Below are 126,354 nucleotides of genomic sequence, written 5' to 3' on the forward strand. Positions count from 1 at the left end.
AAATTTTAAAAGTTTTATTTATTTATTTTTAGAGAGGGGAAGGGCAGGAGAAAGAGAGGAAGGGAAATATCCATGTGTGGTTGCCTCTCGTGGACCCCCAACCAGAGGGACCTGGCCTGCAACCCGGGCACGTGCCCTGGCTGGGAATCAAACCAGTGACCCTTTGCTTCACGGGCTGGCACTCAATCCACTGAACCACACCAGGTAAGGCCAAATTTAGGATTTTTAAGGTTCCTATTGGGAACACAGGGCTCTGGGGCACCCCAAATGGCAAATGCAATAGTATGAAAGAGGAGGCTGGAGTGGGGAAGACATCCCATCAGGCTGTCCCCACCTCTGGATGGCCCCTATCCATGGCCACTGTGATTGTCAGTATACATGAAAGTGATTGGATAGGAGCAAGGGGATGCTGTAATAACATACATAATACATCTTTGGGTCACTGCACAGGAAGAACCAAACCCACCTACACCTGAACAATTTACTATTGATGCTGACATGAATTTACTATTGCAGGAAACTCTCTCCCAGGATGGGACAAGTTGTAACCAACATTTGATTTTTGCAGAAATTTTAAGAAGAAACCATTTAAAGGAACTTTTCAACTTTTCAATAGATCACATCTTTACTCTCTAAGACTTTTTAAAACTATCACCTCACCCTGCCCAGTAATCCTCAACTATCGTTCATGCTTCCTGCCCAGTTCTAAACATATCCCATCACTGGAGGAGCCACTGTAAAACAGACCCAACACTTCATAAATTTCGCAGCTTCATCCCCCCATTTTACATGCTGTTATGGTTCTTCAGAGTCCTGCTCTTCCTTAGTGCAATGGGAACAAACTCAGCTTTGCATTATCACAAAGCTGTTCCCGTATTTTCAGGGGGCCAGTCTTTAATCATTGAGGCCCATTGAAATCCATGTGAGACCTCCTCACCTCTGTGGTGCTAGACCCCTGACTCAGAAACAGTTTGCCCCTCTGATAGGTCTTTCAGACCACACTAGTGAGGGAGCCTGCTGCTTTAGGCCCAAGGTCCAATTTCTTTTCTTAATTGTTCTTTTTATTGATTTCCCCAAACATTGAGTCTATTTTGTCTCCTAGCAACGAGAAACACCTCTTAGGAATCCTTTGATTATCTGGCCATACTTGAAGGTCTCTTCTCCTCAGTGGACATCTGCCTTATTGTTAACAAGGCTATTGCTTGTCAGTGTCCCACCTGGTCACGTGTCCTGGTGCATTTAGAAGAGGAGACTTTACAGTGAAAGGGACAGGTGGGTGCCCGTAAGTCCATCCCTAAGCTGTCCTAGGGACAAAGTTTGTTCCAGGCCACTCTCAACACGTTATGAGAACTTCCCTCAGACTTGTTTTGTCTGTGAGTCTGATTCAGCAGCGATCTCTCGACACCCTCCATCTGCTTGGAACTGCAAATTCATCAGAACACGGTTGGATAAGGCCTACCTGTGAGGGTGGAGGGCCACAAGTCACAAGAGCCGAAAGTAACTCTCAACCCACCATTCCCAGACTCAGTATAAACCTCGGTCCATGACTTTCTGGGGCCCATCTTCTGCTTCTCACATGTATTTATGCTGTGGCCCAAATTTGTGCATTTATCTTTCTCAACAGCATCACCTCACCAAGGATAATTTAGAATTACAGTGGCCACTACAAGGAGTTTTTGATAAAAGAAAGTTATTCACTTGAGAAGCAACTAGAACAAAAAGAACAATTCCTAACATCCAATGATCTTTATTTTTTTATTAGGTGAGAAAGCATCCAAAAGAAATTGGATTTCAAAATTACTTCCGTAACAGATTCCTCGGCCAAAGCCGAGGAAAAAACAAAAAAGCAAATGTGAACGACTTGAAACTATCAGTCTTGTACATCCCGTTAAATCACAACGCAAACCTACTGTCCTCTTCCCCATCCTGTTACAGGGGAGATCTGGCCAGATCACTGGGCAGAGGGGAGAGAACCCCGAAATGAATCAAGAAGTACTAGAGGCTGCAGGACTGAAATCACAGCTGGCACGTGATCGATTTCCACACCCCCGGGTAAGGGTAAAGAAACTAGAGCAGCTTGTGATACAGCAGGAGGACGCTTGCACAGAGTATGCGTGGGCTGGAATGGTCCCAACACAGGTGTGCGGTAGAGATTAACATGGTAACAAAAGGAGGGGCAGAGACACTGCACCAGCTGATGATCATGATGGACGCTAGCCTGGAGCGGCGAGGCTGGGAATTTAGATGCTTCCGCAGTGCATGGGATTAGGGACCCGGACTTTCAAATGGAAGGCACCTGGAGACCTGCCCTTCTGCTTCCCCTGGCTTACCCAGTTGGGTCCCGAGCATTCCCAGGCCAGTGGGCCCGGGAGGCTGGCAGCGTCCTGGGTGACTGGCACCGTGCTGCATGATCCAGCTCCCCCAGGCACGTGGACACACTGGCCGGAGGGACAGGGGCAGGTGCTAGGTCAGTAGGCAGCCCGGGGAAGAAAGGTGAGTGTGCAGCAAATAGTCCGCCAGCACGCCCAGTCTCCAAAAGACGCCTCGAGCCAGACTATGACTGGGAGCCAGCTCAAATGCCTGGATGATTATGATGCAGCCACCTGCATTTCCCAAGGGACAGTATTTTTAAATGGGAGAAGGAACTCAGGGCCCAGCCTAGGACTGATTTGGCATGGCAAAGGGTGGCAGGGTTGTTTTTCTTTGGGGGTTTTCAAGGGAACGGGCTCTAAGGCAGAAACCTGCCACTCTGTTAAAATTATGTAGCTTTTGAATAAATGACTCCTTTCCTTTTTCACCAAACCTCTGCCTCAGAGGCTTGCCTATTGGCCGGTGGACAATAGAACCCCAAGTGCTTTTTGGTAACAATCCTATGCTGCCTAATCTCCTGCTGCTCCATCTCTCCCTTTGACCTACTCTCCTCCCCTGGCCAGCCAGATACACCAAATGTCACTTACCTTTTTAAGGTAAACCCCCTTCTACTCAGAGAAAACCTCTTGTGGTAATTTTTAAGTTCTGATTTCATTCTTAGCTGAAAGTCATTATCAAAGACTCTCTTCAAGGCCTAGAAAAGACAGAGAACACCACAGAGGAATTTAGGATAATTTGAGGGACATATAGAGCATCCAGATATATACCAAATTAGTCCATATGTTTAGGGACATCAGATGCAAAAAGATCAGTGAAAAAGTCAGAATTGGAAAACCTCCACTGATGACTTAAAAACCTCGAAGTGCCCTGGAGGCTGAAGAGGCTTAGAAAAGCTGCAGGTGTCCGTCACTCTTTGAGAGCTATCCTTTCTCTTTCCTGTGAAGATAGATTGGGGTCTGATTCAGCTGTCTGAACCAACAAAGGAGAAATCTGGTGGAGACTTCAGGAAGAGGTTGTTTAACCCCTACGGGCAACATTCAGGAATAAATCCTGAAGCAGACTTTGGCTCTCCCTCTTATTTTTTTGTGAATGGCCTTATACCCAAAATAGGGAATATATTATGCAAGCAAAATCAGAATGAGAAAGAGTGCTATGGTCAGATCTCTGAAACCTTGAAACAGCTCTATATTGAAAGAGCTCTAGAACTAAGAGAAAGAAAGAAAGAGAGAAAGAAAGAAAGAAAATTATCAATGAAGGTGTTCAATTTCCATTCTACTCTGAAACCTGCAAGAAAACATTTCTCTAAAAATTAAAGGACAACTTTACAAATTTTTATTGATATAGGACAATAATACTAATAATCTTCAGCTCAAGCACTATTTATTATACAGCCTGTTCCTTGGAGTCAACAAACTACTCTGGTGATGTCCATGCATCTGTCTAATAGTCCTCACCACACCTTCTTCCAGCACCTCCACCCCTGGTCTTAACTGTCAGCCTTGAATCTTTAACCCAAGAAAGTTTTCTCTGTTGTGACACTACACTCATTAACTTAATAGCAAGGGATTTACTGTGTGAATGCTCTCCTGATGGCCTCTTCCTTCCAGTCCCAGAAGACCTTCCTATTCCTAATGAGGTCTGGGCTAATCTGGTTATTGATTTACCGGTACTTTTGTGTGCGGTTCAAGCACAGATTGAAGCTCTTTGTGGGCAAACAATTCTACTGATATTCTATAGACTAAACCATCAATGCTGGTCTGGGGAAGAGGACTGGGAAGAAGAAGACACAACCCACAATCCAGGACTGGGGTCTTGTATCTGAGGGAAAAGAGCCAAGAAGGCACATCCCACAGTACCAAGGAGCAGCCCGTCAAAAGTTTTCATCGTAATACTTGGCAGGGCTTCTCCTGCCAAGGCGTGTTCCACCCCACCACAACCCACAAATATTGGAGCCCTGGGAAAAACAAGCAGCTGTTCCCCTCCAGTGAATCCCCCAGAACCCTGCAACCTGGGGGCAGGGCTGGCAAAGGAGTGGAGAAAAGGGGGAGGAGGGGAGGCTAGGCAATCTTTTTCCAAAAAGATTGCCTCCTCTTTATCAGCTCTGCTTTTCTTTGCCTGCCCTGGGGCTGGCTGTGGGGAATGCCAGACCAGGAGTAAATCGTTGGGCGCTCTCAGGCCACTGGCATCCTAAGGACATGCACAAATCACTCTCCTAGCAAAATGGGGTTCTGGTAACCAACCAAAAGCCAGCCAGAGGAGTTGACCAGAGTAGGCAAGGAGGAATGTATTGGGTAAGTTCTAACTGCCAGAGCTGTCCTAATTTTCCTTCACCTGTCTCCTGGCTTTGGGGAGCTCAGAACAGACCCCAGGTGCTCAGAGCAGCCTCCAAGGTGAGGAAATCTTGCCTGCCAATCAAGGAGTGAAGCTGCATTTGCAACCTGGAGAGGAGGGTATCCCGGGGGTAATTGGGGGCGGGGAAAACGGTGTAGGGCAGGAAGACTGCCTTCAGTAAATAACTTCGTGTGGCTGCAAAGGGCCCAGCGGGAGGAAGCACTAGGAGCCTGGTCTCGGCTGGACAAAAAGCATTCCCAGGGTTACATTTGTTTAGAAGCGCCAGTCAGTCCCCTAACATTGAGAGGTCAAGCTCACTCCCAAGGTCACGTGACCGGCAGTGGTAAAGACCCTCGTGGAGATGTCTGAGGAGCCTAACTGAGAAGTTTGCCCTGACTCCCCTGTTTTTTGGAGTCTTTACTTAAACACAGGGTTTTGTTTGTTTGCTTGCCTGTTTTTTGTTTTGGTTTTGCTGTGATTTCTTGCGTGAAGACCTCAATTTCCACACGGAACTGTAAACCAGGTCACTGCGGAGGCGGGGCCACCATAACCTGGACCAGGGAAAGGGTGTTCGTGTGCCCCCTGCCTTCAGGCCACCAAATAATCCTTAAACTTCTTAGTACCCCACAGCGCCGGACTAAGTAAACCCTCCAAAAGCTCAGTAGAGCATTGATCTCAGTCTTCAGACACCAGAATTAAGAAATAAATACCAAGTTGGATTAACAACTTAAAATTTTTAAGAAATCCAGGGAAAATGGATTCTGCAGAGGACAGGCCAGTTAGTATAGGAGAGTCAAGTTGGAAAGAGGAACAGTGCTGTTTAAAAAAATAAAGTTAAGAAAAAATCTGTCTCAGCGGAGGCGCCCAGAGTTGAAGGACCTGAAACCGGGCAGTTTTTTCTCGCTCACGCCGGGGGGTGGCACGCAAGGCCAGCACGTTCTCAGCAGGGAGTCGGCCAGGCCACGGACGGCGGCAGAGGGTTCCCCGGAAGTCTGGTTCTCGGAGTTGGGGACTCCGGACCGGCGGGCCTCTCCCAGGATTTGTGACGTGCCGAGGGCAGCAGTGGTGACGGGGTCACCAAACAAAGCCGGGACCTTGGGGCGGAGGCCTCCCAGGCTAAGAGCCCCAATGGGATGGGAAAGGGGCGGGGAGCAAGGCACCCCCGGGTGCCTGGGCTCCCGGCGGCATTAAAGTGAACGCCGAGTCCGCTGCTTGTGCGGCGAGGGGCTGGCGCCGGGACGGGCGCGAGCGCTCATCCCGTGCCTGGCTGCTGTGGCCACGGTGGCCGCCAGCGCGCCCAGCTCGCCGGGGCCGCGCCACGCCCCCGCAGGGGTGGAGCAGAGGCCAGGGGCGGGTCCGCAGCTGGCGGCGCCCTGGCTCGGGGCGGGGGCTGTGGCAGCTGCTGCAGCAGCGGCGGCGGCATCAGCGTCAGGAGCTGTTGCAGCAGAGGCGGAGGCTGCTCTTGAACGCGTCCCGGCAGAGCAGCCGGAGCCCCAGCCAGGAGGCGCAGGGCGGTGCACTAAGTGCTGCTGCTGCCCGCCCGCGACTGCCTGGGGTCCCGCCACCACTAGGGCCCTTGCTGCGGTCTGCTCCCCCATCGACCCCGCCCGCGTGTGCGCCCCAGCCGGGACGCCGCCCCCGGCCGGGTCTCCCCTTCTTGGCCGCACCTCCCATGACAGCACCCGCGCGAAGATGGCTGCGAAGGGCACGCACAGCTCCCACCTGAAGATAGAGAATGAGCTGGAGCGCTGCCGCGCCGAGGGCCACTGGGACCGCATGCCGGAGCTGGTCCGGCAGATGCAGGCTATGGTCGTGCCCAGTGGAGGAAGCCACCGGCGAGCCATTCCGGGCAGCTCGTTCACCTCTCTGGACGCTGGTGAGTGAAGGAAGGGGCTGGTTCACCAGCTGGAGCGCGCGAAAAAGCGCCGCCTCCTCCAGGAAGCGCGCCGCGACTGCCCCCCAACCCGCGACGGCCGTCTTCGGTATTACTCGTAGTGTTGGTCTGAGGAGTGCCAAGTCAGTTAGAAAGGCTCTTATGGCCCAGGAGAAAAATCATGCAGGTTGGGTGTTTGGGGGGAGAGAGAGAAAAACGTCTTCTACTCTGTGCCATTTAGGATCTTGTGGGCAACTCCGTCTACTTTGAAATAGTAGTATCCGCGTGTGCCAGATTAGGGCTTGAGCTGGAATCTTGCACTGCCCCTCCACTACCCGCAATCCCCGCCCAGGTCTTTAAATTCCATCAGGTGAAGGCTGTGTGTCTGTCCTTGCCTTACCTCTTCTTCCCCCAAGTCGACAGCGGAGCTCTGTCCACAACAGACCTAGTTGGAATGGTTGATAAGCACCAGGGTGGGGTGGTGAAGAGTGAAAGAGGACTGGTAGGCCTCAGTTTCCTCATTTGTGGCCAAACTGGGGACGCTTCTAGATAGCCCCGGGCTTAAGCAGTAGGGTTGGTTTGACTAGGCTAGGCTCACTCTGCACTGAAGTGGGAAAGCACCCAGATGCAGCAGTGGGGAAAGCCCTGCCCAGGTCTCCAACCTCAAATCCTGTCCCTGGTGCCTTCAGCTCCACCTGGAGAGCCCTCCCTGAGCCCTAGCTTTGAGCACTTCAGAGCCCTGTGGAAGCAGGTAAATAAACAGAGTTTTGAAGGCTGCCTGTGGAANACTGGTAGGCCTCAGTTTCCTCATTTGTGGCCAAACTGGGGACGCTTCTAGATAGCCCGGGGCTTAAGCAGTAGGGTTGGTTTGACTAGGCTGGGCTCACTCTGCACTGAAGTGGGAAAGCACCCAGATGCGGCAGTGGGGAAAGCCCTGCCCAGGTCTCCAACCTCAAATCCTGTCCCTGGTGCCTTCAGCTCCACCTGGAGAGCCCTCCCTGAGCCCTAGCTTTGAGCACTTCAGAGCCCTGTGGAAGCAGGTAAATAAACAGAGTTTTGAAGGCTGCCTGTGGAAGGCTCCGTGGGGGAGAAGGAATGAAAATAATGGGAATAGTAATAGCCAACACTTACCTAGTACTCACTGTGTGCCAGGCACTGTCCTAAGCATTTTGATCACTTCATAATTCCTCCCAACAACCCCGTGAAGCAGGTACTCTTGTTCGTCCCACTTACCGATAAGGGCACTGAGGCACAGAGAAGTTAAGTGACTTGATCATCCACCTGATAAGTGGTAGAATCAGTATTTGAACCCAGGCTTCTCAGTACATCTTTTTAACCACTTGCACTCCTACCTCAAAGGTGTGTAGTGCACAGTTCCAGCTTGAAGAGTTGCCAAGGTGGATGGGGAGGCAGGGAGGTGATCAGAGGGCAATTGGGTGTTAGATGTGGAGCTCAGAGGAAGGGGAGAAGGTTTCAGGAAGTAGCAGAATGTGTGCTGACCTCTGACTGGTGATGGGAAGAGCAGAGTGTGTCCGCCCAATGAGGAGGAAGGGTAGAAGGACACTGAGGGGGCCTAGGTGGCAGAGATGCACAGTCGGGTTGAACCTTTGAGGTAGGTCTAAGCATGACAGTGAGGAACAGTAGCCAGAGCTGGTACATATATGGGAGAAGCTGGTGAGCACCCATTTTCAGGGAAGAAGAGATAAATTGCAAGTTCCCTTCTCTCCTCCACATGGGGTGATGTGCTGGGGTGAGTCTGGTAAGGGTGGAAATGGAAAGTGACCCACGCAGAGGGCACTGGAGCCTGGGACAGGTGTGGGGGTGTGAATGAGGTCGGCACTATGGAGAAACACACTGGGGCTAAGACAGGAACCGGGACTCCTCGAGTCTGTGCAGTATTTCCCGAGTTCTTCTTTAGAGGCTCAAGGGACGCTGACTAGTTAATTCATTGGTACCCCAGGAAGAAAGGGTTTAGAGAGCCACTAGTTAAGAAATTGGGCCTCATGGATTAAATATCATTAACAGACTTTTTTGAACTATAGGACTTCTCAGAGCCTTTAATAAGCTCACCTGCCTGTGATATGCAAGCCAAGGGAAGAGTATAAATACCAAATTTCCCAAACTTACTGAATTCTATGAAGCATTGTTGGGCAAAAATGCTATGGCCTCATTTCTAAATGGTATGGTATAAAGTGCTTTCTCTCTGTATTTTTAAATTTTTGTAAACAAGCCTGTGAGAAGGGCAGAAATTATTGTCCCCATTTAAACACAGGGACACCAAGACTCAGAAAAAGTCACATGTGTGTATGTGTCAGAGCCTCTACCCAAGCCCGAGTCCCTGCTACCAAGTCTACCAGTGACAGAGTAGAGTGCACGGAGCCTGGCTTGGCTTCTCTGTGGCGACTCACCGGCACAGGGGAGACTGAAGGATGGTGAGGTAGTCTCTTCTGTCAGCTTTTTGGTTTGGTTCTGTGAGTGACTTTCCACCCCCATTAAACCCAAATACACTGTCCCAAAATGCACACATGCACATGAGCAAGGAAAACAAGTGACTCCCAAAGCCCGCACGTGGAGCATTTTGGTTCTCTCTCCATGGGGCTCTTTTTGTGTGTGTGTTAGAAAGAGGAAGGGAGGAAAGGAGAGAGAGAGAGAGAGGGAAACATCGATTTGTTGTTTCACTTATTTATGCAATCACTGGTTGATGCTTGTATGTGTCCTGACCCGGGATCGAACCCACAACCTTGACCTGTCAGGATGACTCTCTAATCAGCTGAACTATCCAGCCAGGGCTCTCCACAGAGTTCTTAATCACTGTAGGGATTGAGAGCCTATTTTCTGGGATGGGGAGGGGTGTTTGTGTTGATGCCCCTGCAACCCAGGAAGGAGATGCTTACAGTCCCACACCCGGCCTTTTAGACCCCTACAGTCAGTGACTGGAAGCTTCAATAGTTATATAATTTGGGAAAGGGGAGGAGGGTATGGGGGGGTCCAAACCCCAGTTGAACCGCATTTTACAGGCAGAGGCCCTGCTGTATCTGTGGGGTTTCCTTCCAAAACCCAAAATCCCAGAACGTGGATTTCACTGTAGGGAGTAGGACGGGGTGCCTCTTTCTGGTCTGCTGAGAGTGGAGGACCAGGAGGCGCTCCCTCAGACCGGGCCCCCACCCGCCTTTCCTGTCTGGGGAGACTGCGCCCTGCCACCTACCCAGGGGGAAGGTAGTGCTGCTTTTTGTACATGTACTTTCAAACTCACATCCGGTTTAGAGTTGGTCAGGATGGAGCAGAGTACGGCTGTTTGTGGTGAGGTTTGTTCGTGTAAAAAGAAAGAGCCCACCCAAGTGGTTAAACAGAAAGAAAAGAAAACTTGATTATGAAAAATTTCCCAAACGTCCAAAAGGTAGAAGTAGAGACAATGAGTCCCTCGTGCCCACCCATCAGCAGCGTCCCTGTTCATGAATTCAAGAAGGATCTGTTTGAGCTATTTCTACCCTCATTTCTCCCTTGCGCTGCAACATTGCGATATGTATTATACTTGCTAAGTAAGAACTGTTGGAAAGTGTCACTGCCGTACCATTATTGCAGCTGGCCTCTCCGATCTAATGCCTGCGTTTCACAGCTCGTCTGTTAGAATCAGGATCCAAGTAAGGCCACACATTGCATTTGGTTAGTAAGTTGGGTCTCTCTTTTTTCCCAACATTTTATTATGAAAATTTCAAGCACATAGCAAAGTTGAAAGAGTGTTGCAGCTCACCTCCTTGATTCTGATGTTCTTTTACTGGACTCGCCATATCTCACCTGCCTCTCTCTCTGTCCGTCTTGAAGTCTTTCCCAATCTGTATTCGCCACCCTCCAACCTTTGTTTTTTATTTTTTAATTTTTTTTAAAGATTTTATTTATTTATGTATCTTTAGAGGGGAAGGAGAAAGGGAGAGAAACATCAGTGTATGGTTGCCTTTTGTGCGTCCCCTGCTGGGAGTTGGCCTGCAGGGAACCAGCCTGCAACCCAGGTATGTGCCCTGACTGGGAATCGAACTGCGATCCTCTGGTTCGCAGGCCTGTGCTCAATCCACTGAGCCACACCAGCAAGGGCTTCTTTGTTTTTTAACTGAATAATTTTTTTTGAACTGGAAATTGTTCTGAGTGTTTCTTCAGGTGAGTTAGAGGGGATGTTTGAGGCAGGTGGCCTCTCACTAGTTTCGGCCTCTTCCTCGTCCATCGATGGTAGGAAAGCCCCAGCGCTCTGCAGTCCTGCAAGGTGAGCAGCTGGGGAGACCGCTGTGACCCCATGTGACCTAGTGAGGAAGGGCCTGGTCTGAACTCCAGGCTTGCTGGCTGGACCCAGGTTTCTAAGCAGACAATTCGCAGACTGTGGAGAGGGGAACACCTTTCTGCAAATGGGGGTGCGGGGAGAAGGCAGGCGTCCTTGAAGTGGCTCTCTCTGACCTGGCACTCTGAGAGAAGCCTGGACAGGGTCAGGAGCAGAGAGGAAGCCAGCTGACAGAGGCCTGTCAAAAACAAGATGGGTGGGCAGACTAGGTGGCCACTAAGGGGTGGCCTCATTCAGGTCTCTGTCAAGGGCAGGGGGCTGGGCTGGGCTCCCAGAGTCTGTGTCACTCGGTCAGGAAGGCCTTCCTCATGCCCTCGGTGGGGGCGGGGAGAAAAGAACCTGGAATAGTTTAGGTAGGGGATACAATTTGGACAACATGATGATAAAAAGCAATTTGTTTACCTTTAAAGAAGGACAGGAAAGCCGCTGTCCACCTGCCTTCCTATTTAACAACTAAAAAATCTAGAACTTCATTCCAAAATATCCTTCAGTCCCATAGATTGGCCAGTTGAGAATAGTGGGATGGAAAGAATGGGGGGAAGGAGGAGAAAGAATGGCGCAGGGAGAAGAGTTGAGCAAGGAAGGAAAGAAAGCAAATCCCCAGCGCTTGCTGAGTGCCTGCTCACCCTAACAGAGAGATCGAGTGGGGGCTGAAGAGGAGGGGGAAAAGCTCTGGAGAAGGACCGGAAGTGTTTACAATGTAGTCGGAAGCTTCTAGGTATAAAACAGTGAGAGCAACTCTCATTCCTGTCCTTGGAGTTACTGTTCGCTTTTAAGCCCCTGTTTATAGCTCTTACACTGTTCTTCGTTTGTAAAGTACCAGAGACTCTGCTCTGCGGGGCATGAGAGGAGACGGACTCTTTGGTTGTGTCATATTACTGTTATGGGCTGTGGCCCATCACATATCTCCATTACCATCTCTAAAATGGGAATAATACCTACCTTTGTGCTGATTTAATGATACTGTGTGGTAAAGTACCTGGAACTCAGTGGGCCCTCAACAAACCTTAGTCCCCCCTTCTCTTTTTCCTCCCCTTTCGCATTAAAAGGCCCTCTCGAGGTTTGGAGCAGCGCTTCTCAACTGGTCTGTGGAGGATCCGTTGTATGTTTTTACATTCCCAGTCTGATGTGCTCCAGTACTTTCGTGAGACACACAAACTTCTATCTACCCTTCCAGGTTTTTACTATTCAAGTCAACAGATTTAAAATCATTCTGCCATGTTATTATCAACCTTTGTCAATGTGTACTCTAAATTTCTGCACTTCCCTTTCTGCACCTGGGTCACAGACCCTCACAGACCGACCTGTTCCAGGCCACTGACCACACTTTGAGCAGCAGGTGTTCAGAGGACACGCCCATCACTTTGAGGAGTGGCACTGCCCTGGGGAGTATTTCCAGATTGAGGGTTACCTGGGAGGAAGCTGGCTTTTCTAGGCTGGAAAGGAATGGAGCCAATGAGCCATGGGGAGCTCTGGGCGGGGCAGTTGGCTGGAGGAGGCAGAGCCAGGAGGCAGGAAGGCTCTGCTGCTGTGAACTGGGTGGGGAGCTGGCTGTTCCTAGCACTGGTGCACTTGAAGGAGGAGGGCGGGGACCAGCTGCAGAGCCCCGGAAGGGGCGGTGCCCTTTGAGGAGCAGGTTCCTAACCTCACCCCTGGTTTTGATAGAAGCAAAACAGGTGAGGAAGAGCAGTCTGCCCAGAGGCCCACCTCTCAGGACTGCTGCTCAGACACCTGCTGCTCAGACCCCAGCTTCTAGTTGAGATGAGTGCCTTTCATTCCGGGGTTGATTTCAACTTTTATCTGTGAATAGGTGACATGTCCACAGGGGTCAACCTTCCAAAGGTACCCACTGAGAGTGCAAAGTCCTCCCCTGTTTTCACCCCCTTTCCCAGTAAACCAGCGAGATTCTCAGATATTTGTGTCTTTTTCATGTACAGAGTCTGGCAGAAGTAACACCACTGAGTGTGGTTGGGAGGGTACGTGAATGTCTCACACGAGATGGACAGCAATTTGAATGTTTCATCTAAAATGTCATATGGTGGGCTTGAGTGTGATAGTGTTATGTTACAGAATCACATGCTCATGATTTTGTAATAAAATATTTTTATATGATAAGAAAGGGCTGTTATTTGTGGGACCCTGTATTTTTATGGATGCCTAAATACCAGTGGCCCATTATGTCCACCGTGTGGACTCCGCTTTCTTATCAATTTGTTTAGGAGTTTATGCCATAATAGCACATACTGAGCTTCCTCATCCCTTTTTATGGCAGCGTGGTGTCCCGTTTTATGGGTGCACGATGCTTTGTTGGATCAGCTTCCTGTTGATGGACATACAAGTCGTCTCTAATTTTCGGCTATTACAAATAATGCTGCAGGAGTGACCTTATATGTAGGTGGCTTTGCACATCTGCAAGGACCCACATAGGAGCAGAATTGCTGGGTCAATGGGAATGCACAAAAATGATCTCCACATGTGTTGCTAAGTTACCAGCTTCTCCCCTACCAGCAATGGATGATCATTTGAACCCGGTACTTGCCTGGCTATGTCCTCCAAATGTTAGTTTTAGAAATCGTGAGGTGGGTAGAGGAAAGGATTGGCTAAAAGTCTTTGGTGTGCTCAGAGGGACTGTCTTCTGGGATCTGGGCTTTGAGATTCCATGCTCTCGGCACAGAATCTCCCCTGCAGATGGAGAGTCTTCTTCAGAGACATGCAATCTGGGACCAGTGGCTTTGAGTTGTGAGCAAACTGCAGTGGTCCTGAAAGTGAGGAGTCAGTGGCATCCCCAGGCAGGTCTGAGGATGCTTTCCTGACAGCAGAAAGAGCAGTCTGAAGAGATGGGACCAAGCACACACTCCAGGAGACATTTTGGATTCCCACGTGACTACCTGAGCCTCCTGGCTTCTTCCTGCTGTAATAGAGAGGCTCCTGTTCACTTGGCAGCTGTTTACTGGGCTCCTATAGTGGTGGGCCTGGGCCTTGCCCTGGTTGAAGGAGGAAGGTCAGTGACCCAGTCACATTCGCCACAGCCACTGAGGCCATCATGAAAGCACACTTGACCTTTGGCCCTACACACTGAACACCTGAATCCCATCTCCAGCCAAGTCGCTTTGGCTGTGGGTACCAGGAATACGATGGTCACAAGATTGGAGTTTTCAGTGTGGTAGGGGAGGCAGCAAATTAAACCAAGCAGTATAAATTCACCTGCTAAGTGGTGAGGGCTGCAGATAAGCTGACATAAAGGGGAGAACTCCAGAGAGTGTCAGTACTAAAGCTCTTCAAGGAATTGCGTTGGTGCACAAGTAAATCCGCTTCCTACCTTCACTCTGCACTTCGTTGCTAGGTTCCCCACTGGTCACGTTAAATAAAATACCTCCAGAGTGGAGAAAACCCAATCAATATGATTACATGGAAATTGGGAGCATATGCAAACTCATTATTAAACTGCTTCACATTTTCTTCTTCTTTGGCCATTTGGAGAAATGCCTTCTTGGTTTAAGAACTTGTTACCCACAATGGGGCATGAGTGCGACTTTGTCCCTCATTTTAAATTCTGGAATTCTGGGAATTTGTCCCAAGTCCTAGGAACTCTGTCTTCCCAACCATGAAACTGCAAAAGACAAAAGGGTGGTTTGTGCTGGTGCAATGGTAGAATGCCTGTGTTTGTTTTTTCCTCAAGGCAATTTAAGTTTATGGAACTAGTGTCTTTATTGATTTTCTCAAACGTGGGCCATTTATGTGCTGGGGGGAGCAGTAGTTGGGTCGGTACAGGGACAGGTACCAGTCTCCACATTTGCCAAGTTCAGGGGACCACTGTCCCATTTTTCAGATGACTTTGGAAAGCTGCTCCTGGCAGAGGCCCTCCTGGAGCAGTATTTGAAGGAGAATAATGCCAAGATAAAGGACTCCATCCCTTTGCTGGAAAAGAATGAGCCGAAGATGAATGAAGCCAGAAACTACCTGAGTGGCATCCTCAACCACGGGAAGCTGTCGGTGAGTTGTCAGCCCCTCCAGGCCTGTGGTCCCCTTTCTTCTCCTGCCTGCTGTCTGCTGTCAGTCTCCCTGGGTCATTCGGTCACCCGAACAGCAAGTGTTTCTCAGGGTTGGCCTTGTGCTATTCAGGACAGTGGCCACTAGCCACATGTGCACTTGAAATCTGGCTACTCCACAATGAGATGTGCTGTGAGTATAAAACATACACTGGGTTTTGAAGACTTTAGTGCAAAACAAAGAATATAAAAGATCATTAATTCTTTACGTTGGTTACATGTTCAGATGATACTATTTTGGATAAATTGGGTTAAAGTGTTATTAAAAACTAATTTACCTCTTTTTTACCTTTTTAATGTGACTAGAACATTTTCTAAGACAATTTAGATCACACATGTGGCTTAAGTTATATTTCCATTAGACAGCACTTGTTTGACCTGGTGTGTGCCTGGTCCTGTGTGCTCCTTGGGGGTCTCGGGAAGGAAACCTTAGTGAGCCTAAGGTCTAGTTGGAAACAGGCAAACATACAGAGCTGGCCAGTGACAGAAGAGCTTAGTAACGGGCAAGCCAGTTAAGTCCGAGTGCATTTATTGAGCACCCATTGTATGCCAGGAACTGAGGGGAGGCATAGAGGGAAGTATAGTCACGGCTTTCTCTAGACCTTTACTACTCAAAGCACGGTCCACCCATTTGCAGATTGGACATGATCTGGAAGCTGCTTAGGAACGCAAAATCTGGATTAGAATCTGCATTTAACAAACTCTATTGCACATTAAACTTTGAGACAAACAGATTACAGTGTATGCTGAGCTATAGTAGAGGTATTGCTATGTCATTAGAGACCCAAAGAAGATGTGATTTTTCAAGAGATGTTCTAAAGCCATATATTTATTGACCTAAGCATTTGATTGCAGCCAGCTTTGTGAAAGGCATTGTGTTATGTACTTCAAGGGCCATAAAGATGAGTACAGATGGACACTGTCCTCTGGGAGGTTGCAGGTCTCCTGGAAGATAATTCCTATCAGCAGGTTGTCCGGTGTGGCCTGTGACATGTGACATATGCCACAGGCATGGTGTACATGCACAGGCGAGTCCAAGGGGAACACTCCTTAGGGTGAGGCAGGCATCACCTTGGGGATGATAGTACTATCATTGGACCCTTGGGGGAGAGTTGGAACTTGAAGGACGAGGGCGACAGACACACAGAGGTAGGACAGGGCATTCCAAGCTCAGGAAGCTGTGTGTAATCTAAGGGTTCCTCTTATAAGAATTTCACTAAAATATGTCAGCAAGAGTGAAGGGGGTTGGTGGGTAACCAGGTAGTGGAAGTACACTGGGGCTGGAGAACAGGCACTGGGACACCCCACGGAGAAGCATCTGGCTTTTTCTGTAAGCCGTGCAGGGGGGTGGACTGGAAGTTTGAGGTTCCTGCTGTTAGACTCCTCGACAGGGATTATTGTAGCTCTGGGAGACTTTGTATCCAATTAAAACAGCCGCTTGACCCTGAGCATGTCCCTTGACCTTGTGGACCCTCCAGCTCCCCATCTGTCAATCAAAGGGGTTGGACTTGATCTGTGTGTCCCAAGGTTTTCCTACTAAGACCACTTTTATTTTTTTTCTTTCCAGTAGACTCCATGAAGTATTTTAAAATTGTTTTGAAAAATTAAGACGACTCTGGCTTATTGTAAAAAGTTCACTACACAAACAAGTAGTTCAAATAATAAATCAAAGTCCTTGTATGCCAGCCTGGCTCCTACACTCATCCCCACCCCCAGTGTGGAGTTCTGGTCCCCACCCGGTGTGTGACCCACACTCCTTTGTTTTTTAACAAACACACATACACACATATAAAACTTTCTCTTCTTATTAGAGTCACAGGGTACATATTTGGCAGGCTGTGCTTTTGCACGAGAACTTTCACCTGGAGCTTTCTTCATGCCAACACCTCGTTCTTTGTATTGGCCAAACAGTATACACATGTATTGTTGTGAAAATTGTTTTGTCCGTCACATCACATTTATTAAATGCAAATTTGACCATGCTTTATTCATCAAAGACATACCTAGGCACCGATAACATTGAGAAAGTCCCTGTTTTCTAGGCCAAAGCCAAAAGGCTTAATGCTGAACAGGCAAAATAAAATATTAAAAGTAGTGTATGGGATTCTCCATCTTACCCCAAATGCCAGGGTGTAGCTGGGGGAGGGGATGACCTTTCCTGGCAGCAGATGAAGCCCCAGGTGGAGTCCCATATTTCCTGGGTGTCTGATGGGACAAGGAGAACGGAGAAGTCAGTCCCAAGGTACCTCCTCAGGGTAGCCTGCTCTCCGCAACCTCTAAGATCCTGCCCAGCTCAGTTCTGTGGACTTCAGTGATAACGAACCACTTGTCATAACTTGTCATCCACCCAGCCCAGGCATCGCGCCATCTCCTGGTTGCCTCGTAGTCGTCCTCTCAGTGGTACTTCCTCGTATCCCCATTTTCTAGGGGAAGAGACTGAGACCCAGGACAGGCTGGTCACTTAGCCAAGGTCCGGAGTCACAGGTCCAGGACCTGAGCACAGGCCTGTTTGTCTGCACACCCCGAGTTCTCGTGCTCTTGGCTACTTTTCGGGGCTGTGTCCCTAAGTCCTGCAGTGGAGATAAAACAGTGACAGGGAGACTCGGATTAATATAGCGATGATGGTGGCACTCCTGCCCTTACCAGTCCCAGTCTGCCTCTGTGAAGTATTTCCTCATCTGTTTTCCCCTACCCTGGGGATTCACATGTGGTCGTTCTTCCCTTTTTATTGACAGAGATGCTGAGGCACGGAGGCTGGGTGACACACTCACTCCCCAGCAGAGGGACTGTTCTCCAGACTGAGCGACTTCCTGCATGGCATCTTTGTCCTGGGCCAGGGCTCTGGGGTTCCCTGACCACTGCTGGATTGACAGGCCAAGAACATTTCAAATTCAAGTGCACGGGTCCCACAGCGTGTAGCCATCTTTCAGTGCTGCCAAATACGGGCATTAAAAAAATAACAGCCACACCGTACCATTTTCTATCACCTTCACTCCCTAAAAGTTAAGAATATATCTTAACACCAAAAAAAACCCCAAGACAAATGTGCTTTCAGAATTGATGGCAGCTTTTTGAATGGTACAGATTCGGCTTTATGGAACATTCCCCACATGGTCCTTAATTTTCCAAGCGAGGTAGAAGCTCTGTTGTGAACTGTCATTGGTCTACCAGGAACCACAGAGCTCCACCCTGGCATCACCTTGCACCTCAAAACTTGTTGCTCTGAGCTCAGCTGCCCTTTTCCCTGTTTATAGTAGAACTGGATGATAATAATAATAATTACTCATGCCCTGTATTTATCATGCTTCTTTCTAAAGAAAAGTTCAAAGCTCTTTTCTGGACTTTGTCCTATTCACGCTCTTGGCATTGCTGCCATGGGAGGTGAGGGGTAGGTGATCGGGTGTCACCCTCACAGTGGGAAGACAAGGCCAGGCGGGGAGGAAATGTGCCTGTGGCTTGAGACCAAGTGGAGAGAATCGCAGAGGTGTTGCCTGTCTTGGAGGGATCGTGGGCGGCGTGCCCCTGGGGGTGTGTAACCTGTGGCCCTGGCCCAGGGAGTGGGTGGCTTACTGGTGTGACTAGCAAATGCCCTTGAAAAATTTAGCCTTTGAGAGTTAATCAGTAGTCGGAAGGTCAGGCTTGTGGGGGCCAAATGGGTCTATTTGGTAGAGGCATTATAGGAATTTAGCAGAGAGGAGTCCCCTGGTAGTCAGGGAGACTTCCAGGAGGAGGTGGGCCTGAGCAAAGTCCCAAAGGATGGAAGAGAATCTGTATAGCTTGAGGAGACTGTTCCAGATAGGCGGCCTGTGTGAGCAAAGGCAAAGGTAGAATGTGTATTCACAAAAGCCAAAAAGACCAGTGAGGAAGGAGAATTTGGCTGGGCCACACTCCATTTCTCTTAGTTGGCTTCTGAGAGGGCAAGGATAATGAATGGGGAGTGTGGAGGCTTCCCCTGGGGTCTGTCGTCAGAGTCTGATCTCCCCAACACGGAGTTAGGGGAAGCACCTTCCCATGTGACAGAGGCCGGCCTGGGCACCAGCAAGACACCTCCAGGGAGCTTTGTGGACAGCATCGATGCTGTGTGGTGGGGATGGTGCCCAGAACCAGGCCGAAGGGGAGGTGGGCCTGCGGAGCACAGAAGTGAAGACGGCAGGCTAGAGCAAGTAGCCTCAAAAGGTAGGCAGTCTTGTCCAAGGCCATGTAGCTCTGGGGCAGGGCCAACCAGACTTCCTCGGGGCCTGAGCGTCCTGGTGTGGGGTAAAGATCTGGGCATGAGCAACACCTGGAAAAGTAGGGCAAAGAGAACGGGTTTGAATTTAGGCTCTTGATTGGGCACTTTTTTACCTGCTTCTGATAAAATGGGACTATGGCCCAGCAGGCCTTTCCTCTCTTCCTCTCTCCTGGCCCATACTGCTCATGTGGCAGTTCTCCCCGCAAAGGTCCTGCTTTTGTGGGGGGGCTTCAGCTTGAGGCCTGTCACCTGCATGGGCTCTTTCCAAGGTTTTTCACCCATTGTGTATGTGTATGTGTGTGTATACCCAAATGATATTAGGCCAAGTTTTGTGGGACCTGATATCATTTGGGGGGTGTACACACACACACACACACACACACACACACACATATATGAATGAACAAGTGCCTGAACTCCTGAGTGCCAGCCTTGGGCTGAAGCTGCTGGGGGCTGCAGGAGAGAGAAGACAGGGCCCAGTCTGCAAGCTGCCTGCAGCGTAGTTGGGTGCATAAGACACACATACGAAAGGGCTGGGGACTCATGAGAATTTCAGTAAGTAGGCCACAGACTGCAGGTGTGGAGAGAAGGGAGCCCTCAGCATGTACTTGAGGGCTGGGGAAGGCATTCTGGAGGAGGGTCTTAGGCGAATTGTCATGGCGCTGTGAGAGGGTGTTTGTACTACCTCGTGGGGGTGGCAGCAGGGACTTTGGGCAGGAGCCTGCTGATGTGGCCCTTGTCCTTTCAGCCACGGTATATGTGTGAGGCCATGCTGATCCTGGGCAAGCTGCATTATGTGGAGGGCTCCTACCGAGAGGCCATCAGCATGTACGCGCGGGCTGGGATCGATGACCTGTCTGTGGACACCAAGCCTCTGTATCAGATGCGGCTGCTGGCAGAGGCCTTTGTCATCAAAGGTAGGTGTGGGTGCCAGCTGGGGCTACCCACCCCCATGCCCAGCACGTTACACCCAGGCCCCCCTGTGCTGGGAGCAGGCGGCAGCTATAGGGCAGCAGCAGATGCTGGGTTGAGGGTGAGGGTGAGCTGTGCCGATGTCCAAGATACATCACCCCTGGTGTGCCCAGGCACTGACCAGCCAGGCGAACACCAGTAGTGACCAGGTATCCCGGCTGCCGACCGGCACCGGGCTGGGTGCCAGAGGACTCAGGTTCTCACTCTGGCTCTGTCAACAGCTAGCTGCCCACTGTGTGCCTTTGGGTGAATTACCTCTTCATCTTTTGTAGCCGCAGCTGATGTATTTGGAGGACAGGACCGTGATACCTGCCCTCACCGGGTTACCATGACCAAGAGGAATCAGTTGTGTAACCAGGTTGAGAAAGGCTCAAACAATGTGCCATCCCCTTGTCAGGCTGGTGATGGTGCCTGATGGTATAGAGCCGTCCGTCGCTTCTCAGGCTTGTCAGGCACCCACTGTGAGTGGCCCAGAGAGGTGGTACCAGGATCCAGTGATGGGCAGGACAGAACCAGTTCCCAGGGCGACTGGTGCTAGGGTGGAGACCCTGGCATGCAGGGTCAGCGATGTAGGGATTTCTGGGTACAGGAGGCTGCGGTGTCCTGACCGGGGTAATGGTGCCGCTGAGCTGGCCCCTGAAGGTGTTTCACGCTAGTAAAAGCCCTGCTCCCACTTCGTGCTTCGGGCTCCTCCTCCCTGGATTCAGATCCCTGGGACCACAGAGCCTGAGGCGTGGCCCCTGATGGCAATGAGTTTCCGCGAGCCCTTCTGCCCAGGAATCGTGAATGTTTGATCAGCTCCCTATTTCAGCACAAACCAACCCCCAGAGAAAAATCTAGACGTGCGTGTAGACCTGTGGGGATTTGGTGCCTGGCATTGGCAGAGTATCTGTCACCCTCTTTCTATCACAGATGGGGATGGTCTCCCCGTCTCATATGTTGGGAAACTGAGGCTCAGAAAGGATGCATACCTTGTTCAGAGTTACCGAAAGATGTACGATGGAACCAGGACAGGAGCCTCCACTCTGTGATGTTGGCTTTGGAATATGAGTCCCCCAAGCCCATTCCTCTGTCTCCCTTGGACCCCCGTGCAGGGCACAGCCTCCTTGTCCCTGTTTGTCCACTGCTGGGGCCCTGGATCCCTTTCCCCAGTGAGAGACTGCCCTCCCCATCCCAGGAAATCTGCTGAGCATGTCACCTGGACAGACCCAGCACCAGCCTGCGGAGGGGCAGGTGCCCGTCTGGGGCGGTCCAGTCTGCGGGCTCTTCTCCCTTTGCTTTCTCGTCCTCTCCTCTGGGCTCCTGGCACAGGCCAGTCTGGGGGGTGGTCTTCATTTGGTGTTTGGGTCTTTCAGGTCTCTTGGAAACCACTTCTGCCTCAGACTTCCTGAACCTAACACCTCTCCTTGGGGGTCCTTTCCAGCACTTCTTTTCCCGTAGAACTGGCTCGGTACCTACCGCTCCCTGTCTCCTGCTCTCTACTCTTTCCAGCACTCCTCCAGCTTCTTGGTGGTCAGAGGTGCTGCAGGGGAGGTAAGGAGCCCGGCGTGGGCTGCTCGGTCTTGCACTGTGCCAGGTCTCCGCCCCTCACTGACCGCGTGTGACCTCCCACTTGCCTGCTTCCTCTCTGCCTGTCCTCCCTGTCCTGTTGCAGTGACTGTGCCCTGCTGCTTGGCATGCTGAGGTTCACCTGACCATGCATGTGCTTGAGGCCATGCATGAGGCCTCCAGATATGCATGATGTTGATTTTCCTAGGTTTGGGGGGACCCAGTGGGTCTCCCCATGCAGAGACTAGGGGACGGGGATGGCTGATCATTGGTCCTGACTCCATTTATGAGCAGGGGAGTTGTATAAGTCAGTTTTATTACCCTCAGTTCTGGAGGCTGGTAAGTTCAAGATCAAGATACCAGTAGGGTCGGTGTATGTGAGGGCTGTCTCCTTCCTCGGGTTGCAGATGGCTGCCTTCTCACTGCGTCCTCACATGGCCTTGCCTCCATGTGTGGGCATGGGGAGATCCTTCTCTCTCTTCCTCTTCTTATAAAGCTGCTAACCCCATCACGAGGCCCGTCCTTGGTGACCTCATCTAACCCTAATCATCTCCCAGAGGCACCATCTCCAAATACCAGTTCACTGGGGGTTAGGGCTATAATATGTGAATTGGGGCATGTGTGGGGGCCATAAACATTCAGTGCTGGGAAAGGATAGTGGCCAGAGGAAGCCACACAGTTCACATAGTGATAACACTTCAGCCCTCTCTCCGTGCAGGTGTGCCCTCATTACATCCACACGGAACCCCCTGAGTGGGTGTTCTCTTCGTTCCTACATCACTGTCGAGGAGCTATGGTCAAAGAGGTGGAGGGACTCATGTGGATTTCACAAGAGGTGGCAGGACCAGGACTTGTACCCAGGCAGCCAGAGCTCCCAAACAGCTGTGGTCAGAATTCTAGACTGAGAGGAATCACAGAAATGATCTAGGCCAGTGCCTCGCATTGTAGATGAGGAAATCGAGGCTGACGAAAGTGAGGCGACTTACCCAGGACGTCAGGTAGCTGGTGTTTGCACTGGAATGCTCCACCCCAGGCAGCTTCTGCGTTGCAGGCTCTGTCAGGCCCCAGGTGGCCTCCGCCGGAGCCTGCCTCGCCCGCTCCCAAGCACTCCGCCTGGCCAGGTCCTTACACCACAGCTTATTCGCCACTCTGCATGGGATTCTGCTCTGTGGCTCCGTGTGGCTCCACGCAGTGCGGCAAAGAGCTTGGGCGTGTGACCTGGGGGCGCTGAGCAGGCCAGGCCTGGGGACACCGCGTGAGTGTCTCTGTTGTGGATCTCCTGTTCTCACTGAGGGGTAGGGGACAGGCTCTGGGGTTCCTCCCCCTCACCCCCTCCCCCTCCGAAACATAAAAACTCACTGAACTCACCTGCTTTCCACCTTTAATGCAGAGGACTTGGCAGGGTGGCCGTCTGAGGCCTGGCTTGAGGACTTAGCCTTCTTCTGATGTGGGAGGGGCGGGGTGGGAGGGCATGGATTGGCCCAGAAGGTGCCTTCTGACTCTCCGGGAGGGTGTTAGACGCCGACATGGGGACAGAGAGAAGGAGGCAGTGGTAGCAGCCTCGAGTTTGTCTTGCCTGAAATGCAGAGCCAGTACGTGCATGTTTGTGTACACTGGATGGGGGGGGTGCCTGACCGCCCTCCTGTCCGGGGAAGAACCTTACTGTCCATGTCATACTTGTTCAGAAACAATGTCAAAACCACAGAGTTTCCACTAAGATAGAAGGGCGAAACGGTTGCATGGGAAGACCTATTATTCCCTGTTTGAGCGATTTGTGCCCAGCCCCCAGCACTCCCTGTCCCTGGCATTTTAGTCACACCTGTGCTCAGACCAACCTGGTCCCGCCAGGAGTAGAGAACTGGATTTTCGGGCCTCCGGGTGGCACCCGGGAGGTGGGCGGGGCCCTGTCAGAGCCTCTGGCTTTGGAGGAAGAACCTTTTTGGAGGCCCTGCTTCGGCCACGTTCACTTGTCTGCCACTCGGTAATGGGCCTGTCCTGTGGCCAGCTGCTCCCAAGTCACCTGTCTGCCCTGGGCAGAGCCAAGGGCCCTCTCTGTGCCTGTCAGCGTCCCCCGTTCAGTCCTTCATTCCCCAAGTGTCCTTTTCCCAAGCCCCTCTGGTGAACCTGACTCCAGTGGTGGGCCCAGAAATGGGCTGTGGACCCTTCCTTCTGGAACCTGAGGGCCTGATGGGGGAGGGGACAGCACGATGGCATGTGCACCCCCCGGGAGTTTGATGGAAATGCAGGCTCTCAGGCCCCTCCCCAGACATATTGAATCAAAACCTGCATATCACCTGCATTTCCCCGTGATGTGAATGCACTTTCCAGTTTGAGAAACCCTACCCTGGAACTGTTATTTAATAAATATTTGTTGACTGGTGGATTCACCTCCAGCTCATCTCTGTAAGATGGGAGGTAGTTGTTACGCCTGCTCTATGGATGAAGAGACCGAGGCATGTCCGGTTGCGCTGCCTGTGTGTAGCAGAGCCTGGATTGGTGGCCAGGTCATTGTCTCCCCAGCTTGTGTTCTGCCTGTGACAGAGGAGCCCACCAGAGGGTGATGAGGAGCAGTTATAGGTGCCTCTGAGATGGGTTTGTGCAGACAAGGAAGATGCAGAAGGTGCAGAAATGCAGAGAAGGAGAGGTCCCGGCGATTACTGCAGAGCCTGGGGGCTGGCCAGGCGGACAGTACGTTTGGGCACCATCATTCTGTCCCTGAGGGTCACTGAGAGGGGGCCCTCACTGGACCTTGTGGAAGAAGGGGACTCGAGCCTCTCCCTGCCTCCTCCAGCCCCCGCTCTCCCGTGGGTCTGCTTAGTGCAGAAGCAGCCCACGCCTCTGGTGTCAGAGGGCAAATTGTCTAGAAAATTTGCTTTTATATGTCAGCATCAGTCACCTTGGTTCAGAATGGGGAGCCTGCCCCCTCCTACCCTACTCCCCTGGCCCTGCAGTAGCCCCACTGTGACTTCTGCCAGCCCTCTGCCCCTGGACCAAGCATGTCAGCTTAGCAGGGGAAGGCCCTGGGGAAGGAATGCTCCTCACCTGGTCCAGGTGCAGAAGACAGATGGGGCAGCCCACCACCATTTTGGTTTGTTCCTGGGGAACACTTCCATTTACGTCATATTAAAAGAACTACCCAGCCCTGACTGGTGTGGCTCAGTGGGTTGGGCATCGTCCCACAAACCAAAAGAAAGGTCTCTGGTTCAATTCTCGGTCAGGGCACATGCCTGGGTTGCAGGCCAGGTCCCTGGTTCGGGGAGTATGTGAGGCAACCAACTGATGTTTCTCTCGTTCATTGAAGTTTCTCTCCCTCCCTTTCTCCCTCCCTTCCCCTCTCTCTAAAAGTAAATAAATAAAATCTTTTTTAAAAAACCAATCCAGGATAATCGGGTTTCGAGGCTCTTCTCAGAAGGCCTAAGCGCTGTCCACGCTCATGAAGCCCGCAGCAGAACCTGCGTGTGTGACTTTGTGTGCTGGTGGCTGTCCGCCCTGCCTCGCCACTGAACTTGGAGCCCCATGAGGACGGAGGTCGTTTCTTCAGCACCCCCGGTTTCCTCTCCCTCCTTGCCCTCCTGAAGCCCCATGCTCCAGCCCAGTGAGGTCTGCTGCTGGTGTACAGCATGGTCCACAAAGTTCTGCTCCTTCATCTGCTTCGCGCCACTGTCCTTGCACCCAGAAAGCTCCGACAGTCCTTCAGATGCAGCTCAGGTCCCCCTGCCTTCCCTTGGTGGTTCAGCTCACAGCGTTCTCTCCCCGATCCAGTCTCATTGGACCTTGGCCGGGGTGTCTCCCCAGTCACAGGCCAGTCAGCGTGCTCCTCCTGCCAGGGGCCTGGCCTTTTATGGTTGAGCCCCTTGAGGTCCCCAGCCCAGCTTCCAGAGGAGAAAGTAAAATTTGCCAGGGAAGTAAAATTCAGCAAGAATCTACCAGAGACACCGAGATGAACAGTTCAGGTCGCTTCCTAGGAGGGAGGCGGGCCAGTGAGCAAAGCCTGCAGCTGGTGTGGAGTGGCTCTGGGACAGCAGCTGCTCGGTGGGAGGGGCTGAGCACAGAGGCAGAGCTGATGAGTCATGAGCTCCCTGGTGCCGCCCTTTCCTGTGCAGGCCCTGCACCCGTAGGCCACGGTGCCAGTGCAGTGGGCACGCGAACGCCCCACAGGTTACCGGTCTGTAGCTCGTTCCCATGGCCTGCTAGGGCAGAACAGGGGGCCTGCTGCCTGGCTGTGGTGCCCTGCCTTGTGGCCGCCCCCAGTTCTGCGCTGTGGGGAGCTCTGCCTTGCCACCCGTGAGGGGCATCTGTGAAGTCCCCTCTGGGGTTGCAGTGCCTCGGCAGCCCATTTCTGAATGGGCCTGTCACACCTGGGCATGGCCTTGTTGGGTTGAGCAACCCAAGGCCTTCGCCAGGTCTGGGGTCTGTCTGCCTCTGCAGCTCCAGAGAGCTCCCCAGTGATAAGCCTTCGGGCATTTTGGCTGATCTGGGTCATCTCCATGAGGAGAATCTAGAGCCAAAGACTGTGTTGACCTAGGGTTCTGGGATCTAGATCCAGGCCTAGAAGTTTCTTTCTCTCAGCACCAGAACCTAGGCTCCTCTGAGCGGCCCCAGTCTTCAGTGTGATGGGTAATCCATGGGCTAGGCTGGAAAGCGCAGGCCCCTGGCCCCTTGGGTTGTGCAGCAGCCTGTGAGAACCACAGTGGGGGGCCTTGTGAAGTCTGGGGGCAGGGGTAGGGGGCGGTGTTGGGCCTTCCCCAGGCCCAACTCAAAACACTGCAGTGAAATGCTAAGGTGTGGCGGTGCTGTGAAAAGTCAAAATGTAAAAACCACGAGGCAGCTGTGAGACTGTAATCTGGAAGTTCTCCTCTCCTCGCCCCTCGAGATTTTTTTTCTGTTTTTCAGTTCTCTTTCAGTTAGTGCAACCCCGGCTATTCTGCTCTCACCTGGGATTTTGTGGCTAATAAAAGTTTTAAAAATAAAAGAAAACACCAGGCCTCCCCTAGGACAGATATGGTGACAGATTTGGTTCTGGTTTTTATTTTTAGTCTTGGTATGGCAGGAATTAGCTGTNCAGGGGTAGGGGGTGGTGTTGGGCCTTCCCCAGGCCCCAGCCCTGGCTCTGATAGGGTCTGGTCTTCCTGCCTCCCCTGGCACCGCCTTCCACAGGAGCAGAGAGTGTCCAGCCCTGATTCTGACTTACCCCTCAGCCACGCCGAATTCTTGTCCACAGGGAGAAAGGGACCCTTAGCAAAGCTGCATCATTCAGAGGGGCTGCCAGGAGTGAAGCTTGCCCACTTTTGTGGGCCCCACAAAAATATCCAACATAGGCCAATACCCTGAAATGTTTCACCAGGTGCCCTAAAGCTCCAGCTTCTGTGGCCCACGGTCTCACCTAAGACAAAATGCATTTTAACTGGTGCTGCTGCATTGTATCTGGAATTCCAGTTTCGTATCTGGGAAATGGCAAAGTCCTTACTCCCAAACTTCACCTCCACTCAGCCAGTCCTGTACTCCAGAAACTGTCCCCTCTGACATTATGTTGCTGGGGTCAGTTTCCGTATCACCAGACTTACGGTCGTAATGACAAAAATGCAACTCCAACTATCTGGAAAAGCAGCAACCTAAAGGGGGAGAGACTAGAAATTGACAGGCTCCTGTAACTATTGAGTTGTTGGTGTAGGTGGCATCAGGCATAGCTGGATCCAGAGGCTGTGTATTGAGGGCTTTCTCTGCAGCTCCAGGTTTACATGGTCCTGTAGCACAGCACTCAGCCTGGGACGGCTGCCTCAGGGCTCGGTCCCCTTGACCTGGCTTGGTCTCCTGCCCAACCTGGAATGAGTTACAGTGGCTGGCAGCTAGACTGCTAGGTTGGTGCCGAGGTGGGCTTTCCTCCCCTGAATCTCATGCACGGTGGTTGAGGGATGGCTCCTCATAGGAAAATCTGCTGCTACCAGAGTAGGGGAAAGGTTCAGGGAGCAGAACCTTGGGGCTGAGGCAGAACTGGCTCACCTCAGGTTACACCAGTGGTAACCAGGTCAGGATCTGAACTTGGCTCTCTCTGACTCTGGCTTTGGGCTCATCCAAGGAGCAGTGGTTTGATCAGAACCCTGAGTTCCAGAGAGGGAAGTGAGTGAGACACAGCGAGCGTGGACCCTTCCTAGGTGGGCTGGGAGGTGAGCCTGATCTTAAGGAGGGATCACCTGCAGATGAGTGTGAGGGGTGCCTTCCGGTAGAGTCCAAAGGAAGTGGAGGTGACTTGTTTAAAGGTGGGGTGTAATTACACCTCCTTGTGACTAAGAGGGGACACATGTAGGAGTGAGTGGAACGTAAGGGGCACAGAAACCCAGCGGTACTACTCAGGGTGCCCCTTACTGCCGGTGTTCTAGAACTTTGGCCCCAGCTACCCCACCATGACTGGTGTGGCCCAGCCTGTGGCCTACAGTAGGGCCCCCCTGTTGGTCAACACTGTGTCTGGGTCTGTCTGGGACAGAGGGGTCTGGGCTCTAGACCCCAGGATGAGGCCTTTGTGGATATAGAGTGACTCACTGTCCTCTTTCCCGTTGGTCTAAGTTCTAAGGGGTATGCCCAGCTTTGTTGGAAACGCAGATGCTTCAGGGCCTGCACTTTTGACGTCAAAAGCCTTTTCCAGTTCATCCCCCAAAAGCCCCAGTACCACTGTCTACCTCTCGCAGGCTTATTCCATGGCAAAGGCTTCCTTCTCTCCTCAAGCCTTCTGGGTCACTCCCATTTCTGGCACTAATTTGATGTGGCAGTGATGTGGAGAATGACCCCCTCACCTCCTGCCATGTCTCCAGTGTGAGTCCTCAAGCCTAATTTGGGGCTCGCTGTGACCCCACAAATGAGCTGTGAGCCCCTTGAAAACCAGTTGTGCCCCATGTTTCAGCCTAGCTACCCCTTTTCCTCTTGCGCACAACCCAACACCAGGGAGGCCGCCGTCCGAGCTCTGCTTGCCCGCTGGCTGCCCTGTCAGCCATCAGCCTGGCTATGCAGAAAATCAGCTCCATCCACTCAAAACACTGCAGTGAAATGCTAAGGTGTGGTGGTGCTGTGAAAAGTCAAAATGTAAAAACCACGAGGCAGCTGTGAGAACTGTAATCTGGAAGTTCTCCTCTCCTCGCCCCTCGAGATTTTTTTTCTGTTTTTCAGTTCTCTTTCAGTTAGTGCAACCCCGGCTATTCTGCTCTCACCTGGGATTTTGTGGCTAATAAAAGTTTTAAAAATAAAAGAAAACACCAGGCCTCCCCTAGGACAGATATGGTGACAGATTTGGTTCTGGTTTTTATTTTTAGTCTTGGTATGGCAGGAATTAGCTGTTTATTTCAGTTTCCTTCTCAAAGGGGCGGGGCCTGTTTGCCTTGTGGGGAGGAGGGTCAGCACTTGTGGTTCCGCAGCCCTGGCCCCAGACTGTGGTCCGTGAAGTGGGAGCCTGGCTCCTGGCTGGAGAGGCATGAGCAGGGGCTGCTGGGGCATCTTGGAAGGAGGTGGGTATGTTCATTGTGTCCACACCAAGCCTTAATTGCATGCCTTCCCGGGCTGCCGGATACAACACAGGGCAAGGTGGTGAACAGAATCGCAGGAGGGGGCACCATGGGTCTGCAGGAGAGGAGGTTGAGGAGGCCTCCCCACATCTCTTGCTGGCAGCCTTTCCCCCACTGTGGGAGGCCACCCAGAGAGTAGTCGGCGGGTGTGAGGGGTGTGGAGCGGGCTTTGAGGGGTACATTTGAGAAACCGGCTTCGACACTAGAGTAGACAGCTGTAACTAACTCAACCATCAGTGGGAAAGGTGAGCCACCGTGGGCTGGCCAGCAGCTTGAGATTGGGAACCCCTGAAGGACCTGAGTGTGAGGAAAGACAGCTGGAGTCTGGGCCAAGAGGACAGACAGACCTGAAGCTGGAAGACCCGGATCTAGCCTGGACTCTGCCACTTTTCACAGTGGCATTGGAAAGAATCTCTTCTGCCCGAATTAGATTTTTCATGTGTCGTTCTAGGGAAGGGCCCAACCCCTACCTAAGAGGTCATTGTGAGCCTCACCTCAACATGTTTTCTAAAAGCATATGTTCTGCACTTTGTAAAATCGCCTGATTTAATTTCCGCTTCACCCTACGAGGTAGCCATTGCTAGTAGGTAATCCCATCTTGTGGGGGGGGGAACTTCCATCTCTGCAAACATTCTGACGTAGGCGTCCTTCCAGTTACATTATTTCTATAGGTGTGTGTGTGTGTATAACAAAAATGAGTCCATACAATTATATTTTTGAAAGTTAGTATTTTTATGAGCCAGTTTCCAGGACTCCTCTGCATCACTCCACAGCAAGCGTTTCGCTGTAAGATCTGTTGTAAGTGAGCAAACTTGTTCTCTGTGAGAGGCCCTGCAGGCTAAATCTCATTTTTTTGCCGTTATAAACAGCGCTGCAGTGGGTATCCTTGAACCTAACTTTTTGCATATGAGGGGTGACCCCCAAAACTGGAACTTATTTATTAAAAATGGTGTGTTCTCACATGAGTAAACTTCAGGCACCTTCGAAGCACTCTCCACTTGATGCAACACACCTAGTGCACCTATCAAGGTGGTTTTTCCACGGCTCACAACAGGTTTTGAACTCATCGGTTTTGATGCCTTTTAGTGCCTCTGCCATTTTTTGTTTCACCTCTTCGACATTGGCAAAATGTTTCCCTTTGAGGACTTTTTTCATCAGGGGAAGCAAAAAAAAGTCACTTGGGGCACGATTGGGTGAATAGGGAGGATGGGACAGGGAGTGATGCCGTTTTGGGTCAAAAACTGTTTGAACACTCAGTGCAGAGTAGGCAGGTGCGCTTGTAAATCACCCATCATGAAATGGGCAAATGTGTTGAAAAGTCTCCAAAAAAAATTTCACTTAAGCCGAACGCAGTCTCTCACAACAATGCCAGTTGATACACAGATATAAATGGGTTCCTAGAACACTCACCTAGCACTACAAGGGGCCCGCCCTGCAGAAGATAACTTTGTGTTTTTTGCCCCCCCCCACCCTTGTACATCATTAATTTAAGATAAATCCCAAGAAGTAGAGTTACTGCATCAAAGTGTGTGCAGTTTTTGGAGACTTTGAGAGAAGTCAGTTTGCCTACTTTAAACAAATATTTTCCATTGGTAAAATTTACAGAACATAAAATTTATCATCTTAACCACTTAAAAAGTGTTTTATTGTGGTTAAATACACATAACATAAAACTTACCATATTAACCATTTTTAAGTGTGCAGTTCAGTTGTGTTAAGTACATTTACATTGTGCAGCCAATCTCCAGAACCCTTCAGCTTGCAAAAGTAAAACCCCATACCCTTTAAATAACCCCCTATTTCCCCCACCAAGCACCTGGCAACCACCATCCTACCTTCTGTTATGAGTTTGACTACTAGATACCTCATGGGAAGTGGAATCTCAGAGTATTTGTCTTTTTGTGATTGCTTATTTCACTTAGCATAGTGTACTTAGGTTTATCCATGTTGTCATGCGAGGCAGGACTTGCTTCTTTTTTAAGACTGAATAATATTCCACTGTATGCCGAGACCGCATTTTGTCCATCCAGCCATCTACCGGTGGACACTTGGGATGCTTCTGACTTTTGGCTGTTATGAATAAGGCTGCTGTAAACACGGGTGTGCAAATATCTCTTCTAGACCTCCTTTCAATTCTTTTGGGTATATACCCAGAAGTGGAGTTGCTGGGTCACACATAATTCTATTTTTAATTTTTTGAGGAACTGCCAGGCTGTTTTCCATAGCAGCTGAGCCATTTTACATTCCCACAGTTGCCAACTTTTGCATGTGATTTATGACAGTTCTTCCCTACCTGGCCTTGAGGCTTCCTGCAGGGGAAGGAGGAAGGGGCTGAAGCAGTGACTTGCTTCTCTTCCTCTCCCCACCCTACCCCAACCTGGGATTCCCAGCTCTGGGCTTAGCCCCCTGTGGGTGCCCTGTGCTCTTGGATCAGCTCGGAAGGCCAGAGGGAGGCGGTCCACCCGTATGGAAAGTTCCACTGCAGAGGAAGCACTGTGTTCTCCACCTCTGCATCCAGGGATCCCAGGGTGGGGCTTCTTGGAAGGGCAGCTGTCTGGGATGTGATGAGTCATCCCAGAAGGAGGAGGCTGGCACCAGGCTGAGTGCTGAGCCCCGGACTGTGCCAGGTTCAGCTTGCCTCCAAACCAAGAGTTTGGAGTTAATGAAAAAGCGAGTGCTTCTCTTGAAAGGGGCCCTCCCTTGGCTTATAGAGCTGGGTAGTTTCACACAAAGGCGCCTCTCCCAGTGGGGATTGGAAGGCAGTGCCTGGCTTCCTGCCCGATCCACAAGGCTGGGTGACGACCACTGGGACCCTCAGAGGGCCTGGCTCAGGAGCAGTCTGTCTCCATCTGGATCCAGGGCTGTAGTCTGGCCACTTGGGCAGGAACACTCTCAGGGGCAGAGGGTGAAGGGGAACCCAAGGGTTGGAGTCCCCAGCCCATTTCCGATCAGATGTTCGTGGACAGGAAAAGGGACCTTCATATAAATCAAAGAGTGAATGGAAGGTGAAGACACACCCTTTTTTTAGAGGGGCACTGGGTGATTGGACTGTGACCCTGACCAGGAAAAGCCATTGCCAGCTCCAGGAAGTATTTGATCTTACGTGTGTTGGAAACTGAGTTACAGAAGACCGCTCAGGGACCCTTTGGTTCTCCAGAATCGAAACCGCTTCCTTCTAAAAAGGCATTATGTCCACTCACTTCATGGGACTTGTCATACCGTAAGATGCACAGGCCTTAGGTGTGTAATTTGATGAGTGGGGCAAGTGTAGAAACCCCTGCAACCTGCACCCCAGTAAAGACCGAGGCTGCTGCCCTCGCCCAGGAAGTGCCCTCAGCTGGTCCTCTTCCCAGCCCTGCCTCAGGCAGTGATGGGTCAGTTTCTATTAATTTAGATTAATTTTGCCCTTTTTGAATATCATCTGAGATATTACAGCATGTCCTTTTTCATATCTGACTTCTGCACAATGTAATCCCTGAGATTCATTTACCTTATGTGTATATCAGGAGTTTGTCCTTTTATTTCTGAGTGGTATTCCATTGTATACACATGCAGTTTGTGAATTCTGCAAGGACTGTTTTTTAAGTGCAGAGGGAGAAGGAAACCCAGCAGGCTCGACACGCAGCAGGAGTGTGTGTGTGCATTCGCTGTGCGCCCCTCCACGCACTCGGGGCCGGGCCCTCCTCACCAGTGCGGAGATCAGCCAGAAGTGGACAGAGAGGATGGTGACAAAGTAGGACAGAGGCCATGCAGCTAAAACACGCTGCTGTTTCAAGGTTGGGAGGCTTAAGAAGGTTTTGGAGAGGAGGTGGTTTGTTTTGCTGAGAGCTTTCAAGGAGGATGGGGTTCAGGATCCCCAAAGACGCAAGGCAGAGAGGCCTCTGCTGGGAGCAGAGGGAGCAGGTGAAGCACAGGAGGCCCCACAGACAGACGCCACTAAATTCCCTGCTTTGCAGCAGCCACTTGACTAGAGGCTTGGGATCAGCAGCCTGAACCTGCTGGGCAGCTGGCATCGTCCTTCCCAGTTCCGGGCCCAGAGGAGGGGGACGGGGTAGCCGTGTGGAAATAGATCCCTGCTGTCTTCCAGTGTTGGCGGTGTCCTGCCCTCTGCAGTTGGTCTCCCAGGCCAGGCCCCTGAACAGTGTGTGTGACTATCCCATCTTCCTATAGGGTGAACAGGCCGCATGACAGGGGCCAGCGGCTGGGCCGGCCCCGGCAGTGAGCAGCGGGGCCTCCTTTGCCTGCCTTCTCTCTGCGTCTCCTCCAACACTCCCTCTGTTGTTCCTCCTCCCCCTTCAGTCCTCTCCAGCGAGGAGCTGAATTCGTTGTGAGTCATTTGGCAGGAAGCACACTGACACCCAGTGACACAGGTAACAGTCTTTGTGTCGAACCAGGGCCTTCGCGTTCTGCACCTGCCTCCACCCAGGCCAAGGCACCCTGACCTTCGGACCTGTTCACACCCCAGCCTGGCAGAGGGCAAGGTCACTGACTCTGTGTGAGTTGGGGTGTAGCCAAGAAAACAATAATAATCCCTCACCTGGTATTGGCAGAGCACTTTGTATCGTCAGACGTGATCGGGCTTGCTGTTTCTTCCGCCAGCCGGTGCTTGCTGAGCGCCTACTGTGCGCCAGCTTGTGGAAAGGTGAATGCAATAAGGTCAATGGCTTTAGGGAGTCTACAGTCTGGCTGGGCAAACGTGTGAACAGATATGTCTAAGAAATGGTGGGGTAGGTGAATGTAAAGCAGAGACCGAGGCCCAAGAAGGGAGGGTTGGTTATACTAGGGTTATGTTGGGAGGGGCTCCATAGAGGCCACTCTGGGGCAGAAGGGGAGAGGTAATTCGGGGCGGCTCGGCAGGGAGAGGGTGCGTTCTAGGTACCAGGAGCAATTAGAGCAGGGTCCGCAGTTGGGCTCGGGAGTTTGGGTGTGGATGTGGCAGTTAGGGGGTACTAGACAGTTCAAGCTTCAGTAACAAAAGACCACAGACTGGGCGGCTTATATGCAACAGACATTGATTTCTCAGTTCTGGAGGCTGGAAGTCCAAGATCAAGGCACTAGCATGGTCAGGTTCTGGGGAGAGCTGTCTTCCACACTGTAGGCTGCCACCTTCTTGAGGTCTCATGTGGTGCAAGGAGGGAGCAAGGAGCTATCTGGGGCCTGTTTAGAGGGACACTAGTCCCATTAGTGAGGGGTCCACCCTGAGGACCTGCTGTAATCACCTCCCAAAGGCCCCACCTCCTAATACCGCCACATTGGGTATTAGGTTTTCAACAAGTGAATTTGGGGTGGGGGGAGATACAGAACTCAATCTACAGCATGTGTTGAGAGACAAGGCTGAAGGGGTGATGGGGATGGATCTTGGAGGGCCTGGTTGGGAGCGTTAGCAGTTCAAACCTTACCCTGAAGTGGTAGAGACTCCTGGAGGGTCGTAAGTGGTGGGACTTGGTGGCCTCGCCCTGGGAGCCCTGTGCAGGGCGGATTAGAGTGAGGCTGGAGGCACAGAGGCCAGTTAGGAGGCTGGTGTGCTCATCCTCTGAAGAGACAAAGTCTGAAATAAGGAGTACGAGGAGGGAGGGAGCGGAGGCTGAAATGTTAAGGGCCTGATTATCAGTTGTATGCTGGGTCGTAGGGCAGGAGGGAGTTGAGGATTCTGTTCTTACAGTCTCTTCGGTCAGTTCATCTTGAGCACCCAGTACATGTCAAGTACTGTTGGGGGCACAGAGGTGAGAGTGTCCTGGATTCTGCCCGCTGGGCACCCACAGTCCTGGAGGGCACCCCCGCCTCCGTCGGGTCTATGGGTCTATGTGAGTTGCACACAACAGAAACTCAATTTGAAATGACTTTGACCCAAAAATATAGGTGGGGGGAGGGTTTATTGTCACTGTGCTGGAAAGTTTCAGGGGCTAGAACTTCAGGCAAGGCGTTCAAATAGCATCTTTAATTCCCTGGTTTCTCTTTAGATAGTATAAATCTTTCGCCTTTTTCAAACAGCATCTTTAAGAATCTGCCCTTTTCCATTATATCAGTCCCTCATCTTTACTCTGTGCAGACTTCTCTGCTTTTTTTTATGACTAGCGTTATTCATTCTTTCCTGTTTTAAAAACACTCACACAAATACAGTTGTTTTCTTTTACAGCCTTCACTTCCAGTAAGTATAACAATGCTTCCCCTTCTTGCCTTCCTACAGTTTTTTTGTTTTGAGTTGTTTTTCGTTTCGTTTTTATTTTTGCTTTAGAGCTCTGCTTTTGTTTTAATTTCAAAAAGATATTTAATTGTGGTGAAGAACATGTAACATAACATGCACCATCTTCACCACTGTCGGGCGTGTGGTTCAGGTGTGTTGACTGCACTCAATGTTGCGGAGCTGCATTTGAAGACAGGCTCCCCCCCTGGCATTTCCAGGCTGGCTTCTCACCAGCTCACCACACCAGCTCACCAGCTCACCAAGCCCAGTGGAAAGAGGGAAATCTCCGGGATTGGCTCGCGCTTTGCTCAGACCAGGCCGTGTGCTCCTCCTCAGCCCCTGACTGTGGCCCAATGTCGGCTCATGTGCTCCTCTGGAGGTGGAGCAGGATCATCGCCCTTGAACCACACAGGCTGAGACTGCACAGGGGTGCTCAGAGGGAAAGGGAGGTGCTGCTGCTGAAAGAATGGGAAGTGGATGCCGGGGAGGCACAAACAGCAGATGTCCATCCACTCTAGGCAGCTAAGGCCTGAGCGCAGATCACTTAGGTGAGGTAGCAGTTGGTTCCATGGGAGAGGTGTATGTAAAAAGCTCTGTAACTCGAGCATCTGCTGTGTGCCAGGGATTATGGAAGTCCACAATGGACCACATTTTGTCCACATGGAGCTGTGAGCTACTGGTGGAGAGGAGAGCTGGGCATAAATAACGCCTTACAGTGCAGACCTGGTGAGGGCCTGGAGGGTGGGTGAGTTCTTCTAGCAACTGGAAGGAGAGCTCGGAATGGTTCCTGGAGAGGTCGGTCTGGCTGCATAGGCAATAGTTGGGCCTGGGGGTGTCACGGTGTGGCTTCCCATGTGGGGTATGGGTGCCTGCCATCTGCCTGCTGCTTGATTCCAGCTGCTGCTAATACCACCAGCGCTTAGCCTCCGCATTCCCCTCTGCAGACCTCTGCCTCCTGCTGACTGCTCCGGAGTGTAGGCCTCCTCTGTCGAGCCTGCCCTGGGCCTGTGGGAAGGGCCTGGAGGCAGGGGGGCCTGAGCAGGGCAGGTCTGAGGGGCTCTCCTCCTCCTGCAGGCCTCTCCCTGGAACGCCTACCCAACTCTATCGCTTCCCGCAACCGCCTGACTGAGAGGGAGGAGGAAGTGATCACCTGCTTCGAGAGGGCCTCCTGGATCGCTCAGGTGTTCCTGCAGGATCTGGAGAAGGTGAGCTAGGAATCAACAGCACCGTGTTCGTAGCTGCCCTCTACTGAGAACCTATACCCAAGGCCCCCACTAAGCCCATAGGTCAGCCTTGTGCAAATAAGAAAAAGGCACCTGTACCCTTCCAAAGGAACGCTGCCTCACCTATTGGAAAACTCATAACGGACCAATTCTGTTAGAATAACGCTCTTCTGCCAGGATATAGTTTTAATAAATAAATCAGTCCACATCATCTTAGCGGTTTGCACCCTCCTTGGTGAGCTCAGCTTGTACGACCAAATGTGACAGCCCCGTTTGTCGCTTGGTTACTCCTCACATCTCTGAAGGGGCTCTTCTATTCATCCCTGGTGAGGTTTGGAGAGGTCAGACCATTTGCTCACCACGCTCCCCTTGGAACGGTACAGTCAGGCAAGCCTGCAGATACTTTCTTGTTCTGGGGTACCCTGGAAGCTCCCTGGTGGCTCCCCTGGGGGAAGTGAGGTCTGGGGCTCATTCTCCAAGCCTTTCAGAGGCTGGCAGGGAGCCTGGGAGTTCTCAGGCCCCCTCATTTCCCAGATCCCCCTGGGGGGGGGCAGCCATATGAACTGTGTGGGATGGCAGTGCACTGTGTTAGCAGCGCAGTGTGGGGTTCTCCCCGTTCCCCTCTTCTGCGGGGCTCTTGGTTCACAGGGGGCAGAACAATCAGGCGTGTACAACAAGGATACTGCTAACAGTCACTGAGCCCCTGTTTTTTTGTCAGGCATTGTCCGAGTACTTTCGAATCCTTCTCTAACCCAACCCCGACATCAAGGCTAGAATACGGAATAGGTACTGTACTCCTACCCAAACTGAGAAAACTCAGTTTGGTGAGGAATTAAATCATTTCTCAGAGTTCAGACAGTTAATACGTGGCCTCAGCAGGATTTGAACCCTGGGAATGTGGCTCTGGTCCCTTGTGAGGGAGAATTTGGGGGTGGTGCTCAGGCATTCTCTTTAGCAGATGTTCATCGCCATTGGTGCACAGGCGTGATGGCAGAGTGGGTGAGGATTGGTGACCTACAGGAGGAGGTGATTATGAGCTGAGCACCTTAGAGCCCAGGAGATATTTGAGCCTCACTCACTTACTTTGGCAAATGTCAAAATGTCAACCCATCGCCTGTTTTTGTGACAGGGCTTTCTGGAGGAGTCTTCCACAGGCCAGGCCAGTTCCCCTAGAGCAGGGTTTCTCAGCCTTAGTACTCCTGACATTTGGGGCCTGATAATTCTTGGTTATTGGGGCTGCATTTCATAAAATGTTCAGCAGTATTCCTGGCCTGTACCCACTGGATGCCAGCTGCCATTTTTGTTGGTGACAAGCGAAAATGTCTTCAGATACTACCCCGTGTCCTTAGAGGGCAAAATTGTCCCCCTACTGAGAATCACTGCCCTTGGGTCCCTGCCCTTGATGGGACTTCAGGAGGAAAGGAGCAGAGATGGACGGGCTCAGCAGACAGGAGTTCTGGCAGAGGTCCACGTGCAGAGCTGGCAGGGTCAAGTTGACCTCTGCTGAAGTGTCACGTGGATCACTGCAGCCTGCAATGGTTTAGGTGCCCTTCACATTTGAACTGCATGGGTTTGGAGGAGACTTTCCTGAAAAAGATCAAGGTCTCCCATACAGCCAAAAGCCTAGGCTTTGGACTTTTAAAAGGAGGTTATGGGGACAAGCTATAATGGTGCCCAGGCCTGGAGTCAATGCCCATGGCAGTGGGCAGACCAGTGGCCCTGATGGCAGGTTATCTTGGGTTGAGGGAGAGCAAGCCAGAGAACCCTGTGTGTTCTCAGAAGTGGTGTGTGTTCCTCCTAAGGCCCAGCCCCATCCTCTGAGGAACTGAGAACATCTCTTAAATCTGCCTTGATTTCTGAATGATAAGGTGGCTGGCTCGTTGATTCTTGTCTTGAATCAGAGAAGGGAAGTGACATCACAAAGGCAGGCCGATGGGGCTGGGTGGCCCCCTTAAAGCTGAGGCGTAAGGACAGCTCAGTTAATAACATAATTGTTCCCCAGCTTTTCTAGAAGCCAGGTGCCTGCCCTTCAGCTGGTTTGATGTTTCACGATTATACAACAGGGACCCTGGGGCCTGGCATGTGGTAGGCACTCAGGTGTTTGTTGAATGGATGAACCGATAAGAAGTAGACACAGCCTGGAATCTGTAGCTGCCCAGGCTTGAGTTCGAGGTTAAGGCTCACACCAGCTTTGTGACTTTAGAGCATTTTCAGAGTCTCAGTTACCTCATCTATAAAATTCAGACAAAACCAGCTTCGTAGGTCTATTGTGGTAACCCAGCATTTGGATGGGGAGAGGGTGCTATAGACATATTTTAAATCCAAGCAAGTTAGTTTGGATTTGGTCTGAAAATTGCACCACATTCCTGTGGAATGCCTGGGGACTTGGGAAAGTCCGTGGGGCTGCCTGTGCCTGGGCTGACCTGCAGCCCAGCCCCTGTGCCACAGAACTTTGTAACAGTGGCTTTCTCCGTGCTCTCTTCCCAGGTCACGAATAACACCACTTCTCGGCATCTGAAAGGCTCTCACCCTGTTGACTATGAGCTCACCTACTTCCTGGAAGCTGCCCTCCAGAGCGCTTACGTGACGAACCTGAAGAAGGGGTAGGTCGCCGGCAGCCAAGTGGGGACGTGGAAGTTTTTCCCGGGTGCTCCTGGCACTGATGGCGTTTAGTCTGGTGCCCCTCTTCTCTGTGTGTGTGTGCGCTTTGGAGGGGACACGTGTTGCCAGACCCAGCTATTCAGGAGGGGGAAGGCCAAGCATCACAAGCAATAAAGCCTGCATGTGCTTTGGGGGAGAGCTGGGACTCTTTAGAAGGGACAGAGCAAGGGACAATGAGCTGGGCAGCAGGTGGCCATCGATATTGTTCACTGTCACCTCAAGTGTTGGGTAAAGTCATTTTGCTTTCCTGAGCCTCAGTCTCCCCAAAAATGAAGTGAGGAAGTTGATTCCTGCTCACTCCAGCTTTCAAGGAGCAGTGAGATGTGAGAGGGCCTGGCGGTGTTCTGGGGATGCCAGCGTCTCTGCTGATGAGGTGGCCCAAGAGGTGAGGCCATCGTGCCGTGTGTGGACTGGGGGCCTGGGTGTACTCGCCTGCCTCGGACCCGGGAGCCCAGGTGCCAGACACCGGAAGGGCCCAATGGGTGCTTCTTCCCTCGGTGGGAGGGGCGATGGCGCGAGTGGTGAGGACGGAGCGAGAAGCTACGGAATCAGGAGGATGTGTGGCAGGCAACTGGTCCTGCGGCAGCTCATCCGGGGTCGGTCCTGCCTGCTGGAAATGCCACCACCTGTCCTAGGACTCACAGGTGGGGCCTGGGGTTTCCTGCCTGTCTCTGCAGCAGAGGCTTTGTGCCCCAGCAGCCCCATCCTTGGCGTTAGCACCACGCTCCGTAGACACCAACCTGGGGCTCTGAAGACACCCCAGGCAAGCCAGGGACTCCGTGCGCTCGGGACACACCTTGCCTCACATGAGCCTTCTGGGGGCCTTGGGCAGCCAAACAGGTGTCAGTTACCTGTCCCTCACAGCAAGGGAACGGCTCAGGACCACAGAGCATTCTCTGCTCTGCTTTGGAGCCCGTATTTTATTTCTGGTATGCTTTATTTCACTAAATTCCACTCTATTCATTCTTTTGATTTAACATTTTTTGAATAGGCCATTCTTGCACATGATACCACGCTTAAACTTTACACTTATAGCTTTTCTTTTTCTTTTTTTAGAAACTTTCTCAAGTGCTAGGCCAGGGAGGCTGTGGGGTCCCCATTTGGGACTTGTGCGCGAGGAGGCTGAGAACAGTGGCAGCTGGGTGGGGGGGCAGGGTCTGGCCCTGCCACGCTGAGCCCCCCAGGCCACCCTGGGGCCCGGGCACAGGGTTTTGGGGAACATCACAAGAACACTGGGGAGCACGCTGCTTCTGCAGTAGCTCTACCACCTGCTTTTTTTGGTCCTTTTTCTCATTGCTGAGGTTCACTTTCAGAGAGACGGTGGCCCAGAGGGCTGGCTCCTGTTTTTCCTGCCCAGGCTGCTGTGCCTGGCCACCTGTCTAGCTGGAGACCACCACGGCCCCAGCTGGGGCTCTCCCTCGGGGGCCCTCAAGTCAGCAGTTATGGCTCAGGGATAAATGGGGGACAAGAAGACATGCCACTCTCAGCCCCAACCTGCAGAGACTTGGAAGAAGGGAAGGGCTGCTGAACCTCCACAGCCTGTTTCTGCAAATAGGGTTTCACTGGAGCATAGCCACAGCCCATGATTTACATGTAGTCTCACCTGCAGAGCTGAGCAGTTGAGACTGAGATGCCATAAGGCAAAGCCCGAAATATATACTCCCTGGCCCTTTATAGGAAAGCGTTTGCTGACCGAGAGCTGCCCTCCTTCTGCATGGGAGCCCTGTGGGGTAGATTTTGTGGGGAGGGGACAGTTCTAATTTCAGTGTTCCGTCCCCTCCACTCATTCATTTAACAAATATTCATTATACTGATTCATGGCACTTACTGAGTGCCCAGTTTGTACCAGGGACTTAAGTGCTTTGCTCGCATGTGGGTTTAGTTCCCCCAACATCCCTTCGAAGTGGGTGCTGTCGTTAGCATCCCTGTGGTACAGGTGGGAAACTGAGGAACAGAGAACATAAGTGAGTCATGGGCAGAGCCAGGATTATGGATGGATGCAAGGCCCGTCTGACACTCTTACCCACCAGGTACCCTTCCCACACCAGAAACCCTGCGGTTGACAGGACCCTGCTTCTGACAACCCTGAGTGCACTCAAGCTTGGTAGGCACAGTCCCAGCTTCTGGTTCAAAGAGCCTGGTGGGCGCCCTCACCTTCTAGGTCATCAGGACAGGATGGGGGAGATGGAGGCCACTCAATGGCCTTGAGCAAGTTCTCTCTAGCCTCCAGCTCTGCTTCCTCCCCTCTAACAGGGGGCTTCTGTGTGTCCTGCATCCCAGGGTGTGAAGGTCCAAGAAGAGGGAGGGAATGAAAAGACACCTCGAGCACAGGAGGCACTACTGTGAGCTCACTCTGCCCTGAGTGCCCTCCTCTCTGCCCCTCAGGGCTGCCTGCTTCCCTTCCCCACACTGCCTTTTCTGCAGGTGTGATGAGGTTAAGGGGAACGGCAAGGACAGCCGGGAGGGAGAAGACCAGCAGATTCCAAGCACCTGCTGCATGCCAAGCTGGACCACGTGCTCTGTGCACAAGGTCATGTGGCCCCACTTCACTTTCAAGGGGACAAAGCCTCAAAGAGGTTGATTAGCTTGCCTGACCTCATCCACTGGGATTTCAACTTCAGATCTGAGTGGCCTAGAAACCCATGCCCTTTCCAGCTGGGGTGTGGAAGGGCCGCCAGAGCAGCCTGTGGGGTGTGTGGGAGAACAACAGGAGGGCCCTGATGATGGCTCCGAGTCTCTGGGCTAATTCTTGGTGTGCTGACCAGGGGCTCCCATGGCCCCTCCAGGACCGGAGTCACTGTAGCCAGAAGCGGTGGCTCCTCTCCCTTTAGCTGGCGCCACACCCTTTTCAGGTTGGGTCTGCTTCCTCCCCTGTCTTCTGCATTGTACACACTCAGGCTGTGCATGCATGCATGTGTGTGTGTGGTGCCAGCAGTGGGCAGAGGCATTAAACAACCATCACTCTCCAGGAAAGCCCAAGTAATTTCAGTAACCTCTCTGTTCCTGTCACTCTGCTCCCCTCCCTTCAAACTGTTTTCCTCCTGAAGCACAGACTTAAGTCCTTGAAACCGCGCTACTGACTCTCTGCCCCCTCTCCCTCCCATCCTCTGGCACCTCCCAGATAGAGAGGAATGGAAATTGAATCATTTCTTTCCAAGCAAACAGCCCAAACATGTGGATGCCTGGGTGTGAGCAGCAGTCTACAGGACACGTGGCAGCTACTCAGCCCCTCGGTGGGTTTCCTGGCGTCACACCCAGGTCAGAGGTGGCCCCAGAATGTGATAGCAGAGGTCGCAGCCCTGTGTGGCCAGTGGGGCTTTAATTAATTCCCTCATGTCTTCTTAATAGTAGCTAGTATCTGTTGAGTACTTAACTGCATGCCAGACCGAATGCTGTGAAGTAGGAATACTGTCCCTATTTTACTAAAAAAGGGAAGGTGAAGGACTTGCCCAAAGTCACAGGGGTGCCTGATGGTGACTCTGGTGGAACCTGGTCTGTGGGGCCCTTTCCTGTACCTTAGGGGTCTTAGTGGCCTCCACCCACAGATACTGGTGGCTCCCCCACCCCAGCGTGTGGCAGCCAAAAAAGTCTCCAGACACAGAGAATGCCCAGGGATGAGGTTCACAACGTCGTCCCCAGTTCTGATCCGCTGTCGTAGCCTGACAGTGAGATGCAGAGGTCAGAGGGAGACTGGGTCCCAGATGGTGGACACTGAGTCTTCTCTGCCAGTGCAGCTCTGAGTTCTTCAGAGGGCTCCAGGGCCATTTCCCTCTGGTTACATTCACAAACACACACACACACACCTGTTTGCTGGGCTCTGGGTTTGTTCAGGGGGATGTCAGACCAGTAGCGGGGCGGGGCCAAGGTAAGAGCCCACTGTGTGTGTGCCAGGCACCCCCACCTGACTTGCAGGGTTGGAGCCTGGAGCAGGACCAGGTCCCCTCCTATGGGGCTTACATCCCAGTGGGAGCCAGCAGTGAAGGAGTCAAAAGTGGTCTCTGACCTCGAGCTGTGACAGGAAGGAAAAGCAGGGAGGTGGGGGCGCCGCCTGGACAGGATGGACCCTGAAAGCATGAGGGGCCAGGTGGGGTGGAGCCGGGAGCGAAGGCGCTGCTTGGGTATTAGAAGAGGCTCCTTAGGGCCTAAGGAGCAGGGAGAGATGGTGGGACCTGCCTCTGGGTGGGAATCTGAGAGCTGGAGCTCATTCTCACCTGGGCCTGGGGTGGACGCAGCTTTCAGAGGGCCCAGGAAGTGCCCCTGCTGAGAAATAGTGTGTCGTTCCATGTCTGTTCCCCTGCACCCACCCAACCAAATGGCTGCAAGCTGTGCCCGCTGCTAGGATCCAGCCCTATCCCTCCAGTGGAGGGTTTGACATAACCTAAAGGGTGTGGTGTTCTCTGCTGTGCAGAGTGGGTGACATCTGCTTGAGCTCCAGACAGCACTTCCTTTCTTCGCAGCATCAGTGAAGCCTGAGCCTCCCGCGGGCTGGCTGGGTCTGAAACCACTGCCCAGTTACTCATTCAGTGTGTCTGAGGGATGTTAATTTTTTCCAGGGGCCTTGCCCTATTGATCCAGTGGCTAATTTCCCCAGATAACTCCTCCCCCTTGCTTTGTGGCTGGTGACAGGGTTTCTAATTTGCCTGAAACTGTAGGTGCTGGACCTAAAGGGCAATCATGAATTGGGAGCCCCCACAAACCCACCCAAAGGGCAGGGGCCCTGAGACGCCTGGTGTTTGAGTCCCTTCTTGGCCACAAGGGGGCAGCTGTAGACTCTGGTTAGAGCCTCGCCCCAGGCAGTTTTGATGATGCCAGCTACCAGGAGGGGGCACCTTTCTGGTATGTTCTCCTGAGAACAGTGGTAGCTGGGCCCAGGGCACTGGCTGTGGGGGAGGCTTGGTTCTTCTTTGTAGGAAAGAGCTCCAGGGGTGAGGCAGCAGGGGGGGCTGGGACAATGCAATGCCCCGGAAGCTGACTGCCCCTCCCTCTGTGGCCTTGACCACGAGGTCCAAGTTTTCAGGCATCTCCCAAGAATAAGAACGTGAGCTGAGTTAGCTTTTTTTCCCCAGAGTGGGCAAGGGGCCATTTCTCTTTTGGGGTGGGTTTTTCTCTTCTTTTGGCCTAGCCCCGCAGAGCCCATTCTTGGCTCAGGACTGGGAGTGTGCTTAGGCCATGTGTGTTGAACCAGGTTGGCTGGATGTTTTGTGCATGTTCTTTAAAAGAATTTTGTAAAATAGTAAAGCAATATGTACTCATCGTACCAAAACCAAACAATAGAGAAGGGAGTGTGGTGTTTTCTAAGGGAGTTCCCAGGAGCTTGGCAGGTTGCTCAGCCTTATAGAAGCACTCTCCCCTCTACTGTGTGTGTGTGTGAGTCTGTGTGTATGCACACGTGCTTCACCTTGCTAGCTAGGTGCTGAGTCGAGAAGCCACTAAGGCAGTTAAGGCTGCAGATGGCTCTGTGGAGGCACCTTAGAAAACCCAGGCTGCTGTCTGGCGTGACCCCGTGAGAGCTGGGCTCCGTCAGCAGTTGTGTTGCCTTATTCTCAGCAGCCACCCAGGATCTGCAGTGCTGGGGGAGGGCTCTTGGGGGGATGTACATGGGGGAGGGCTCTCAGGGGGGATGTACGGGCCGGAATCACTCAACAGCGAAGCCCAGGAGAACCTCCTGGTGACCTGTGTCCCCCACTGTGGGACACAGGGAGACCTCTGAGCCCGACGGGGGAGAATGTGCTCTTCCAGCCTCTCTTAATGCACAGCCTTTATTTATTGTTTCCACCCGCCCCCACCTCACTAGAAGGGAAACAGCCCCTTGCCTGGAATGTCTCAGTGCCCCACATGGACAGTGTCACCATCTTTTTCTGGGGCTGGGGGTAAAGAGGAGAGCTTTCATTTTTAAAGCTAATGGTGGGGATCTATGACAGCAGTAGACAGCTTGCTCACCTTTGAATTTCACTCGACTCTGTCTCCTGATTCACCCCTTCTGCTGTTGGGATCTGTCAACCACCTATGCTCTTCTGAATCTCTGACCAGAAACCTCTCGCATGCAGTTTCCAGTGCCAGCCCTGAGATGGGGACTTCCGGTCAGGGTTGTGTGCACTGCTGTCTGTGGAGGTTCTGTTAAGCCGTAAGTTCCATCCAGTTTCTTATTCTCTGTTTCAAGTCACATTAAAGCCCCCAAATTATTTTGTTGAGCACCTACTCTATGCAAAAATAGTTTGCTACACTCTGAATGCATCAAGGGTATGGAGAATTTAACAGACTGAGCTCCTTCAGTGCAGGGCTGTGAGTAAGATCTTCATCCACTCCTTCAGTCTCCTGGTTCGTTCCACCAGTACTTGTGGGACGCCTGTTGAGAGCAGGTCTGATGACCAGGCACTTGGTGTGCAGTGGGCACTTTGGAAAGACTCAGATAGCCGTGTCCTGGGAGTCCTGGCATTTTAATGGCTGGGAGAGGAAAGTGTAACCATGCCAACTCGAAAAACAGGGTGGCCCTGGCTGGTGTGGCTCTGTGGATTGAGCATCAACCTGCCGAACAAAGGGTTGCTGGTTCGATTCCTGATCAGGACACATGCCTGGCTTGCGGGCAAGGTCCCCAGCTGGGGGCAGGCAAGAAGCAACCAGTCAGTGTTTCTCTTACATGTCTATATTTCTCTTCCTCTCTTTCTTCCTCCCACCCCCTGCCTCTAAAAATAAATAAATAAAATCTTTTAAAAAATGAAAAATAAAAACAGGCATCTTTCTCAGAGATCTTTTTAGTTAAAGGGGTGTAAAAGCTGACCATCTAGGTGCCTGTGGTAAGCCTGCCTCCCCCCTTGGGTGAGTGATAGGCCAGGGAAACAGTGGTGGGGGATATTGATTCCACACTGGTTTCTCGAGTGCTTTCTTTTACAAAGCCCGCCTCACCCACCTCATCAAAAGCTGCACAAACTGAACGAGATAAAGCACTTTGAAGAATCTGTACTGATGCCCGCTGCTGACGAGGGGACCTGAGAAGCTTGCCACCTCCCTGCACATCCCACCGGGGAGCCTTCCTAAAACGACCTGGTTTCCTTGAGCCCTTGCTGCACACACGTCTCCTTTCTTTCTGCTCCTGGCCAGCTGGGCTTTACTTGAATTGGAATCACTGGCTTCCTAGCTTCCCCACGTGCCACCTGATTCTGGGATAGGGTTTGTCTAAGTCCCTGTTAGTATATTGTTAAAAGTGGTGGCTTTGCTCAGAAAGGTCAGCGTGAGAGACTGGAACAAAGGGATCTTTCAAGCTAACCTCTCACGAGACTTGGAAGAGCCCCAGCTGCACCTGGCCCAGGCAACGGTAGACCTCGGGGCAGGACTGCTCGGGCTGGTAGGAGAAAGCCCATCTGGTTTCCCGTTTCCCTGAGGGGTGAGCTGAGGGTTGCCCCCAGCCCTTTGGAACAGGTCAGCACCAGCTGAGAGCCCGAATCTGTCCCTGTGCAATCCAGGCCACTGGAACTTCTGTATTAGTTTTTCTCTGTGTGCACTTAATAAAATTTGGGATTTGCCCAAAAGGTGTCTGAGGGTGATTATTTCCTTAGCTAAACAATTCCTAAGAGCCTATTTTGATAATCAAAATCCCTTGTAGATTTGAAAATGGTAAAAATGCACAATTTTTGAACACAGGATCTTGTTTATATGCAGTTCTAATTCCTTAGTTGTGTGTGCTTTGGGGGAAGCAGGGACTCCGAGAGTCTGCCCTTCTCTCAAGCCCCCGGGCAATGCCAGGGCCACTGGCCTGGCAGCACTGTTGAGTGGGAATGATGTAGAGACTAAAGACACCGGGAGGACAGTCCTTGCACTGGACTGGGAAGATGGGGACACTGTTCCTCTTGGCTCTGGCCGCCTGGTAGCAGCCTGGGCCAGACTCCAGGGAGGATGCTGGCAGGTGGCCCACAGAGTGGAAAGTCACCCCAGGTCCCAGGAGCCACCAGCCTCCTCAGCCGGTGGGCACTGGGGCAGCCCCCGCCTCCAGCTCCATCTCAGCCTATGGCCACTGGGCCCAGGGGCCGGGGCGGAACTCTCCAGCAGCCTGAGTCCCCAGAGCCGGCCAGTTCTGCTCCTCCAAGAGCTCGTGCGCTCTGTGTCCTTTTTCTCTGTCCTGGTGGTGGCCTGCTGTCCAGCTCTGGGTTCCTTCCGAAGGCGGAGGTCTCGATGGCACCGAAAAGCCTCTGCTGTGAGTTCTTCCCACTGGACTCGAGGGGGCTCCCAGTCTGTCCCTGGGTGCGGTTTTTCAACCAGGGAATCCTGGTCCACAGCCCCCGTGGGTGGGGGATGATGGAATGGGAAAGATGGATGCAAAGCTGGAGGGAGGATCTCCCCAGGCATGTGCCCTCTCCCCCTACTCACTAGCTCCTGAACGTCCATGCAAAACAATGTGGCAAATTAAGTCATAAGTAATATATGAGGCTTAGGACCCAAATTGAAAGGGGAAAGGAAAATAGCCAACATTTGGTGACTCTCTACCACATGCCTTGGTGTGCTTGGGGCTTCTCGAATGTGCATCTTCCTGACAGCACCGCGAGCGAGGAGCCCGCCTGCTATGCGTGGGGAGCCAGGACTCAGAGGGGCTGCTTTCCTTCCCATGGTTACAGATTTAGGATCTGGCTGCAAAACTGGGGTTTTCATGCCTGGTTTCCCTTCTACGACCTGGCTTCGTGGCATAGGAGAACTGGAAGACCCTGGGGGTCATCTAAACCCCAGTGGTTAATAGTTCTCAAACTCGAGTGTCCATCAGAACACTTTGGAGAAAAACCCAAGTTGCCGGGCCACACCCTGGAGTTTCTGATTCAGCAGGTCTGGAGGAGGGGTGGGGGGGATCCTCAGAATTTGCTCTTCTGATAAGTGTTCGGGGTGCCGATGCTGCTGGTTCAGTGACTTTGAGGCTTTGAGAACCTGTGGTCTAAACTAATGTTCTCAAAGTATAGGACGAATAGCTCTCGCCATACACAAGGTGGTCTTAAGTGATACACAGACTTTTTAAAAGTGCTTCTATATTTAATGTCTGTTAGCAATAATAATAACAACAACAACAACAACTAGCACACCAAATCCATGGTTTCGGGTATTTTTTAAAGGTTTTATTTATTTATTTTTAGAGAGTGGGGGAGGGAGAGAGAGAAACATCAGTGTGTGGTTGCCTCTTGCGCACCCCCTACTGGGGACCTGGCCTGCAACCCAGGCATGTGCCCTGACTGGGAATCGAACCAGCAACCCTTTGGTTTGCAGGCTAGCGCTCAATCCACTGAGCCACACCAGCCAGGGCTAGGACATTTTTGATTAAGATAAGATAGCTACTGAAGTAAAAAGAAGCTATAAAGACAAGTATTATGTGAGTAATAACTCTAATGGTAGGCAGCTAGGAGGAAAAACTGTAGATGCGGTATGCAGATAACACAAGTCTGGGAGCCTCTGGCCCGAACTACAGGCCTGACTTTATAGGGCAGCAGACCACGCACAGCCGACAGGGGTGAGCCTGCCTCCCTGCGCCACTCGGCTGAGAGCAGCAGTGTCAGACTTGAACCGTCTCCAAGGACACTGTGGTGCTCTGTCCCACTGACCCCTCCCATGTCTCAGAAGCTCAGAGTGGACTAGAGAGGGTCACTGTGACTCTGACTCCGCCGCACAGGTCTTCGTCTCTATCCTTGGCCTCCAAACAAGGCTCTGTGTTCTCTAATGCTGGTAGTTTGCACATTTGGAACTTGTTTTTGTGCAACCAGAGGCCCCAGAAGACAGGGGCCTTGATCTATAAACCTGTCCCTATGGCTCCAGCCCCCGAAACCCCCAGGAGTCTCTCTTGTGTGTGAGAGTTGCAGGAGGAGCCCACGTGAGTTTCCTGGCTGCCGCCTTTGGCTCTTCACCCTCTGTGATCTTTCCTAACTCGCGGGCCTGTCAGCCTCAGCCTTCCCCTGTGTACCATGACGCGGGCAAGCCCTAGGACACTGGCCCCGCACATACTGTGCACCAGGGCTGTTCTAGGGCTGAGCTTCTGGAGCAGACGGGAGTCTTCAGGGTGCCGGGGGCCAGCCTGTAATCAGAAAGTGACGGAAAAATGTCGTGCTTGCTCCAGAAGAGGAATTAACGGGGTGCAAGAGTGATACAGCGTGGCCAGGGGGCTGGGAAGGCTGCAAGAAGGAAGTGGTATTGGAACGGTGTTTAAAGAATATGCACGGGAAAAGCTGTTGGAGGCCGTGTGAGAAGCCTGTGCCAAGACTTGACATGGGGAACTGTGGCCAGTCACTGAGGAAGGACTTAAGTGGTGGGTGATGAGATGGGAGGAAGATGGGAGGCAGACCCGACAGCTGAAGGCCGAAACGGGACCCTGTAAGCACCAAGGGCACCCACAGTGGGGCCAGCCCGGGGAGGAACAAGATGACTTCTGATGCCGGGTAGACCCTTCGAGGGACGACGGAAGCAGTGTTTCAAACTGCAGGCCACAGCCCGTTAGCGGGTTACAAGATCTATTTAGTGGGCCTCGGCCCACATGTTTCAAAAGGGGGCGTGGGGGAGACATAGAATAGAACTGTTAGCAAGGATTGCAGGTCGTAGGTAACGTTGATAGGTAACGTCAAGAAACTTGCTTCAGTTGTGTGTAAGGAAAATGTGTATATACCCCCGGTTGCAATGTCAAATGTATTTTTACTGTGGGTCACACTGTTAAAAACTTAAAAGTTATTTTAAGCACAGGGCTGACTGGAAGGGGTGATTATCCAGGCCCGAGGTGACGCAGGCCAGTCTGGGCCCTGGTGGAAAGGACTGAGGTAGGGGTGGGTTCTAGTGTTGGCCCATTGCAGAGAGTGAGGGTGGAGGATTTGAGACTGACTGAAGTCAGAAAGGCTGACAGCAGCTCAAGGCTCTTGGGCCGAAATAACATCTCATTTGAAACACTTGGTCTTGGTCTCCTTCGGGGGGCCTGGAGAGAAAGATCCCCCTCTTCTTCGATGGGTGGTGACCTGGCCTTCTAGGGTCCTTGTGTTACAAGTCTGACCTCCCATTCCAATTAATGAATGTTTTCAAATAAAACTCAGGCAGGTGCCTGGTTTGATGAGGATGTCCTCGGGGGAAGGAGGCTGGTAGCAAGTGACCCTGCCTGTGCTGTCTCCCACCAGGAACATCGTGAAAGGCATGCGGGAGCTCCGGGAGGTCCTCCGGACGGTGGAGACCAAAGCAACTCAGAACTTCAAAGTGGTAACGTGGAGGGCTGGGGCTGGGGGCTGGCTCTAGCTGATTTATTCAGGGGTCAAGTTCAGTGGGAGACAACAGAAGTCCCAGCGGGCAGCCCCTGACTCAGGGATGGCAACATGTCGCGTGTGTCCTTTTACTCTCCCCGTTTGTGCTTGTGGTGCACACTGTTTATCGGTCTTGGTGCTTTCCCGCTGAGCCTGGGAAACACCCTCAGCCCCCTTCTCATCTCAGCACCGCAGGCGCCCCTGGCCTTGGATCAGTTGAAACCTACAGCCACCATGTCCTAGCAAGATGGTGGGCTAATTCTTCGGGGTTTTTGACCATGGTAAATAACCTTGACTCTGCTTTGCTGCCCAATGCAGGCTCGCCTTCTTGGGCTTTCAGTCACCCCAAATCAGGGCCAGAGCTGCTTTTCTCTCTAGAACTTTTGGTCAAATATGAGAAAGGTATTGGGTAGCAAGAGCTGCCTGTGCCTGTGGCTTCAGGCTCTGCAAAGGCCTGTGAATACCCTGAGTTATGCCAGGCTCCACAAGCCCAGGAGAAGAGGGGAAAGCACCTCTTGTCTAGGAGAGGATCAAGTAGGAGCCATCAAAAGCCAACAGGAAGGCCAGGTAACCTCAGTGCCGGAGGGGCAGCACTTCGCAAGCCTGGCAGATTTGGTTGGGAGGCAGGTGAAGGGCATTCTGGGCGCATCAGGGGAGAGCCAACCTGTGCCTGGGTCTGAGCCTTGCTCTCTGCCAGGTGGCGGCAAAGCACCTGGCGGGGGTCCTGCTGCACTCGCTGAGTGAGGATTGCTACTGGAGCCCCCTGTCCCACCCTCTGCCCGAGTTCATGACCAAAGAGGAGAATTCCTTCATCACACAAGCCCTGCGGAAACCTCACCTCTATGAAGGAGACAAGTAAGCTCTGCCGGCCCCGCCGGACCACACCCGTCTCACCCCACACCCGGGGTTCGGCCCCCTCTGGGGCCTTCCCTCTGCCCCATGCTTTCCTCCAGCCGCCACCCAGCTCCCCATCAGGCAGGCTCTTCAGGGTCAGCAGGAGCCAAGCAGACTAGGCAAGGCAGGTCTCAGGTGGGGGTTGGCAGGAGACTCCTAGGGGGAATCCCAAGGCCGCACACATTATTTGGGGCCTTCCTCTCTGTATTGCTTAATATCCGACTCTCTTGTTCGTGCCAGTGATTGAAGGTGGGGTCTGTGACCACCCAGTGGAGCTCCTTGCCCAGCCTCTTCATGTAGTGCTGGGCACCGGAGGGGCTACTTCTTCCTCAGGAGCATTTGCAGCATTTCCAGCCCAGCCGCCCCTAACAGCCTTTCAGATCGTAACTCTGGGGCGCGCTACAGGCTGCAGGTGGTATCCGGTGCCTGTGAATTATGCAGGAGGGGGTCACCTTACGGGGGCTGGTGTTGACTCCAGGGCAGAAGGGCCAGTGTGGCAGGTGTGGCGGGCCAGTGGTGCTGCGTGGGGTCGTGCTGCAGCCACGCCACCTTTTGTGTCTTGCAGCCTCTACTGCCCAAAGGACAACATTGAGGAAGCCCTCCTGCTGCTCCTCATCAGCGAGTCCATGGTAAGCTCCAGGGCCTTGCTCTGCCCCATGGGGGTAGGGCTGCAGGGCTTACCGCAGGCCACCAGGTCCTGGCTGAGCTCTGCCTCTCAAGGACATCCCTGAAGCACAATCCGTAGTCTGCCCTCCCCCCACACACTCAGGGATGAGGTGCACAAGGTGTGGGTCAGGTGCATGAGGCTGCCTTTGGGAGATTGGATCCTGCCTCCAAATGAGTAAAGACTGAGCTAAAGAGTCCCCACCCACTTCTTCTGGGATTACAAGGGATGGTTATCAGCAAGTCGGCAGTGCTCGTAGAACAACGTGTGCTGAGTCTGGGGCCAAGTACGGGGGCAGAAAGAGCGTGTGTCCCCGATGTGCACAGCCTGGGCTCAGGTTCCAGCCCTGCCACTCGCTCGCTGAGGGCCCGCCACAAGCCACCTAACCCCTCCGAGCCTCAGCTCCTCACTATGCAATGATAGCCACTCCCAGAGTAAGTGTGCCTGTAAGAGAACTCACTTGTTTGCAAAACTATTTATCGAGCCTCATCTGCTTTGTGGCAGGCCACGTGCTCGCTGCCAGAGCTGCGGCAGCAAACAGAATGGGGGGAAATCCCGCCCTCCTGGAACTTACATTCTAGTGAGGGAGTGGGGAATAAATTCACTAACTGCTAAAATATCCCGGGTGCCAGCGTCTGTGTGCCATGGAAAAATAAAGCAGGGCAGGGAAAAGATGTGCCGGACAAAGCACATGTAAAGGGCTCTTCAGATTTTTTTTTTATGAGACCCATTTCCCCTGGCCTGGGCAGGGAGACACATGCACACTCACGCACACGTGAGCACACACACAGGCCTGGGCCTGGGAGGCGCAGCAGAGGAGAGAGGTGTGGTTGGGTGGTCCAGGAAGTGGTCCGCTTGCCCTGCACTGGTCCAAGGGGGTGGAGTAGGGAGGGCAGGAGCAGCAGAGGCCAGGTGTTGGAGGTGCCATCGATGCCTCGGAGCTTGTAAGCTGGGGACCACCAGGTTGAGAACTAAATCTTTAAAAATGATGCATCTCATAGCAGTGTGCGGAAGTGAAGTTTAAAAATCCAAGACCTCCTGAGCTGGATCCTTGAGCAGCCTGGTACGAATGTTCTTTGGGATACCCAGGACCGTGTGACGGCAGTGCTGGTTTAGAGGACTTTGGTCAGTGGGTGCCTTTGGCCCAACTGGTCCTCTGGCAGAAGGAGGGACGCTGAGCTAGGGGGCAGGAGAGCGTGTCATTCCTCAGCTCCGTTCAGATGTGAGAGTTTCAGTAGAGGGGTGTGGGTATTTGCATCCGAGTGCCACTTGGCCGGGGTGCAGTCCTGACAGGTTCGCAGGGGTGGGCTCGTGTGGGGGAGCAGTTGCTGCAGGGAGGGGACACCTAGCTGCTTAGCCTCATGTGACAATGGCAGTACCACATGCCAAACCTGATTTTCACTGGAGAACAGTACGCTTTCCACAGAAGAAGGACCCTCAGTCTCACCTCAGACTGGACCCCAGTTTCTACTTAGGGAATGTCAGGCGTAGACGAGTCCCCGCTGGGTCCCCTGCACACACCTCGGTTAGCCATCTCACCCCCCACACCCTCAGATGAGGTTGGACTGAAGTTGCCTGTCTCAGGAAACAGGGGTCATTATCATCACCTTCTTGGGCTGAGGGTTGGTCCACAGGTGGGAGGTCAAAGGAGAAACAGGAACAGTTAGTTCTCAGGTCCTTCTCTGCCCGGTTCCATGCTGATACTGCGTAGAGGCAGGCACTATGTTGGCCCTGGGAAAATTAAGTCTCACATGGTTCAGTGTAATAATTATGTTCCTGGCATACCGATTAGGTAAGGTCCAGAACAGGTACGTGTCTTGGTCAAGGTCACATTATTAGAATCCATGCAACCATGATTCTAATCACATCTGTTTCCCTAAATAGCTCCCAAAGCACAGGCTGGGATCTGGGCTCTGTCTCCCCACGGATTTTCTGTGGCCTCTGTTTGCTCTGGGTGCCCAGGGCCAGAGTTCAGGTGCCTTTCCATTAACATTATTCCTCCCCAAACCCTCAAGCTGCCCTAAAAAAAAGGCAAAGAATGCCTTTTTCCTAAAAGGTGGCCCACACTTGAAGCCAAGATGAGTTTTCCTGAATGTGTGGTTTCCCTCTACATAGCTCTTTCCCTTCTTTGCAAGGCTGTGTGGCTGGCTGGGCTGCACAGGGGACTCAGAGGGTCCAGGCCTGCGGGCTAGGTGGTGTCTTGGGAATTCCCTGCAGCAGGCAAAGCAGAGGAGGTGCTTGGACGCTGGGTGGGCCACAGCTGGGAGGAGGCACCTCTCCCGGGACTGGCTGGCTGGCTGGCTACCTCTTCCTCACACCCAATCTGTCACACACATGTAGAAACTTGAGCAGTTCTGGGGGAGAGCTTTGACAATGGACTTAGCTTTGGTATCTCATCTACAGAGGGCTTTCCGCCCAGGATCTGGCTATGTCTCAGAGTGCTTTCTCAGTGACCAGGCTGCTTCTGGCTTCTCTCTCGTACTTGTTGCCTGTTGCCTTCTTGCCTTGTTGCTCACTGTGTGAGCCTCCTGGGCTCCTGCTCTGACCCCTCCAGCAAACCAAGGTTCAGTCTGGCCTCCATGTACCTGCAGGGTTTTCCTTACCTCCCATAATGCTGGCTGGGTCTGCATGCAGATGATAGGGAGGAACCTTTAGCACAGCAGCAGGCTGCTGTGCCTGCTGTTTGGATTCCCCTCCTACCTACAGAATTCATTAGGCTGCAGTGAAAGCTCTTTCAGCACAGTCAGCCCGGGAGGTGTCATCCTAGCGCTCCACCCTCAGGATCGCCCAGGCAGCTGCTCCACGGAGGGGTGCCTGCGTGCTTCCTGCACAGGGCAGCCCCTGTTTTGTGGTTTGGAGCTCAGAGGAGTAGCCTGCACGGGATCTGCGTGTGGGGCTGGTGCCTGGGATATGGTGTTTGTCATGGGCCGACTGAGTGTGATCAGAATAAATAAGTTCCTGTCTTCCAAGAGGTAAACAGACATCTCACAAGTGGTTCCACGGAAACGCAAGAGATGTGAGCTGTAACTGGTTGAAGATTTGTGTTTTGGATTCAGTTTCGGGGCCAAAAGAGCATTTTAAAGTCCACTCCCCCACATAGCCACCTCTCATCCACCCAGTCCTGTTGGAGCAGCGCGCCAGGCCATGCTCGGCACTGGAGACGCAGCTCAGTTGGACCCGTCCCACACGTGCTCCCAGCCGGCGGAGTGTGTGTCCAGAGCCATGGAGGGAATCCTGGCCCCCCCAATCAGATGGAATTAACTCCAATCTTCTGAATCCCAAATGCATAGTCTCCGTTTTGAAAGAGCCACATGTCAAAACCGGCTTGATTTTTCTCGAATAGTTGGGAGACCAGGGAGCTGGTTTCTAAAATCCTGATCTAGGGCATAAAACTACGTGCAGCAGCAAAGTGAATCCTTGGGTCCCTGTTCATCAGCCGCTGGAGAGGTTGCTGCTGCTGTCCGGGTCTTGGGAACTGAAAGCAACAAAGGCCTGGTGTGGGCAGTGATGGGGGTGGCCCTTACTGACTGATTTTTTGCCATACCCAGTGTCAGGCATCTGCAACTTGAATCTGGAACTTGCCATTCACAGCCTCCATGGCCTGTGAAGATGAATAAGTTTCTTACCTTCCTGATCCTCAGGTTTCTCATCTGTAAATGGGGCTAAGAAGGCCTCTCCTGCAGGGACTTGGGAAGATTACGAAAATGATGGTGAAAGTACCTGGGACAATGGGGGTGTCCAACACGTGTCTGTTTTATGCTTGGTTTGACTTAGTTGTTTTAGAAAACATTTAGGTTCAGATCTGGTTGGGAGAAAAATTGATTTGAGGATACCATTTGGTTTTAAAAAAAGAAATAAGTGAAGTGCTTCCTGGGCTTGATTCCATGTGGGACTCAGCAGAAGAGCACAGACTGTTCCAGCTCTTGGCACCTGCTCCGCTCTCACCCAAGGCCCGGCTCTGCGACGGGAAGGGTCTGATCACACTGCCAGCTCAGAACGCTCAGTGCAGTGGGGGGAGAGCCTCTCGCCCTAGCTGGCAGAAGAGCTGTGATTTCTGCGGCGGGAGCCCAATGCAGCTGGCATGGGCCTGGCCCAGGGCTTTGAGAGATGGGACACGTCACAGGGCATGTTATTTCTTGGCTCTGGATGGGCAGCTTGAAAGCCGGTGGTAATCATGTCTTCCACTGGGGGACAACAGCCTAAGTGGAACATGACAGCGTCCTCCAAGGAGGGGCAGGTGCCATGCACAGATGCTTTGGGGAGACTCCTTTCTGGGTCCTTGGCCAATGGAGAGACCATGTCTGAGAACAGGGCTGAGTGGGACCCTGGTCACATTGCCCGAGGCCCTTGTTCTATGCAGAGAAGCAGAGGTTCAGAAAGCCTGGTCTTGGATTTTGCTTGGGTTCTTCCATAAGCAGACACATGTGAGGCCCTCTGATGAACTGGGCAAGCTTACAGAGCACTTTCTCAGAGGTGCCTGGAGGCCAGGAGAGAGCCAGGGAGTGAAGCCAAAAGCCCAGGCTCTGATCTGCATCCCAGCCATCTGTCTGTAGCCCCTGGCGCCCCAGGCCTCAGCCTTCGCGTCTGTAAAATAGGCCAGTGGTATATGAGAAAGTCATTGTGAGAATTAAGAGAAGCCACTTACGAAGTGTCCACAGGTTTGTTCCCTTTCCTCCTCCTACCCTGTTGTACCCAGGGTTAGAGAGGAGAGACAGGGCTGGACAGAAGAAAAGGTTATTACTCTCTGGCCAGCGGAGGGTCAGACCAGGCAGAGGACGAACACAGGGTAGTGGAAGCCGCCCCGAACTGGCTTAGTCTGAACTCCAGGGACCTTCCAGGGCTCAGTTTCCCTGTCTGTGAAGGGCCCACAGTAATTTCATCCTGCCTGTCCATGGGGTCACCATGAGTCCTGAGGAGGTTACAGGCATGAAAATTTCAGCTCCTGAAAGGTTGTGCATGTCACACACAGAAGGGATGGCCGTTTGAATAGGAGTTGGCTGCCTTATGTTTCCCAGAGGCTGGCCCACATGGGAAAATGCACAGTCCCTCATGGGCCTTCTTATAGGGCCTGTGTTTGCTTCCTGGGTATTTGTCCAGAGACTAGATGTGGTTCATGCTGGCTGTGATGATGGGACATATTGAGGAGCACATTTCTTTGGCGTTGTCTCTTCAGACCTGCTGGAAGGCCTGGGATGAATGTCTGTTAGTTGAGGGGAGGCCACCCCTGGAAGGACAGGCAGAGCGTCCAAAACTAGCAGCAGGGACAGTCCCATGAACCCTGCCTGGGATTAAATGCACAGGTTAAACAAAGCGGGGCATCCCCAGAAGCTGGCGGCCTGGGGGTGGGCCTGGGGGTTATGCAGGCAGACAATATTCTGCCATGATTCCAAGACTAGTAAGGACCACGATGGTGAGAAGAAAATTGAGGGTCCATATTGCTTTAAGGGTCACAGGCACATTCACATTCATCACTGCATTTGATCTGGAGGATTTTCTAGTGAGACCATTTAAATGGTGGAAGGAAAAGAGTGTGACTGGGCAGGTTCCTGATGGAGCTGGGAGCACTGTGGGACTTTAATGGTGGTGGGCCCCCAGGGAGGAAGGAGCGGGATAGCTGGGGCGCCCTGGGCAGGGGCTGGAAGCTCTCAAGAGTGTCTGGGGCCCTGTCCTCTGAGGCTTGCTGAAGCCCCTGAGCTGTGCACGAATCTGATCTGATTGTGTTGCACCCCCAACAGCTTAGGCTTCCTTCTTTCTGCCCCATTTCTCCCACCCCACCCTGTTGCCATGGTTACGTACACAGGCCAAGCCCTGCAAGCACTGGAGCATTTCACCGCAGCCCTGCCCCGGAGCCATGGCAACCACAGGGCAAACTTCTGCTTTCGGCTTTCCTTTGGGGAACCACGCTTCCTTCTTGGCACAGGCCTCAGGTCCTGAGAACCCCTGGGAAGGTGCTCTCAGCCGAGGAGATGCTGCTGCAACCCCCTCTTCTGTTCCTGTTCTTACGACCTAATTCCTTCCCACTGTGCTAGAAATCCACCCCTCCCTCCTACCAGGCCCACATTGGGAGACACTGTGTTCTTAAAGGTCAAGGTCTGGAGCGGACAGGAGGAAGTTCCCACACTCGGCCCAGAAATGCTTCTCTCCCAAATATCACTCATTCCACGCACGCGAACCAAGGAAAGTGCTTTGTGTGAGCCTGTACTGGGCCTAGGAGTCTAGAGAAACGTCCCTGCCTCAAGAACTGGGGAACCATTGGATGTGTGAGGGTCGAGGTGGGTGCCCAGTGTTAGGGCAAGACAAGGGGGTCCAGCCTTGCCTGGCAAGATAAGTCAGGGATGTCACTGAGGGGGCAAATGCCCTCACTGAGTGGTGAGGAGGCAGCAGGCACCCACACTGACAGAGGGAGGCACCCACACTGTTAGGGAACAATGATAGGCTGTGGGGTGGGTAGGGAGCCAAAGGGTGAGGATGGAGAGCTGCAGGGACCATCCCACTTGGGGCGGGGAGGATTTTGACTTTATCCTGGGGCAGTCTGGAGGGGGTTGGGAGCTGGGTTCTGGCAGGGGCTACTCTTCAAGGACAGACCAACCAGAGCTGAGACCTTTGTTGACCGCTTGCTGCTCACCTGCCCTGAATGACACTGGCCCGCATGGGCAGGTCCCCAGATCTGAGATGCGCCCTGCCAGACCGCTCCCTCTGCCCCACAGAAAAGCTGCCCTGCAGGCTGCCTGCCCTGCTCCCTCTGCATCAGGACCGCTCTTCCGCCAGACTCCTACCTCAGATCCCACTCTGCACATGCCCGTGTGCTGCTGCTGAGGGTGGGGACCGTGTCTCCCATCCTCTCATTCCCTCACACCCTGTACCCCAAACACTGCCTCGTGGAAGCTGCCTCTCCACCCCATCCTGGGCAGCCAGAGCTGGGGGGCTGCTGGAGGTGAAGGCTGGAGGTGGGGGAGTGGGGAGGAACATGGACGGGCACAGAGCAGGTTCTGGAGTTTTGTGTTCCTACTCAGCTCAGTGAAATAGCTCCTGCCAAGCATCTCCTTAAAATTTCTTTTCCCTTCCTGCTGGTGCCTGTGTGGGTGGATTGCACCAGGAAGGAGGGGGTTTCTCTGGCACTTTCCCTCTTCACGCCTCTCCCTTAACCCTTTCAAGCTCCTGATCTGCTCTTGTTTACCAGGCTGGCACCAGTGCTCAGCCCTTCTGGGGGTCTCCTGGCCTCCCATGCCCTCTCCTAGGGCTGGTCCAAGTCCATGGTGGCAGTGGGCAGCTCTCGCCTATTGTGGACCCCTGGCCACTGGCCTGCCCTCTGCCTGAAATGCCCCTATGGGTGAGTCACTTCCTAGGGTCTTAGAGGCACTGTGACTTCCAGAAGCCTTTATTGGGATGCAGTTCAGGTCCCCATGGCAGGACATCCAGAGCTCGCAGTCCAAAGGCCACTGGGCTTCTGCCTCTGTTACGTACACAGACCAAGCCCTGCAAGCACTGGAGCATTTCACCGCACCCATGTGGGAGCCTTAGCCCCTAACCTGGAGTGGGGGGGTGGTAGTCCTGCCCAGGGAGAGGATGTGAGGACCACCCGTGACTGGAAGTTTTGTCTGGAGCTGACCAGAGGGGTCTGGCTTTTAGGGGCCAGCAGTTCCCCTTAGTCAGTCAGGAAGGCCGGTCCTTGGTCCGAGGTCTGTGTGGAGGAGCTTCTGACCTTCTAGAGAGGGTGGAGGATGCTGGGAAGAGACCCCTTGGCCAGAGGACAGGTGGGAGAGGGGAGGATGCTGGGGGCAGCCAGTGGGGGTGTGTGGTCAGAACTCAGCTTTGCTTCAGTTCTCCGTGTGTGTGCTGGGGAGTGGGGTCACTGCCCTGTTGCTGCTCTACTCAGAAACCCCCATAACTTCTGTTCAGCTATTCCTGAGCCCGAGTGCCATCCCCAGGTATGGGTCCCCAGGTAGGGCCACATGCCACAGGCCACAGAACAAGAGGGTCTGGGATCCCTGATGGTGAGATTTCGGCTTGGTGAGCAGAGCACCCCCTTCAGACTATGGCCCTCCCTCCCGAGCAGCTCAGAGCTACTGAACTCCTTCCTGAGTCTGGGCGCCTGCTCAGAGGCCTCAAGTTTGGGGGAGATTACTTGGGGAAAAACAGAGAGGAGAGAGCTCCATGGTTGGAGGGAGTTAAGGAGAGACCTGTGTGTGGGTGACGGGAAGGAAGTATGGGGGTCCTTATCAGAGGGACTTGGTAAGAGGAGGGGACACTGAGGGCCCACCGCCCGAGTTTGCCTCTGCGGTCAAGCAGCAGAGCCGCCCTCCTGACCTGGACACTGCCCCGTAGTCTCTGCAGCTGCTTCCGTGAGTGAGCAAGTACTGCCCAAACACAGGGAGCTCTTCCACCAAACCACTGGCCTAACTCCTGAAAACGGCCAGTGTCCCAAAGGCAGGGCGAGGCTGAAGGCTCCTCTAGATGAAAAGACTTTAAAGAGACCTGGTGCCCGAGTGCAAGGCATGACCCTGGATTGGATCCTAAAGTGAGAGAAAGGAAACAGCTAGGAAGGTCATCAGTGGGACGGGTGGCAGTCTGAACATGAACTGGTATCGGGTGATAGTGATGACAGTGTCACATGCCCTGACTCAGTGTTTCTGTCGGGGTTCTAAAAAGAATGCCCTCTCGTGTTGAGGGGTAAAGGGTCCTGTCGCTGTAACGTATTATCATGATTGTTATTACATATCCGAGAGAGAAACAAGGCAATTGTGGTGAATGTTAACCATTGGGTTTACTGTGGTGCTTCTAGGCTTGCAACTTCCCTGTAGGTTTGAAATTTTGCGGAAGAAAGCATTGCCTAGCCGAGCTGGAGCCTTCAGCTTGGCTCCCTCACCCCAGCTTGGGCTGAGAGGGGAGGGCTTTCTCTCTCTGGAGAGGGCCTCCGTGGGGGTGAGAAAGGAGCTGGCTGCTTCTGGGAGGGTGGCCACCTGCTTGGCCTGGGTCCACGGTGAAAGGGTGATGGTCCCTGGGCCTGGGAGGCAGGGGCCCTGTGGGGACAGGTTTATTTTCCATCCTCACCTTCCCGAACCCATGTTCCCCCACAGGCTACTCGGGATGTGGTGCTGAGCCGGGTGCCGGAGCAGGAGCAGGACCGGGCGGTGAGCCTGCAGAATGCCTCCGCCATCTATGACCTCCTGAGCATCACGCTGGGCAGGAGGGGCCAGTATGTCATGCTCTCTGAGGTATGGCCCGCCCGTCCCAGGTGGCACACAGAGGAAGCCAGATGGAGCCACCAGCTGTCCTCCTCCACCGTCCCTTCCCTGCCCCCACCCAGGGCGCAGCTCAGATTTGGGGAGGCCAGGCTTGGGACCGTTCCTTCTCCAGGGCCGAGGGTGCTGCCCTTTACTGGCTGGGTGTTTTTTGGTTTTACTAATGGTCTTATGTGTTTTTCTGTTGAAAGTAACACATAGCATTGTACAGAGAGGCACAAGAAGAAAACTATGCATCCCTCGGTTCCCCCAGAGATGACACTGGTGTTTCGTGGCTTCCTCTCTTGGCCGGGTTCTAAGCTGCGTAGACAGATGCCCCCATTCTGCTGGGCAGACCCTGCTGGGACAGTGCTCCGTGGGCTGTACCCAAGGGGTGGTGCCTCTTGGCAGTGGGGGACTAGGGGCACTGAATTTCCCCTTTTCTTCTGCCCCTGCCCACAAGGCACGTGGTACACACGTTGAAATTTCCAGTGTAAGCTGAGATGAAGGTGGCTTTGGGGCCCTCGTCTCCTTGTGGCAGGAATGAGCCTCAGAGGAGTAGATTCTCTTTCCGCGTGTTTCGGAGGGCTCCTGAAAGGGGGGACCGTGCCACCCACCAAGCCCCTGCTCATGCCAGGCTCCATACCAGGTGCCTTCTAAAGTGGTCCCCTGTTTTTTATTTATTTATTTATTTATTTATTTATTTATCTTTAGAGGGGAAGGAGAGAGGGAGAGAAACATCAATGTATGGTTGCCTTTTGTGCATCCCCTGCTGGTAGTTAGCCTACAAGGAGCCAGCCTGCAACCCAGGCATGTGCCCTGACTGGGAATCGAACCTCGATTGTCTGGTTCGCAGGCCCGCGCTCAATCCACTGAGCTACGCCAGCCAGGGCTAAAGTGGTCCCCTGTTTTAATGTGGAAGGATAAGGGGTGTTCTCTCAAGTTTACTACAAGGAAGGCGAGGCCCCAAGAGCTGGTTTCTGCCTGAGAAGGCGCAGGGAGTGCGCACCGAGCCAGCATGTGGCCCCAGGCCACTGAGCTCTTCCAGTGTGTGCTGTCTGGTCCTGTGCCCTGCCCCCGCCCCCTGTCTCACCTGACCGTGGCCACACAGGAATCCTGTGCTCATATACTGGCAGCCTCTGCCTCTAGCCCCTAGGACCACTTCTGCCGGGGGTTGTCGGGTCTCACCAGGCATCCCCTGGTGCAGGCTGCCCAGGACCAGCCAGGCCAGCAGAGCAGTAGGTTTTCTCCGTGGGCGCAGAGAACAAACAGCAGGTTGAGGAGGAGCCTTTACTTTTGGGCGGCATCCTAACCACCGGCTTTGTAGTCGGCCTGCTCTGCCACTTCCAGGCCCCGTGACTGGCAAGTCATTCAGGCCCCAGCTTCCTCCTCTGAGAAATCAGGGGACCCACCTCGCAGGGTGGTCGGGAGGAGTAAATGAGTGCAAACATGTAAACCACTGAAGGCGACGCCGTGCTCAGTATTAACAAATGTTGGCTCTTGCACTTTCATCGGATGTCTCCATTTTGAAAGTACTTTGACAAATCTCGTTTCATTCACTTTTCACCATGGCCTTGCAAGATCATTCACATGCTATGGGGGTAGGAGCCGAGGGTCAGAGAGGGTGAGAGACTTGTGTGGGATAACACAGCATGCCAGGTGCACAGACGGGTTTCCCCTGGAGTTTTCTAGCCAGAACCAAGTCTAGCCCCCTGCAGCCTCCAGAGGGCAGTGACTTGGGCAGTGATTACCCTGGAAGAGTGGGCTGGGCTGGGGGTGGGGGGGCGGTGTCCCAGCAGGGAAGCGCTGACCAGACGTCTCCCTGCCCCCAGTGCCTGGAGCGGGCCATGAAGTTTGCATGTGGAGAATTTCACCTTTGGTACCAAGTGGCACTCTCCATGGTGGCTTGTGGAAAGGTAAGCCTGAGGGTTGCACATCACTCTCAGGGGACTCTGCTCTCCTCTGGTCCCTCCCAGAGGAGGAGGTGGGGGACGGCAGGCAGGCAAGCAGGTGTTCAGAAATGTTGTCAAGCAGCTGATTTTCATCTCCAGGAGAGTGAGGGCACGGGAGGGCATGCACAGACCCCTGTGTGCATCCAGTGTGCACACATGAGTTACGAGTGTGCCGGGTGTGCAAGTATGTGTCTGGGTGTGCTTTTCACTCATGGGGCACTGGGGCAGTTCCTCAGGTAAATTGATGGGTACAACGGCATGAGACAGGTGTGGGGAGTAGGTTCCAGCAAGGGGAACATTGTTTCATTGGGGTTGTAGCTGTCTTCCCCCCCCCTCCCCGCAAGCATGGAGTCAGAAAAGGACCTGCCCGTGAACCTGGAACTGACCATATCCCAAGTCAAAGGGCTGCATTTGCTCTCCACCCACCAATTCCTGTTTTAACACCCCTCATTTTTCTTCGGATGAGAATCACACTTACATAAGCCTCTATTTTAAGTAGTGACAGGATCGGAAAAGCTTTCCGGGACTGGGTGCTGGGGCTCTTGGAACTGAGGATGCTTCGAAGGCAGGAAATAAGATGGCATGAGCTCGCAGATCATTCCAAGAGCTGTAAACACCCAGGGCCCTTTCATAGGGCTGAGGGAATTCCTTGCCCGCGCGCCCATCTGTGCCACCTGCCATTTCTAGCCCTGCAGTCGTCTCCAGGGGGGGCCCTCCTAGGCTTGCCAGCTCCTCCATCACGCGTGGAGGCTGTGCAGGCTGGGTCCTGGCAGGGAGAGGGAAGGAGAGCAGGTGCTGTAGCCTGGCAGGTGGGAAATACAGCCAAGAATCAAGAGGGGAGCCTTCTCTGTCCCCGTCCTGCCTGGCACTTGTCATCTCAAACCTCTTCCCCCTCCCCTACGAAGCTGTGGCATGATGTGCCCTGGCTCCACGCTTAGCAGGACCTTGTCAGGGCTCAGGGAGAGCTCAGAACAGAGATGGGGAAGCAGGAACAGGGGGATGGAGCGTACATGGAGCTGGGCAGCCAGCTCATAGTGGCATGTGACAGTTTCTTCCTGTCCCCAGGAAACAGAAAATGCCTCCAATTTTGTAATAGTGAGCATGGACCAGAAGGAGAGGCTCAGGCTACAGGGGTCCATAGCCTCTGTGAGTCACAGGCCCCAGTGAGGTGCTAAGGAAAGCTGGGGACCCCTGCTCAGAACAATGTATCACACGCAGGACTTGGCTGTAATTTCTGCAGTTGCTCCTGGAAGGCCCCAGGCTCTGGAGAAGGTGTCACATTGGCCTGGGAGGGGTGGGGTCTTCCACCTCCTTACTGAGAAGAACCAGGCTCCAAGGGGTCCAGACACAGCCTGGCACATCCCGGCATCCCTGGCACATCCCAGGGAGCTGGTGTCCTGGCCCAGCTCCTTCACACACCAGCAAGGTGCACACAAGAATGGGCTCAAGATGGGGAGCGGGGTGATTGGTGTGTTCCTCACACAGGAGGCCTGAGACCCTGGGCTATGCCCACCACTGCATTCCGTGAGGCAGGGGATTGTCCCAGAAGCACACGCTCCACCTCCCTCAGGAACCCTGCCCACCAGATGGGTTGGCCTGGTTGGCCAGACCTCGCTGTTTCCAAGATCCTAAGGTTTGGTACCTGTGATTGTGCCCAAAAGATCTTCCAGGAGGTGAGGCCGGGCAGATATAAATACCTCTGGCACTTCAACCTGCAGGAAGAAAAGATGAATTCCATGTCATGATTTAGGCCGCTCTTTCTTTTGGTCTCCTCAGCAAGCACATTGGCTGCGTTGCTAGGTAACCAGCATGACAAAAAGGAAGAAAAGAGCCGGCTGCTCTGACTGTGGAGTCCGCAGATGGCTCCTTAAATAGCAGCATTGCTGGTCTGTGCAGGGGTAGATGTGAATTTGAGGGGTCAGGGCTAGAGAATGCTGTATTTTAAGGATGCAGAGGTCAGCGGCCAGCGAAGGAAGCCTGGAAGGGCCTTGAAGCTTGCTGGGGTTGTGGCCAGAGGGACTGTGCTGAGAGTGCTGGGAGCAGTGTCCACAGGACAGGGTCTTGGAAGAGGCAGATAGCCTGGCAGCTCGTTCAAGCACCTCCTGCAGCCCCTCTTGCTCCAGCCTGTGCAGGGTGCCCTGTGCAATCTCCCAGCCTGCCAGAGCCCGTCATCTGCTAACACCCCCTTGTACATGGTCCTCATGTTTCCTGGGAGAGCAGTTGGTGGGGGGGTGGTATTTGCTCTCCCAGCCTTCCTGACAGCCAAGAGCCAGGGCCTCTTCCCAGTTGCCACAGAGACTCCACTAACCCTTGCCCGGTGCTGGGCACATAGCAGGCTATTAGCTGGAACATCTGGTATTGGCCTAGTAAGCCTGAGCCCAGAGCCCAGGGGTATCTATCACATCTGGGCTGAGAAAAGCTCTTCTTCCTTAGCTAGTGGCAAAAGGATGGGTAGTGTAAGAGGCAAGGGTCACACATCTGCACCTGCCGGTTCCTCACACCGTGCTGTGGCCGAGCGAGGCCCCAGTTCCTCAGCATCACCTCTGGCAGTGCCAGGGAGGGAGTGAGCTGATTATGGCGAGGAACACAGCCCATGATAGGGCCCTGCACATGGGAACTGTCGAAGTCACGGACGCATATCCATGCTGACCTGGGGCTCGAATAGGAAGGGAAGTGTACACACGGGGTGGTGGGTGGCGAGGATCACTGCTGAGTTTCATGGGAAAGTACTGGACTCACTCAAGAGGTCCCAGCCTTGAGTGAGTATGTGTGAGGGTGGGTACACAGAGGCCTCCTCTCTGGCCAAGATAGGCACTGCAGAAACAGGATAGGGCAGTGGATACAAGCTAAGAGCAAGACTATTCAAACACCTGCTCAGCTACTTGTGGGCATCGTGGCTTTGAATAAGCTACTTAACCTCTCTGCATTTCTGTGACCTCATCTGTGAATGGGGATGTAGCACCTACCGCACAGGAGAGTTGTGCAAATTAAATGCTTTATTATTTATAAAGCACTGGGAACAGGGGTGAGCAGGCTTTCTCTGAAGGGTCAGAGAGTTACGTGTTTGACTTTGCAGGCCGAACAGTTTCTGTGGGAACTACTCAACTCTGCCTTAGCGCCATGGAAGTAGCCACAGATAAGACATATGTGAGTGGACGCAGCTGAGTTCCAGTATTTACTCACAGAAGCAGGGGGAGGGCCAGTATGGCCCTCTGACTTACAGCTGCGTTTGGTCCATAGTAAGATCTAGATAAGTGTTGCCGGTGTTCTGCTCATTGCGGTGATTGGCTATATCCCTGCCTGGCTCTGGATGCTTTCCCCGCCTTGGCCCTCTGTCCACGCTCGGCCACCCTCCGTGGGCCCAGTGTGACCCTGTCTCCATGGCTGAGGACCCCAGTCTGGAGGTCCTCTCTGGCTCTGCCATCTTGGCTTCTCTCCTTGTCTGCCAGCCTTTACACTTCCCCCCCACTCCCTACCACCGGCCCTGCCTCCACATCGCCACGTGGTTTTGGCCTGATCTCATCATCTGTTCACCCAAGGGCGTTGGACTCAGGTTTAAGAGAGCCCCTTTCTGCCTGTCATATATATGTGGTTCACATCGGAATTCCTTTTAAGGAGCTTCCACCCGTTGTCACCTTAGCTGCTGTCATCTCACTCTGGACAAGGGTCACAGCCTCCATTCTCCAGATGAGGCAATGGAGGCCCAGGAGGGACTTGCCTGCCCATACTGCCTGGGCTCCTACTGGGCCCTCTTCCTGGCCCTTGGGAGGAAAGGGGTGCAGAGCGAGGCCTGGCAGTTTGGGAGCCCCCACACTGTGCAGGAGGTGCCATGTCGGTTGCCACCTAGGGCTGTGCGTGATGGCATTGCCTGCTCTTCTGCAGTGGGCCTACGCTGTGTCGCTGCTACGGGAGTGTGTGAGGCTGCGGCCCTCGGACCCCACCGTGCCCCTGATGGCCGCCAAGGTCTGCATCGGATCCCTGCACTGGGTAAGTGAGCTTCGAGGGCAGGGCAGCAGGGCCCAGGTCCTGGCAGCTTCCTGCAGGAAGATGGCAGCAGGTGGGCACGAGACAGGGACATGTCCATCTTGCTGTGTATGTGAGGGTGATATAAATGACAAAGTATGGGGAGAGCTGGATGGGTCAGGGAGACTTCCTGGAGGAAGAACTCTTGGACTAGGCTTGGAATTCTGGGGAAAATTCACACAGGCTGGCAGCAAGCCCTTCTGCCACAGCTTGCTTTCCCCAGCCCCGTGATTAGCAGGGAAACCTCTTGCTCCCCAAGTCTTTTCAGGGAGACTGCTGGCATCGTGCACCCGACAGGGAGAGCAGCCTTGGGATGTGGGTGGTACGTGGGTGCTGGCAGAAAGGAGCCACCCAGGCTGAGCAGTACAGCAGAGGATGGGGGTACGAGCTGGAGAGCACAGTGAGGGTGGGCTCACCAACCGTTCGCTCACAGTCCTACATATTCCTAGGGCTCCTGAGAGGGGCCTCAACCCCATCACGGAGATGAAGCCCGAAATACCCACCTCGCTGAGGTGGGGCGGGGAAGGGCATCTGCGCTCCCAAAGGCTGCCAGCTCTGAGGTGTCTGTGGGTCCGCCCAGCCAACGGCCGCCCTTGCCAGGAAGTCCTAAATTTAGGGCTTCCCGCAGTGGAGGAGCTGTTTCCCTCTGCAGCATAATTACAGTAATTATGTGCATTCAGATTACATGGTAATAAAATTAGGATCAAATCAGTCCAAATTGAAATCAGATGAGTTAGGAGCAAAGTAATCAATGACAACATAAATAGAAAAGCCCAAAAGGAAACTTAAGCATGCAGACTTGTCATCTGAATCGGGGAGGAGGGTGAGTTGTTTAACCTCAGCCGAGAGCATATTTGGGTTAGGGGGCAGGTTGGAGCCTGGGTTGAAATCGGGTGCAGGCTAGGGTGGGTCCTGCGGGGTTGGGGGCAGTCCTGGCGGCCCTCCCTGACCAAAACCTCACCTCTGCAGCTCCCTAAAGCTTCGCTTATACCTGCCTTGGACACTTAGCACCTCACATGGTAATCATTGGTGTTTCTTGAGGGCAGGGCCTGTCTCTCTTCCTTCTTGAAACCCCAGCCCAGGCTNGTTAGGGGGCAGGTTGGAGCCTGGGTTGAAATCGGGTGCAGGCTAGGGTGGGTCCTGCAGGGTTGGGGGCGGTCCTGGCGGCCCTCCCTGACCAAAACCTCACCTCTGCAGCTCCCTAAAGCTTCGCTTATACCTGCCTTGGACACTTAGCACCTCACATGGTAATCATTGGTGTTTCTTGAGGGCAGGGCCTGTCTCTCTTCCTTCTTGAAACCCCAGCCCAGGCTTCATGCCTGGTGCTCATTGGGTGAATTCTACTTGCTGATGAGCACAGACACAGGGCACCAGGTTCTGCCTCATATGGAACTTGCCTTCCCAATTAGACAGGGAGCTTCTTCACGCACCGTGCCCTGCCCCCTGAGCCCCTCTTCCCCACACAGAACCCTGCACATAGTAGGTGTTCACTAATATCTTATAGAACGACGCCTGCCCCAGCTGGCCAGGAGGGCCGGGTGTGGGGCGTGTGCTTCTGGTTCAGTGGTTCTCCCTGGCTACCTGCGTTACTGCTGGGCCGAAAGCAGGCTGCTGGTAGCTGAGGGCAGCCTGTTCTCCAAGGAGGCCAGGGAGAGATGGCCCTGCACCCTCTGTTATCAAGGCTTTCAGCGGGAAGAGTTGGTCTGACTGCAGCACACAGAGGGGATCTTGTGCTCCAGGCAGGGCATGGATCCTGAAAGGTGTCCGACATCACCTCTGTCCCCTGCCTTCGTAGCTGTGCTGACTCACGTCAGTCCCCGGCAGGCCCAGCCATTGCCCAGCCAAGCTCTGTTAGCAGGGGACAGAAACCCAGGGGTGGGCAGCTTGGCCCAGGGTGCAGAAAGGGAGGCTGAAACTGGGGCATCTGAAAAACGGGTTGTGCTGGATAAAACCGGACTGGGCGGCCATGTGCCCAGAGGCGGAGCACCTGCTGTCCCCATGTCCTGTCCGTATGCCAGAGCCAGTGTGGGACATCCCAGGCTGGCTCTGGGCCTGGAGGTGGTTAGGGAGGGGGCGGTGGAGGGATCGTTACTTGCTGGTTGATAGGGCATTTGCAGTGGGGTGGGAGCAGCTGGCACAGCTGTGGGACCAGGTGGGAGGCTTAGCCTGAAGCTCCCCTGGGGGACAGTCATGTGTGGCCTGCTTTGGCATGGCCAGCATCCTGCCAGGGTCCCCAGCCAGCTACTTGGGCCGGGAGAAGAAGAGGGAGATGTAAATATTTTTTAATATCCCTTCAAATGCAGTCATTTAGAATCCCTGAATTTGAAGTGTTGACTCTCTTCTAGGAGGACGGAGGTGGGCTAGTGCACGTGTGCTGTGTGCCGAGTGCAGAAAGGGAAGGAGAGGAGGTTATGAAACAGAAGCAGGCCATGTTCCTTTTTGGTGGTACTGTCTCTGGGCCTCTTGGCCTGATGGGATTGTGTGGGTGGTAGAAAGCATGCAGGCTTTGGAGGCAGAAAGAATGGGGGTTCAAATCCCCGCCTGCCCACTTAGTGCTATGTGACTTTAGGGGAGTGCTTTGCCCTCGCTGTGCCCCACCTGCAACCTGGAAACACCCACTGAGGAGTGTCCCTACTTAGCATGTTGCAGGTACCAGGGAAATGGCAGCTACCGCTGGGACAGCCTCTTCAAAAGAGCAGGCTCCCAGAAGGGATGTGCTTTTGTGTCTTTGCCTTCGTTTTTCAGATTCAGGGGTGGGCAGAGCCAGGGAGAGGGACGACGCGTTGATGAGGCAGGGAAGAAAGAACGGCCGCTCTGCCGCCCTTGGCTTGTGGGGATTAGGAAGAGTGCCCACCCCTCCCCGAAGCACAAAGGTGCATTTTCAGTGGAGCAGATAACAGGTCCCGGGCCCTGTGGGACGGGCCTAAGGGGAGCCTGGAGGTGCTCTTTAAACAAGCTCTGCAGGCTCAAAAGCGACCTCTCTCCAGTTCCCAGGAAGAGGGGAGGAGGGCACGACCTCTCTGGCCCACTGTGGGCCCAGAGGGAGGCAGCCTGCCAGTGAGCAGGATGGGCAGCGGAAGCCAGTCTTAGGTGGGGACCAAATTGGGACACCTGGAGAGATTCAGGAACTTGTAAAGTCACTTTTCCTACTACGGAAAGCAAAAAGCATGACACCCTCTAGTGCATCTTTCCCCAGAGGGTCAGAGAGAAGAAAGAGGGAGAACCACAGAGGACAGCTGCAATTCGGGCAGCTCAGAAAGAGCCAAACATAGATCAGGAGACCTGGGCTGGAAATGCAGTTCTCCCACTTGCCAGCCAGGTGACCTCGGGTGGGTCCCCTAAGCTCCCTGTGCATCAGAACCTTCAACTGTGAAACACTGGTCTCACCAGGTGGCCACCATGCCAGGAAAGGTCAGGTGAGCACCAACTTGCTCTAGAATTGCAAGAGAGGCCGAGGACCTCCACCTGGGTTTTGTGCAAAGTGACACGGCTGCCATAGGTAAAGGAGACATTAAAAGCAGTGTATCGTTAGGAAGGACATGATTTAAAGAAATTTTGAGGATCCTCATTCTACAAGTATTTTGACAAGGGTGAAGGGCTCAGTGCTGTGGCCTGAGCAGGTCTTGCAGAAGCAGGAACCACAGCTACAGAGCTATGTGCAGTTGTTTCTAGGGCCACGGGAGGAAGCGTCTGGAGATTGGAAAGGACCAATGAGGTCCTGGGTGGGAGAAAGATACGGCCAGGGTGGGTGTAGATGGGCAGACACTGGGCAGGCGTTGGGCAGCTCAACCCAGTTTGACACCCATTGGTGGGTTGTGAAATAGAACTGTTTAAAAAATGGAAATAGACTGTTAGAGAAGAGGATAGAAAATATCCACATGTGCCCCACAGTGGGGGTGAGTGCTGGGACAAGGGGTAGGTGGTGTGTGTGTGTGTGTGTGTGTGGGTCCTGGACCACCAGCCGGGGGTCGGGGTTTGGGCAGCCTGCCATAGTGGACCGCATAGGGCTGTGGAGACCCAGCCTGCCCTGGTGCAGTCGCTCCTCTCCGGTGACTAAGGATCAGGCAGAGACAAAGGCAGGTAGTCGTGTTCCCTCTCTGGATTCAGGAGGGTCTTTGATGTCACTTCTTGATTTGTCGCTGCGATCATGTAGTACAGGGGAGGGATCTGGTCAGATGGCACTTGTACATCTATCAGGTTGAGACTAAAAATCCTGGAAGATTGAACTAATTATAGGTATAAAATTACAACTAATAATGACAGTTTATACTTATTCAGGCATTGCTCTGAGCATTCACCATGTCATCTGAGCAGGCCTATGAAGCAGACAATTATTATCCCCATTTCACAGAAGAGGAAATGGAGGCACAGCAAAATGAAGTGACCTGCCCAAGGTCACACAGTGGATAGCCACACTGGGATTTGAGCCCAGTAAGTCCGGCCCCAGAGCATGGAGAGCTGTTTGTGGGTATGGAGCTGACTCTGGACTTAGGGTGGATTATAGTCTCCAGGACAAATGTGGAAAAGCCATGTTCTCAAGGGCGGTAGGAATCCCAACTCTTGTCTTAGATGAAGGAGAATTGTGCACACATGCTTGCTCGTGCGTGTGTGCTCTTTCCTTCTGTGTGTGTGTGTATATATGTATGTCTGTTTTCTTTAAATATATATATATTTTGTTTTAAAACATATTTTATATTTAAAATGCATGTGCATTTGGGGGTTGTTTATCATTGTATATTGTCATACTTAATAGACCCGATTTTATTTCTTTTCTTTATAATCACTGAGTTGGCTCCACATGTGAAAAGCTGCTTTGTTTCCGGTAATGGAAATCAAAATGGTGTTCACCATGTAGGAAACCAGTGCACTGAAGCCTTGTGAGTTTGATCTGAGACAAACACCAACTTAGTGATTGTTTTAAACATGTGGACTTCAGGCTGGCAAGTAGGGGTGATGGAAGGCTGCTGGCCTGGGGGTCAGAGTGGACCACAAGTTGGACAAGCCAAGGATGGTGAGCTCTGCTCATCCAGAATGTGATGTGCTGAAACTGGGTGGTAGCTTTTCTCTGCTTGCCAGTCATCGCTGAGCCTTCTGCCCAGCACCCTCTGCGTGGGCTGCAGGCGGTAGAAGCTGCAGTTGGCCGAGTAGAAGGACATGGGAAGAGTGTTTACACTTGGAGTGCAGTAGGTTTCTGGATTCTTTTTATAGCTTGTACTTGGAGGTTTATAAAAGAGCCTGTTCTTTTTGCATGAGGCATAATGAGGCCCAAAGACTGTGCGATGAGACGCGTCCGCAATGGGATATGAGGAAGGAGAAAAGGTGCTGTTTGCTCACTCACCCTTCCTGAGATTCCTGCTGCCTCCAACCCCCACTGTGAGGCCTCCTTGGACACCCCCAGCCACATGATGGCCCCTCTGCTAAAGCTCCCGTGTCCCATGCGAGCTTCACACAGTGTAGCCTTAGTTAAGAGCCACCTTGTTCTGCAGGTGAGCTCCTTTGTGTTGGCCCACAGGGTCCCATGTGAGCTCTCCAGGCATCCTGCACTCTTGCCACTGGGCAGCCCCAGCCAGGCCCAGCACAGAGTGTGGTGCTGCAGAGGTCTCCGTGGAGGTTTGTAGGGAGGAGCAGTTAAAGTGAGGGGGGCAACTCCATGCTGTGCAGATGAGGATCTCTGGGGCCCAGAAACTAAGTGAGTTGCTGAAGGTCCCATGGCTCTCAGGTGCCACGCCAGGATCAGAGCTGGTGTCAAGCGGCCTGTGCTTTCCTCCCAACCTGGCTCTGACTTCAGGCCCCTGTAGCCCTCCTGAGTCCTGCAGGGCCTGGTGCTCTGGAGACAGATCTCAGCATCTCCAGCCTTGGCCCTACCCAGCTGGGCAGTGGGCAGCAGACAGCAGTAGGGTTTCCTAAGCTACTGCCCCCCCTTGAACCCCAGATCCTCAGCTCTGATGGTGTCAGAGGCCCAGCTCCCCGATTCCCTCATTTTTTTAATGACCAGCCTGTCAACCTGGAGGTTGCCCACCACCCTGGTCAGCATGTGTCGTAGCTGGTGGTTGGGCCCCGGAGGGATTCGGCCCCCTCAGCTGTCTCTGTCTGGGCTGTCTGCTCCCCTCTCAGGCCCCATTGGACTTTGTTTCCCTCTCTGTTCAATGACTGTGTTCTTGGCTCCGTCAGCCTTCTTCCTGCAGGCAGCTCACACAGCTACGCCCAGATGGTGGACTCAGCTAAGCTCACTCCTCCATGCTGCCAGGCTCTGTTTCAGCATCTCAACTGCGCACTCCAGGGAGAGAGAGTCCGTTGTCCCCTCTACCCCCAGCTGTGACCAGTGGTCAGACCACAAGATGCACAGAGCTGCCCCTCTCCTGAGGGAGTGGGCTGGGCCTAGGCAGGGGCACAAGTGGGCAGGGCACACTAGGTTGGCCAGAAGCCACCTTAGGTGCAACTCTGCTTCCTGGTTGTTTGACTTTGTGGGCCTCTCCTGGGGGAAGACACCCCACACAAGGGGGCCTTGTGCGTGGCAGTGGCCCCTTTCTTTGTTCTTGGTGACACAGACTTGGGTACATTGCCACGCCAAGTTAACATTCCTGGGCCTGCAGGGGGAAGGGGGCATTTCTTAGAGGCCTGTGGGTTGTGAGTGGGCACGGTTGAGGCCCCCAGCTGTCCCCTGCCTCCCTGACTGGCCTGGCTGCCGGGGTCACCCAGAGGTCTCAGGAGGCCTGCCTTGTGGATGCCCCTGTCTTTGTGTCACATGTCATATATGATTATGTGAGCGCATGCAACCTGTGCCAATTGGTCCCTTTCCAACTGGAATAGGACAAAAATAGCCCCAGGCCTTTTTCCCCCTGAAGAAGTTGAGTTCTCTGTGTCAGGGAGTGAGCTCACAGGCAGAGCAGAAGTGGCAGCCTGACCACGCTGTAGGGGGACAGTGTCCCCCAGGCCAGTCCCAGACCCCTGTCTCTACCTTCTGCCCCTGGCTTCCTTCTGCTGAGCAGAGACAGACCCAGGGACCTACAGAGGCCGTATGAGGAAAGGAGATGGCACAGACTGGCCTGGTCCTGGGTCCATGTTCTCAGCGGGGCAAGTGACGGGAGGCGGCAGTCCCTGGGGCGAGGGAAGCTTTCTATGGGAGACGTAGTGCCCTGCAGCCGAGAGTGCAGGCCTCGTGTGGGTGAAGGGGTCCTGGGAGTCACAGGTAGAGGTAACAGCTGTGATCCTTCCACTCTGGCTACGGGGTCTCAGACACGCCGCCTGGCCTCTCTGGCTCTGCTGCGCACACAGGAGGACCTGCAGTCCCAAGTGACTGGGCTGGGCTCTGAGTGGGCTGCATGCTGAGGCCAGTGAAGCCCTCCCAGCGAACTGTGCCTCTCCTCTTCGCAGCTGGAGGAGGCCGAGCGCTTTGCCACGATGGTGATCGACCTTGGGGAGGAAGCTGGGGAGTTTCTCTCCAAGGGCTACCTGGCACTGGGTCTCACCTACAGCCTGCAGGCCACCGACGGTGAGTGCCACCTCAACTTCTGCTTGGGGTGACCCTGGCCTTCCAGGCCTCTTGTTCCATCAAGGTCCACCTCCCGACACACCCCCTGGGCTCCTCCTGGGTAGGTGCACACACACCTCTCAGTCCCAGTTCCACTCTTGCCCAGACTTCACCTCTCTCAGGGACACCCTCTTCGTCCACCAGTTCCTGCCACCCTTCAAGGCCCAGCCCAGCTCCTGGCAGAGCTTGTGCCACCCCTGCCCCTGGGACTCTGGAGGTGCCAGCAGCTGTAACGGGCCACCAGCCCTGACCCCGCGTTCCACCTCATTCTGGTTCACCTTTAACCTCAGCACTGCTGTGATCTTTTGGGGTCTTTGGAATCCTCCTCTACGCATGGTGTAGAGCTGGGTACCCAGCAGGCGTCTAATAAATGCTTGTGCTTGCTTCACTCCTGCTACCCAGAGCCTAGCACTCTCTCCCTAGTCCTGCCAGCTCAGCTGTGTGACCCCCACCAGGCAACCACATACTTCTATCTCCTTGGAGCTTGAGGGGAAGGGGGTGACAGCCCCCCCCCAGATTAAACATGGTATAGGCATTGGCCCCTGAAAGTACAACAGAGGTTACTGGAGTAGCGGGGGGTGGGGGAGAGGAAATCCAGCGCGGGGGAGGGGAGTTAGCGTTTAGTGAGTGTAGACTTTCTGTTGGGGGTAATGAGAGTTCTGGAGGTGGATGGCGGTGATGGTTACACAACATTGTGAATGGACTCACTGCCATTGAACTGCACACTTAAAATTTGTTTGAAATGGTTAAAAAAGAAGCAGCAGCCTTGTAGGTAAGGAAGCCCAGGGAGGCATGTGGCCAGGATGGAAGTGGGAACTTTTTCTCCAGGCTCAGGCCTTGAGAGGGTCAGGTTGGCATAGGTGGTGAAAACAACAATGGAGGGGAAGGGCCTGGTGTGTAAGAGCCCTGACAGGAGGCTGGGGCCAGGTGGACACCTCGCACTTTCCCTCCGTAACCAGAGCACTGGGTGGCATCAGTTTGGAGCTGCTTGAGCACCAGCATTTGCCAACAGGGCCCAGCGGGGCCTCTCTGTGCAGAGCCCGTGTGCCCTGCAGTGGGGCAGGGCTGGGCCGGCACCCCTCAGCACCCCTCATGGCTGTCTCCACCCTGTCTCCTGCAGCCACGCTGAAAAGCAAGCAGGATGAGCTGCACCGGAAAGCACTGCAGACGTTGGAGAGGTGAGGGGCCCGAACGGCGCAGAGGCACAGGTGGTCAGTGCACAGAGGACCCTCTGGTGTGATGTGGCCAAGGTCTCCGTCCCCATGTTATTGACCAGGAAGCTGAGGCTCTGAGAGCTCACACACGAAGCGGGGCAGGCCTTTGGGGTTGGGGGCATGGGGTGGTTGAGTCTTTGAACACCTGTGGACCATCCCCACCCCAGGTTCAGCCCCAGCCCTCCTGAGTCATGGCTCTAAAATGAGAATAATAACCCATGAGTGTTGTGATAAATACCTGACGTAAATTAGGAACAGCATCTTGCACAGTGCCTTACCTATAGCAGGAGCTCAAAAATTCAGAGGCTGTGAGGATCCTCCACTCAGTCCTCCCCAGAGATTTGCTGGCAACCCAGGGTCCAGAAGGTAGGGGTGGGAGAGGGGGAGACAGAGAAGCCCCTCCCCCAGGATTGGCCCTCCCTCCCTCCCTCAGACCCACGCTGGCTGAATGCTGTCTTAGGGCTAGCTGAGCCCTAAGCCCTGCCCCCAGCATTGCTCCCTACTCCTTCCTCAGCCCCGGATGTCTTGTCCCCCATACCTGCAACCCCTAGCACCAGTGTGGAAGCTGCCGGGCAGGGCCTGCCCCAGACTCCCTGTGCCGGCCTCCTTGAACACATAGCACATCTGACTCCCTTCTGAGGCAGGTGGTTCCCAAGCCCAGGGAGGTCGTACAGTCCCATCCTGGGCACCTAGGACAGAAGGGCATTTCCTTCTGTCCCCTGCCACCCCTTCACTCCTGAGGCTTCTTTCCCAGAGAGGCCATTCCCAGCCCCTCCACCCTCAGGAAGGTGTTCCCTTCTGTCCCGTGGTGGAGAGGGCAGCTCCAGACTCTGCACAAGGCCACAGCAGGGCCACAGCCAGGCCAACAGCTGCCCAGAGGTGACAGGCTTCCCCCACCCCCAATCCTCCTCCTCCAGGGCAAGGCTTGCACCCCCCTAGCCAGAGCCATCCCTCTAGGAACCTACTGCTCCCACTGGTGGCTTTGTGCCCAAGCCATAATCTCCCGGCTGGTCCCTGTTCTAAGTGGGGCCAGGCAGAATCCCCAGCAATTTGCCCCACAGCATGCCGGTGTGCTGGAGGCCCCTGTCACACACTGGTCACTCAGCCCTTGGCGACTGACTTGCTGCTCCCTTTCTCCATACAGAGCCCAGCAGCTGGCACCTGGCGACCCCCAGGTCATCCTCTATGTCTCCCTACAGCTGGCCCTCGTCCGACAGGTGAGTCCTAACAGTTCCTAGCCCCTAGGATTCTGGCACCACTGATTTTACCAGCTGTGTGACCCTTTGTGAGTGACCTGCCCTCTGTGAGCCTCTATTTCCTTACCTGTTACATGAGCACCTTCCAACTCCTCCCCAGACAATTCAGTAGGACTAAATCAGGTAACGTGGTACAGCCCCTGACCCGTGGCAAGCACATGGTAGGCAGATAATTCTCTGCCCTCCTTCCCCTTAGAACATGTCATACTTGTGAGAGGTTGACAAGAGATCACAATAGCGTTTGTTGGTGTCCTCACCTACCACCCAGCTTTCTCCACGGATTGGGGAAGCCGAGTGCTTTTCCCTGACTCTGTGGATACCACCGTCAGGCTTGGCCTGTGGGGCCTGATTGGGGGGAGGCTCCCACCCACTGACCACCTTCACCCCACAGGGACCACCACCACCGCCTGAGGCTCTCCAGGCTGGCCCTCCTCCCTTTCCCACATTGGTCCCGAGAATGAGACCAGACAGTTGCCCACCCAGCAGATTTTCTTTCAGGAAAGAGTCAGAGCTTGTCCCAGGCCCTTGAGTCACTGACCCACGAGTGTGCCTGGGTCCTCAGTGCTCTGTGCCTCATCTGGCCTCAGAAGCAGGACCTCTCAGTGGCCTTGGCCCAGTGAGAGTGGACTCTGGACTGCTTGGGGACAGCAGTCAAGGCTTGACTCCTGCTGCAGCACAGTCCTCACCTGCACATGCGGGGACACAGCAGGACTCCACATTGTTGGAGAGAAGCCAGCAGAGCCCACCTGCTCATCGTCAGGCGATAAGCAGTGCTGGCTAACATGGGTGCCGTTGCACCCACCCCACTGACCTGCGTGAGCCCTGCATCCAGTGAGGAGGCCCTCGGCCCCATGGTATACCTGAGGACCTCAGGCTCTCCTGAGCCCGGTCATAGGGCACTGGCTGGGCCAGCCCTGAATCCAGGTGTCTAACCCAGAGCCTAGTCAAGAAACCCCAAGTGGCTCTGAGTGTCCTGTTTGGAGACGGGGCACTTGGGGCCTTGTCCTCTGCCCCGGGGGTTGGTCTCACTGGTCCGAGTCTCTGGCCTCGTCTCCAGTTGGCTCGCTGAGCTGTTTCTCTCTACTCGTCCAGTCGCTGTTTGCTTCGTCTTCCCCTCAACCCTGAAATGGCCTGGCTTTCCCCCTCACTGCAACCTGACCACCATTGCTGGGACCCTTCCCTCTCATGTCCCCATGCCCCTATCTGCCATGACCTGAATTGTCATTTGTCATTACCCTACTTCTGAGTCACTCTGTCCCCTTCTCTGGGCCTTTCTGTCTCAGCCATTTCTCTCTAGCAGCCCACCCCCCTTTCCAGCTCACTGGCCCCTCTTTCACGTCCAAGCTGCCTGCCGCTGACTGTCCCAGCCCCTCACCCACTGTGCCCACGGCCCCTGACTTCCAGGCCCTGGGTGAGGCCCTCGGCACCTTGCTGCCACTCTCTCCAGGAGCATCAGTCTGCCCTGGTGCTTCCGGGAGCGTGGAGGGCAGGACACCTGAGACCACTTTACTTTTAGCCCTCTGTGAAAGAACCAGTGCTTTTCTTGCCAAATTCATGATAAAACTTTTGTGATGCATTTTTTAATATCTTTAATTATTCAGCCCCTTCTAATGAATGGCATCTGTTGTCTCAGAGAGATGGCTGGGCCAGGCCAGTGGAACCTGGCACCCAGTTTTCTTGGGGACCCCAGATCTTGGTAGATCGAGGGACCAAGGATGTGTGAATGGGCTGTAAGCGGGAACCTGGCCTGCCCATTGTGATGTCCAGCCCAGGATGATGGAATCCACCCTGGAGAATCACTGGGGTAGCAGCAGCCGCCTTTCTTTTCCTTGACCTTTCCACAAAGGGGGGTCTCCATGGGAAGACTCGGGGCCTGGCACTGCCCATAGCCTGTGCAGAGGCCACGTGGAGACTAGGCAGGGACCAGGCCCACCAGGACCAAAGGCCCCAGCCGGCTTGCACCATGGGCCCCTCGGGAAGCGTGGTGGGGTGGGCTGTAGTGTCTGAGGTTTGATAAGAAGCAAGTCTTTCACGAGGCTCCTGAGAGGATGTGGACGGTCACAGAAGTTGATGCAAGGGGCAGACATGAGAGCGTGAGACAACATGTCTCTCAGGACTAGAAGGAAGAATCCTACCTGGTCATTAACTGCCAGGCGTTGAGGGCTTGAGGAAGGAAACGTGTTTCAAATGTGTGTGGTACTCTGCAGAGCATTTGTCCACGTCCCCTCAGCCACTGTAAGGGGTATGGCTGTTCTTATTTCCCAGCGTAAGAACTGTGGCTCAGAGGGGTGAAGTCCTGGCCCGAGGGCACCAGCTGGCACCTGGCAGAGCTGGAATCCATGTCCCCATTTGACCCCAGAGTGGCTCTTGCCACTGTGAGCTTCTGAGGGGGAGGCACATTTATTTGTTGGCCCCTGTCACTATATGGGCCAGCTCAGAGAAGAGGGCCTGGCCACCTCTGGGTCTGTAGCTAGTGGCCTGGTGGCCTCCCCTTACGACCCTCAGTCCTCCAGCTTGGGAGGTGCTTCCCAGTGGCTACCAGATCTTCTACGCTGCACCGCACACCTGCACCTCTCCACTAACCAGTGGGGACAGGGGAGGCTTCCTGGGCCTGGCTTGGGGCAGCAGATCCCTCTTGCCCTGTGACTTGGGGGCATGTGTTCTCCCCAGAGCACCAGCCCCTCCCGGTACCCAGGTCTCACTTGAGTCTCGTGTCCCTTTGGCACCTGGCACCAAAGTCCTGAAGTGGGGTGTGGGCCTTGGGGAAGGCCTCTGAGCTGGCGGTTTTCTCTGGCAGATCTCCAGTGCCATGGAGCAGCTGCAGGAGGCCCTGAAGTTGTGCAGGGATGATGCCAATTCTCTCCACCTGCTGGCTCTGCTCTTCTCTGCCCAGAAGCACTACCAGCATGCCCTGGACGTCATCAACATGGCCATCTCAGAGTACCCTGAAAACTTCAAGTGAGTTCTCTGTGGGCGCTGCTGGGCTGGGGGCTGGCTGGGCACAGTGCAGGTGCACGTGCATACCCTGCCCTGCCTCGTAGGCAGCCGACATACACTGATTGAGCGCCCACTGCATGCACATTCCCCACTGGAGAGTCAAGGTGGGGTGAGGACCTGTAGGGTCGGAGAATTGCTCTGGCTCTCTGTGCCCAGGGGTGCCTGGTGGGGAGCAGTGAGTTCTGGGCCCCACCCGCAGGCCCCACCGTGGCTTTGTGGATACCGAAGGGGCAATGCTGGAACAAACATGCTCAGGCTGCTTCCTCCCTACCCTGGGTTCTGCACTGGAGCCTCCTGGGGAAACCAACTTGTGTAACTCAGTCATAACCCTGGTACAGCTGGCCAAGGGTGGGTTCTAACACTGGCTGGGCTTCTGGGACCCACAGGAGCCATCCCTCTGCCTCCAAGCAGGTCAGCGGGCAGCATAGGGAAGGAGTTCTGTCCGTCCAGGGCAGCCCTGGCCACTCCCTTCATCCTTAGCTCCTGCACACACATACCCCACCACCATTGTTTACAGCATCACCCAGTGCACATATCTGGACCAGAGTTCACACTGCACCTGGCCCAGGTGGTGGACTATGCCCTTCCGCCACCACCGGTACACAGAGGACCTGCTTTCACCCAGCTGGGACACTGGGAACGAGAGCCATGCTGGGCTGGCTGAGGCAGAAGGGTGCGCTGCTCTGCAGGAGGGAACACGGGGGAGGCCAGCTTGACTTCTGCCCTCCTCCTCTCGGGCAGGTGACACTGGGTGTAACAGATGTTTCTCTGAATCCTGTGATCCCAGGATGGGGGGCCCCTCAACACCCTACTCCCACCATGTCCGACCTTAGGGTCTGCGGGAGGGCCATGTAGAACAGTCAGTGTTGCTACAGATGGGCAGAGAGCAGCGCAGTCCTGGCCCCCCCCTGAGGTGGCTCATGCTGGCCATGAAGCAGGTTCCCAAAGCGTTAGGGGAAGTTGGTGGGTGCCACAGCCGGGCGAGGCGAAGAAAGCTGTGGTTTTCTCAGCCCAGGGAGGTCCCCTTTATGGGGGGAGCCCGGTGACCACCTCTGTTCATCCCTAGCCCACCAGCGACAGGGCTGACCCTCTAGCCTCCTTGGGAGGACACCACCAGGGGCTTGGCAGTGACAGAGTGTCCTAACCATAAACTTCCCAGTGTGTCTCACTGAAGAGGGAGCCCTGGTGGCTACAGCCTTGGGTGGGCATTCATGCTGCAGGTCGGCCTGCTTGCCTGAGCTCTGGCTAAACCCCCCAACCAAAGCACCCTGGCAAGCAGATGGGAGCAGAGCTGTCCTGATGGAAACAAAGGAAGGGGATTCATATGCCACTGGCTCCGCCCCTCCTCGGGCCCCGTTCCCGGCTCCTGGCGCCTTACTGCACGCTCTTGCTTCCTAACGTCCAGGCATAGAGCTTCTTCCTGGTAGGGTCACCTTCCCTGGCCTGATGCGGGGAGGCTCATGCCACTTTTTGAAAATCTGCCTGAAGGCCATGCTCTTCGAGGCACAGCAGGAGTGGGGTGTGTTCAGGACGCGGGGGGGCCCTCTGGTTCTCCCCAGCCTCCTCCCGGTGCACCCCCGGGAGGCGCCTCCTGCCTCCTGTCAGCTTCCTCCATCCTCCCCGGCTCTTGGGCTGGGGGAGGAAGACGTCTTCTCCCCAGTCTTCCCTCCCTCACTGTCAGTGGATGCACCACCCACCCCTTCCTCCAACCTCAGTCAGGGCCTCAATTCTTCCCCAGGATGCGTCGCTCACTGAAAGTGTCTTCATGGGCAGGTGGGGGAGGTGGCCCTTGCGGTGAGACTGGTGGTGCCCTTGGGAGGCCCATGGGCGGGCATTTGGGCCTGACTGCTCAGATTTGCGCTGCGCACACGTTCGGGGAGATGCTTTCAGCAGAACCTCAGAGGAGCCTCGCCCAGAGAAGGTGGGAAGTCCGATGCAGACTGTGCTCTTAGGCAATCTGTGGGACAACTGTGCCCCTCTGTGTCAGCTGTGTCCCTACTTCTGCAGGCAGGAGCCTTCTCGAGGGGCGGCCTCCGTCGTGGGAAAAGAGCTGCCCCATCCAGACACCGCAAAGCCATCACAGGGGCCTCAGGGGCTGGGGACGTGGGGCCGGCAGCAGCAAGACGCTGTTGAGGTCTGAGCCTAAGGCAGGAAAGCATTTGAGTGCTGTCCCCAGAAGCCTCCTCAGGGTTCCTCTGTTCCTTCATCACTTGCAGAGGCCTGCTGAGGAGCTTTTGGGAACCAGAGCACCCTCTCCCCTGTGGTGCCTCACTTTTTGAAGTCAGCACTTTGGGGTTGACAAGGTGCAAAAGCCGTGACAGGTTCTTTATCTCCGAGCCACCATGAGCCCCTCACCTCCACAACTGGGAGAGGAGCTCCATCTTGGTCTGAACCAGCCCTAAAAGGCTGCAGAACTCACTGGAAAAAAATACAGGGGGCTCTGGCCTCCAGAACTGTGAGAGCACACATTTCTGTTTCTTAGGCAGGAAAAAACCATCCATCTTAAAAAAATGGGGGTAGAAAACCCACCTACCACATGACTCTGGAATGACTGTGGAGTGTGAGCGTGGCTTCTTGCAAATAAGTCAATACTGTTCCCCACAGATGAAACTCCGGAGCACAGAAACCCGTGGATTAGCAGGAAATGTCACTGAATCCATGACCGGTCAGGGATCACTGAAAAATGTCATTGCTCTTCAATGGAAACTGCATCCTGCTTCCCCAGCTGCTCCCTACATTGGGAACAAGCTGCGTGACTCTGGCTGTTGCCACGGCAGTTAATTAAATGACTGGCCCAGTAAATATCACTGCAGCATAACAAAAATATCAAACCCCCTTCACCCTGACCTCATCATTCCCAACAGGGTCCATATACTCGGGGGGGCAGGTAGAGGCCCACAGTCTGGGCCTGTCTGCCACTCAAGGGGCCTGGGCCTGTGAGCCCCTCCCTGCCAGCTGTCCCAGGTGACTGAGGTCTTTTAGAGGCTGCAGAGCCTGCCTTAGTGAAGAAAGAGGCGGGCAGGTCAGCGTCAGGGGCGGAGGAAGCCTGGCACCAGGGAGGGTGCTGCTGGCAACAATGGAACCCTTTCCACATAAGCTTATCCCCTTGTGAGTCATGCCTGTCCCTGAACCATATCCCCGCCCCCAGCATGCTCCTCCTTTCCGTGCCAAGAGACTGACATCTGTCCCGCCTCCCTCTGCTTCCAAAGTCTGCCATGAGAGTCAGGCAGGACAAGGTCTTAGAGTCGGTGTACAACTGTGGCGAGGGGCAGCAGTGGGAGGCGAGGGGGGTCCGGAAGCCAGCCCACAGACCGTGTAAGACTATAACATGGGGCCTGAGAGGGGCAGTTGCGTGGGCCGGGCGGTGGAGGGGGTGCCTTGTATGTGAGGGAGGGCGTGGATGCTCTGCGGAAGGTTTTTAAGCTCTTTAGCTGCATGAGTGGCCACCCTTTCTGCAGGCAGTCTCAAGACTCCAGGAGAAAAACTCAGCTTTCCTGGAGTTGAACTTTTGAAAATCTGCCTGAATTCAGGGATTAGAAAGCAAAGCAAGGAAGATCTTGATTTCCGTGCTGCGGATGGCCTTTAGTTAATGGAGTTTGGGTTTAAAAAGGCAAGAACGTGATGAGGCAGAGACTGATGGCCACAGGGACAGTGTGACCCTGGCAGGGGGGGAACTAGACACCCTGAGCAGCTTCCTGAAATCCTGAGGGCTTCTGACTAAGCCCTGGACACAGGTGCTGGCCAGGCGGTCCTGGTTAGCCTGCAGGGGGCCTCACGGGGGCAGCAGCCACCCTGTTTGGACCTGGTTGCAAGCCAGGCCTGGCGGAGGAAATGTGAGAGGGCCCGTGCAAGTGTGGAGATGCATTTGCTAGTCTTTTCTCCTGGTCCCGGGTATGGGAGGCAGCTGGGAGGCCCAGAGGAGAGGGGCAAAGAGTATGGGGTCATAGGGAACCTACTGCTGATAAGCTGAGTCCTTCAGCCCAAGGCTCCTCGGGGCTCTGGTTTTAGGTAACAGATTCCATGTGCTTTAGTCAGGCCACTTGTAGTGAAGGTCGCCATGGTAACCAAACAACATTCGTGGGTTAATGATGGGAGCTTTCCAATAACCAGCCTGTCAGTCACTGCCCCCGCCCCAGGCCTGGCAGCGTGCCAGGTGGGTTTCGAAAGCCCAGACCGTAGGGCGGAGGAGCCAGCTCCTCCGTGCCACGGCCGCCTCCTCCCACCCCTGTGGGTCAGGGTAGGCCCTTAAGGGAGTTTCTGCCCAGCCAAGGCCAGGTCTGGGGGGACTTGGAAGGGCCCCGGGGAAGGTGTGTCAGAGCCCCAGGGGCACTCCCCAGCACAGGAACAATGCAGCCCTCTGGACAAGCTGGAGCTCGCTGTGCACAAACAAACGGAACCATCGAAGCTGTCTCCCCAGGGAAACCGGGGCTGTTTTGGAAAATGTTTGAGCTGATAGCTGGGCGTGGGCTGGGCCCAGCCTCAGCCTTATCTGGTTAAGGCTACCTTGAACCCCAAAGGCACCTCTCTGACTACCTGGCCTGCCTCGAGTTTTGCTCAGGTGGCATGGGATGTGGCAGAAGATCAGGGTCCTGGGGCTCCTGTAAACATTTCTGACTTAAGCACAGTGTTTATTGGGTGGATCTTATTAGGGACTCACAGTAGATCAAAAGGATGCTTGAAATACCAACCTTCCAGTGAGGGGGCTGGAATCAAAGGTATTAGCACAAACCTAGTTTATCACTTTGCCGCATTCATTAAGCATGTTTGGCTGCTGCAGCCCCCTGAGGACAAGAGCCAGGGCTTAAACTTGCAGGCCTTGCGGTTGAGGGAAGTGTTAAGCCCGGCATAATCACTGGCGCTGCACTCTCTTCCCCAAAGGTCAGTTCCTCGTTGCTAAGCTGCCGTGACATTCAGCATTTCCCTCTGCTGGCTGCTCCCTGCGGCCTCCTGTGTGACAGTCGCACGGGGTCCTCAGTCTCTGTCCCAGTGGTCTGCTTACACTCAGACCAGGGGGAGAAGTGCATTTTTGGTTTTTGTTCGGGATGAGAGGAAGGAAGAGTAAGAGTTATCTGCAGGTTTTTCTGAAAGGAACTCTTCACTTGTTTTAAAGTGGTTTTAGCCCTTTGCTTCCTGACTCCTTGATCCTCTGTGCCCAGCCTGTGCTGCAGGCAGGCACTGGGGCGAGGGGCGCACCATTCTCTAGCAGGAGTGGCCCAGGCCCTGAGGAGAGAGGGCGAGGGGCATTCTTGCCCATAGAGCCAGGCTGGCTTCCCTTTTGCTGTGAGTGGTCGTCAGGTCCCGAGGGTCTGCTCGCGGGCAAAGAGAAACCAGGACCAAGGAGTTTGCTTCTTGGTGTTGTATACCTGGCAGGGAGCCTACCTTTGTTCCACCCGAGGATCTTCCTTCTGGAAGTTCCTCCACCCCTGAATGGTTATGGAATGGCTCTGTGTGGTTTGCGTTCTTATCCTTCACCGTCATGAATTTGTGTTTGGAGAGTGATCTGGAGGTCACCGGAGGTGGCCTACAGCTGAGGGAAGTGGGCCTGGAGGAAGGGCCACTCCCTAGTCGGCACAGAGAAGAGGGCCTCACCACACAGCCAGCAACTAGGCGCGCGCTGGGTGGGGGCTGTCCTCCAGGTGGGGCCTTTGAAGTAGGAACGGGCTAGCTTCAGTACAACACAGCTTACATGCTGTGGATTTTTAAAGCTTCTAAGTTGGGTTGCATTGGATGAATTTATTAATAGGAAGATCAGCAGGAGCCTTAAAACATTAGGGGACGTGGGACAGTGTAACCCTCCAGCCCCAAGGGAAAATCACTGCTTTGCAGGGCTGGGAAGAGCTGCTGTGAGGGTCCCTTTCACATTGGGGGTCAGTCCGTGGGAGGTAATAGGGCTGGGCCTGAGCACGGCCTTTTCCTGCTCCTGTTGGGGCTTTAAAATGATGCCCTCTGAGGGCGCTGTGTGAAATTTGAATCAGTAAATTGCCTTGGTGGAGTCTGTCCCGGAGGCCTGGAATCCAGAGGAGTCGGGGAGACCTGCGTCCTTCACTGATTCCCCACATTCCTGGCCAGGCTCTGAACTGCTCCGAGTGCCTCGAGTGCCTCGTGAGCTCAGCCAGAGTCCGGGCAGGGGGAGGGACCCGGGCTACTTGGCTCCCGCTCAGAGGGGCTGCTCCCTCTCTTTTCTGCCCCCATCTTGTCCTGGAGGGAGGGGATCTCTTCCTGGTCAGGCTGGCCCCTCCCAGCCCAGCTCTGGACCTCTATCCCACCTGTTCAGTCCTCTAGAATGCCCTCCTCCCCTTACTTTGCTTCCCAATCCCACCCATTCTCAGAGGCTGCCCTCGGCTCCACTTGGCCTTGAAGTCCATGCATGTTCCTGAGAGCTGAACCACTCAACTGAGTACTTGGTTCTCTTCTGTTCTGTTTTCTAATTGTCTGGGGTGTGTTGTTTGAGCTTCCCCTGAGTTTGGAAGCACCTCTGGGGCAGAAGCTGTGACCTGCCCTCTGCCCCCACTGCCTTCTGTAGAGAGCCCACAGCCAGGCACCCAGCACCCAAGCAGGCCCTCCGAGGGGTACACCATGAAGGCAGGGGCCCATGGGGATGTAGGTGCCCTACAGTCCTCAGAGTGCTCACCCCACTTGCCCTGTTTTGTTGTTGTTTTGGTTTGATTTGTGTTTTGGTTTTTATAACTTTCCTACTTCAAAGGGGAAACAGCGAATGGGGAAGCTAGGCGATACCTCCAGGTCAGGTGACTGACGAGTGGTCAGGGGGCGGGCAGAGCCCATATCAGTGGGTGGGCTGAATGACCCTGGGGTACTCAACCCCATGAGCTTGGTCATAGTAAGACAGCAGGCCCTCCAGTGCGGGCACTGCTCTCAGCACATTGCCTGCATTTCCTCACTGAATCCCCTCAGCGGCCCTAGGAGGTGAGGGGCACCATTATTCCCTCTGTACTGATAAGGAAACAGAGGCGTGGAGGACATCAGTAAGCAACTGGACATAACAGCAATGAGGTGGGAAAATAGGAATGACAGGGAAAATGTGGATCGGGCCCTTCGTGAAGCACCAGTCCCCTGCTAGGCCTTTATGTACATTATTCCCACGTAAGAACCCCCAAGGCATATAGAGACTGCCATTCCCATTTTATAGATATGAAACTGAACTCGGGAAAATGACGTGACTTGTCCAGGATCACGTGGCTGGAAGAAGGGAAGTTGGGATTTGAACTTGGGCCATCAAACCTGGACCCTGCTTTTCACCCCCACTGAGTCAGACCTGGGGTAGCCTGGGATGGGGCCCACTTCCTGCAGAACCCCATGCGGTGGGCAGGCTTGGCTTCCTGGCCAAGGAGTTAGACTTTGCAGAGGCATGGTTGCCTGACTCAGAGAATAGCCTGCTTTCTCACTCAATTATGTGTTTTCTATAAAAATAGAACGCTTCATTAAAACAGCACAGTGCAGCCATCAGCTGGAATTATAAATTACTGTCCTTTAAAGAGATAATGCCTCCTTTTATGCTTTCACCACACCTGCTGCCACCCCTCCTCCCAGGGTGGAGGGCTCCCACGATGGCCAGGAGCCAGAGGGCTCGGGCAGAGCTGCCCAGGGCCTGGCGGAGGGAGGACGCATGGATGGGGCCGTGGAGAGGGGAGAGTTCTGCAGGACGCCCTGCAGCTTCACTGCCTTGGAGTTGTCTGCTCCTGGGAACACCCATAGCTCTCCAGAGAGTCCTTGTGACCCACCCTCCACTTCTGTGATCCAGCAAAGACCCACTGAGTGACATTAGTCAGGTATGGGGAATACAAAGAGAAGAAAGATATGGTCCCTGCCAGATGACAGTTGCCCTTTCTTGAGGCCTGACGGTGCCCCAGGACAACCCTCACAGGCTCTATCGTCCATAGGCCTCCCACAACCCTCCTGGGCGGTGCCCTTACTGTCCCTGCTCACCCAGCAGGTAGAACTCGGGAAGGCCAAGGCGCTTGCTAGGAAGCGGCAGAGCCTGGAAGCGTACCTGCTTTGTCTGATGCCAAAGGCCCTGTTTCTGCACAGTGCCCTCCTGTTTGACAAGCAGTGAGCCAGGGGCCAGAGGTGGCTCCCTCAGGTGCACAGCAGTCACTGTGTTCAGTGTTTATTCTGCGTGCTGCGTGCTTTTATAGGGAGCTGCTTTCCGGAACATGAGAGTGAAAATGTGGACCCATTGTACTTGCCACCCACACAGCCCAGGTCCTTCCCTGCAGCCAGCTCTGTTCTGCCAATACCCCCTGCCATCAAGAGGTGGGGGAGGGGGCATAGGGATGAGTGACCAGAGACTTCTGGAAATGGGAATGGATGAGATGACCTCTGATTCCCCAAACTGTGCTTGCTTAGCCAGGGCCATTGTTACAAAAATATTCCCTATTCACAAAATAATTCTTTAAAAGAAAATAGAAATGGTTTTGGAAAGACTCGTGCTTACCCATTTCTGAGGAAGCTCAGCCTGAGATCCTCTTCATAGCCGTGTTTGCCTCAAATGGGAAGGGCTCCAACCCTCAGTCCCTGCGACAGGTAACGAGCCCATGCTGGTGCTGCCGCAGGAACGTGGGCCGGGCAGGGCCCAGGCAGGGCAACAAGGGAGAGGAGGCGATGCCAGGCCTGCCCGAGCATTCCCCCGGGAACCTCCCTCGTCAGCCCTGGCTGGAGCGATAGGAAAGGTTGGCCAGGCTGGTGACCTGTGGGGACACCCAGACACTGACCTCACTGGTGTCTGTCTTCCCCCAGGGGAGAGGGGCTGGCCCAGACACAGGCAGGTGGACCGCGGGGCTGAGATGTCTCACTGTTTGGCAGGGGCACCCTCCTGCCCACCCACAGTGCTGGACTGTGAGGGTGATTTTGGAGGTGACGGGTCCTTGCCTTGACTAGAGTGCTGTGGTAGATGAGGTAGCTGAGGTGCCACCCAGCTGTCAAGGCTTTAGGTGGCATTCTCAGGGAGAACATCAACTCTCAGAAAGCAGGCTTGTGGCTGCACTGGGCCTCCCTACCAGGACCAGGGCACATAGTCAGTGACCGTTGGATTGGGCTGTGGAGAGCACCAGGGCCCAGGACTGTCCTCCCAGCAGCCCCAGCAGCCTCAGCCCGAGAGGGACAGCGCCTGCTGTGTTTACACTGACCCTCGCTCTTTCCCCTTCCCCAGAGAGAACACTCACTTTCACATCTGCCTTCAGAGGCAATGGCGTGGCGAGGGCGTACGGCCTTAAAAGACCTTGGTATTTATTCCACATGGGCTTACGCAGCTTAAAAAACAGGAAAGTGCTCTCAAGAAGGGGTCACAGCCAAGGTTGCCGTGGCTCTGGCCATCCCTCCATCTTCTCCCTCTCTCCTGCCAGTGTTGGGTCCCCGGAGCCAGGAGGAGGACCACTTGCTTTGAAGAACAGGCTGTGAAGTTCAGGGGCTTTCTGAGAGCCTTCAGAGGCACCTGGCCTGGTCACTGCTTTTCCAAGGCTGCCGGGTCTGCAGTTTCAAAGCAGGAGTTCCTTCCCTGAGCCTCGGGCAGGCCTGTGTGTGAGGACTAAATGCAGCTCAGCTGCTGCTAAAGTTCATCTGTGGGATCCCCGGGCAGACAGGGCAGGGGACCTTGCTCCTATTTCACAGGTCTGGAACCTGTAACATGCCCAGCTGGGCAGCCACAGAGCTGTGACTTTGGCTTGTATTTCTCACTCCTGGGCCAGTGCCTGTCCACTCTGAGTCAGGTCACAGTGCTGGGGCTAAGGACAGCCACGTGACCATTCCTGTCCCGGAATGGCTTTGGTCAGCACATGAGTGGGCTGCTAGATTCCAGTGTCGCAGGCCTTCCTGTCTCTGACTTTTCCTGGTTGTTCTGTTGGCTCTGCCTGGGTGATTGTCCTCTGGGATGCAAACCCCTAGTGACAGGGAGCCAGGCGTCTTCACATCACGCCCAGGGCTCCCTGCTCCTCCCCAGGCCCTGTACAACTTTGCTCCTGAACAAACTAAAATGGAATCGGCTGCACATTTGCTAGTTGGCTGTGTGAGTCCAGCTCACAGCAGCGATGAAGCGGCGAGTGATCACATTCCTCTCCTACCATCCTGGCCAGGACCCAGCAGCAGGAAATGGTGTCAGAAATTCGCTCTGATTTAACAGGGATTGTGAGGCCTAGACCATGACCTGGTGGTTGTGGTGACATGGATTTTCACAATCAGAAGCGAATGTTGTGTGCTCAGCTGTGGGCCAGGCACTGGGGAAGCTGGGGCACTGATGTGGAAGAAGGCAGGGCCCGGTCTTCCAGGTGGGGACACACTGCAAGATACGGGCCAAAATAAATGATGGTTTTAACACCTGTAGGTAAGACTGGCTGCATACTGTCTCCAGTGTCTGAATTTTAAAATGCTTGATGGGAGTTCATCTTCATTATTAAACTCATAAGTCTCTATAGCAAAATGCAATGAGTGTGTGTGTGTGTGTGTGTGTGTACACAGTGATTAAGTGCTAACTGCACACAATCCAGAACAGTCAGAGAAGGGCAGAGGTGGTCAGACTCGGAGCAGGAGGGCTTGCAGCCACTGGATTAAAACAGTAGGCTTTTAAAAATTTCAGAATCCTTCCTTCTGATGACAATTTAGGTTCATTCAAGTGTGTAAAACATGTAGACAAGGGACTGGCCTGGTCGGAGGAGCTGGGCAGCCAGGCTTGCCCCTTGCATTTCCCACCCCACTGCTAGCCAGCAGGGTGGCCCACCACAGCTCTGCCAGCCTTCCCAGGCTGTTGTAAGAACTGAGCCACCGTCCTGGAGGTGGAGGTGGAGAGGCAGCCCTGTCCTCTAACGGGCCTGGGGCACTGATGGTCTCGGTCAGAAGAGCAGGAGAGTCGCTCCTTCGGGAGGAGCAGAGTTGTTTGCTGACCCTGTTGCAAGAAGGGAGAGAGACTTCCCCGGCGAGTTAGAAGCACACCAGCAAGTGTGCAGATGACCACATCCCAACCTCCTGACGTCCTGGAGGGGTATGTGTGCAGCCCCATGGGCACACACAGTGGAGGGTGACACTGAGCCTGGGCAGACGTTAGCGGGGGAAGGGCAAGTCCCAGCAGGGCAACGTCATGAAGCAGAGCATGGATGAGTCCGGGAGCCTGTCTTGCAGTTCAAGGAGCTGCTAATACCTATCTGAGGAGTGCACGGGTCCCCGGGGTCACTCAGAAGGGTGGCGGGAGTGGATAGTGGGCACACACAGACATTGGATTGCTGTCATGGCCAGTTGGGACCAGGCTTTCCGTTGAGGAAGGTCTCACTGGCCGTACCAAACTGTGACGCCTGGGAAATCACGGGAACTAATCAGGAGACTTCCAGGATCCGGGAGTGAAGGATCCAACAGGGGGCGACTGTTAGAGCACTCCCCCCAGCCCAGAAAGGACACGGTTGGGCTGAGAAATTCTGCTCTGGGTGACTCCTGCTGACGGAACGTCAACAGTGTGGCTGCAAGGATAGCAGCTGTGTGGGTAGAAGTCACCGGAAGGCCAGCTCACTTCTGTCCCAGGCACGGGTTGGCAGGTCTGCCACGCCCGGTCCTGGCTCTCATCCTGGCTCGGGGATGCAGGGAGTAGGACTGGCAGAGAGAAGGTTGCAGAAGGGGGAGGGTCTGGGGAATGCTGCAGGGCTGGTCTGTCCAGGAGCCATCCTGGAACCAGCCCAGACCAGTGGCCCGGCGCAGAGGGCCCGAGGGGAGGGCAGCCTTGGAATGGACTTGAGCCTGGCTGTTTCCTGCTCCCCCGGGCAGAAACTTTCACTCCTCACCCACACCTGCTGCTCTGGCCGCTGGTCCACCACCCCCTCCCCACGCTTCTCTTCTCCCCAACTCGCAACCATATCCCACCTCACCCTCCTTGTTATCAAATACCAGCGAGACCCCTCCTCTGGTTTTTCCTGGCACTGAGTCTGATCCAAAGCACTCAATTTTCTGGACAAGTTGTCATTTGTAGCAGTCATTGTCAGCTTAAAGGAAGAAGTTGTCTTGCGCTTCATATTCCCTGAAGCAGAGGCTCCTAGTGTTTCTAGAGTGTCGGCCCCTTCAAGAATCTGGGAAAGGGGAGTAGGGATAGCAGGACCAGTTCTCCCCAGTAGCTGCCCACCAGGATGCTGCGGGGACCACAGTTTCTGCCCTGGGGACCTCGTAGGTGAACAGGGCATCCTGAGAGTCTAGGAAGGCTTCCTGAGGGTGGTGAGGTTTAAAGTCCACCATGAGGGAGGGATGGAAATGTAGAGAAGAGGCCCTACCAGGTGGGTGGCAGTACCCTGTGACCGGTACAAAAGGCACGTGGCATGTTTGGGGAAAAGTGAGGACAAAAAATAATACTTGCCCAGACCCCAGTCCCCTCTCTGAAAAGAGAACTGGGGCACATTCCACCCTCTGCGTTCTCTGCCGACACGTCACAGTCTAAGAAAAACGAGATGTAGGGCAGGGGAAAGAAATGGGGGGGGGGGATCGGGACAACTGTAATTGAACAACAATAAAAAATTTTTTAAAGAAAGAAAAACAAAGTGTGAGAAGAAAGGAGCAGAGTGAGGCCATCAAAGTCCTTCATGAGCCTCGAGGCCCAGGTCTCGGTGGAGCCCAGGGCCCTGAGTGTGGGAGAAGGTCAGAGGAGAAAGCTCCCAGATGGGCGGACGCCAGGACTCCCTGTTCAGGGCCTGCCCCTGCCACACCCTTAGGCCACAGGGATGCTCCCTGTCCAGATGCAGGACTCAGCTTCCACGAGGGCCTGTGTGCCAGCCTCAAGTGGGCTGGCAGAACCACTCAGCAGCAGTCCAACTCAGAGTATGACGGTTGCGTGGATTTTCCCAATAGCATGCTGGGAATAGAAGGGCCTCACTGCTCACCACCCAGCGAGAACCTGCCCCGGCTGCTGGTGTGCCTGTGTGGTGTTGGTGGTACCTGTGGCGGAGTACTGCATCTCCGTACCCACTGGTACATGGCTGCTGCCTTCAAACTTGTGAGGGCCCCCAGATCTCCCAACAACTCAAAGTCTAAGTCCTGGCACAGCAGGGTGTCCAGACCCAACCCGAGTCCTGGGGGGGCCAGTCTTCAGAAGGTCTCTGCTGTGTCCTGGGCAGAGGGGGTAGCCATCTGCCGCTTCTGGAGCCCCGATTCCCAGTGGAACCAGCAATTTCCCTCTCTTCCCAGCCCCTCTGGGGGACACTCCACCACACCGTTCTTACATCAGAGGTCTTCCAGTTTTCAGGTTGAGATTACGAGTCTGCTCTCTTCCTTTGCACGGTAACTGTGTTCCTAAATGGTGACTGAATGGGACTTCATGTAGCTTTAACCCTATTGGATATATCAAGGGACCAGGCTATTGTAGGAAATTCACGAAGAATCCTTCGGTAAAGTCAAACATGAGTGTCCTCATGTATCTAGGGTCAGGAAACAAGGTTTGTAATTTAATCGAGGTGACGCTGATTGAGCAGCTGTGGTGTGCCGGCAAGGTGGAGAGTGGAGCTCCGCCCTTCAGTGACCTTTTGCCAGTCCCTTGCTTAGCGTCTTTCCTTGACTCAAAGATACTTTCTGGGTCTGTCCCATACCCAAGGCCCACGGGGGCGTGCTGACTGCCACACTCTTTCCCGCAGTCTGCTGTTCACCAAGGTGAAGCTGGAGCAGGTTCTGAAAGGCCCAGAGGAAGCCCTCGTGACCTGCAGGCAAATGCTGCGACTGTGGCAGACCCTGTACAACTTCTCCCAGCTGGGGTGAGTGGCTGTCATTGTTGTCCCTTGGCTAGAGTTGACAGAGAGTGGTTGCCAGGGCAACCGCCCACTGGAGAGTGGCCACATGGCTGGCTGGTGGATGGGGGGTGATGAGAATGTTTGAATGAGAATGGGGGACTGACTGCTCCCGAGGCCTTTTACATCCTGGTCTAATTTTCACCATGTGACAGTCCTCTGTGAAGCACGGAAAGAACCTATTTAGGATACTGGCATTCGGGGCAGTAAAGGGGAGAAAAATCATTATCAAGCATCTGAGCCAAGTCCTGGGCTTGCTTCTCTATCTTCCACATTAGCTGCTCATATCTTAGACATTATAAGATTTTATTCTTGCCCCAGCGAGGAAACTGAGACTCAGGGAACTTACATAATTTGCCAGAGCCACTTGCCTGGTAAAAGGTAGTGCTGGGGCTTGAACCTGGGTCTCCTGAGTCCCAGCCTATGGAGCTCGACACTTCTTTTTCCATGCGAAAGCCAAAAGAACAGGAGGAAGCAGAATTCTGGAAGGACCCCTCCCTTCTTCCCCACATACCCTGTCTTTTGCTGCAGTCCCCAGCCTGGGCTCTGGGGTTTTCCTGGGCCAGAGCAGGGCACTCTCGTCCAGCCTGGATCTACAGAAAGCCTTTGTTCAAACCCACTGGTATGCTAAGGTTCAGCCGTGAGCCCAAAGTGGACAAGGGCGTCATGTGGGGTGGAGCCCTGCCTCTTCCCGGATTCTGGACCCCACCTCCTCCCCCTTTTCGGGGACTGCTGGCCAGTCACCACCCCAGGGCCTCAGGGGATCCTGTGCTAGTGAATGCACTGGCATTTTCACTGGGACTCTGGGAGGTAAGAAGGCTTCCACCGCCCCCAGAGGCAGGTCTCTAATGGTGACATTTACAGAGGAGGTCCCAGGGTGATCCCATGGAGTAAAACCCTTGGGCAGGGTAGGATCAGCCTTCTCCTTGCAGGCCTCGGAGCCTGGAAAATTCCAGGGCGGCAGAGCAGGACCAGTGGGCAGAAGCTGCCATAAGAAGGCTCTGGGATAAGGGACTTTTCAGAAAGGAAAAGAGGGGCCACCTGACTGATGTGAGGGTGAGGACCAGACTTGTGTTCATATGCCTCTCGTTCTGTAACTTACTGGCTGCGGCCACTTGGGCAGGTGCACAACCCCATCCTCTGAACTGGGCAGCAGGCTGCCTGCTCCTTCAGGCCTTCTCTGCTCGCAGCCTTGTCTGCAGGTGTACAGGGCCCAGCTGTGCTCCCCCTGGGCTGAAGAGTTGTGGGTCTGTGGGGACAATGAGGTTTGCCTTGGGGTCTTTTTAAGTCACCCCCGGCACTCCTCTGAGATCTGAGGGCCTGGCACTCCTTGGAACCTTCAGGGTGGGGCGGGGCTCAGCCAGGCCAGCTACCTGTAGATAAAGGGTTGGGCCTGGAGGCCTGGATCCAGGATCCTCCAGGCTTTCCCAAGAATAGGAAACATCCTTTCTCAACCTGGAGCCACAGAGCAGAAACTAGGTCTTGTAAAGTCTAGTTTGGGTCAGCTAAGGATCCACTGGAATCCACAGCCTGAGGGTCTGGCCTGCCCTGCCCCACCTCCTGCTGTGCTCCCGCTGGTCCACAGTCTCCCCCAGGCCCTGCTCAAATGCCCCTCCTCTTGGCGCCTCCAGTCACACTGCCTCCCGAGTCTGCTCAGCCCTCTCCATCTGGGTCTTGCTGATTGCTCAACTTCTACTGTCTCTTCTCCCCATCTGGCTGTCAGATTCTTTAGGGCGGGAGCAGTGCTGTATATTGGCCTAGAACCAAGGGGCAAAAGGTCCCCAGGTGGACTGTTTCTGGAGCCCTAGGGAGGGCGGGTGGGACGAGAAGCTGTACTTGTGGATCTGCTCCAAGCCCACACGTGCTGGGTACCTGCCCACATTGTCTCACGTGCTCCTTACAACAGAGAACAACATCCTCATGCTCACTTCAAGGTCAGACAACTCATCTGGAGAACTCACCCTGAAAGGTGGCTTTGCTGAGGGTCACAGAGCTAAGAAAGGGCAGCCCCATGGTTTAACCCAGTGTCCAGCACCACACTCCGGTGCCTCCTGAAAAAGAGAAGAGGGTGGGAGAGAATAGGAATCAGCCCTGACACAGTGTATTTTTGTGGGTGGTTTCCTCTAGGGCCACAGAGGGGCCTGTGCATCCACAAGCCCACATTCAGGCCGCTGTGAGCCTGGGTTACGATGGCAAGGGTTCCCCAGGCTCCATATTCTTTGTCGGACCATCATCTTGGTTCCCTTCTGCAGGGAGAAGCACCTGTCCCCAAGCTGTGCCTGCCACCTCTCCCACTCTTTCCACCTTGCTCCTCCTCTGAGCTTCCCTAGTCAGCGGGTTGAAGGGCTGTAGGTGTCCCTGGCAGTGGGCAGGGACAGCTGAAGGGCACAACAGGCTGGACTGCCTTTCTGAGCTGGTGACTTTCCCATCCTCCCACTCTGAGAAAAGGGGAATCTCCCTGGCAGTGTGGGAGCCGAGGGGACCTGGGGAATTGGGGCAGGGGAGGAGACTGGGACCACCACGCTTACTTATCTGTCGTGCCAGGGGCCGCTTTGGCTCCTCCAAGGCCATACTACCCTGGCAGCCAAGGTAGTGTGCCTGAGGCAGAGAGTAATATCTGGCCTTCCATCCTTGGGAACGTGGGGGCGGGGGGCATGGTGCAGTGTAGCTGGGGACACTTCTAGTGGCCTCCGAGGCCCAGGCTTTCCTTGGAAGCCAGTCCTCAGTAGTGTTCTGTGTCTGTGAGGGCAACAAAAGGTAGAAAGATGCCCCACCCCAGCCCCCACGGTGGCCTGGGGCAGCTCCTTGCCAGAACTGGAGTTTCTGATCCTTGGCATCTGTGGTGGGGGGAGCCATGCCACCAAACAGGGAGCAGGGAAGGGAGGGTGGCCGCTGTTAGTGGCAGGGGAGCCACAGGACGCTTTCTAGACAGGTGAGGGGCACTCGGGCCTGGTTCTGTCGGTGGGGGTTGGGCCGGACCAGGAAGGACAGCAAGAACATTCTTGGTGGCTGCAGCATTACCAAGCAGGTAGCTTTGGGGATGAAACGTGGCGGCTCGGGGACCTAGTGAGGAGACCGACAGCCGCGCAGCACAGAGCAGGCAGCGTGTGCATGAGTGTGTGAGTGACGGTGAGCACCACTGTCAGCTGAGCCTCTGGGGTGAGCCGGATCCTAGTGCCCCAAGCCTGAACCCGGACCGTTCCTGGTGCTCTGGTCATCTCCATCCTTCCTTCTGGGGCCTGAACTCTCAGCCCCAGAGCCTGCCCAGCTGGAGGCTCCCTCGCTCTCCTGTCAGCCTCCGTTTCACTGGGGCCTGGCCCTCTCTTGCCTTCCAGAGGCCTGGAGAAGGATGGCAGCCTTGGCGAGGGCCTCACACTGAAGAAGCAGAGTGGCATGCACCTGACTCTGCCCGATGCCCACGATGCAGACTCCGGTAAGACTGTGCCCTGTGGGCAGCTGTCCATGGGGCCCACACCTCACTCTCCCAGCCTGAGCACCAAAAGGGAGAGTGACACCTTCCCACTGCTCCTTGTCGGCTGCTGCCCAAGGGCCTTGTGCTAAGGAGCTGCCCTGCAGGGCCCATATGGCTCTGGGACGAGATGGCTGCAGGCTGGAGTAGGCAAGGGAGGGACCCCACCTCCTGGGTGGAGGTGGAGAGAGAGGGGATACTGAAGTTGAATGTCAGCGCAGAGCACAGAAACCATTTCCTCTGAGGCTACACCTTCGGATCAGGGTCGGCCATTACAACCCCCTAGTAGATGGAGTCGAGTAGGAAGGAGTGAGCTGAGCTTAAATGTACAACTCTAAGCCCAAAGCTGACTTTTAACCGAGGACCTGATTAAAGCAGGATACCTTCCTCAAAGGCACAAGAAGAATTAGTCACAGGAACGAAAATGTGAGGGAGGCTTATTTAGTGGCCTTGCTCACTTTTCCCACTTCTGTGGATACGAACCAAGTGGCACCTTCATTGTGAAGTCATGGCATTGATTTCTGGCACTGAGACCAGCACCTGGCTTAAGAGGTGCGTCTGAGGGGTGCAAGTGGCCTGTGGGGCCCCTGACTCCAAGGAAGTCCTGGTGAAGGAGGGCATAGCACCCTTGCGATGAGAGGGAGGAACCCCGAACAAATGTTAGGATTCCGAGTGCATTCATCTTATCAACAGAAATCACCCGTGGTTTGTCCTGAGGTCTCCTGAGTTTATTAGAGCCTGTATTGCCTCTGAGAGAGAGAAGGTGCTCGCATTTCACCTGCATGTGAATCCTGAATGTCAGCGCTTCATGTGTCACACGCAGGGACCCACGTCACCCAGAATAGCCACAGGGGGAGGTTCTTCAGGGGGCACAGGGTCTGACCTGAGCTGCTACCTACGGATCCTTCACAGCATAACCTCAGCGGGACCTTGTTGTGTAAAAAGCAATAACACGCATTTGTGAAAACAGAAAACAAAAATAGCAAAAGAAAGAAAAAAATCACACATAATTTCACCACCCAGCCCTTAAACATGTGGCCTCTCAGGCTTTTTCTGTGCACATCTTTCTTTCTTGTAAGAATATTGTCATACCTTTTTTCAGCCTGTGTTTTCCGCCTGACTGTAGAATCTGCACATCTTTCCACACTGATGTCCATACATGTGTGCACTGTCACATGAATGGCTGCAGAGTCTCATGTGATTATACCCTCACTTGTTTTTCATCAGTCTCTGCTGTTGGACGTTCAGTCATTTTGGTCAATGTCAAAGTAGCAAGCAGAAGAACCAGCATCTTTGCTGACGTTTATGATTGCATTCCTCGGTGACAGACTCCTAGGTGTGGATTCACCGCCCGATCTCCCCCTTGAAGCTCCTCTCCCCTCTCCCCAGCCAAGGGTGAGGGGACCAGGTGGGCCCTTCCCGTGGCTCTTTGAGCTGTTTGGCGGCCACCCTGCCCTGATTTGGCGTGCCCTGTCTCCCCATGGGGCTGTGCAACCCCTGCTCTGAAGGCCTCCAGTGTGTGGCACTCAGATTCTGCTGCTCAGGCCCTCCGCTCTCGCTCTGCAGGCTCTCGGCGGGCATCGTCCATCGCAGCCTCCCGGCTGGAAGAGGCCATGTCGGAGCTGACCATGCCCAGCTCTGTTTTGAAGCAGGGCCCCATGCAGCTGTGGACCACGCTGGAACAGATCTGGCTCCAGGCTGGTGAGTGTCCCTGGCCCCAGTGACATCCACTCACATCCCAACAGGCCCCCAGGCTCTCAGAGCTATGTCCTGTCCTAGAGAAGAGAGTATGGGGTGGTGGGGGTCCCTGACAATGGGACTTCACTGCTCACAGAAAAGCCTGGCAGTCAGGAGCCTGGAGCTATAGTTCCAGCTGCTGCTGCTTTGCTTGGCCCAGGGAAAGTCACTTAATCTGCCTGGTCACGGGTTTTCACTCGGCCAAACCGGGACAGTGCCTGTCTGTGTGCCCAGGAGAGACCCTCTGGCAGCAAAGACAAACGTGAGAGGATGTGAGGAGAGGTCACACAGATGAATAGTCTTAGTCTCAACAATGTCATCTTGCCCACCTTGTCCTGAGTAAAACCAGTGAGGGCCCAAGCCCCAAAAGCTCACGGAATAGCTAGAGAAGAGGTGGGGAATGGCGGGTCCCAGGAAAGGGAGGTGCGGTGGCAGAGTCCATTGAAGACAGAGCACTGGTAACACTAGGGTTGTCACTTAGGACACAATCCCTCTTGATGGCTAATCGGCATTATTACCACTGTGTAGTGTGAGCATCAGTTAATGTTGGGGACAAAGGCGGCTTCAGAGTTGCAAAGAGCTGGGTTCTAATGCCAGCTCTGTCTTGCCTGTCCTGGTCTAAAATGGGCTGATGTGCGCAAAGCAGTTAGCACAGTGTGAGGCACATAGTAAGTGCTCAGCGAATGGTGTTTGACTTCTGTCCCATCCACTGTCATTGTGGGGGACACAGGCAACATGGCATCACCAACGGTGACTGCCCTCAACTAAGGAATGCCAAGGACCGACCCGTTGGAGTGATCGGAAGTTTAATCAGATGATGGTGGGAGAGATGGATTAGGGGGAAAAGAGAGAGTCAAGGCCGGAAATGAGCCTGAGATAAAATGGCAGCAGCTGCAGGGCAGAGAAGAAGGTGACACAATAAGTGGGACCCTAAAAATGCCCCATGTCACCACGCCTCCTCGTCTGAGATCTGCCTGAGCAAAGCTCCTCAGCTGTTTTCCCGTTACCATCCCATCTGCCCCCTTTCTGCCGAGGAGCTGGAGCCAGTAGCTCCCGAGGGAAGATGGAGAAGAGACCAAAGTAGACAATCAGTTCCTGGGACATGTGGGGTTTGCAAGTTCGTGTTGGAATGTGCTTAACTGGGAATCCGAGGTTTCCTGCTGCATGGAGCCCACAGATGGACACATTAGTATGCAGGACGCCCCCACTCTCCCCACCGCAGGCTCTGGATCTGGAGAAATAAAATTGGACGAGGATTCACAGAAAGGCTAGGCAGAGACGCATTTTAATAATGCAAATATTGCCCCAGTTTCTATATCAGGGTCCCTCAGGATGCCAGGGATGGGTCCAGGCTGTGCTCGACAGTCAGCTTCTTGCATTTGAAGCAGGAAAAAGGACGTTGAGAAATTCAGAGGACTAACAGACACGGCCTCCTCTTAGGCCAATACTGCTGTGTTTCCTTCTAGGATGTGGAGCTCAAAGGGCTCTGCAGGGTGTGCTTGGGCTCCATCGGCTTCCGGGAAGTCGTAGCACAGCGACTGTTCCAGAGCTGTGCGTGGCCTGCTCTGGGACTCCCGGGGCCTTTTGTTTTAATGATGTGTCTTGTTCACAGTATCAGCAAATGAAAATATTTTTGCATCTTACCAGCCTGCTTGCATTTCGCAGATATGCTGCTTTATGTTAGGGGTGCCAGGATGTCCTGGGAACTCCAAGGAAGGTTAAAATTGTTCCTGAAGCCGGTGATTAGACGGGCATATTGGCATAAACACATGCCCTTCAGTAATTCGCGCATTAGCCTTACTTTTCTAGACGTTGTCCTAGACATTCAGCCCACAGAGAACTCTGGGAACAAAGTCTGAGCACTCTGAATGTGGTGCCGGGGGAGGGTTGGGCAGTGTGGCGTTAGGAGATAGGTTTGGGTACGTGTGACCAATCCAAAATAATGGTGGCTTCTCCAAGGTGGTGGAAGCGTCATTCTCCCACCTGGGCTGACAGCTCTGCTCGCCTGGTCCAGGGACCCAGGTTTCTTCCATTTTGTTGGTTCTGCTCTCCCCTTGTCACTTTTTTAAAAAAGATTTTACTTATTTGTTTTTAGAGAGAGGGGAAGGGAGGGAGAAAGAAAGGGAGAGAAACATCGATGTGCAGGAAAAAACATCGATCAGGTTGCCTCTCACGTGCCCACAACCAGGAAGGAACCTGGCCCACAACCCAATGTGCCCTGACTGAGAATCGAACCAGCAACATTTGGGCTCACAGCCTGGTGCTCAATCCAATGAGCCGCACCCGCCAGTGCTCCTCTTGCCACTCTTATCCTAGTGGTCCAACATGGCTCTCCACCATATTCACTTTCCAAGGCATAACTTGGAAGAGTGGGAAAAGGGGACAGCCCCTCCCTTAAGGACAAATCCTAGATTACACACATCACTTCCTTTACCACCCATTGGTCAGAACTTAGTCACACGACTACACGCCTAGCTGCAAAGGACTGTGGGAAATGTCATTATTCTAGGTGTCCATGTGCCCATTAAAAATCAGGACGTCTCTCATTCTAGAGAGGGGAATAGACTAGTGGGCAGCAGCCGCGACCAGAAAGGGAAATGAGGGTGTGTCCTAAGTCTTCCATTCTGAGCATGGGAGAATTCTGGAGCGATCTGCATCCCATGAGCCCTCTCCTCTCCCCTGGTCACCGTCATCTCCAGCAAGCACGTGCTGAGCACCTGCTGAATGAAGGGCTGCTGGGAGCAGATCACCAAGGCAATAACCACTCCCTAACTACCACCCTTCCCCACACCAGACCCAGGCTAAGAGTATTGACATCAGCACCCCCACCCACCCACCTAATGATGCCACTGGCTGCAGTGATTTTGCAAGAAGGGAAAAATATTCCCCTTTGTGATTTTGGAATGAGCTAATCCCCATGGTTTGGTGCAAGATAAACTGCATCCCGGTCTGTTCTGGCAGTAAGTTCCATCATTAACCCCTCTCTTAGGCTGAGAAATGTGTGCTTCTCCCAGCTCTCATTGTCCTCAAGTCCCCTATCCAAGGGTCCCTCTCCTTCCAGTGTGACTTGAGAAGCTTCACTGAGGTTTCCACTTGAGAGATGAATTTCAGAAATGTTGCCTCTTTGGCAGCAGGTATGTGTGAGAATGGGTGAGGCATGGCCCCTCAGATGCTTCAGGGTCCTGAGTGTCTACAGGTGCTTCCAGGACAGCAAGATGGCCGACCTCCCTCTCTCGCTATTGCTCACGCCTCAGAAACTGAGTGTGCTAGAGAGAGGCAGATGGGTGGAGGGAGAGGTCCCTTGCCTGGAATTCCAGGGGCTCACAGGTGGCCAAGAGCTTTCCCTGGGTTGGGGGAAGCTGGCCCAGGTCTTAGCCCCCAAATGGCAAGCTCACACTGCCTGGGCACTGGTGCCCCGGCTCTTAAAGTGGCCCTGCATGTGGATACCACCCCAGCTGACAGCTGGGCAGCCTGGTGAACTGCAGTGGGGCCGTCAGGGCTGTGTCCAAAGGTCCTATTTGTTATAAAATTATAGTCGGGGAAGACACTGTCTTACCCTTGGCCCTGCGTTGCCTTGTTCCTCCTCATTCCTTATCTTCACTCTCTCCTCTTTCCCCAGCCCCCCACCACCCCATCCCCTCTTGCCTTCTGAGCCTTCTTTCCTAGTCCTCTCCTCCCTTGCTCCAGCGTTTTTCTTCTTCCCTCCTTTCTGCCTGTCATTCACTGTTCTCGGGGTCCTGAGTTAGTGAGAAGAGGCTCCCGGGACAGGAAGTGAGGGACCAGACCCAAGCAGTCTTGATTCCCTTGTGGCAGAGGCAGATCGCGTCCCTCTCTGGACCTAGGGGTGGAGGGTCTCAGACCAACCCCAATTTCCTTAGATCTCTAATTCTCTGGCCTTCTCCCTTCTGCTGCCCGCCCCCCCATCTTCTCTTTCATTCCTCCCTCGTCCACCCCCACCTTCTCCTTTATCCTTGGTGTCAATATGTCCTGAGGGCCTGCTCCACAGGAGGGATGCTTATTTCCTATAGGGGGCAGTTTTGGTGACAGCCCTGGACTGGCTAAGTCCAGGGACAGGGCTAGCTAAAGTGGATTTTTAGGGCCCAGTGTTACTTCTCTCCTGCCTTGGGGGCTCTGCCCTTTTAGCTGGTGGAGGATTTCTATTTCCCCTGGGAAAGCCTCTAAGAGGCCTTAGGTGTGGCCCTGGGCCCTCCCACCCCTGGCTCCTTAGCTCAAAACAGGCAGAGGGTGAGATCCTCCCTGCAGAGGGGCTATGCCGCCAGCCCTTGAGGAGTGAGTCTGCCCCCCAACCTTAGTGGATGAGGCCTCAGCATTGGCCAGAATGGCAGGAGGACTGGAACCAGCTCTGGTGCAGGTTTAGAGCAGGATGCCTTGGAAAAAATAATAGAAGGACGGTTGCAAAGCTCCAGGGAACAGATGTTTTCCACTTGGAGTCTGCTGAGAGAAAGCAAACAGGGGGTGGGTGGAGAGAGATGGAGGGAGGAGGAAGAAGAGCCGAGACAGGAGGTCTTGAACGGGCTGGGAGGGGGATTGGAGAAGCGAGAAAACCAGAATAGGGAGAGGGAGTAAGGAACTGAGAGAGGGTTGGGAGGGCTCTCTGACACCAAGGGACAGCGAAGCCCCAGTTACCTAGGATGATGACCATGACCATGAGAATCCGAGGAAAACCTGATAACATTGAGTGCTCATCTGGCCCCGGCCAGGGGAGGCCAGGAGGGTCTGCTACCCCCTTGGGGCCCTGGCAGCCAGGGCCTGGTGGTAGCAGACTAGGGCAGTGGGCGGGCACTGTGCCATGTGGCTCTGTGTGGTAAAGCAACTGCCTGGGGACACTGAGGCTGGAACGAAGGGGTACACTGCAGCCCCCAGACCTGTGAGCCTGACTGCAGGTCAGAGGCCCCGCCCTGGAGGCTGGGCCTGCCAGGAGCTGTCTGCAAGACCAAGCCAGCAGCCTGCAGGAGACTCTGTTCTGTGTCATCTGGTTTCCTGCCTAACTGGTAATGAAGTCCACTGGAGCAAAGCATCCCTGCCTATTTTTCAGGGCATGTTTTCTGGTGTATGGCCAGCCCAAGGCCCAGGGTCCCAAAGAAGGAGGGAGGTGGGGATCCTGTCATCGAAATCCCTTGATGTCAGGCCACTGTGAGGAATCCCCAGGGGGAGGGACCAGGGGCAGCCTGCAGAGATGAAGCTCAGGAGACAGGGCAGCAAGTTGTAAACAGCTTAATGAGCTGTGCCAAGACGAGGTGGGCAGGTGGACCAGGCCTGGGGCAGGCCTGCTGGCGCAAGGTCTGGGGCAGTGGAGGGCCCGACCTCTGAGCCGAGCTGCTGGCGAGGTAGGAAGGCACTGTGGGAGCTGATGCCGGAAGGCCTCCCCAGCCCCAACACTCACACCACACACTTCCTTCTACCTCTCCCCTCTTCTTTGTGGCCCTGGGGACTTCTGCCACAGGGGAGCCCAGCCCGCCAGGTTAGCTCAGTCTCCCTTCTCTCTGCTAGTCCAAATGCCCCTGCACCTTCAGGCCTTAACTCAAATGCTGCCTCCCTCAGGAAGACTTCCCTGACCACACCAGCACAGCTGACCTGACTCCTTCTGAGTGACCAGAGCACTTAGAGTTGGCACTTGTCATTCCAGTGCTCTGGGTCACTCCAGTAGTTTGGTGGCTTTACTCTTTGTCCTCGTGGGAGGGCCAGGCATACTGTCAGTGTTCAATAGTGGCACACTGGACACTTAGTTATGAAGGCAGCCTGCTCAGAGCCCCAGGCAGTGGCCCCAGAAGGGAATACAACAGCAGAGCAGAAGAGAGCCGACGCAGAGAGGGCCCCCTGACCCCTGGGCCAGCCCTCCCTGCAAGGCCCCAGGCTCAAAGCCTGCCCTTCCTGGCCTCACGGCCCTGTGTTTTCTGTCTTGGGAATCTCCAGTTCCGGGTGGCTCAGGGAACAAGGGCCAGCGTGTCTCTTTCTGGCCTTATCATGGGAGCCTGGCTCCTCTGTGTTTAATTAGTTCTCTGATTCTCCCAAACTCATCTCCACTAGTGAAAAAAAGTACCCTTGCTCAAAGAGCCCTCTGTAGTATTTTAGGATATGGCAAGCTATTCGATTATACAATGAGCCTTAGGCAACATTCAGGCTGAGTGCTCTGAGTGCTGTGTGCTACGGTCAAAGCCTTAGTTAGACCTGCTTCTTGCCAGAGCAGGAAGGTAGAATGCCTGTGCCCGGGTTTCCCACCTCTTTCTGAGAGATTCCTTTGGGATGTCTTTTACCCAGCCCACCCCAGGCCTAATCTGCACTCGTGTAACCTCAGCTCTCAGCCTTTGTAAGGAACAGCTCTTGGCAAAGTCACAGCCAGGCTCTGCTTGCCCTTCTGTGCTCCCATCTGTGCACGGGCACCAGCCCCAGGCAGGGCAGCCGAGCCCTGGGCTGCGGTAAGAGGAGGGCTGAGTGGCCCATGAGGCTAAGCTGCAACCTCAAAGAGCTGCACTGCTAAAAGCACCTGCTGTGGGGGTGGGGGTGCAGGAGGGTTTGAAATGCATTTATGTGGGCTGGCCTGGGACTGGAGAAACTGCCCCGTTTTCCACTGATCTGGAGAAGAAGGCAAACCGGTTGGGGGGCGCATTGTACATGTGTCCTCTGTTCCTCTTGGTGCTGCAGAAAAGTCCTTCAGAGGGAGGCCGGGAGCTGCTGGGGGACCCAGCCCTGCCCTGCCCCTTCCCACTGAGGGGTGGGGGTGAGGTCTCCCTCCCTCAGCTTGGTTTGTTAGAGTGGAGGTCACGAGAGCACCCGCCTCTCTCCCAGACTTGTGAGGATTAAATGAGAGAAGATGCTTCTCACAGTTGGGCTTTGGCCCACAGTCGGCTCTCAGTGGGTGCAGGCTGTTTGGGAGCTGTTACTGACACTCCTTATTGGGGCCTGGCTCTGCCCCTTCACAGGTGCTCCCGGGCCTCTCTCCTCCTCCCCCATCCACACCCATCTTTGGCAGGATCACCGGGCTCTCCCTCGGGCTCTGTGCACAACATGGCTAACCTCCCTCCTCGGAGACTAAGAGCTGGAGGAAAGCCACCACATCTGCCTCCCTCCCCTTAGCCCAGGCACATAATAATAATAAACAAGCAATGTGAGAGGACACTGGAAAAAAGTCACCGTCACCTGAGCAAATGCTGAGCTCCAGGAGCTACCACTTGTGCCGCTACTGCAGGCCTCTGAAGTCTGATGGCCAGATGCCATCTTACCTAACCTAACTTACTCTTTTTGTGGCCTCGGGCGACTTCCCTACCCTCTCTGTGCCTCAGTGTCCTCCTCCCTGAAGCATGGCAATAAAAGTGCTTGCTCCACAGGGCTCCGTGAGCGTTGGCCGAGAGTCTGTGTGGAGCACATAGCACGGTGAGCACTCAGAAGCCATCACCTGGTGTTAGCTCCGCGCCCCAGAGCAAGCCCGCCCTTTGCTGTGACTGGCGGGGGTGGTTTCAATCACCCGAGACTGGTTCCCAGGGCGGGGGCTACTGCCTCCGACTCTGTCGCCACTCTCACCTCCCACTGTCCTTCTGGTTTCACAGCTGAACTGTTCATGGAGCAGCAGCACCTGAAGGAAGCAGGTTTCTGCATCCAGGAGGCAGCGAGCCTCTTCCCCACCTCGCACTCGGTCCTCTACATGCGTGGCCGGCTGGCTGAGATGAAGGGCAGCCTGGAGGAGGCCAAGCAGCTGTACAAGGAGGCACTCACAGTGAACCCCGACGGCGTGCGCATCATGCACAGCCTGGTGAGTCAGCTTCCCACCCCCACAAAAGGCCTCGGGGCCTTGCCGCCCTCACTCCCTCCACGTCTGCAGGCACTTTGCTGCCACGGCTCCCTGGTGATCCGGTGTCTGGAGGTGGCTTCTTCCCTCCTGCAGAGGCAGGCCACTTCCCGAAACTAGAGCCTGCCTGAGTAGATGAAAGAGTCTGGTAGATGACATTCTTTGCGACTTGTTGCCGTTAGTTTCTGTACAGCAGTCTAGCCTCAGAGGGCTTCACTGGGACGCATCGGATCCTCTTCCTGGAGACTCTAGAGACTGAAGTGTTCTTTGGGGGAGTTCTCAGGCCCCCCCACTCCAATCATCGGGCTGCCTTCCCCATTTCAGAGGAGCTCCTGGGCAGGATGCCAGGGGACACTCCAGGGTGGGCTGTCATTTCGGGTCTGACTCGAGCACACATTGGAAATGGCCCCTGGTGCCCCCAACCTCAGGACATGGAGCTCAGGACTTGGGTGTCCAAGACTCAGTAACCTTCCTATGGGAAGCTTTGGAGACGGGGAGCAGAATGTTGGTACTCTTGTCCAGGCCTGGCCATTCTCTTTCCAGGTGACTGTGGGCAGGTCAGCCATCTCTGCACCTCGTTTTTACTTATCTGTGCAGCGGGCCTCTCTGACAGCTGGTACAGTAGGCCCTCAGTGTAACTTCTTTCCCACCTTCCTCAGCTGCCTTCAGGGCGGAAGGGCATCAGGATCAGTGCAATGCTCTGAAAGTGTGCGGGCCTGCATACGCACAGTGATTTTTGATGCATAGATTAGGAGTCCACAGTCAGAGATTCAGTCTTTCCCTGTCAGAGTCCAGGTTCCACTTCCTGGCCCTTGGAGAGCTCCTTGAGAACAGCCACGAGAGGGCCACTCACGTCGGAACACTAACACAGAAGGGTCAGCAGAAGGACTCCAGGTGGCCGCAGGGTCATCGCTGCCCAGAGGGGTCTGATCGTCCACGAGCAGAAGCTACCAGGAGTTGGATTGCAGCCCAGTGTCAGGAACACGGTGTGATAACTCTTAGGACAAACTCCAAGCACAGACTCAGGTATCATCCTATGAGGATGTTGCTGACAGAATCATCACATAGGGGTTTATAATGAGGTCCTCTCCAACCCCAAGAGTCCTTGAAAAGAGATTATAACAGAGATTCCCAGCTCAGCTATTATTCCCGCTGCCTGATTTCTCAAGGGCTTTCCAGCGTGGGCCCACAGGAATGCCCCTGCCAGCTGAAGAAAACCCGCACAGGGACATCACACCCTGGCCCCTGTTCCCCTCCATGTGGCTCCACGTTGCCTTCCAGTCTGCTCAGCAAATGTTTGTTTTTTGCAAGGCACATCCTTCCTCCCACAATTCAGACATTAGCTCCTCTGATAAATGCCTCCCCGGAGGTCATGTCCAGAAACTTGATTAGGGCGGTGGGAGGGAGGATGTGGCTACGTCATTAGGCCGGCAGCCAGGCAGCAATGTCGGCCTTCCATTGCACTCGCGGGTAGGAGCCTGCCGTTCAGCTCCTAAAACCCAACGAAATCCAATAACGAGTACAATTTTGAAGCAACAGAGTGCCATTTTTCATTTATGCTTATTATTGTTTGTAGCTATTTCCCTGAAATTGAAGCAGTTTCCGAGGGTGAGTTTCCATGGTAACTGAAGAGCTGTCCAGAGCGGCTCCCTGCAGATGTTTCTGAAATGGTCCCTTTTCTCTTCCCGGGGCGCCTTCCTGATGTGATGAAATGGGAGCAAGTCGGAGGCAGGCCAGCCCACTGTGAAAGTTCTAAGCAACCAGAGGGGCCGTCGGCTCCAGCGTGGGCAGCCCATCTCCTTTCCATGCGCGCTGTTCCTGCCAGCATCCTACACGTATGCATACAGCAAGTTTCAAGCCTGGGGAAGATTTACTAAGCCCTCTTTTCCCAGAGACACATGAACACTGTGCATGTTGATCTCTGCCTTCCCCAGTCTAAGCGTCTTCCCTGGACTGACCTCAGACTCAGGACATCTGTGACCTAACCCTGTCTCTGGCCCTACTTCACTTGGGTGACTTAGGAAAAGGCACACCTAACTTCAACCCTCCCGAGGTCTCCCTTTGTAAATAAGTAATAATCTTCATGATTCCTAGACCTATGTTCTAATCAAATGAGGTGACGCATGTGAAAGTGTTCCTAAAAGTCTGCCATGCAGTATCTGAGAAAGCAAAGCTCAGCATGTACGCCACCATGCTCTAGTCCGTCACCCATGACAGACATTACTAATCAATCACAGCACTCTTCCCCATTGAGCACATTTGTCATGTTGGGATTTTTATCACTATAGTACAACACGAAGGGATCCACTACTCATTGATTAAGTCAGCCTGACAGTTGTGTAAGGGAGTCGCTGTAGAAATAGTCAGTGGAGAGCGAGAGCAACCTATCTGTTATCTCAGACTTTGTGAACTCCAGGGGTGGGTGCACCCCTGGAGAATTATCCAGAGAAAGGAACGTGGAGGGGAACTGGTATTCCCCCACTGCTGAGTCATTGATAAGGCAGGTTCCCAGGGAGGACATCCTGGCCTTACCACGGCAGCAGTGGCCTCTCGTAGGGTCCCCTGAGAGCACAGCCACCCATAGCTGGGGCTGGAGAAGCTCTGCGTCTCCCATGAGCCCTCAGAAGTGGTGGTTGAGTCCCACCCCCTGAGGCCTGGAAAGAGGAGGGTGAGGACAGACTCTGAGCCACGTGGTATGGTGGCCAGGTTTGGCCCTGCAGTCCTGAGGCAGGATCATCACACACTAGGAGGGCAGCCACTCGGCCTCCCCCTGTGGCTGTGTACAGGGCACAGGCCAGCAGGGGACAGGCCAGAGAAAGCCTCTGGGAGTGGAAGGCTGTTGCATTCAGGAGCCAGGGTTCGGGCATTTCTAAGAATGTGAACTTTGGCCCAGAAGCAGGTTCTCTCCTCTCCCTGCCCCGCTGCCCTGCTTGTGACAGGGGACCTCTCCATGGTTCTGGCTCCACTCTGGGTTCGGCTCAGGTTTTTCCACCCCGATCAGGCAGGAAAGAGACACCACCTTGGCACTGCTGTGCCTGGGAAGCGTCTCCACTGTGCCACAGCCGTGTCCCGGAGGCGTCTGTGTCCTCGAGCCCTGGTCCTGCAGCTGCCACCTCTGCCAGGCCCAAGGAGAGTGCCAAAGTACAGACAAAGAAAGGCATGCTCTCTGCAGGTGGAAACTCCCAATGACATCTAATAGCAGGTCCTGGCGGTCTCTGCCAGCTCAGTCCCAGCCTCCCTGCCCGGTAGCCAGATACCGCACTCACTCAGCCTGGTTGTTCAGAAGTTGATTTCCTGGCGGAAGAATCTAGTTAGGAAGGGGAAGCCTGAACTTCACCTGCCTGCCCCTGAGGAAGCGTGAGAAAGAAGGCAGGGTCCTTCCCCAGATCAGCAGAGGAGTGGGCCCTGGCTGGCACTGCTTTTCGGAGAGGGCTCCACGGCCTCAGCCAGAGGAGGATCCTCAGGCAGCCTGCATCCGTCTCTCTGAGCCTGCCTCTGCCCTGTCCTCTCAGGAGCCCCTCTGCACACCAAGGGAGCAGGGATGCCCGGGGACGGCAAGGAGCCTAAGTGTGGCTGATGAACTGGCCGAGTCACTCAGAGCCCTCCCTAGAGGAAGTTCCAGTGAGGTCACCTGACCTTAATGGTAGGAGGGTCACTAGCCCTGGCTTCAGGCCAACTCACTCTCCCTGCCCTCTGCTTGCCTGAGCCGGGAGCATGGAGGCTTTGATGCAGCCTGACTCACCACAGAGAAAGCCTCAGCCATGAGTGGGCAGGTGTGGTTGCATTCCTGCCACCTCCATTTCTGGAGGGTAGGTGGGGTTTCCTGCTCCTCGTGGGCACCTGTCCCTGATCATGCTTTCTTCTTGGGACAGAGCTCCAGGTTCCTGTTGCCCCACCTCCCTGGAACCCTTTCTCCTCGGTCACCCCAGCAGCAGGGAGAGACTGCCCCGCGTGAGCTGTAGCTCCTGTGATGTGATTCCCAGAGATGTAATTTCTGAAGCAATCTTAGCCACGTGACTGGCCTCTTCTCTCTCCAGATGCCCTCGCAAAGACGGAAGACAGTGTTTCTGTCATCCATTGCCCTCCGATGGGAGCGTGGCCATGAATTATTCCCCTGCATTTGTTCCATCTTGCTCCCAGCATGAGGCTGACGTCTTGCTCTTGACATGGGCTGGGGCTCAAGGCATGGCCATCCCCAGAGCCTCTTGCCCCACCTCTCCCAGACTGGAGCATGCTGCAGCATATCTCAAGTCCCCAGAGCTCCCCACTAGAGCCCTGGCCTGCCCCAAGGTGAGATCCGAGTCAGGGAGGACCAGGGTTCTGCTGTGCCTAGCCCTGGGTTCTGGGTTGGGCCTTTGGCAGGAGCTTCAGGATCCAACAAGAAGTCTCTGCTCTCTAAGGCCAAGGAGGCGGTGGACTGTGGCCACACAGAGCCGCCCCCATCACCCTCACCTGCTGGGCCCTGTCCCCAGTCCTGGAGGGCAAGGTCGTGCAGTAGAGGTGGCACATCTGAGACAGACAGCCAGCCCTCCAGTAATGGGGCACAGAGATTTCTTCCCTTCTCTGGCTCAGGCTTCTATCCAATGAGGAAAAAATTCAGGGTCTTGTGAGCTCCAGGGAGAGTTTTGGGCTTAGATGAGGTAAGACCTGTGAAAAGGTACCTTAACAGCAGGCATTTTTCTCTCCATTTGCATGGGAGACTTGGTGGCAGGTAACCTGAGCCCATCTTTGATCAGGTGGCTGTGGGGTGTAGGTCATTGGTCCAAACTTCCTGGTGCTGCTGGCTGGCCCCTGGTGCCAGCAGGGTGCTATAAAGGTCAGGGGGGAGGTGCTGGGCAGGGACCAGGGACCTCAGAGCTGCCTCTGGGGCTGGTTGGCTGGCACAGTTCTTAAGCCCCACTGTCAGAACCAGCTGTGCCTGGAGGTTGGAGCACAGCCTTGAGTCTGACTGACCTGGACTTGAGTCCCACTTTCACTGCACTTGCTGTTTAACCATGTCTCAGAACCTCTGTGTCCTCGTCCATAAAATAGGAACTGCGGTGCCAAGCGTGTGGGGCTCCAGTTAGAATGAGGTTGAGTAAGTCCCTGTAAGGTAAGGGCCCAGTAGCTGGGGTCACTCGTATCCTTTGCTTTAGAAGCGTGGCTCCCAGGCCAGGTCAGATGCTCTTGGTTTGCAGAGGAACCGGAAGCCTAGAGCCAAGCCCCAGAGAGTCATTGTACTGAAGCTGCTCGGCCCTCAATGAGCCCAGCAGGTGACTCTGGCCGAGGTACAGACGTGTAAGGCATCAGCCCCAGCTGCCCTGTGGCTGGGACAAGAGTATACAGGGCACAAGGCCCTACTTACCTGAGTTGAGAGTGAGGGCAGCCTGCTCATAGGTGCGGGTATGAGCTGAGGGACAAGGGAAATTTGAGACCTGGTCTTGCGGTGGTCCACCTAGTTGGGTGAGCCAACGTCAGGTAAAGGGATATACTGAGGCCCTGCAGCCGAGGGAGAGGAGGGGCAGGGGACACTGTGCTCTGGGGGGGCTCCTGCTCAGCCCTGCACGCTGGCCTGTTGTCACACCAGGCCAGCCCAGCCTTGCTACATCCTGACTCAGAGGGGGAAAGGTGTCCTGAGCAGCTGAGAAGTGAAACTCCGAGCCTGGCCTCTGGTCGAGGCTGTGGTGCACAGAACAGCAGGGCTCTGGGGCCGCTCCTTGGGGCCCAGGGGCCCACCTGCCTTGGGCCTCCCTCCTCGTGGGCTTCCTGAGCTGTGGCAGGTGGCTTAGAGGGCCCAGCAGCCCGAGGGGGTGGGGGGACCCCGAAGTCTCGCACTCTGCTGAGTGGGAGGTAGGGGGAAGACCTGAGCTCTTGCACGCACGGCCCCTCGTCAGTGGACTCTCTGTCCCATCAGCTCCAGCAGGCGGGGCATATTGCTCCGTTTTGACAGAATAGTTTTAGTAGGAAAGCCTTGTCGGTCATTTGGCCTCCTGGTGCCATGGTGGTATTGTGAGTTCTATGTTCCCCACCCTCTGCAGCGCTGCCTGAGGTCTGGAGTCCCTGAAAGGAAAGTGGAGGAGGAAGGAAATGAGAGAGCTCTGGGGCCTCGCTGTGTTGGGGAGGTGGGAGCTGCATGGGCAGGATCCCCCAGCCCAGGCCTGACTGGTGTCAGGAGACCCCTGCCCACCCTTACCACTGACCTCACATAGCCCCCAGCCCAGGCTCAGGGACTTTCCAGAAGACGAGGGCGGTTCCACTGGCTCTAGACTTTGGAAAGCCGTAGGCTGGTGCGTGGGCTGCTGAAGTCTGTGCCAACCTTGACGAGGAAGTAGAAGGGAAACTTTCCGTCAGACTGTTATAGATTTGGATCAGAATGATAGTGAGACACTATTGGTTTAGCTTAGCCCCAGAGTCCATGGTCTGAAAGACTCACTCTGTGGAGGATACCGCTGGGTTCAGCTCTTTCTGTCTTGTCCATCAGGCCAGTACCCCGCACACACCCCGCCAAATATGTCATCACCAGCCCCCGTGGCTCCATCTCCTGGTCCCAGAGTGGGGCCGCTGCAATGGGCCTCATTCTCATTGCCCATCACAGGGTCTTCTCTCCTAAAACCCAAAGTCCAGAACCCTTGCTACAGCCTCCTGACTCAGCCCTGAGGGCTTGGCCATGTCCAGATGGGGCCCCACCTAGGCTGGGCTCCAGGTGAATCTGAGGGCTCCCTCAAACAGGGCCCTCTTCCTATGAGACCCTGGAGGAGCTCTGGTTGGGGGGAAGGGGGCCATCAGCCAGACATGGGGTGGGATCCACAAGGATTCGTGCCCCTTCCCCCAACAGGGAAGTAGGACCCATCAGTGGCTGTGGGGCGGCCCCAGCTCCCAGATGGAGGTGGTGCTGTGTGGGCTGCTTCTCAGCCTGAAGAGCCTCCTCATTCCCAGGCTGGTTGGACAGGTCGAGGCTGACACACCTGGGAGAATCCAGCATGCAGAAATGTGGGCCTCCCTCACTGGGCATGTCAACACCCCAGGGTAGGTGATGGGAGGGAGTCTTCCTGTCCCCAGAGGTGGCCCCACCAGGGGCTCCTCCCTGCAGCCTCAGGGTCCCTGCACAAGAGGCCCCAGGGACCAGGAGGCTCCAGAAGCCTCCAGCTGATTCCCGGCTTCCCAGCTGGAAAGGCTAGGACAGAATCCCAGGAATGTGCCTTAAGCTCAGAAAGAAAATTCCCAAAATAACTTCTATAAATACTTCAGAGGAAGGGCGAGGAGGGAGCTCACAGCATGGCCAGCAGCTGGCCTAGCACTGGGGACTATTTCCCAGAGGAGGCCTCCACCAAAAAGGAGGAGAAGGCAGGCGGGGACCTTCCTGCTGCCCTCCACGCTGGGGGACAGTGTCAGGCACTGAAGTAATGGGGTGAGTTGCTGTGTAGTGAAAAACAAGGCAGGATCCTGTTTCTTCTGCATCCCCACCCCAGGCTACGGCCCCTGATGGCACCCTGGACCTCCTAACAGAGAGGGTCCCTCAGGCTGCCTGTCCAGTGGCACTGAGCAGGTCACTAGGCACCCACAAGTGCCTCTGGTGTACCCAGCTTTGAGCCCAGGACCATCTCACCCAAGCTCTGTTGAGCTGCTAGTGTGCAGGTCATGGCCAGGCAGGCAGGAGCTGGGGACCCATCCCTGTCAGCCTAGACAGGAGGACAGAGGTCACATTTGACAGCCCGCAGTAACGGAGCATAATGTCAAGGTGGTGACGTAGGCAAGGGGGCCTGCGGTCCTCGGGGAAGGCTTACGGGGAGCAGGGCCCCAGGTAGGTGAGATGTGGCTAGATGTTTGCTCCACCCTGCGATCCAAGAAGGGAGGGAGAGAGGGAGGAATGAAGGAAGTTGGGAATTTCTGGGACTTCCCCACGGCCCTGCCCCTCCCCGAGCAGCTGCCACCAACCCTGACCCCTCTTGTAGGGGCCGTGCTCCATTGCCAAGAGCAGCTTGCACCTCGCTTTCTGATCCCTGTGCCGGGGCAGCACAGCTGTGACCTCTCCCGGGTGAAGGTCACCAACAAGTCGGGTTACTCTGGGTTCAGGATGCCCCCTGGCCAGGTGCAGGGGAGTCCACAGGGACGTCTGAATGGAGGCCCGTGGGGCTGGGGGTGGTGTCAGACCCTTGGCAGTTGGGGCATGGAGCAGGTGAGACCTGCAGCCTCTCGGGACGGCCCTGTTTGGTTGTCAAGCAGCAAACACTCTGAGTTGCTACCAAACACGAACGGGCTGGTGTCTCGGGCAGGTGGCCGCGGATCCTGTTACAGGCCCCAGGCCTCTGGGCCCCAGCCTGACCCCAGCCCGGTGTCTCCTTTCAGGCTCTCAGGTCAGCACCCCAGGGTGGTGGGGACGTGAACCAACCCCAGCCTAGCCCACAGTCCACCCCGACAAGAGCCCTGCCCTCTAGAAAAGTCAGCTGTTCAATCCCTTCATCCCCTCCTGGGACCTCTGGCCATCCTGGGGACACTTCCATTTGCTCCCTGCCCACCATGTGCCCCTGCTATGAGATTGCAAATAGGCCAGTAGCTTACGATGGAGGAGCCTTCTGTTCCCCAGCTTGAAGATGAGGAAACCGTGGCTCAGAGACAATGGGCCACTTGCCCGGAGTCGCTGCACTAGTCAGCGGCAGCGCTGGGCTCTCGCGGTTGTGCAGCCCTGGGCTTATCCTCTGTACAGAGCATGCAGAGGCGCCTGTCCCAGACCCTCCAAACTGAGAACAGCATGCACACACCTGTGTGCACTCCTAGTCATCCCGCAGGCACATCTGGCCGCTTCCCAAAACCCGAACGCTTCTTGAGAATCGGGGGTTTTCAAACTCATTTTTAGATGGAGCCCTCTTTTCAAACTAAATCTCACGTGGAAGCTCAATACAGCAGTCTTAGTGTGTAAAAGCCACTGTGTAGACGCCCCTGCAGCCCCGCCCCCTCTCTGGGAGGCTCTGCTGGCTGGCCCTTCCCCATCTGTCCTCTGTCGCTCCCCCACGGGCAGAACTTACAGGGCTCAAACCTTCCATTTTTGGTGCTTAATTTTGGCGTCTGGCAGCCTGTTGTCTCGCCTTCCTTCCCTCCTCCCTGTGGGCCCTGTTCCATCATGAGCTGCTCAGGGTCCAGCTCCCAGGCCCTGCGGGCAGAACGGCTTGGCCTGGGGCCCTGTTGACCAGACTGGGCACAGCCCCCTGGTCCTAGGAGGCCCTGAGTCAGCACCGCTCCCATCTGGCAAGAGGCGGAGCTGGAGGCCTGCCTGAGGCTCCGCCTGGCCGCAGCTCCCATCCTCCCCTGTCCTCTGCCTCATCCTCGTGGTTCCCTGGGGATAGCTTCACCCTGGGTTGAAGAGACATCTCCTTCCTCCTTTCCTGCCCCCTGGCCCCAGTCCTGCCAGCCAGTACCTCCAGAGAGGGAGAGGCTTCTCCTAGGGCTTCCTGAGCACCAGCCTTCCCTCGTTCCTAATTGGTCATGTTCCAGGCTCTTTATGAAATCAGGCATGTGCATCTTCCTCAGTAGGTCTCCATAGCAACGGAGGGCCTAACTCTGGGGAGCGTGGTGAAGATGAAAATGTTCCAGCTAAAAATGTACATGGCCGCCAGTGGGCGGGCACCCAGGAGGGGGCTCCCAGCACACAGAAGGCAGCTCCCCACCCCCACCCTGCCCCCCCCCAGCCTCTCCAGGGAGTCAGCGTTCGAGCTCTACCTCATATCTTTGTGCTTTACCCCATATCTTGGAATGAGAGGAGGCCCCCCCAGCACTGCCATCCCATGCCGCCTTTGAGGGCTAGGACACAGATCAGGGACACAGTGTGGTGCAAAGCAGCCTTTCTGGGAGCAAAGGCTGAAAGGAGACACCAGCCCCTTCCCCTCCTCGCCCAGCATGTGTAGAAGTGGGCATAGAGGGGCAGGGTGCCAGTTGAACTTCCCAACCCCTTTTGGTAACAATTCCTGTCCCTTCCTACATCTCTCTGGCAGTGGGGTTGTTGGAGCCAAAAATGTAAGGCCAAGCTTCTGACCACCGTGATGCACCCTTCCAAAGCCCTCCTTTCACACAGCCTCTGTCCCGGTCCCCAGTCACCTGTCTGTCCTGTGACCCTCACTTGCCAGGCCAGGCCGGGGTAAACATTAGGTCCCAGGACCCAGATGTCCCAAGGAAGACTGGGGATGTAGGCAAAGGAGCTGCCCCACACACCCACAAGTTCAAGGTTCTCCCCAAGGTGACAGAAGCTGGGGCCTGCAGCATACATCCCTTGGTCCCTGGGGAGAAGGGTAGTCCGTTGAGTCCCATCAACAGACTCACACAGGCCAAATGCTGTTCAAGTATTTTACATAAATGGACCATGTAAACTTCACAGCAGCCCTTGAGGTGGCTACTATGGTCTTTCCCTTTTACAGGTGAGGAAACGGAGGGCCAGAGAGTGGTCCAGGCTTGGCCAGGATCCCTCAGCTGGTAATGGGGAGACTCAAAGCCAGGGCTGCTGACTTGAAAGCCCTTCCCTTGGGGCCGGTCAGGATACAAACCCACAGTGTGTGATTTGGGAGGCTTGCCTGGAAGCAGGTTGGGGGTGGGACAGGTAAGACTTGCATTAATCAAGGGCACAGTCACTTGACCAAATCCAAGTGAGACACTGTGTCTGGGGCCCTCCCTGGCTGGTAATTGGTGGCCAAGCTGCTTCCTACTCGTTGCCCTGATGGCCAGGGCATCAGGAAGGTGTCCCTTCCTAGGACCTTCTCACTAACCCCTCACCCTGTCCTTGCTTCCAGGGTATGATGCTGAGTCGGCTGGACCACAAGTGCCTGGCCCAGAAGGTGCTGCGGGACGCCGTGGAGAGGCAGAGCACCTGCCACGAGGCATGGCAGGGCCTGGGCGAGGTGCTGCAGGCCCAGGGCCAGAGCGAGGCCGCTGTGGAATGCTTCCTCACCGCCCTCGAGCTGGAAGCCAGCAGCCCAGTGCTGCCCTTCTCCATCATCCCCAGAGAGCTCTGACACTGCCCTGCAGCTGCAGGAGGAAGGGGGCTGCCCGGTGGGCAGAGCAGGCCACCAACAGGGAATGTGGGTTCAGGGAGGTACGGGACCTCAGGGAAATACATCTCTAGGGAACACTTCTGCAAGCTGCAGCCCTAGTTCTCCTCACCTCCCCCACCCCACCCCTCCCTTCCCTCCAGGGCCCAGTGAGTCTGGGAGAGAGGCTCATCTGGAGCCCGGTGGACCACATTTGCATCAAAAGCAAATTCCTTGCTCCTTGGGACTCAGACATTGTGGCATTTACGAGCAAGGAAGTAGCTGGGAGGCCACATCAACATGGGGCCCCTCTCCAGATATCTGTGCCTCATTGAAATGGGCAGTCAGGTCTGTATGGCTTGGTCACCTCCCCATCTAGAAACCCCTGTGTGCACCTGCCACCCTCCCTCGGCATCCCCGACCCTGATTTCCAGCTTTGCACAAGCTTCAGTCTCAAACCTCAGCCCTCTGCCCTCCAGCACCAGCGACACACCCTGCAGCTACCCTCAGGCCGGGCCAGGAGGCGTTCCTGTGCTCTTCCTTGGCTCCTCGGGAGACAGTCTGCTTGAACCCTAAGTGTCAGAGAGTCAAGGTGATGGGACCTGCTCCCTGGAGCCTTACAGCTGTGCCTTCTCTGCACCTGTGCCTCTGTGCCTTGGGGGAGCCCCATGTCCTGGTCCCACGCCACATCTCAGAACAAAGTTTCGGATCCCTCTCAGGTCTCGCCCAGAGCAGTCGTGGTTTGAAGAATCCACAGGCAAACGGGAAGGAGATGGATTCCTGTCCCAGACTTTGAATTAGTGGGTAATGTTTGGCGTTGCCCTTTGCCCGGTAAGGCCAGTTGGGGCTCACTGCACCTTCTGCTGCCAAGTGCCTTTGAGGCCTCTGGTGTCTGGCCAGGGACACTGAGCACCGGCCCTAACCAACCCTCCATTTCCGCCCACCTCCACCTTCCTGGAAAGGCCTCAGCTAAAGCAGCCACCTCAGACGCTGGGCCGTACCCCCAGGATGGGCCTCAGGGTGTGAGCATGGCCGCTGCACCCGGCCCTTTCTCCTGTGTTACATCAACACATTGCTCCTCGAAGCCTTACCTTTCAGGTCTGTGAGTGCAGTGTAGATCACTCTAGGGGTGATAGCGTGGAAATGGGGAGTCTCCTGGACTGTCCCAAATTCATCTCACCATCCGCAGTGCACTTGGCCTTGGGCTCTGTTGGTTAACCCAAGCGCCACCCTGGCCGTTTGTTTCTCCCTGCCTGGCACCTAACTAGTTGAGCCGGGCTCTGTATACTTGACCCCTTTGCCAGCCGGGGTCCTGGGTGCTGGCGGCGGGGGTCTTCCCTGCTGCGCCCCTAGCCTGCTGCATGATGCTCTGGGAATTCTCCCCGAGGAATCCCCCTGCCCCCCCCCCACCACCACCACCACAGGCCAGTTAGGGGAATCCCTTTTTCACCTGCACTTTGGGTTTTAGTCTTAAAACTCCATCAGGTACATCTCTCATTTCCAGGTGTGTGGAAAGGTGGAGCGGGGACTGCCCCGGTTCGTGGCAGCCCAGGCTGTCTGTGGGAAACCCCCCTTCTCACCACGCAGGCTCAGCACTGCACCCCCAGGGGCTTCCCAGGGAAAGCCCGTGCCTCCTGGCCTCCCGCCAAGTGAGCGACACCACGGAGAACACCGCATCCTTTGCCTCTAGTTTGGAGGATCTCTATAGGTGTACATGTGTGTGTGTATATACAGGGTCCAGCAGAAGTAACGCCTGCTTAAGTGTGGTTGGTCAGGAAATATTATATGGGTGTAATAATTTATAGTTTTAATTTGAACAGTTCACCTACAATGTCATATGGTGTACTTGAGTGTGATATTGTTATGTTACAGAATTACATGCTTATGATTTTGTAATAAAAGACTTTTTAATAAAAGGGGGGGCATTATTTGTGCCGGGCCCTGTATATGATAGAGGTCTATTTTTATTCTGGAATTCTGTTAGGGGACAAAGAAGACAAAGCAGAAGCCATTCATTTGCCTTGGGGGACCCAAAGATGGTGGTGGTCAGTTCTTGGAGAGGAAAGGCACTGAGTGCACCCTCAGAGGAGGCATCATCGTTCTAGGCCAAGTTGCTGCCAGTTCACAGATTGAGTAAAGAGACCCCTGTGGGGAAGCAGGTTTGTCTGAAGCAGTGTGTTCATTCAGCACACAGGTGGCTCCGGAACCGGCCTTGAGCAGACCCTGGAAAGGCTGGGATATTACACAAGGGGAGGGGCCCACAGAGTCCTGAAGGCCGGGGCCTGGGCCTTGCAGGTTGGGGATGGGAGGTTGGAGAAGCAAGGGGGGAGGGAGGGCCCTGATGATGGGATTGTGGTGTTAGCCCCGTGAGACTGGATGAGCACAGGGGTCAGGGGTAGGGAATTTGGGGGCTTCGAGGTCAGGCTAGAGCCTGGAGATGGGTGGAAGGAAGGAGAGGGGGGTCTAGGCATGCCCGGCTAGTACAAGTCTCGCTTTGGACTGCTACCTGTCCCTTGGGTGGCCCTGAGCCCCCTGCTGCCTCCGGGGCCCAACTGGAGAGTCAGCCAGACTTGCCACCTGAACAGAGAGATTGTTCCGGGGGCACTGCCAGTGGCGCCCCTCCAGCACCCGGGGGGATGCCCCCTGGAGGGGCGTGTGGTGAGGATCCAGGCCGCATCCAGATTGGCCACCTGCACTGAGAGGGACATACCAACGCACGCCTGATATGTTTTACCACATACCAACATACTACATACAAAACGTGCGCTAAAATTTTGAAGGATGACACAAATTTATACAGGAGCTCTATTTTCTTCGTGTACTCCCAAGGATCATCTGGGGTACCCCAAGGCTGCACCCACCCACTTGGAAGACAGCTGCTCTTGAGGCTTTCCCTAGAACTCGGGGCTGGCCGAGACCGAGCTTCCTGCTCCCTGGCCTCACTGTGGCCTTGCCTCCCCCACCCTCAGCCCTGCTCTCATTGTGGTTTTGCCTCTAGACCTTCTCCACCTTGTCCTAGTGGAGAAGGTCTTTCACGGAGCCTTTAGGGGCCCAGCTCCTCTTTTGCTGTGATGCTTTCTTTGGAGGAAACACATGCATGGTCTTCAGTGATGTAACAGTGTAGATTACTTGTCACACATCCTCACCCCCAGCTCATGGTCCCCTGGGATGAGACCTACAGGCCATGGGTGATGTTTCATTATCTGCCAGCCTAGGAGAAAATTTCAGAAGGCTCATCCTTCAAGGAAGAGAATGGAGGCAGGGAGGGGGGGAGAGAGGGGAGGCCTTCCTGTTGAATACGACGGCTGTGCTGCACCAACCTGAAGTTGGTCAGAGGTTGAAAAGTCAGGCAGGGGTGGAGACGTTTCCTGACCCCCCATCTTCGGGCCTCTTGTTCACAGATAACCTCCCTGGAGACGGAGGGAGCCAGCTCTATGTCTGGCGCATTGTGCCAGAACAAGGGCTGGAGCCTGGGGGACAAGACTTGTGTGCACTGTCACCCCCGTGGACCTCCAGCCCACCCACTGCTCTCCAGGACACAGCCCTTCAGTATTAATAGCATTTCTCTGCAGGCACAAACATGAATGGAATGTCAGCCTCCACCACCCAGACTCCTCTCTGGTACCAAAGTGCCCATTGTTGCCTTGCACCCCCCACCCCACCGGGGCATTCAGATATCGTCACCATGCAAATATTTCTTGGCCTTGTTTGGGAAGCAGCCAGCTAAGTAAACCTCCCCTGCCCATGCTGCCAACTCCTGGGATGACAGCGTACCGTGCGTGATCCCAGAGCCCGCTGTCCAACCTGGCCTCAAGCAAGAATCTGGGGACTGCTGGAGCATAGGTGAGAGGCAGCCAGCCTGCCTGCAGAGGGACTCAGTGCCCACCAAGGGCCACAGGTAGGGCAGTATTTCAAGAGAAGAAGGCCCCACTCCCCATCCCAGGTACAGGTTAGATGGATGGTGTGGAAGCCTGAATAACACCCCAACAAAGTTATCCTTGTCCCAGAACCTGTGAATATGTTCTCCCACATGATAAAGGTATTGCACAGACATGATACAGTTAAGGGCCTTGGGGAGGTCATCTGGATTATCCAGGGGAACCTACATAACCACAAGGATCCTTAAAAGAGGAAGGCAGGAGGGTCAGAGTCAGGACTAGATGAGAAGGGAGCGGGAATTTGGGGTGACGTCAGGAAAGGAAGGTAGAAGCTGGAAAAGAAGGAAACAGATTCTCCCCCGGAGCCTCCAGAAGGACCCACCCCTGCCTCACCTTAACTTTAGCCCAGTGAGACTGGTTTTGGGAATTCTGACCTCCAGAGCTGTGAGAGAATAAATCTGTACTGCTTCAAGCAACGAAGTCTGTGGGAATTTGTTACAGCCGCCACAGGAAACTGCTACAAACAGTGTGGATAAAGAACTACCTCAGGCGCAGGATTGGGCACTCGGGCTCAGGGGCATTCTGCAGCCCAGCTCCCGTGCCCAGCCCTGCACAGGCTGCGGATGAGAAACCTAAGCAGATATGCCCCTGCCTGGTGTGTTTTCAAGGGGCCCCTCTGGCCTGTTGAACAAAAGGCGCTCCAGCAACTTCCTTTCCCCTTGGTGGCCCTCAGTTAGCACGCAGGACCTCTGAGCTCTGGGACTTTAGAAAAGGGATAAACCCTGGCTGGGGTGGGTCAGTGGATGGAGTGTGGGCCTGGAAACCAGAGGGTCACCGGTTTGATTCCCAGTCAGGGCACATGCCTGGGTTGGGGGCCAGGTGCCAGGTTGGGGGCATGCGAGAGGCAACCACACATTGATGTTTCGCTCCCTCTCTTTCTACCTCCCTTCTCCTCTCTCTAAAAACAAATAAACAAAATCTTTTTTTTTACTGGGAAGAATATGTTTATTTTCACTTACAGTTTACATTCAATCTTATTTTGTCTTAGTTTCAAGTTCACAGCACAGTGGCTTTAAAAGTGTTCCCCCTTGATATTTTCAGTACCCACCTGGCACCTCAAAATCTTTTTTAAAAAAAGAAAAGGGACAACAGTCAGCCCTCATCAAGCACCAGGCTCCGTTTGGGACCTGCATGGCTCCCAGTGCACTGCCTTGCTATCCCCTTCCAGGGTCCTCAGTTCCAGTGTGGACAGTCAAATGGGAAGCCTTGTCGGTCTCTGCCGCCTGCCCCCACCCACCTAGCCCTCCCCGGTGACCAGAGACGCAGTGTCACGGAGCCTGACTAAGCCACACTCCCACCCAAAGCAGCCACGTTGCTACCTCCCTCCCCTGCTGGCTGGGCCTCTCTGAGTCCCCACCACTCCTCGGAAGGTGACACCTTTTACTGGGCTCTGATATAGCCAGGGGTGTTGTTAACAAGGCAATAAGGAGCACCCGCTGGGAGGCATTCTCCACATGTCCACCTCCTGGGCCCCCCTCCCTCCAGCCACTCCTTCCTGTCTGGCTGCCCCTCCCTGCCTGTTTTACTCACCACCCCTGTGTCCAAGGACTCAGCCTTGGCTCCCACTGCCCTCCAGAGTGGCCTCTTCTCTAGGAAGGCTGCAGTAAGCCCTGCCGAGGTCTGCGTCTCCCGCGCTGACCCCCACAAGCCTACCCAGCCCCTGCCGCCCTGAATCCAGAGGCCAACCCCACCCCTCTCCCCATTTTGGGCCCAACTGTTGGCCGAAACCAAAAGTCTGCGAGGAGTCCAGCCAGGGGTCAGGCTGGCGAGAGGCGCCTGGGTTCAGGCCGCTGATCTCCTTTCTACCCAGAACAACCTCCACCTGGAGCCACTCCAGGCACTAACTTCACCCAAACGGGCCCTGTGCCGTCCTTTTCCCTTTGGACTCAACCAGAGGCTAGCATGGGTCAATCTCTTCTTCATACTAGAAAGGGATTTCCAGAGCAAGGGCCCTGTCTTCTTCTTAAACCTTTAAGTTGGGAGAACTACCTGTGCCCTCACCTGGGGTTACTGGTGATTGGTACCCTCACACCATCTCAACGGTGGTTCTCAACCTTGGCCACTCATTGGTATCAACAGTGGTGGAAAAAGGGGGCGAGCGCTGAAAAAATAGGTGGCCCGAGTCCCACCCCCAGAGAGTTTGATGGGATCTGTCTCCGAGCTGACGGCACCAAGAGTTTAAGTCTCTCCAGGGGATGCTAAAACGCAGCTTAGAACAACTGATTCTGAACTTGGAGATTCTGAACTGTGTTTTCAAGATAACAGGGCCTTCAAAGCAATCCTAGGATTGCAGGCCTGAGCTCCATGCTGCCTGGTGGCACCGAACAGCAGAGAGAAGATGCTGGGGGCAGGGCAAATCACCCCCGCCCCCTGTGGCCCTCAGCCTCTGGTCCGGAAGGTGTCAACTGAAGGTCCAGAGAGCAGTGGGGCAGGGAGCAGGGAGGAAAAAGGGAAAGAGAGGAGAAGGAGGAGGACAAGCTGTCCCCAAAAGTGCCGTGACTTTTGAATGCTCTGACTTAACGGAGGGGGAATTTTACATGGAAACAGAAGAAGACATTTGCAGCCAAGAAGAGCCATTCCCTTCGGTTGAAGCCAAATTCAGAGGGCAGTTGTGGGGTTGGGGGAGGAGGGGAGAGGAGCAGAGGGAAGCTCAGGGAAGCCAGGGCAGGGACCTTGAGAAGCTGGTGTCACAGCAGCCAGTGGGGGAGCGAGGAGGGGTTCAGCAGGGAAGGCTCCTTGGGACTCAGGGCACAGGCAGAAGTCTCGTTCCTCTGCTCTCGGCTTCTGCGAGCCCTTTTGGACATGTCCCTCGACGTGCACAGTGGCCCCAGCTGCCAGCTGCTAATATCCCAATCTTGGGGTGCAAGTTTAAGGTCGACCCAGGTCTGTCAGTCTCTCCATCTTAGAGAGGACAGAGGAGGCCCTGCTCTTCAGGTAGTGTCTCAATTGCGGGTTTGTGATGAGAAAATGCCACCCAGAATCCCTCTGGTCTCTTTGGGAAAGCCTCTCTAACTGTATAAAATTCTACACAAATGTTAGAATAGGGCAAAGAAGAGAAGTGAAACATTCTCTTCTTACCACCCAGACCCCGCTAACACCTCAGCTGATACCTAGTGTCAAGCCTCTGTCCCACCCCCTGAATCACAGAGGAGGGTGAGGGCTGCATTACAATCAAGACTAGTAAGGAAGACAGGGGTGAGACACGCCCCAGCTCCAGAAAGAGAGACAGATGTCATGGAGTCAAAGGCAAAGCTTAGGGAATGGACCCCGAACACCAGGATGTCCAGACAGCCCTGCAGGATTTTCTTCAGCAGCTTCACCTCCCAATGGAGTCTCTGTGGGCCAGTCAAGGCACCACCCTCCCCTTCTTCTTCTGCATGGGTCTTCATTCTCTCCTGGGATGCTGGGGAGCTGCCCTCCACCCCTGTTACTTATCCCCCACACAGCTGGGCCCCTGCGGCCCTGGCTACACCAGGGTTCTAAGTCCTTCCAGCCGCAGCTTGAAGAGCCCAGGGGGGAACTCCTGACCCAAGCTGGCCAACTGGATTCTCTCTCCTAGGAATCTGATACTGGGACCGAGAGGGGCTGGCTGCATCCTTTTAGGGTGCTGGCTCAGGAGGTGACATGAGGAGAGGCTGAGGTAGCTACATTAGATTCCAAACATGGAAGAGGCAGTGAAGTCGGCCTGCTGCAGCAGGGAAAGGAGGCCTGAGAAAGAGGCAGAAGGGAGAGGGGGCGGGGGGTGGGGGGGGTGGGTAGGGGAGGAGAAGAGGAGAAGAACCAGCCCCTGCCAGGTTCACACCACCCTACATACTGACACCACCACCTCCCTCCTCCCCTTGGTGGGGTGAGGGCTCCTCTAACCCCCACCCAGGAGCACCAGCACAGACGCGGCCGCCTCTCTCCAACCACGGCCCCAAGCAGCAGGTGCAACCTAGAGAAGACAGTCCCCAACAGCCCTGTCAGCTGCGCCTTTCCGATCCCGCAGGGGACCCCGACCCACTCGGAAAGTAAAATTTGGAACTATCTGCCCAGCCATCCTCTGATCAAAGCAGGATGAGAGCCACCGTGTGCCCCCACCCCCGCCCCAGACATCCCCATCCAAGCTGCTGTTTTCAGCTCCGAAGGAACACAATGCAGGGAGTTTCTCCCACAAACGTGAAATTTGAATGAATGCAGTGGGAGAGTGGCCTTCTCTTCCCTGCCCCCAATATTTTATAAAGGTTTCTAAGACTAGTTTTTTCTCCTTTTAAAATATAACAAAATATTGTATGAGCACTTTATAAGGTTTCTCCCAATTATGTATCGATGACTCTGGAATCTCCGCAACCTTTGTGAGACACTGGCCAT

The 126,354-nt window shown here is 54.6% G+C and overlaps 1 protein-coding gene across 2 annotated transcripts; it reads left to right on the forward strand.

The window, feature by feature from the left end:
• Positions 1 to 6,090: 6,090 nt before the first annotated feature.
• On the forward strand, positions 6,091 to 119,838 carry TTC7A (tetratricopeptide repeat domain 7A). 2 transcript variants are annotated; one of them, XM_037066536.1, is made up of 20 exons: positions 6,091 to 6,577; positions 14,731 to 14,894; positions 19,930 to 20,098; positions 36,510 to 36,640; positions 39,146 to 39,261; positions 50,440 to 50,518; positions 51,257 to 51,414; positions 52,019 to 52,082; positions 61,195 to 61,332; positions 63,171 to 63,254; positions 67,173 to 67,277; positions 74,688 to 74,805; positions 75,965 to 76,022; positions 77,203 to 77,275; positions 80,112 to 80,272; positions 93,916 to 94,032; positions 97,401 to 97,498; positions 99,101 to 99,235; positions 106,837 to 107,039; positions 117,830 to 119,838. In XM_037066536.1, the coding sequence occupies exons 1-20, from the start codon at positions 6,394 to 6,396 to the stop codon at positions 118,049 to 118,051; spliced, it is 2,577 nt and encodes an 858-aa protein (XP_036922431.1). In that variant the 5' UTR covers positions 6,091 to 6,393; the 3' UTR covers positions 118,052 to 119,838. The 2 variants fall into 2 exon arrangements, with proteins under 2 accessions (XP_036922431.1, XP_036922429.1); XM_037066534.1 differs by lacking the exon at positions 14,731 to 14,894.
• The last annotated feature ends 6,516 nt before the right edge of the window (positions 119,839 to 126,354 follow it).

Source organism: Sturnira hondurensis, unplaced genomic scaffold, assembly GCF_014824575.4.
Source record: "Sturnira hondurensis isolate 20B ecotype Veracruz unplaced genomic scaffold, ASM1482457v3 Scaffold0016663, whole genome shotgun sequence".
In the NCBI taxonomy this organism is placed as follows: domain Eukaryota; kingdom Metazoa; phylum Chordata; class Mammalia; order Chiroptera; family Phyllostomidae; genus Sturnira; species Sturnira hondurensis.

Coding starts and splice junctions, on each gene's coding strand:
- TTC7A (XM_037066536.1), top strand. CDS start 6,394: ATGGCTGCGAAGGGCACGCACAGCTCCCACCTGAAGATAGAGAATGAG. Junction 67,278..74,687: donor GCATCGGATCCCTGCACTGG/GTAAGTGAGCTT, acceptor TCCTCTTCGCAG/CTGGAGGAGGCCGAGCGCTT. Junction 107,040..117,829: donor TGCGCATCATGCACAGCCTG/GTGAGTCAGCTT, acceptor CCTTGCTTCCAG/GGTATGATGCTGAGTCGGCT.